The sequence below is a fragment of the Oncorhynchus tshawytscha genome, linkage group LG03 (assembly GCF_018296145.1).
Source record: "Oncorhynchus tshawytscha isolate Ot180627B linkage group LG03, Otsh_v2.0, whole genome shotgun sequence".
Lineage (NCBI taxonomy): Eukaryota > Metazoa > Chordata > Actinopteri > Salmoniformes > Salmonidae > Oncorhynchus > Oncorhynchus tshawytscha.
The window spans coordinates 25,751,161-25,895,339 of record NC_056431.1 but is presented as its reverse complement, the minus strand read 5'-3'; the positions used below and the strand labels follow the sequence as shown (position 1 = coordinate 25,895,339).

At 43.2% G+C, this 144,179-nt stretch overlaps 7 protein-coding genes and 2 long non-coding RNA genes across 13 annotated transcripts in view; 3 read left to right on the top strand and 6 right to left on the bottom strand.

Moving 5' to 3' along the window:
* LOC112246562 (zinc finger protein 407-like) overlaps nt 1-44,127 on the bottom strand; it is a 179,201-nt gene extending 135,074 nt beyond the window's left edge. The window contains exons 1-3 of the mRNA XM_042313230.1: nt 44,043-44,127; nt 37,010-40,895; nt 31,480-31,594 (exon numbers count right to left, since the gene is read on the bottom strand). Of these exons, the coding sequence (XP_042169164.1) occupies nt 31,480-31,594; nt 37,010-40,814 (3,920 nt within the window). The 5' untranslated portion in view covers nt 40,815-40,895; nt 44,043-44,127. The remainder of the gene's footprint in view (nt 1-31,479; nt 31,595-37,009; nt 40,896-44,042) is intronic.
* Nucleotides 44,128-52,645: 8,518 nt separating this feature from the next.
* LOC112246577 (nuclear receptor subfamily 0 group B member 2-like) lies at nt 52,646-54,441 on the top strand. The gene is made up of 2 exons (XM_024414992.2): nt 52,646-53,410; nt 53,671-54,441. The coding sequence occupies exons 1-2, from the start codon at nt 52,879-52,881 to the stop codon at nt 53,910-53,912; spliced, it is 774 nt and encodes a 257-aa protein (XP_024270760.1). The 5' UTR covers nt 52,646-52,878; the 3' UTR covers nt 53,913-54,441.
* A 6,330-nt stretch (nt 54,442-60,771) lies between these two features.
* LOC112246581 (keratinocyte differentiation factor 1-like) lies at nt 60,772-66,775 on the bottom strand. The gene is made up of 4 exons (XM_024414997.2): nt 66,478-66,775; nt 64,832-65,946; nt 64,412-64,489; nt 60,772-61,621 (listed from the first exon to the last, which is right to left on the bottom strand). Exons 2-4 carry the CDS (start codon nt 65,925-65,927, stop codon nt 61,530-61,532), a joined length of 1,266 nt encoding a protein of 421 aa, XP_024270765.1. The 5' UTR covers nt 65,928-65,946; nt 66,478-66,775; the 3' UTR covers nt 60,772-61,529.
* A 13,272-nt stretch (nt 66,776-80,047) lies between these two features.
* Nucleotides 80,048-82,607, bottom strand: LOC112246602 (trophoblast glycoprotein-like). The gene is made up of 2 exons (XM_024415028.2): nt 81,919-82,607; nt 80,048-81,171 (listed from the first exon to the last, which is right to left on the bottom strand). Exons 1-2 carry the CDS (start codon nt 82,176-82,178, stop codon nt 80,157-80,159), a joined length of 1,275 nt encoding a protein of 424 aa, XP_024270796.1. The 5' UTR covers nt 82,179-82,607; the 3' UTR covers nt 80,048-80,156.
* Nucleotides 82,608-83,269: 662 nt separating this feature from the next.
* On the bottom strand, nt 83,270-86,728 carry LOC112246604 (transmembrane protein 222-like). Its single transcript, XM_024415029.2, has 6 exons — nt 86,525-86,728; nt 86,180-86,264; nt 86,028-86,059; nt 85,811-85,907; nt 85,445-85,575; nt 83,270-84,036 (listed from the first exon to the last, which is right to left on the bottom strand). The coding sequence occupies exons 1-6, from the start codon at nt 86,635-86,637 to the stop codon at nt 83,949-83,951; spliced, it is 546 nt and encodes a 181-aa protein (XP_024270797.2). The 5' UTR covers nt 86,638-86,728; the 3' UTR covers nt 83,270-83,948.
* Nucleotides 86,729-87,835: 1,107 nt separating this feature from the next.
* Nucleotides 87,836-102,904, bottom strand: LOC112246589 (WD and tetratricopeptide repeats protein 1-like). 4 transcript variants are annotated; one of them, XM_024415012.2, is made up of 16 exons: nt 102,765-102,904; nt 99,280-99,415; nt 98,982-99,065; nt 98,748-98,794; nt 98,535-98,646; nt 98,241-98,428; nt 97,264-97,446; nt 96,838-96,932; nt 96,480-96,595; nt 96,188-96,260; nt 95,699-95,792; nt 95,367-95,537; nt 94,884-95,119; nt 94,443-94,611; nt 90,412-90,604; nt 87,836-89,955 (listed from the first exon to the last, which is right to left on the bottom strand). In XM_024415012.2, the coding sequence occupies exons 2-16, from the start codon at nt 99,343-99,345 to the stop codon at nt 89,752-89,754; spliced, it is 2,031 nt and encodes a 676-aa protein (XP_024270780.1). In that variant the 5' UTR covers nt 99,346-99,415; nt 102,765-102,904; the 3' UTR covers nt 87,836-89,751. The 4 variants fall into 4 exon arrangements, with proteins under 4 accessions (XP_024270780.1, XP_024270783.1, XP_024270781.1 ...); XM_024415015.2 differs by lacking the exon at nt 102,765-102,904 and adding an exon at nt 100,222-100,300; XM_024415013.1 differs by lacking the exon at nt 102,765-102,904 and adding an exon at nt 100,158-100,239.
* Nucleotides 102,905-103,542: 638 nt separating this feature from the next.
* Nucleotides 103,543-120,857, top strand: LOC112233295 (centrosomal protein of 85 kDa). Of its 2 annotated transcripts, XM_024400824.2 has the most exons (13): nt 103,543-103,676; nt 105,543-105,674; nt 110,479-111,281; nt 114,196-114,329; nt 114,757-114,874; nt 115,017-115,202; nt 115,401-115,553; nt 115,844-115,998; nt 116,233-116,350; nt 116,482-116,532; nt 118,231-118,338; nt 118,653-118,896; nt 119,329-120,857. In XM_024400824.2, exons 2-13 carry the CDS (start codon nt 105,557-105,559, stop codon nt 119,490-119,492), a joined length of 2,352 nt encoding a protein of 783 aa, XP_024256592.1. In that variant the 5' UTR covers nt 103,543-103,676; nt 105,543-105,556; the 3' UTR covers nt 119,493-120,857. The 2 variants fall into 2 exon arrangements, with proteins under 2 accessions (XP_024256592.1, XP_024256600.1); XM_024400832.2 differs by lacking the exons at nt 103,543-103,676; nt 105,543-105,674 and adding an exon at nt 107,613-107,857.
* Nucleotides 120,858-125,417: 4,560 nt separating this feature from the next.
* Nucleotides 125,418-126,905, bottom strand: LOC121846259. Its single transcript, XR_006083154.1, has 3 exons — nt 126,623-126,905; nt 125,584-126,302; nt 125,418-125,489 (listed from the first exon to the last, which is right to left on the bottom strand). It is a non-coding gene; the product is annotated as an uncharacterized LOC121846259 (long non-coding RNA).
* Nucleotides 126,906-134,516: 7,611 nt separating this feature from the next.
* LOC121843519 lies at nt 134,517-137,852 on the top strand. The gene is made up of 3 exons (XR_006081605.1): nt 134,517-134,655; nt 134,851-134,877; nt 137,554-137,852. It is a non-coding gene; the product is annotated as an uncharacterized LOC121843519 (long non-coding RNA).
* Nucleotides 137,853-144,179: the final 6,327 nt, after the last annotated feature.

The window sequence follows — 144,179 nt, the reverse complement described above, 5'->3', positions numbered from 1 at the left end:
CCACTAATATTTGCCCGCCTCACTTCTAATACACATCAGCACCCCCAGAATGTTTTCCCTGCTCTGTTGCCAGCCAGAGAAAATATTAACTCCCCCCCCCTCCAGCCACCCTACCCTACCCCTCTCTACCCACACACAGTCTTCCCTTGATAGATACATGGCGATTGGATTTGTTTAGCAAATTGTTACGCCGCCTAAAACGACAAGACTTGTGTGGTAAAGATACATGTAAATAGTTGACAGGCAGTTAATGTTTTTTTCCGTGACAGTGGGCCATTAGGATGGGCTCTCCGACACAGAGGCGTGTTATTGGGGGAGTAATTCTACACGGCCCGTATCCCCAAAGAGAGGCTACACAACACACTGTGGTTGCTTGTCATTAAAATGAGTGGCTAGGTTTAGGCCTCACACGCGTGTGGTCTGGAAACACAGAGAGACAGAGAGACAGAGAGACAGACAGACAGACAGAGAGAGACAGACAGACAAACAGAGAGACAGACAGACAGACAGACACACACACACACACACACACACGGACACGGACACACACACACACACACACAGACACACACACACACACACACACGCTCAAACAAATGGTATGTGTTATGCCTTATTTTTCCAATGCAATGTGAAATCTCCTGACATACCGGTCCCCAGCCCCTTAGGTAGAACTTTTAAGAAAACAGTACAGTATCATCACACCACTTCAAATAGCTCCTCCTCTGAAAACATCAAAGCCCAAGAAGCTGTCAAGAGCCCAAATTATTCAATTTCAAATTGAACAGAAAATTGTTTCCTACTTTCCAAAAAGTACTGATTCGAAGCAATCTCTGAAACTTCTGGGAAAGAATTCTCCCCCCAGTTCGGGAATACTAAAAAGAGAGAAAGAGAGGGAGAAAAAGAACGGGGTGCAATTAGAAGTAATTACTCCTTTTCATTTCCAACATGATGAAATAATTTGATTCTTTTTAAGACGGGGGTCTGGTTTGGCTCAACACAGACAAAGCGCTCATGCGTTGAGTTAGAGGGTTGCTAGCGGGACAATGGCGATCGTTCTCAGACTAGGAGCCCAGACGAGCGCCGCGGCCCATAGATCATTGCCAAAGGTACGCCTCAGACAGAGTTATTTGTTGCCTTGGCTGATGGCCGCCATACAGGGTGACCCACATTAGCGAGATAAAATAAATACTGCCGATGGCACGTCGCCGGGCTAGGACATCTGAGGCGCGTGTGTGTGTGTGTGTGGTCGTCGTGACACACACTCCAACAACAAACTAGACCTATGGATCTAATATCTATAGGCCCAGGTTGTTGTATTGTTGTATGTGTGCAATCTAATAGGGTCTGTAGTTGGTGTAAAAACGAGATGTTTTTGGTTTAATTTCAAGTTGTAGGATAAGGACGAAATATAGTCCATTTAAGTTGACATACAAAATATACTTGCACGTGTTGTACGTATCATACTCTAAAATGACAACGTGGAACAGAGAAGCTTACGTGCAAACTGTTCCATCAGCAATGGATGAGAGAGAGGAAAAATGGAAAGAAGAAGAAGGAAGGGGGTCAGAGAGGGGGAAAGGGGGAAGCAAGAGAGAGAGAGAGAGAGAGACAGGCAGAGACAGTGACAGAGACATAGAGGATACTGGGGCACAATTACAAGCAAAAAGTGGAGACATTTACATAGAAAATGAGGGCTTCAGTGAGTCTCTCTCCCAGAGGTCACACCATTATGAGGAGCCAAGGTAGGTGCGTTTATTTAAACTCCTATTCATCTTCCAAAGGACCAAAACCTATTTTGGGTCCCTCCCAGCTTTAAACAGGGCTATTTAATCAACATAAACTCTTTTATGTTTCAGTCAGAAGAAAGACATCCCTTGCTGCTGGGACAAAAATAATTGAAACGGGTTTGGGCCCTAGCGTTCCAACATTTCACCCAACGTTGGGATGAAAAAGGGATTTTAAAGAATAATAATCTAACACAAACAAACATCTAACACACAACCAGCGTAAGTCAATAATTCCCTCGATCCATCTAGGCCTACGTCATTATCCTATGAATGAAAAGTTCCAATGGGAGGAGAGAGTAACCAGGACAGGGGCGGTGACAGCGGCAACCTCTGGCTGAATGAGCCCAGAGAGAAAGGGGCAAAGTGAGGGAGCTGGACAACCACAACCCTGCTCAGTATCAGCAGCCCAGCTTGGAGCAATCTCCAGCACCTCTACCTGTCACTCACCCCCCTGCCCTCTCGTCCAGGGCCAGTCAGAGGGTGTCCCTTGTATCCAACGAGGCCCGCCCCCAACGGCTAATGATACCGCTTGTCTGTCTGTCTGCCTGCCTGCCTGTCTGTGGTTCTGAGAAGGTGAGAGGGGTGAAGTTGACCAAGTAATCTCAGTCAGGTATGGGGGGGGGGATTCTCTTGTCTTCTCACCGTGTAAACATTGAAGGCATTCCTAGAAATCTAGAATTCGGCAGATGTGGACAGGACGTTTGTCTTTTATTTTGTCCGCCAATACGAGTTCAAATTGTGCGTGTGTGTGTACGCCTGCGTCCGGCGTGCATACCAACACATGTACGTGGACTACTGTATTTATCCGATTCCAAAAGGACCGTCAAATAAAAGCAACAGAGAGGATGGGGTTCAGAGCCCTCTTTCATGCTTACAATCACAGCAGAGGCCCCACTGGGCGTGTAAAACTGAGCAGAGCATCTGTCTGTCTCTTTCTCACACACACACAGACAGACACACACACACACACACAGAGACACACACGGTTGTGGTGGTGGAGAGATATAGACGTAACTACCCGAGTGGGGCCTCGCTGCTTCCTGCCTGCCTATCCACCTGGCCGTTTGATGATGCCTCACTCGCTCATGACAACACATCGATTTTACGTCTGCCCGCCGCGTAAGCCCTTCCGCCTGAAGGAATCCATTAAGGCAAACAGTTCTCATCCACAGTGAGTGACAGCTGTGGCAGGCCCGCATCGCTTCTCCCCCCCCCCCACCTCTTCCTCCTCCCGCCTTCCCGTCTCTGAGTGACAGCATCACGCTCAAACAGGCCTTTTTCACAGCATCTAATGGATTCAAATGCTTACCATTACCGGTGTCAGAGGCAGATGGTCAGGAGGGCTGGTTATGGAGGTGGGCTGGTGATGTAGGGCCTTCAGTCATCCATAAGGTAGCCATCTTCCTGGCTAGTACAGCCATATCTGTTGTCTCGATAGCACCTATCATTTCTATAGCAGCATCCATCCCCTATCATTTTTATAGCAGCACCCATCCCCTATCATTTCTATAGCAGCAGCCCTCCCCTATCATTTCTATAGCAGCAGCCCTCCCCTATCATTTCTATAGCAGCAGCCCTCCCCTATCATTTCTATAGCAGCAGCCCTCCCCTATCATTTCTATAGCAGCACCCATCCCCTATCATTTCTATAGCAGCAGCCCTCCCCTATCATTTCTATAGCAGCACCCATCCCCTATCATTTCTATAGCAGCACCCATCCCCTATCATTTCTATAGCAGCACCCATCCCCTATCATTTCTATAGCAGCACCCATCCCCTATCATTTCTACAGCAGCAGCCCTCCCCTATCATTTCTATAGCAGCACCCATCCCCTATCATTTCTATAGCAGCACCTATCCTCTATCATTTCTACAGCAGCAGCCCTCCCCTATCATTTCTATAGCAGCACCCATCCCCTATCATTTCTATAGCAGCACCCATCCCCTATCATTTCTATAGCAGCACCCATCCCCTATCATTTCTACAGCAGCAGCCCTCCCCTATCATTTCTATAGCAGCACCCATCCCCTATCATTTCTATAGCAGCACCCATCCCCTATCATTTCTATAGCAGCACCCATCCCCTATCATTTCTATAGCAGCACCCATCCCCTATCATTTCTATAGCAGCACCCATCCCCTATCATTTCTATAGCAGCATCCATCCCTCCCCTATCATTTCTATAGCAGCAGCCCCATCCCTATCATTTCTATAGCAGCACCCCTCCCCTATCATTTCTATAGCAGCACCCATCCCCTATCATTTCTACAGCAGCACCCCTCCCCTATCATTTCTACAGCAGCTACCCATCCCCTATCATTTCTATAGCAGCACCCATCCCCTATCATTTCTATAGCAGCACCCATCCCCACCCATCCCCTATCATTTCTACAGCAGCTATAGCAGCACCCATCCCTCTCCCTATCATTTCTATAGCAGCACCCTCCCCTATCATTTCTATAGCAGCACCCATCCCCTATCATTTCTATAGCAGCACCCATCCCCTTTCTATATCATTTTCTACAGTCCCTAGCAGCCACCCCCCCTATCATTTCTATAGCAGCACCCATCCCCTATCATTTCTATAGCAGCAGCCCTCCCCTATCATTTCTATAGCAGCACCCATCCCCACCCATATCATTTCTATAGCAGCACCCATCCCCTATCATTTCTATAGCAGCACCCCCCTCCCCACCCATCATTTTCTATAGCAGCTATAGCAGCACCCATCCCCTATCATTTCTATAGCAGCAGCCCTCCCCTATCATTTCTATAGCAGCACCCATCCCCTATCATTTCTATAGCAGCACCCATCCCCTATCATTTCTATAGCAGCACCCATCCCCTATCATTTCTATAGCAGCACCCATCCCTTATCATTTCTATAGCAGCACCCATCCCCTATCATTTCTATAGCAGCACCCATCCCTTATCATTTCTATAGCAGACCTCAAGGACCTGCTCTTACGACATATGGGGAAATCCTATAAGACACAGTTTGTCTTCACTCTATAGTGTATAGTCCATTGGCGCAGAAAAAAAAACACTTTAGTCTGGCGTGAGGTAAAGTAGCTGATGTCCAACACTGAAACATTTATTCACAGTTCCTGACCATGACCATAGTATCAGGTTCCACCTTGTCAAATTGCCTCTCCCATGGCTGCATGGGGTGATATGAATACTTCCCTTTACTATGTCAGCGCATACGGTAAGCCCACGTCATTTACCCCGGTCTAATGCCACGCTGGGGGGGTATAGGTTACATGTTTTGTTTCTCACCCTCTTGCCTCCATGTTGTGTGAGAGAGAGAGAGAGAGAGAGAGAGAGGGGCTGGTGGGTGTGGAGGCAGTGTGGGGATTTCTCTCAGTGTGTTTGGACAGTGTTTAGACACGATCCCAGTCGAAGAACTGGAGAGGCTGGCCCCAGTGCAGAAACCAAATCCACCCACACACTCACTATACAGTCCAACCACCCTGCCTGTTAAACAGTGTAATCACTTGACCTGACAGAGAGTGGGGATTTTATAGTACCTTTACTGCTGCGATAATTTACACCAGCAGCTAATATCTAAATATCCCTCAACGATATTTCCCACCAATTACAAACTCGAGACACCCAGTACATACTGCACTGAAACCTACTGCTCTGTCTGCAATTAAATCATTGTGCCAATTTTGATACATTCAGCTCCAAATAATGATGCCAAGTTATTTAAAAAAACACACATTTTCACCTGAAATGCTTGCGTCACAGTACTACTTTACCAGAGGCCCTATACGGGCTACCTTCATCTCTACAGCAGGGTTCAAATGCTATTGTAAATCTTTCAAACTATTTTGGCATTAGCCTACCTGGGGTGCCAGATGGGCAAAATGTGCACATTTGCAATTATATTCTGATTTCCTTTGCACCAGGCACGCTAAATCAAGGCCAGCAAGAGTATTTGAAATGATTTCCAATACCATTTGAACCCAGATCTGCTCCACGGCCACTCAGGAAGAAAAGCATGACCTCACAATGGAATAACCGCGGGAGGAAATCAGAGTGAGGGTGTCAGACAACCAGGAATGTGCCTCCAAAGAAAACACTGAAACAAAGTGCCCTGTGATTAATTAGCTATTAATTAAGTCGCACGCGGGGTAATATGCATTCTTCAATTAATTAAAGTTGGGCTCGCACCGTAAATCAAGCGAAACTGTCAATGTTTCCACAAATTAAATATATACTGTACATTTCGGGTATTCGGAGAATAGTAATAATAGTGTTGATTGCATAACTAGAGGGCTCATCAGGAGAGAGCGTGACATGGGCTGTGACAGGCTGTGACTCAGTCCAGTGCCCAAAATACTGAAGCAAAGACAATGCGTATATTGCACACTTTGAGTGAGCCACTGTCCGTCTTCTACGTGTAAACGTGTCACTGTCATGTGAGACAAATTCCATATGCAGGTATTGAAAGTGACTGCTGTAACGATCACTGTTTCGTTGGGGTTTGTTATGTGGGAATCAGTACCCCATGTTCATGAATAAAGGAACAATATGTGAAATTGTAGTCATTATCCAAAATGTAGCGTTTGTCACGGTTAGCAAATGACAGAGTGTGATTTCTCGGATGGTTCAGACATTAATTTGCGGAAATACATTTGTAAAATGACAAACAAACACACGGGCGCGCACACACACTTATTCAAGCTGCTCTCTGACAGCAGCCAGATATATAATGAACCAATGACTGCAATCATTATCCTACACAATGTATTTCTTATCTCGGCAACGATAATGAAGTGTCTATTTGATGGTTGGTACAGTCTTTTTACAGAAGTGCCTTTATGAAATGAAATACACAGAGACAGGACATGCATACACACACAAACAGTAATCTAGTTGCAATTTAAACAAATTATTAATGAGAGTGTGCGTGTTTGTGAGTGTGCCTACTGTACGTACATACACACATACAGTTGAAGTCGGAAGTTAACGTACACTTGGAGGTTGGAGTCATTAAAAAGTGGTTTTTCAACCACGCCACAAATTTCTTGTCAACAAACTATAGTTTTGACAAGTTGGTTAAGACATCTACTTTGTGCATGACACAAGTCATTTTTCCAACAATCGTTTACAGACAGATTATTTCACTTATAACTCACTGTATCACAATTCCAGTTGGTCAGAAGTTTACATACACTAAGTTGACTGTGCCTTTAAACAGCTTGGAAAATTCCAGAAAATTATGTCATGGCTTTAGAAGCTTCCGATCAAGGCCTACCTTCAAACTCAGTGCCTCTTTGCTTGACATCATGGGAAAATCAAAAGAAATCAGCCAAGACCTCAGAAAATAAATTGTAGACCAACACAAGGCTGGTTCATCCTTGGGAGCAATTTCCAAATGCCTAAAGGTACCACGTTCATCTGTACAAACAATAGTACGCAGTATAAACACCATGGGACGATGCAGCTGTCATACCGCTCAGGAAGGAGACACGTTCTGTCTCCTAGAGATGAACGTACTTTGGTGCGAAAAGTGCAAATCAATCCCAGAACAACAGCAAAGGACCTTGTGAAGATGTTGGAGGAAACAGGTGCATAACGACATAACCTGAAAGGCCGCTCAGCAAGGAAGAATCAACTGCTCCAAAACCGCCATAAAAAGCCAGACTACGGTTTGCAACTGCACATGGGGACAAAGATCATACTTTTTGGAGACATGTCCTCTGGTCTGATGAAACAAAAATACAACTGTTTGGCCATAATGACCATCGTTATGTTTGGAGGAAAAAGGGGGAGGCTTGCAAGCCGAAGAACACCATTCCAACCGTGAAGCATGGGGGTGGCAGCATCATGTTGTGGGGGTGCTTTGCTGCAGGAGGGACTGATGCACTTCACAAAATAGATGGCTTCATGAGGGAGGAAAATTATGTGGATATATTGAAGCAACATCTCAAGACATCAGTCAGGAAGTTAAGGCTTGTCGCAAATGGGTCTTCCAAATGGACAACTTCCAAAGTTGTGGCAAAATGGCTTAAGGACAACAAAGTCAAGGTATTTGAGTGGCCATCACAAAGCCCTGACCTCAATCCTATAGAAAATATGTGGGCAGAACTGAAAAAGCGTGTGCGAGCAAGAAGGCCTACAAACCTGACTCAGTTACACCAGCTCTGTTAGGAGGAATGGGCCAAAATTCCCCCAACTTATTGTGGGAAGCTTGTGCAAGGCTACCCAAAACATTTGACCCAAGTTAAACCATTTAAAGCCAATGCTACCAAATACCAATTGAGTGTATGTAAACTTCTGACCCACTGGCAATGTGATAAAAGAAATAAAAGCTGAAATAAATAATTTTCTCTACTATTATTCTGACATTTCACATTCTTAAAATAAAGTGGTGATCCTAACTGACCTAAGACAGGGAATTTTTACTAGGATTAAATGTCAGGAATTGTGAAAAACTGAGTTTAAATGTATTTGGCTAAGGTGTATGTAAACTTCTGACTTCAACTGTACGTACTGTATGTGTCGGGGCTCTCGTGGGCATGAGGATCGGACCAAAGCGCAGCGTGGTAAGTGTTCATGATATTTTATTACTCAAAAAACACTTGAACAAAATTAAGTGAAAAAAACGAAACAGTTCTGTCAGGTGCTGAGACTAAAGAAAAACAAACTACCCACAAAACACAGGTGGGAAAAGGCTGCCTAAGTATGATTCCCAATCAGAGACAACGATAGACAGCTGCCTCTGATTGGGAACCACACTCCGCCAAAAACAAAGAAATAGAAAACAAGGAAATAAAGAACCTAGAATGCCCACCCTAGTCTAACCAAATTAGAGTGTGTGTGTGCATGTGTGTGTGCGCAAGCATACGTGCAAGCGTATGCTTGTATGCTTATGTGTGTGTGTGTGTGTGTGCGCATCTGTGCAAAACAAAATAACGCTAAATACTTCTCACCAAATACTAACCGAGTTATTTCTCGTTCTTTCTTTTGAGATGTGTTTAAGTTTTGAGGGAACTTGGTCTTGTCACAATCACTTTGCCCAAGGCGAGCATACTAATATGGCCCTGGGTGGGACTAAATTATAGCTCAGATTAGCAGGAAGGATGAAGTGGTTTTATTTTTAGAAATTAGAATATTGGTTCCATTATTAACGGGGGGAGGCATCCTTTGATTCTTCTTATGTCTTGTTTTCCTTACAGAGCCTAGTCCCCAAACTGCCTACCTGTGTAAAAAAAAAGAATACTCTTTAGTGGGACGTGAACATGCCTTCGGACATAAAAGTCTCTCTTTCTCTCTCTCTCTCTTTCTCTCTCTCCCTCCCTCAGAATCCTCTGGCGCAGCACATTTCTCCCTCACATCCTCCCAAAGCCTTTTCTCATATTGTATCAAACCTTTTGTTGTATAGGATTATTGTATTTGTTAATAAGGCAGCCACACATACTGTAGAATACAGGACACACAAGTAATACACACATGCACATCCTCCCTTGACCAATTGTCACTTTGTGAAATTACATTAACGACTAGGCCTAGTACTTCTGAATTTAAAAAAATATACTCAAACAGCTTCATTCAGTCTTTCAATGAATTTGTTTCCCTTCAGTTCACAATTGGTTATGAAGTGAGATCTAAAGATCCAAAATGTCTCTTTAGCCTCATAATGATCGTTTTGAAGGCTATTAGCCCAATAATCAGAATAGGGCACTCCAATGGATCACAATGGCAGTATGTTGCGACTGACTACACCACAACACACTAAGTGAGCCTATATGGTCAAACTGCAGCCCCCCCCAACATTTGCTAATGTTGCTTTCTTAAATTATTTTATGACAAGGGAGCAACAAGGCCTAAACAGGATTAGTCCACTGTGTCCAAACCCATTTGGGAAAAATGACCCCGTACTGATTTTTTTTCAATTGCAAAAGACAGTTTTAATTAATGGAATAATTAGTCAAATATACGTGCCTTTACATCTATTGATCTTTATTGTCTGTCCAGTTAGTAAGAAGGGGTCTGAGTATTGACCCCCCACCACCTCCCTTCACCCCCCCACCCCCCACCCCCTCTGCCCCTCAGGGCTTGGGTCAGACGAGAGGCTGCACTACTGGCTGATGGGGCCTGGAGAAGACAGATGACCAACCGAGCAGAAGGAACTGCAGAGCAAAATAGCTCACACGTCTCGGGTGGCGTCAGGGAGAATTGGGCGCTGCGCAAGACTCTGGGCCTAAGTGTCCTGACGCCTACTTACCAGCCCATCACCAAACATGACCCGGTGACGAAAGCACAGCTCTCTCTCTTGTCCTCCTGCTCTCTCTCTTGTCCTCCTGCTCTCTCTCTCTCCCTGTCTCTCTCTCTCCCTGTCTCTCTCTCTCCCTGTCTCTCTCTCTCTTTCTCTCTCCCTGTCTCTCTCTCTCCCTGTCTCTCTCTCTTTCTCTCTCCCACTCTCTCTTTCTCCCTGTGTCAATCTCTCAACTCAATTCAATTGAAAGGGCTTTATTGGCATGGGAAACGTGTTTACATTGCCAAAGAAAATGGAATAGACAATAAACAAAATTAAATAAACAAGGGAAACATTAGTAAACATTACACTCACAAAAGTTTTAAAAGAATATAGACATTTCAAATGTTATATTATTGGCTATGTACAGTGTTGTAACAATGTGCAAGTAGCTGAAGAATGAAAGGGAAAATAAATCAACAGAAAGATAAATATAGGTTGTATTTAAAAAGTTGTTTGTTCTCCACTGGTTGCCCTTTTCTCATGGCAACGGGCCACACATCTTGCCGCTGTGATGGCACATTGATGTATTTCGCCTAACAGATATGGGATTTTTATCAATGTTTGATTTGTTTTCAAATTCTTTGTGGGTCTGTGTGATCTGAGGGAAATATGTGTCTCCAATGTGGTCATACATTTGGCAGGAGGTTAGGAAGTGTCTTTTGCTCTCTCTTTCACTCAGTCTCTTATTCCTTTCACGCACTGACCGAAATCCCACAAATGTACCATGCTTGGATTATTTTTGCCTGATTTGTTGTATATCTGAAAGGGGTAAAGGGGTAGGGGGTAAAAACAACAACATGGAGACATAAAACCCACCCATCAGACATTTCCTGGGCTTCAATACCTCTTGCCAATTGGCCAGGACCCTTTGCTGCCGACACGGAGCCCCATCGATCCATCACGACTGGTCTGCCGACGTAGCCGTTCGAGGGGGTTTCAACAGGCTCCCGTTGCGACGTCCCCCTGAGGCCCATCTGCTAGCCTGCTAGCTGTCTGAATAGCCGTGTCTCCAGCTCGCCTAGCTACTCACTGGACCCTATGATCACTCGGCTACACATGCCTCTCCCTAGTGTCAATATGCCTTGTCTATTGCTGTTTTGGTTAGTGATTATTGTCTTATTTCACTGTAGAGCCTCCAGCCCTGCTCAACATGCCTTAGCTAGCCCTTTTGTTCCACCCCCCACACATGCGGTGACCTCACCTGGTTTAAATGGTGCCTCCAGAGACAAAACCTCTCTCATCGTCACTCAATTCCTAGGCTACCCTCCACTGTACTCACATCCTACCATACCCTTGTCTGTACATTATGCCTTGAATCTACTCTTCCGCTCCCAGAAACCTGCTCATTTCACTCTCTGTTCCGAACGCACTAGACAACCAGTTCTTATAGCCTTTAGCCGTACCCTTATCCTACTCCTCCTCTGTTCCTCTAGCGATGTAGAGGTTAACCCAGAACCTGCAGCTCCCAGCATCACTCCCATTCCCCTGGCGCTCTCATTTGTTGACTTCTGTAACCGTAAAAGCCTTGATTTCATGCATGTTAACATTAGAAGCCTTCTCCCTAAGTTTGTTTTATTCACTGATTTAGTATACTCCACCAACCCAGATGTCCTAGCCGTGTCTGAATCCTGGCTTAGGAAGGCCACCAAAAATCCTGAAATTTCCATCCCTAACTATAACATTTTTCGACAAGATAGAACTGCCAAAGGTGGTGGAGTTGCAATCTATGACAGAGATAGCCTGGGTGACAAGAATGCGAGGTCTGTTTTAATGTTACTTCATTTTTACTCCCAAATTGCTTTTCCTGACTCGTCAAAATTACTACACATTTTTATCCGAAAGAAAATATTTCCGTTAATGTGACATCGTCAAAGTTTCCCTAGACAAAGCACATCTATAATCCCAGCCCCCGTCCCCGCAGGAGGTCTTTTGCCTTTTGGTAGGCCGTCATTGTAAATAAGAATTTGTTCTTAACTGACTTGCCCAGTTAAATAAATGTTAAATAAAAAAAGAAAATAAAGATATCCTACACTGATACGTGTGTTTGGTGATTGAAAGTACAGTGCTTCACGGTCCTGTGTGTGGCCACTCCGGCCAATGTGTGTGTCTCGGTCTACACATGGGGTGCTGGACATCACATACAGTACGTATATGTGCTGTGTAAGCGTATAGACTAACTGGTCAGTCTGAATTAAACCCGAATGAAGCCTTCTCGCTCTAAGGAGTGTTCTCTCCCAGTGCAGCCTTATGCCATTAGCTGTACAGTAAATGGGATTACACGGCAGCCATTGAGTCCTTCACCATGGATTTGCTCTGAAGCATCCAAGCAGGCTTTAACATAGAGAACAGAGAGGCCCATCAACAACCGGCACGTCTAATTGAGCGCTGGTATGTTTAACACAATCACACACACATGCCCACAACCAGGCTCTGTCCATTGTGGAGGGGTAGGGCCAAAACTGCCATTCCACTACGAGCTAATCGGCCTGGCAGTAATAAAATAGAGGAGTCGGACTCCGTCAAAACATGTAAAGGGAAAACCTATGCAGAGAGCTAAAGCCGTGTCTTTTCAACTGAGCCTAGATCAGATCAGTGAACAGTCACGTTATCTTATAAAACGAGGGATTTCTCGACGTAAGTGTCCTCTTGAGCAGCGTGTGAAGTTCAACTGGGAATAAATGATAAATCGGGGTTTGCATATTCGAGGCAGGGCGAGTGTCTGTACGACAAGAAGCACTGTCCGTTTCAATCAGGGATATACGGTGCAGTACGCAACGCAACGGCAAGCTGCCAGTGTATCTCCGTTACAGAAATGCTAAAAATACAAAAGCAGAGTAAGCCACTTCATCCTGTCTGCTGGTCAATATCTGGCGGCGCCACGAGAAGAGCACTGACCCCAAACACACAGTGTCAGACACCCCCCCCACACACACACACACAGAGCACGGGTAAACTCCACAGATAAAACAAAAACCAAAAACATTTGATTTTTCCCAAGGAGGTGCTCCTCGGCAGGTTTTTAACCCAACACTCTAACCCGCGTGTTAATGCTCAAAGAGACATCATGTCCATCGATCCACTGGTGCCTGTGTGTCTTTAAAAAAGGCCTAGGGACAACAACACTGGGGTTTTTATGTTTCTGGACCGGTCTGTGCCTCTGTGGATAGAAATACATGGATATGACACGGAAACTTCTATTAGCCCGCTTGCATATTAAATACGGTTCAATTAGATTGATATCTGATCAATTGATCTACAATTACTACTATTATCATCCTCATCTTACAATAACTTTATGAAAAATGATTTACCGTGTTGATCTGCCTTGAGACTCTCATACACGTTTAACAACAAAACGTATTTGAGATTCAGCACAAAGTTTGCAAATGCACCTGCATGCAACAGAGGGATAGGATAAAGAAACCACTTCATCCTCTGGTGTTGCATATCCTGTGTGCTAATTATTGTAAAAATAACAATAATGAATAATACATTAAAGACAAGGGGGGGAAAAAATCCCAGCCATAAAACATATGTATTTTTAATATGAATCTCCCTGAATCAATACCCTCAATTAGCAACTGCAACCAAATTTCTAGGCAAAGCGTAATTACTGTAAGGTCACTAGGTATTATTCACAGTCACTTTAGTTTACCACATTAGGACAAGACAGGACGCCAGGCTAAAAATTATAAATTCTGTCCCCCATAATCTGTTCTTTTCTGATTTAGATGGATGAAGAATAATTAACTGCTAATTATTCAGATCACTTAAGGCACTTTCTGGATCCACAAAAGCGGATGCAGCTGTGTCTGTCAACCCACTTCGTCTCGCGATCATTTATAACAATCCTACTTGACCAGGGATGAGTCTTTAAAATAAAAATAACTGCCTGATTTCCCACCAACCCCGTTCTACCTCAGAGTGTCTTGGGAAGCACACTTCCTTTAAATTCACCCATATGCAAATTTTGAGACGTGATTTGCATTTTAAAGTATTTAACTCCCCATATTTATTGGGCTCTGAGGCCTTGCTGATCATTGATTTATGTGCTTCTGGCAATCATATTTCCATATTTTGTGTGGTTTTAATGACAGTAATAATTCAAATATGCAAAAAGTTGTTCTTTGAACGATATCTTTAATTATATCCTCAAAGCATCATTCCTTTTTATTTTTTTCAAACAAGGATTGTCCTGAAAAAGGCAAAAAAAAATAATAATAATTGTAGTGAAGTCTCAGACATTGATGGGCCAAACATATAGGCCTAGTCGGTTACGTGTGTGTATGAAGACAAGTTCTCATGTTTGCCAGTCTAGAAACCCAGAAACATACCAGGTAGAGGACAAGGGATGGTCTGTTGCAGAAGGACCCGTGCGACCTTGTCCCCAAACCCCTTGATTAATGCTGACATTCTTTCACAAATCCAATCTCAGATTCCTGAAATTAATCTCCCTGCTCAAAAAACAATAACTCCTTCCCCCTCTGTTATGCCGGTAACATACAACTTACTCTGTCACATCTGCTTATTAGAGTTCTCATGGTCGCTGTGTGCTCTTAAAAAAAGCCATCTTGGTCCAGATGATTAAAAGTTTTGGCCCATCAGCGTCATGAAGCAGCCGTCAAACGTGTCCAACGTCCTCGCGCAGCCGGAGCGGGTCCTCACGCATATTCCCTTTGTCACCCCTACACGCGGTGGAAACTTTTTAGAATCATTTCTCACTCGTGTACAAACGCGGGTGACTAATATATTAGATGAGTCGCGTTCGGTTGCAGAGGGGGGGTATATTTTATGATCTTTTCAGTTGTGAGGCTGCATACTGTGTCAGTCGACATAAAAATAAATGAAGAGATAATTTATCTAAAGACTGCAATCGCCTACTGTACATTGCAGATTTATGATGTGTCCGATAGTTCAGCAAACAGGCTATCAATAGAATTAACAACATATCATATTGCTCCTCTCCTCTGCATGAATTAAAATATATTGAATAAATATACATCTCCAAATGATACAGTATATAGATGATACAATTTGAACATATCAGTATTGGTTGGACTTTTCAAAATGCATATATAGCGATTGATTTCAAATAAAATCAAAAATATATGGTATCTGTCTGGATGTCCATATCACATCGTTCTCGTTGTCAAGATGTCTTGTGTATAGACACACATTTACATTCATTATGTACATCTAGTTCTGGATTTATACCCCTAAGACAAAACAACCTTATTTGTTATCAAGTTAACATGTTAAACCAATTACAATAAGTTGACATTTAATACTGCCAGCATAAATATTACTATGTTATTAAAATGCATGGGTAAACAAATTAACATAAACAGCACCAACACTATTTTGTATTATTATTATTGTTATTATTAATGATTATTATCATCATTATTAGTAGTATTATTCTAATCTATCCACAATATGTGTGCCATTCAGCACCATTTGACCCTGTGTTATACATAGGGCATTCGTGTTTTAACTGGTGAGGACCGCAGTGGCTGAGTTTAAAACAAGCCCAACACATTAACACACAGCCCCTTAGAGGGTACACTTCACCCTAATGTTTAACTATCACTGCTGAGCCTTGCAACTGAGTGCACGCAACATATGTTTCAACCCCCTCTGCCCCTGAGAATGCTGGCATACCACTCTCTCCCTCTCTCCATGCTCACACTTACCAATGTTTTCCGAAATCATGCATATCTTCAACACGGTGAAAGAAAAATGCAATAACAAAACTAAATGGCAAAACAATTATGGATAAAATACCCTAGCTACTGTATTAAGGTGTAATTTCAGTTGTGATACAGATGCAAGCCAACATGCATGCCCACATACACACACACGCACACACAACAAGAGAGAAAGGAGTGGCCAGCCAAACCTGGTTAACAAGGATGGTAAGGAATAAACTATTTACAAAGCAAATTTTAAAAAATCACCAGCATGTCTCAGACAGTGATGCCATACAGGAAAACAAACAATATCAACCATCTAATACATGACATCCCCCCCCTCCTCCCCGTGGTCAACGTGGTAATTCTCAGCAAAAGTTTTTTTTTAAATCTAAAGAGAAGAAATATATTAGGGGCCGTGAAAACTGTTCATGTATTGCACAATGCACTGTGAATCCCACTGAATCAGATTGTAAACTATTCTCTTCTCCTCTCCCAGAAAGGTTATCGCATCGTATCTTATTGCCTTTACCTGGTCCTATTCACTCTGAACATGCACTGATTTGAATAAGCACTGCACCAGCAGCTCGCTTATCTGATCACAGACCTGTGTGCAAACACAGCAGTATCAAGTGCATCTCTCCCTACTGCATCTGGGATCTGTTGCCCTGATAACAGAATCCGAGCATCAATCAGAAACAGGCTGGAAATGCAAAGTGACCCAAGTAACGGAGAAAGGGATGCAAATGCCTCTCTCTGAAAATGATTCACTTTACTTTTTTACAATGATTTGTTCATCACATTCAACAACAACAAAAATGTATGAGGCAGTATGTGCAATATGTTACATTTATAATTTAGATCAGAAACATTTAGACATGACCTGTTAGATTTTAAGGGAGAGATGAATATAAAATCCTTGTTAATTAAATGTGTTCACACATAAAATGCATGTATTTTAAGGTGCGACAATGAGCCACATATATTGGCATATGTAATCCATGGTACCTGTTTTTTTTTAAATCTTGGATTGAGATTTTTTTTCCCCGGCTACGGTCATGGTCAAATGAGTCCCTAACGATGAGCAGGTTTTGAGTTGAACACCGGGCAGTGTTTGGCTTCCCTGTATTATAGGGCACAGATCAGGTTAAGGAGGCAACAGTCAGTGAGGTAGGCCTGAATAGTAACAATATGACCTCAGAAAAATTATCCCTGGGAGGGTTACACACACATACACACACGCACGCACACACAACTGACCAATGCTCATTTCCCCACTCCTTGTAGTTGGCCAACCTGCTCTCTTCATTAGGGTGCCCCTGTGGGGACTTATCACTGTGTAGTCTTTGTCCTTGCTGTAATTGCCCTCTCGGTATGTCGCCTCCCACCATCCCTCCACCACCATGCAACCCCACCACCCACCCACCGTCAGCCCCCTCGTGACAGCCCGGCGCGGCGCTCTAGTGGGGGGGGCTCTCCTGAGACCGGCTGATCGGCCCCCGAGGTCCGCCAGCGTAGAGGAGCGTGTCCTAGTTAAAGCAGTACCAGGAGGGACACCCAGACTGAGACAGATACCACTGCCTGCCTGTGCCCAGCCTCTCTCCCGCTCTCTCCACCTACACTCACTTCTGTTTCTGTGTATCAGAAAAGTCCAGGGATTGAGTCCATGAAAAATGTACCATATTGAAACTAGGCCCCCTGTTAAGTATTAATGTGTGTTTTTTTTAATGCATTTATTTATATGTTTTTGCATTTCATTATCTTGGTTGATGTTTTTTTGCTGAATTCAATTGTGTATGAAAGCATACTGATATTTTCATGTGGGCGTGATATAAAATGGTATCGTAATTTTGGTGAAAAATAAAATATATATAAATAAAATTGCACGTAAACCATTCAACTGTACCCTTATACAAATTATACTGCTAAATTGTACAGCTATTTTACTTCACTTGAATGCAAAAATGTTAAAAAAAATATATATAGATCACGATTTTAGTATTCATAAAATGAAGCAAAGCCGGTACACTACTTCTTGAACTTTTAGAGGATACATCACATGTGTACCATAAGACCTACACGTACGACACATTATGCATTTAGCACAACTCAGACATAACATTAGAGGCTCTCTTGACATTCTAAAAAGTAAAATGGCGCCATCTACTGTCCATTACCGACTACACACAACTCATCGACAGTTTTCTCTCTCCTACTGACTCCCAAGAAAAGGATATTTGAGAACATAAAACTCTCAAAGAAAAAATGTGTACATGCTGTCTTTCATCATCGGTGAAAATAAATATTGGGGGCTGGTGAAATGAGGGAGTTTGGCCACGTGGAACTTAATTTGGAGAGACAAATAGTGGTGCACTGTAACACTGACCTATGTTAGTTGACTGAATAAACTGAATTAATAAATAAATGGTTCCTCACAGAGAGCGTGATCCCCCCCCTCGTCGCCAACCCCGTGCTGCTGCGTTCCAGTTCTGGTAATCGATGTGGCAGCGTTTTCACGGACGGCTGCAGGGTTCAGGCCGTAGCCCGCTTGGTAAGGGTTAATGCGGCAGGGAATGAGGAAGACAGTATGGCAGACTCTCGCTGTGGCGGAACTCTGGCAGAACGTGCCACATCCCTCTGACCCGTGTCTGCCTCTCCCCTACGAGAAGCCAACCGGGTCCGACACTAGTGGATGTCCGAGGGGGAACGTGCGTCTCGGCCACTGTCGCTGACCAGCACCCTCACAGTCTTGACACTTCCCCATGTCCCAAATTTAGCCCCCTCGCCCCTTGTAAGGAGCCGGAGGGCAATCTGGTGGCAGTTGTGATGACGGGGAGATTTTAGAGGGAGCCGTAGACAGAGCCTGTTGTAACCTCTCAGTGACCAGGGTCCTCCAACCCGCTAAACTCCCACATCAGCCTTTAGGCTAGAGGGGATACAGCCGGACAACAGGCAGGCAAGCGCATGTATACGACTAGATTATGCCTTTACCACAAAACATACAAAAACACACACAGGCACATAGGAAAACAATGTGTGTGAGATAGTAGTGACACGTATACGGGCGTGCACAGAGTACACACATCGCGCACACAGAGTACACACATTGCGTACACAAGCACAGACACATAGGCTATACAAATACACACACAGTACAAAAACAGACATTGTACTGCTGCATCCACATCTACAAGCCTTTGTGGAGTTTTCCTGGGGGCATTTGAGGTCTTGTGAGGGACCTGGAGCGAGGGGGCTGTAGCTATAGCTCACAGAGGATCCCAGTCAAGGACACAAACAACATCCCTCACCCGCCAATACTTCCTCGTATTTAAAAGACGGAAGGCTGTGGGGCTACCTGGGGGGCCATATATACCCGTCCAGGGAGCCGCGGCTGGCAGGGAGGCCCGGTGATTTCAGGCTCCGAGGGTGTGTTGAGAGAGCTAAAGGAGAGCTGGGCGGTGGGAGTGACGGAGGGCTTTCTATGTCAGGCACGGCGTTGCCAGGTTTTATGGCGGAATATTTTTGCTGTCAGAGATGGATAAGGAATCGCCTTAAGGAGAAGGGCAGGGATACGAGCCTCGAGGGCCACGGTGTCTACTGATGGTGTTTACGGTTGACTTTCAATCATTTACTGTAGGTACAGTAGAAATAGAATAAATCTAAGACTTTAATGAATCAATTAAGCGGGCAATGGAAAGCACGGGGCTAAGATGGTTGTGTAGTCTACGAGCTCTCACAGTCACAGGTCAGAATTAGACGTTAATCCCTTTGTCTCAAACGTCAAAATGTCAAAGTTGTTCCAAACGTCAAATTTCTAAGTGTTTAAAGGTTAAGTTCAAGCATTAACTCTGAATGGTTAAGGTTAGGGATTAACTCTGAATGGTTAAGGTGTGGGATAGGCTTAAAACAAAAATATATTTAAAAAATAATAATAATAATTTAATACTGCATTTGAACTTGCAACCTACTTGAAGATAACAGCACTCACTGCTGCCCCTAGTGGCCAGTTCCTAAATTATATACCAACATCTTCAGACATTGAGGTCCAATCCTGCCTTGTATCACGGGTGACCTGGCTGGTGGAGTAAATGTCTCTCTGATTGGTTGTTTGAGCTGGCGTGTAATCTCATTTCTACTATCGATCCCATTTATCATTATTGAATATTAATGGCTTTTTCAAAGAAAATGGTGCATGTTGCCAAACAAACCTGAGGGATCGGCTGGATTTCTTGAATGTAAAATATGACCTAAAGCACATGTCAAACTCATTCCACGGAGGGCCAAGCGTCTGCGGGTTTTCGTTCCTCCCTTGTACTTGATTGATGATTTACGGGCACGGTACAAAACTCCCCTCACCTGGTTGTCTAGGTCTTAATTTAAAGGGGGGAAAAATGTACGCAGACACTCCGCCCTCCATGGAATGAGTTTGACACCCCTGACCTAAAGAATTCCTGAAAACATGAATGTTTAAAGAGAACTAGGGCCTAATGTGGTCTACTGGACTGTCTGACCAACTAACTTGGTTAAGTCCTGATTCACACACCCTCCTAAGCAATACCAGCCGAATCCTAACTTGAGAATAGCACACATAACTCTTGACTTTATGCAAGGTCCTCAAGTTAGGACACAAAACCTGGGCAAAGACATCAGTTCAACATCTAGTTCTGATTTACATTTGATGAAGTTGTCAATAACGTGAATTCAATGTGAAATCAACATACATTTGAACCACGACATTAGATTTAAGTTGAAAAATTCCACAAATTCATTTTTGTTGTTGAAATGGCGTGAAAACAATGAAATCAACCAGTTTGTACCCAGTGGGAACTACTGGATGGTTAGTCAACAAAGCACCAGACCGGCTCACGTAAATGACAAGCTCACTGAACGTTGGTCTCTCCTCACAGACAACAAAACTGACATTATGATTCCTGACGAGACAGTTCACCTTCCCCCAGTCAAATAAAAACACTGCAAGTGTACTTTCTGTGAGGGAGGATATGAGTCCATTTAGTAAAACGGATGTCCGTTCCCGAGTGTGACAGACGCGGGGCCAGAGTGTGTCTGACAGAGTGAGAGGGGATCAGACATCCTAACCAGGACTACTCTCAGACACAAAGAGCTCCACACACACACACACGTCCCATCCACTCCTCTCCCCTGTCAGAGTAGGGCCACCACAGAGCAGGTACATCAGCTCAATTATGATGATGGCAATGAGTGATTGCATTTAGTCTCTCACCCATTTTAATAAGTCTGGGCCATCACAGATGGAGGGAGGGAAGGAGAGAGAGAAAAGGACAGAGAATGATGAAAGTCCATGGAGAATAAGAGCACCTCCTCCCAGCTGCCCACTGCACTGAGGATAGGAAACACTGTTACCACCGATAAATCTACGATAATCGTGAATTTCAATGAGTATTTCTCTACGGCTGGCCATGCTTTCCTCCTGGCTACCCCAACCCCGGCCAACAGCTCCGCACCCCCCGCAGCAACTTTCCCAAGCCTCCCTAGCTTCTCCTTCACCCAAATCCAGACAGCTGGTGTTCTGAAAGAGCTGCAAAACCTGGACCCCGTACAAATCAGCTGGGCTAGACAATCTCGATCCTCCGCCATTGTTGCAACCCATAATATTGCTCTGTTCAACCTCTCTTTCGTATCGTCCAAGATTCCTAAAGATTGGAAAGCTGCCGCGGTCACCCCTCTTCAAAGGGCGTGACACTCTAGACCCAAACTGTTACAGACCTATATCCATCCTGCCCTGCCTTTTCTAAAGTCTTCGAAAGCCAAGTTAACAAACAGATCACTGACCATTTCGAATCTCACCCTATCTTCTCCACTGTGCAATCTGGTTTCCGAGCTGGTCACAGGTGCACCTCAGCCACGCTCAAGGTTCTAAACGATATCATAACCGCCATCGATAAAAGACAGTACTATGCAGCCGTCTTCATCGACCTGGCCAAGGCTCTCGACTCTGTCAATCATCGTATTCTCATCGGCAGACTCAACAGCCTTGGTTTCTCAAATGACTGCCTCGCCTGGTTCACCAACTACTTCTCAGATAGAGTTCAGTGTGTCAAATCGGAGGGCCTGTTGTCTGGACCCCTGGCAGTCTCTATGGGGGTGCAACAGGATTCAATTCTCGGGCCGACTCTCTTCTCTGTATATATCAATGATGTCGTTCTTGCTGTGGGTGATTCCTTGATCCACCTCTATGCAGACGACACCATACTGTATACATCTAGTCCTTCTTTGGACACTGTGTTAACAAACCTTCAAACAAGCTTCAATGCCATACAACACTCCTTCCATGGCCTCCAAATGTTCTTAAACGTTAGTAACACTCAATGCAAGCTCTTCAACCGATCGCTGCCCATACCCTCCTGCCCGACTAGCATCACTACTCTGGATGGTTCTGACCTAGAATATGTGGACAACTACAAATACCTAGGTGTCTGGTTAGACTGTAAACCCTTCCAGACTCACATTAAGCATCCCCAATCCAAAATTAAATCTAGAATCGGCCTCCTATTTCGCAACAAAGCCTCCTTCACTCACACTGCCAAACATAACCTTGTAAAACGGACTATCCTACTGACCCTCGACTTTGGTGATGTCCTTTACAAAATAGCCTCCAACACTCTACTCAGAAAACTGGATGCAGTCTATCACAGTGCCATCTGTGTTGTCACCAAAGCCTCATATACTACCCACCACTGCTGCGACTTCTATGCTCTCGTTGGCTGGCCCTTGCTACATATTCATCACCAGACCCACTGGCTCCAGCTCATCTATAAGTCTTAGCTAGGTAAAGCTCCACCTTATCTCAACTCACTGGTCACCATAACAACACCCACCCGTAGCACTCACTCCTCTAGGTATATCTCACTGGTCATTCCCAAAGCCAACACCTCATTTGGCCGCCTTTCCTTCCAGTTCTCTGCTGCCAATGACTGGAACGAATTGCAAAAATTGCTGAAGATGAAGACTTATATCTCCCTCACTAACTTTAAGCTTCAGCTATCTGAGCAGCTTACCGATCGCTGCAGCTGTACATAGCCCATCTGTAAATAGCCCATCCAACTACCTACCTCATCCCCACATTGTTTTTATTTACTTTTTTGCAAACCAGTATTTCTACTTGCACATCATCATCTGCACAGTGTTCAATTGCTAAATTGTAGTTACTTCGCTAGTATGGCCTATTTATTGCCTTACCTCCTCACTCCATTTGCCCACACTGTACAGTATATAGATTTTTCTATTGTGTTGTTGACTGTATGTTTGTTTATGTGTAACTCTGTGTTGTTTTTTGTTGCACTGCTTTGCTTTATCTTGGCCAGATTGCAGTTGTGAATGAGAACTTGTTCTCAACTGGCCTACCTGGTCAAATAAAGGTGAAATACATGTTTTTATCATTTAAAAAGAGAGAGAGAGAGAGAGAGAGAGAGAGAGAGAGAGAGAGAGAGAGAGAGAGAGAGAGAGAGAGAGAGAGAGAGAGAGAGAGGGAAGGTGAAAGATAAAGACATAGGGAGAAAGTGAGAAGAAGAGAGAGATAGGAAAGGGAGGAAGAGACAGTCGATGGATGGGTGGCTCATCTCTAGCCAGCTAACAGCATCCCAGATGCCTCCTGGATGGTATCAAACATCTCCACAATGAACTCGCCATGAAATAATCTATACCTACAGGAAGTCAATTAAAAAGTGTCAGGGGAGATTAAAAGCAGCATGACAAGCTTTTCACTGGGACACGGGTTCACCTGGTGGCACCATGGTGTGTGTGTGTGTATATACACTTGTGTGTGTGCGCATGGTGGGGGGACCAACCGCTCTCCAGCATCACTGAACCCCCTTTTAAAAGCCCCCTCATGCATATTTAAAAGGCCCTCAGTAGCCGGGCAGCTCCGACACAAGTTTGCAAACCAGCGTAATGTGCCTGTTTGTACTGAGAGGGGGGCTCACTCCGGATATCAATTAACTCAAACGCTGTCACTCTGAATGGAGGGACAGCCCATTCCCCTCTACACTTCAACTCAGCTTTGCGTCAACCCACACAGTGCCACCCATCTCTCACACTTCCACTCATCCTCCCCTCCTCTCCCCCTGGCCTCCCTCCTACCGACTCTCACTCCCTCTATCTTTGTCAACCCATCTCCTTCTTGCCCTCTTTCCCCTCACTCCCACCGCTCTCTCTCTCTCGCCCCCCCACTCCCTCTCCGTCTCTCAAGCAGCGGTAACTGAATGCACAAATGACTCTCCCCTCCACCTTTAACTCCCACTAAATCTTTCCCCTTTTCCACTTTGCTGAGCCGGGATATTTTATTCCTCCATCAAATATGCATCCCATTAATTAAGTTAAATTACTCCTGACTGCCAAATATCCGCTGCCCCAATGGGTGTCAACACAGAAAGGCATGAATGTGAACCTGCAATGACACGGCCGCACACTTAAACATGAGTTACAACCTTCCTCAGCTTCCATCCGCGGGCATATTACCAGACACTTCAGGAGTGCTGGAATTAAGCACTGTTCTCTCCTTCCCCTGCTAGCTTTTAATAAGTGCACAATGGATGACACACGCACTTTTGACAAAGAGAGGGACTGATATTTTAATTACACACTTTTTTCTCTCCATTCTCTCTCCCTCTCTCTCTCTCGCTCACTCGCTCTCTCATCTTTTAATTGCTGTTGTTAATCACTCATTAACTTCTCCTCCCCGGTTGGTGTGCAACTCCTACATCTACCTACGACAGGATTAGCTCAATGGAATCAACCGCTTGGCTTTTATCTCTCGAACAAGGGATTTCTTCCTTTTTAAACTAGGAGATGTGTTTCTGAGCCACAGCAGAGATGTTTATTCTTGCTTTGCATTAACTGCATTTGAAATCATTGATGGAGTTGCAATTAAAACACACCTTCGTTCAACTTATAGACATCCCCATAATGCCTAAGGGCATGTGTTATTGTGTGCCATTTGCGGTCCCCTGATACCAACACACAAAGAGAGCAATGCACGGGTGATATCTATCTTACGTACTTTCTCTCCCTCTCCTCATATTCCTCCCTCTATCTCTCTCTCCATCTCTCTCGCTCTCGACCCTCTTCATCTTCCCTCCTTCCTTGCTTCCTCTCTCTCTCTCTCTCTATTTTGTCACCATTCTCACCCCAGACATCGCCATGGGAGCTGTTTTGTTGTGTATAAAACTACGTCGAGACATCAGGTCCACTCGTCTCTTCTGGTGAGATGGAGGTCTCTGTGTGTCGTGATTGGGAGTGACGTGTGCCAGACGGACACCAAGCGGGGGGCGTACTCACAAGGGCATTGAGCCTTTGGGAACTAGCCAAGTCTCCCTTTCACTCAGAGCGAAGGCCAGAAGAGAATGACAATCATGGATTGTCTGGATATTTAAAGGATATCTTGAACTGACTTATCCAAAATGTCTAAGCGAACCAATAAAGCCATTTCAAAGGGGAGCATTTTGCGCTTACCGTAAAACAAGGCTGCGATCAGAGAAACCCTTCCATAAATCTCCATCATAATCATAACCCATTGCAGCTTTCTACGTAAGTTTTCATTGTACCACACGGTACAGTGTAGCAAGGCCAATTGACTCCAACAGGCCCACCCAAACTCAGCCAATAACAATGCAGCCTTTTTTGCTGATGTGATGACCAAGCCAGCCCTCCAGAGTGTATGTGCTGAGTTAGCTGCTTTAGCTAAAACACTGATCTTGCCATTTATGGAGCCTGGCTTTTGTTTGTTTTTGTTTGATTAAAGGGGAATGTTTTGTTTTTAAAGCCCCTCAGCCCCCATTTCGAGGCCACTAAAGAGCAAGCAGGACCTCAACCTTGACCGTTAAGTGTCTGAAGATCTTACTAAAAAGGTAGGCCTAATAGGATGGATAAGCTCAGAAAGAGAGAGTACATACGCTAGATGCAAAAGAGACGCTCAGTTGGGCCCATTCAGCCAATACAAAAACATACTCACAAATATTTCCACCTAAAGTGTAATTTGAAGCATGCATCTGATATTGTAAAAGAGGTTTGGGGTCACATTACTAAGAGTAACATTACTAAGTTTTGATTAACAGGTCTAGACTGATCCCAGCTCACAGAACAAAGATGCTCATTAAATTATTGAATATTTCCTCAATTACTGCATGCCTAATACCAGCATATAGGTCAGTGGAATATACTGTAGAATCTAACGCAAACTGACTGTGAAATATTTACGAACTGTGTTGCACATTGTATATGACTGTTAAAGATACTGCCCTGTCGTGTGTGTGTGTGTGTGTGTGTGTGTGTGTGTGTGTGTGTGTGTGTGTGTGTGTGTGTGTGTGTGTGTGTGTGTGTGTGTGTGTGTGTGTGTGTGTGTGTGTGTGTGTGTGTGTGTTCCTTTCTGCGAAAACATTAATTTTACAAACATCAGCCCAAGGCTACTAAACACATCCAATCTATTAGGATGTGCTTCATCATGTTATAGCGGGCTAACGGGCTGTAAAGCTGTCCCGGTCATAAAGAGCGATCGCGGCGCACAAAGTGAAGTCAGAAACAGAAGCCCGAGCTCTCCGAGCAGACGGACCACTCCTCGTTATCATCCAAACAGCTCTGTCACATATCTAACCTTTCTAGACCAGCCTTTCTGCATTCTTTTCCGTATGACCTTTAGGGCTACTTATTTAATTTCCGGATAATGCCGCACTAAATAAAGTTAAGCGAATCAAAGCAAAATGTGTTTGTTTTGGTCGATAAGGATCGTGCGCGCTGACGTGATAGTGAGGATGGGTAGCAAAACGGTAAACATTGATACTTCTTTTAATGTGGATAAACACCATGTGTGTTTCTGATTGGGGGGAATTATTTTTCATTTAAAAAGGACAACATGACCTAAAAAAAAAACATACAAAAAAACCCTGAGTTTGGTATAGGCGAGGAGAAATGTCTATTCAATCAAGATACAAGCTCATTTAGAACTTTTTCAGAACGGTTGCAAATTAATTATGCAAACATAACGCGGCTCGTGGTTTCTGGCTTGTTGAGAGTAAATATTAAATGTTTTCATCTGTTGTGTGATAATGCATTCAGTGTTTTTGCATACCATTTCGTTCCGCATGCACATGGGTGGGTGATCCTTTTCGTTCACACGAACCTATATAATTTACTGAGGCAATGAGCTTTCAAATGTCGTCTCCTCACATAAGTACAGAGCTATAGCCTGGGTGTTGTACTTTCAGACACAATCCAAAGCCTAAACAGTGAGAGAGAGAGAGAGACTGCTTCACAGCAGAGTAGAAATGCGATGAAGTCGCTAATGCACATGATGATTAAGTGTAACTCAAATACCGACTGTGTTGTTCACCGACCTGACAGGCCGTAATTTCCTGTATTATATTCGCCGGTTTTAATTGCACGCCACCAACACCCCTCTGACACGTTATGAAGCGATGATGTACAATTATTTTGGGGGGCGGCGGAGAGATCAGTGGGGAGTGACGTTGTAACCCTCCTCATCGGGATCCCAACCATTAACACCGAAAAAATAGTCTGAGTTAAAACCAGATTCTGTTTGAGGATTAAAGAGTATCACGTCAGGGAGGAAGAGGGGTGGGAGTGGTGGTGGCGGGGGACACACAATGGAGGGGCTGAGATAAGTGACGGCTTTCTCTGGATAAGCAGAGCGCTAAGATGCTCCTCTCCTGTCAAGGCCCGGACTCTCTCTCTCTCTCACACACACACACACACACACACACACACACACACACACATACACACACACACACACACACACACACACACACACACACACACACACACACACACACACAGAGGCCTGGGCATTAAGACATATTACAGAGGATGAGCTGGGGAAGGGAGGGGAGGGCGGAACTGAACTGATGGGGCTATTCTGGGACCAGCAGAAGACACACTCACAGACGGGGAGACACAAAAGCCTGACAAGAGCCAGCCCTATCCTGTTCCATTCAAATCACATGACACCAACATGAAACGATGACTAAATATACTCACTCCGGACTTGGCTACTAAGTCAACGGAGGGAGAGGGGGGAAAAAGACCTCTCAGATACCGAAAAGACGGACAACTTTTTTGGGGAGATGAAGAGAGAAATCGTTAAAGTTTAAACTGGAGCTAGTTGACGGGTAGTTCCAACTATAGTGGCCGTCCGGCCGATATGATATCATAGAACCAGGTCCAATGGGAGGACCATCCAGGATGCTGATCATACTTCCTACGACTTGGCCCCCAGATATTAAACCAATGCTTCACAGCATTTAGACTCCTGATGCATAATTTAACACCTACAAACAGCACTGGCTGGCCATGGCATCTTTGGGGAGGGTGAGGCGAGAGCGGTGGGGCTATGGGGGGGGCGAGTGGTACGGGTAAGGGATGCTGAAATGTTGAATCCAGGGCCTTTTGGGAGGAGAGCACATGATGGAGGAAAGGAAAGGGAGTGCTCATTAAATGGCCCACTGTGGACCGACACACACCACACACAGAGAAAAGACAAGAAACAGCCTTGTGTTTAAAATGATTTTTTTTACCAATTAAATACAGTATGAGGAATCTTGCCGTACTGTATGTGCTAGGGAGGCAATTTGTGTTTTTCTGCTGGTTTTGCAGGTTATGTTTTTATGGCCAACTTCGGACTACATGAATCAGTTAGGAGATGTCATTGCTGCAAGATTCAGTATTTTAATTCTTAAAAGTCTAAGCCGGTGGGGGGCCTTTAGGTATCAAAAAATATATACGTAAAAAATGATTTGAAAATATTGAATTTGGTCTTTACTACTATAGCCCATAGAAATGCATTGAATAACACTTTCATAAATGGCAAAAAAGACAGTCGCAGCAGTCTAAAGCACTGCATCAGAGTGTTTGAGGCGTCACTACAGACCCGAGTTTGATCCCGGGTTGTGTCTCAGCCGGCCGTGACCGGGAGACCCATGAGGCGGCGCACAATTGGCCCAACATCGTCCGAGTTAGTGGAGGGTTTGGCCGGCCGGGATGTCCTTGTCCCACCGTGCTCTAGCGACTCCTTATGGCGGGCCAGGCGCAGTGCACGCTGACTCTGGTCGCTAGTTGTACAGTGTTTCCTCCAACACATTGATGCGGCTGGCTTCCGGGTTAAGCGAGCAGTGTGTCAAGAAGCAGTGTGGCTTGGCAGGGTCGTGTTTTCAAAGGACGCATGGCTCTCGACCTTCGCCTCTCCCGAGTCCGTACTTGTCCCAGTGATGGGACAAGACTACTACCAATTGGATATCACGAAATTGGGGAGAAAAGGGGGTACAAAATAAATACAATTTTTTTAAAAACTTGCTGTAAAAAGCAGAGGATATCAGCTAAGAGACGTGTCAATCTGAAGGACAAGAAAGACACAACGAAAGAGAGAGGAACCGAAACAGAAAAGAAGAGAGAGTAACTGTTAGCTAAAAGAAAGGAGAGAGAGAGAGAGAGAGAGAGAGAGAGAGAGAGTGTAAAGGCATGGTGTACACACGACACAGCCTACCTATACTGGACAGCGCTCTCACAGCCTTCTCACGTTTGATTGGCAGCTGGGTCAGAGGTGCCTATCTGTCCTGGCCTTGATTTGCATTTGTTAATTAAATGCCACAACAATATGATCTTTAACTATCAACAACTTCCCAGAGTCCTCTGCGGAGACGAGCAGCCCTCCGTGGCTCTCGGCTCAGCTAAAGTGAGGTGGACAGCAGAGGTGCACCACATCCATTTGGGGGCGTCTCAATCGTTAGCGCACAGTGTCAAAAGCGGGTAATATTCGCAGCCACAGAGTTCACCGGGGGGAGCGCCAATCGATGGCGCAGGGAGAAGGACCACACGCGTATTTAGATTGAGTTAAACAAACGCTGCTCCTCCTCAACATTCTAACGAGAGCAGGATGAGCTCGCTCTGTGACAGCAATGGGAAATGAATGAACAGACTACTGGTTAACGTTACATTGGCTTGTCTCGCAAAGCAGGGAAGCCATGTAGAACCATAGAAATAGAATTACTGATGAATGTTCCAGTCAAATTGCCATGGTCTGAGGGGCTTTGTGCGTTCCAGTAATTGTATATCTGCGTGTAAAACCACCCCATTTTGCTTAAACGTATGAATTTCAATTTTGTAGTGCCAGAAACGTCGGTCGAGTGAACTTAAAACGAACGCTCCAGCTATAGTAATCAAGATGATAAATCGTAATAACGAGAAACGATTTCATTAGATAAAGAGGGTTTTGTTTCGCAAAATATCACCTCACCCAGTGGGTGTAACAGAATGCCTAATGGCCAGCCTACATTGTAATCTCACTTTCTAGGTCAGCCCAAACCCGAAAAAGGGAAATTGCATTAACTGAGACATGAACAACCATTAGCAACATCTCTGCATTCAGATTAACCACCAATACGTAGGCCTATATTATCTAATCTGAATACTTTAGGAAGAGAGAGTATGTCTACTTTGGCCTTAATGAGGGTGTTTCTGGTCTGTTCTTTGTTTGCTGCTCTTTAGTCAAGAGGAAAGTTGCCCCAGTGATCAGTCAGTAGTGAGCGCGCGTGCGCACGCACACACACACACACACACACTCACAGGGCCGATTTGTCACCAGTGTCTGGCTCAGGTGGGAGATAGCTCCTCCATCCGCAGTGATTTGTGAAACCAGAAGCTGTATTTAGTACACTCATTTAAAGGCAGTCAGGCACATTGGAGAACTGCGTTCTCTCTCTCTCTGTCTGTCTGTCTGTCTGTCTGTCTGTCTGTCTGTCTGTCTGTCTGTCTGTCTGTCTGTCTGTCTGTCTGTCTGTCTGTCTGTCTGTCTGTCTCTCTGTCTCTCTGTCTCTCTGTCTCTCTGTCTCTCTGTCTCTCTGTCTGTCTATATTCTCTTGGTCAAAGCCCAAACACATTTATAGCACAAGGGGATAAGGCTGTAGCTGGAGGGCTTGTGAAACATGAGCCTTTCTCCTCATTAGAGGTAGCTGTGTTTAACAAAATCTGTTTGCCTTTCTGTAAAACGTTTGCGAACGGCGGCGACAAATAAACACGCTCATTCCACTCGAACGTGGCAGAAAGAAGAGGGAGAAAAACATAGTGACCGAACTGAAACGGAACACATTGAAACAAGCAGTTTTACACAGAAGCATCGAGGGGGACTAAATAACCACACGTCCTGGTCTATGTACCACATTGCAGCAGAGAACGTGGTACAAGCTGAAGATCCTGCTATTTGGTCCATTTCCAAATGACACAGAAACACTCCTACGTGTCCATTTGAACACAGTAAGATGGTAGGAAGATCAAGCATGGGAACAGAACCGACTGAACTGAACTTGGCCTAAACACAGTGCTTCTGTGGCCGTAGGAAAGAGACGCAGAAGCTTTTTACGTTGAGTTTATGGGCTTTAATGTTGACTACGGTGAGATATGACAGATTGTATTGAAACATATCACAATAAGAGGAAATAATGGTTTGCCGAGCAAGAGTGTCTTTTTCTTGTGATCCAACCTAAATGGCAAAAAATGACTTAAAAACTCAATAAGACCGTAGCAACGTAAAAAGGAAAACAAGCGTTTCTTCTTAAGTTCAGATAGTACCTTGCCGTTTCCTTCCGTTTAGGACCTTTTTTCTTCCGTTTGGAACTTAACGAACACAACTCGGGCATCCCCAGTTGAAAAGGTAGTGACCAGTCACTGACTGTGGTACTCACCCACAGATGTGGCACTTGTACTCTCTCATGCCCAGATGTCTCTTCACGTGGTTCCTGGCGTCACCCAGCTGGGCGGTGGCAAAGTTGCAGATTTTGCACTTAAACGGCTTCGATCCTGCAAAACAATAAGTGGCGTCAATTTATCCTACTTTATGTATTGGGGAAAAAATACACAAATGATTATGAACAGTATAATAAAAAAGTATAATATAATATAATAAAAAAGTATAATATAATATAATAAAAAAGTATAATATAATATAATAAAAAAGTATAATATAATATAATATAATAAAAAAGTATAATATAATATAATATAATAAAAAAGTATAATATAATATAATAAAAAAGTATAATATAATATAATAAAAAAGTATAATATAATATAATAAAAAAGTATAATATAATATAATAAAAAAGTATAATATAATATAATAAAAAAGTACAATATAATATAATAAAAAAGTATAATATAATATAATAAAAAAGTATAATATAGTATAATAAAAAAGAAAGGAGTGGTTGTAGACGTAGGGGTGAAGGTAGAGGAGAGCTATGACGCTGAGGAGGGAGGGACATTCTTTACTAGCATTCTAACAGAAAGATCTTTGCACAATTGCAGAGATGGTGACACTGTGAACGATGACGTGCTGTATTCTGGTTGTTAGTCAGGTTGTTGAAATCTGGAGTATTGTTAACAGCTACTGTACTACTTTACTACCCAAGATTGACTGTAAAACAACCAGACGGCCTGAGTCCAGGACATACATCAAAACTATGAAATAAGATGGTTGAGAGAATGCCAAAAGTGTGCAAAGCTGTCATCAAGGCAAAGGGTGGCTACTTTGAAGAATCTAAAATCTAAAATATTTCTTTGTTTAAGACATGATTCCATATGTGTTATTTCATAGTTGTGATGGCTTCGTTATTATTCTACAATGTAGAAAATAGTACAAATAAAGAAAAACCTTTGAATGAGTAGGTGTGTCCAAACTTTTGACTGGTACTGTAAAAAAAAAAACAGTGAGTACATGGCTTTTCTCTCCTTCAATCTCCTCTCTATCTTTCCTCGTCACTCTCTCCATCTCTCTCTTCCCTACTCTTCCTTCCTTTGCTTCTGGATGCATAAATTGGATACCAAAGGTCAGGCAGAATACGTAAATCAATTTTGTGTGCACTCACTACCACGTTCCATCATTAAAAGCGCTAATCACTCTGCCTGGCTTTGCAGGGAGGTTTCCTTCTAATCATTGTCATTAATAAATGGGGAGGGGGTGGGGGGCGCTGGCGTTTGAGAGAGGGGGCACAGTCTCTGCCCGCCATTTGTCATTTAAGAGCAGCAGAGAGAGAGGGGGGCTGCTATGGATCATCAGCGCCCATGATGGCTAGAAGGGACACCACACCCTAGGCTAATAGAACACACCTACTGGGGAAGGCCTATTCAATCAAACAAGCGCTGCAGCATGCTGCAGAATAGTACTGTAGCATTGTAAATATGCCACAAAATAACAGTCCAATGCGGTTGCAGTTTGACTAGTGATAACATTTATGCATAAGTCAATTCATGATTGCAACAACAGTGCTATTTTTCCTAAATTAATTGAACCCCAGCCATTGTTATTTCTTTGTGTAGATAGAATATACACAAGATGTGTATGCAACTACAAGTAAGGGCCATTCATGTGGATGGGCCAGGTCCCATGCAGACAGACTAGGGCCAGGTCCCATGCAGACAAACTAGGGCCAGGTCCCATGCAGACAGACTAGGGACATGTCCCATGCAGACAGACTAGGGCAAGGTCCCATGCAGACAGACTAGGTCCATGTCCCATGCAGACAGAATAGGGCAGCAGTTCTCCAGTATGACAAACCATTCTGTCTGGGAACCTCCTATAAAATACTCGCTATGCATTTTTTACAATCCTTTCTCCCAGTGAATATCCCAAGACGCATTGCAATATTTATTTCAGGGGCAGCCGCTGATTTGATTAAGCACTTTGTGTAGATTACTAATTCGTTCATACACGGTTCACTTGCCGCGAGCTGGAAGTACGACGCGTTGAATGTTAAACTTGTAACGAAGATTGAAAGGCAAGCGCGTGCTAACAAGGCCTGCAAACAGACGAGGGAAGGGCGTTAGCACATGAGCGCCGGTGAATCGGGCTTCTTCATTTAGCCTCGACACACACACCCCTATGATGCGCACCCAAAACAAACATACAAATACACACGCACAGACACACGGACACGCGCCCAAGCCGAGGTGAAGCGAGAGACAGGCGCAGAGGGAGAGGATCTGGCCAGATGGCTGTGTGAGTGAGTATGAGACATGGCAGGAGGAGAGAGATGTAGTATTCCTCCCTTCCCACGTCTCATCATGTTAATACACCACCACTCCACTTAAACAGCCTACATGAAACTGAAATTGACCATCAATGCAGTGTCATGTTAAATTAATATTGCCAACCACAATGTGGCTCCCTCACATCCCAGATGAGATGGGTAATGACTAATTCATTTCCTAGAGAACCCTCCCGCAATGTTTAACCCTCTCTCTCTCGCTTGCTCTATCCACCCTCATCTCTCCCATATCTAAAGCCTAAGGGATACTTCAGGATTTTGGCAATGCTAGCAGATACCCATAGACTTCTAGTCATTGCGTTAACGCTAGTTAGCATTAGTTTGCACAACTACTTCGAACTTCCTTCATAGTGGACACTGAGACATAAAAATGGTATCCACGAGTTCATCTGACTCTGGGGAAGTAGATAAAGGGCATCGTTGCCAAAAAATCCAGAAATACCACTTTGAAAACGGAAAACCCAGTTTTAAAACATATTCAAAATGGACATATTTTTTTTCCCAGGGTTGAATCTTCAATCAAATATCGTGGGGACATAATATCCATGTCTGTCTACCACCCCAAGATAAACGTTTTTTTTATCAAGAGAGGCCCGATCAGACATCATACAGCCAGACCAAGACATACAAACCGAGCTTCTGTAACTAGCTTTTATACACCTTCAGAAACTCACTGTGTCTGTGTGTGTATGTGTTAGAGAGAAGAAGTGTGTGTGTGCACGCATGTTTGGCAAGTGTGTGTGGTGATTATGTGTGTGTGCCCATTACTTCAACCCACCCCAGGCCTCAGGAGGTCAGACAGCTCTCCCAAGTGAAAAAGTGACCAATTTAGCTCAAAATGCAAATCCAGTTGCATCCTCATTGGCAAACATGGAAGTCTTTTTTTTTCTCCCAGGGGACAAATTGACAAATATGCGTGCAGCCTCCCACCATCTCCTGATTTCACTGATTAATCAGGTAAATAAAATCTTGGTTTAATTAAAACCATCTGGACGTGCTCCCAGTCCAAACACTGGCGGAGCCCACAGTCCTGTTCCACAGCACTGGAAGAAGTGTACACGATAAATGACCACATACAAATAGAGAATAACTCAATGTTATGAGGGAACTTAGCAATAATAATAACTAGCATAAGCTGTCAAAATGCTAAGAAATAGGTGCATTCTACAAATAGGCAAACAAAAAAAAAGAAAAGAGCAAACTCATAAATAAAAGAGATAATTCAATCGAAAAAGCCACCTAAAGAAAAAAATAACGACAATACTCAGTCGAGACCTCCAAATGTGCCCTTGACTTTGATAAACACATCTTCTTAAAGTGTCACTGTTTTCATTTGCTTAAGTAACACTTTTCCTCAGCTGGACCCAGAGTAATGGCGTTGTTTACATGGCAACATGAAATGCTGTAGTAGGCTCATAAACGGATATTACAGATTCAACAAAACATCACACAAAGGATACATCAAAATGTTGATCATTGGGCCTCACAAGCTTTCTCTTATTCATGTTGTCCGTCCTTTCTGACTACTCGACTGTACAACAAACAGAATTGCAATTCAGTCTTATTGTACAGTAATATGTGTCTCCCCATAACCACGTAACCACAAAGAGTGGTTTTGTTGAGCCATTAGAGACACGAGGGGAATGCCAAAGTAAAGACAGTTAGTTGCTCTGCTCGTATGCTTTTAATCTGCGGAATTAATCAATAGTAGGACGTACCCCAGCAAAACAGACCATTTGCCAACCTGAACCGGTTCGCAAAGGTGAAACCACAGTGACTCTTCCCCCATATTAGAAGTTGAGAGGTCATCACAAACAGAAGTAGGCCTCATCATGTCATCTCAGTGATGGGTGAGGGCACACACTTAGAGAAAGAAGCAGCAGCCTGAGTAGGTGAGGATTCTGACCCACATGACCAGCCTACCATAGTGCGGCGTGGCAGCACTCTCATTGACTTTGCTACTGGCAACCTCTCCGTCAACTCTCCGAGACGGTCCACACATCTTAACACTCCGCGGCCATTAGTCAGTCACTCCACACACACAGAGAGAGACACAGACACACACACACACACACACACACACACACACAGACACATAATCCACCCAGACCCGGCCATAGAGCTCTGCCTGTACTCCAATTAAAGTCCCATTAAAGTTTGGGCTGTAAGGGGGACGGACCGGAGGAAGCAGAGAAGGGCATTTATTGATGGCGCCCTCACTTCTCATTCCTACATTAAGTTGATTTTCAAAGCAATTAATACACATGGTCAAGGAAGAGTAATGGAGCGCCCTCTATTCTTAACCCGCCAGACATTCCCCAGTCATAGACCTGACCAGCCGAACCCTGATTTGCATTATAAATGACAAGATAAATCTTAATGGATTGAGGATAATCAGCTCACCATGTAGGCTGACACACACACACAAATTACACATACAAATACATACACACAAATTGCACATATATATCACACACACATACACACACACACACACACACACACACACACACACACACACACGCACGCACGCACGCACGCACGCACACACACACACACACACACACACACACACACACACACACACACACACACACACACACACACAAGGGAAATTAAGGGCTTTGAATACGCCTGCATTGATTATTTTAAATTATTAGCTCACCTCTCTTTGGGTCTCCAATGCTTTTAGCCTTAGCTTTAACACATTTACAGAGACTTATTGACTATAATTACAACTGAGTCTTGGTAATGGACACATCAATTATGAGTCGCACATGTCTTTGACCAGGTGGTGCACAGGGAATTCTAATCCGTGGTCCATTAGCATCTCTCCTCCTGCAGCTCAGTCTTTACCTTCTCCTTTTCTCCAACACGTGGCCTAAGCTCACACCACTACACGAACCACGTCTCTCCTCTGATACCTGGCCAGCCCCTAACATAGGCTCGACCCCAGTATCTCAAAACCTGATGTCCAAACGCATGCAATGATTGACACGGCTGGTAAATTCTAAGTGGGAAATACACTGTATAATAACACCGATGAATATGAGTGACGCAGTTACCATTGACTTTATAATAACTTGTAAAAAAAATGAAGTATGTATCATAAAAATAAAAAACTATATCAGTGAAGGTTTTCAAATAAGCGTGTTGGGAGATGACGTACCTGTGTGTGTGCGGATGTGAGCCAGGAAGGCCATGGAGTTGCTGCTCTTGCACACCTTGCCGCAGTGCTTGCACACGCTGCCCTGGTTCTCCTCGCGCTCGCGGTTGATCTGCTCCGTGTCCTCCAGGACGTACTTGTTGACCTCGCGCAACAGCTCCTCATGCTTCTCCTTGATGTGCACGAAGAGCTCCTGCTCCGTCTCGAACGGGTCCGTGCACTTCACGCACTTGAAGGTGGCGCCGCCCTCCGGAAGCTCCTCAATGCTGGCCTGCTCGTTGCGCAGGTGGGCGGCGCTGGTCAGGTGCTGGTGCAGGTTGCTCTCCGTGTAGAATGACTTGCCGCACAGCATGCAGTGGAAGTGCTTCTCCTTGGACGGGTGCTTCATGGAGATGTGCACATTGAGGCCGCTCATGCCGTCCGCCACGAAGCCACAGTCCTCGCAGCGGATGCGGGGGTTGGGAGTTAACCGCTTGGACAGACCTGAAGCCCCTACAGGTTTGGTTCTTTTGATCTTCTGAAAACTGCCCGCCCCGGTCAGGCCACTTACAGCCGGGCCAGAATGGTCTTCAACAGAGTGAGCCATTCGTTCTTCATGCAGAGCCAGCTCGGCTTCAGTCAAGGACTTGAGAGGTACGATGCAAGCGTCGAATGGCAGTGCCCTGGTGAGCTGTTTCTCTGGGGAAGAGATGTCAGGTTTCTCATCTGCCATCTCAACGTCGTCGTCGGAACAGACTGGCTCTGCCTCTGCCTCGGCCCCTTCCTTCTGGCCTTCCTCAGGCGGTGTTATGGTGATTTCTGCTAGTGCTACCTGAGGATCAATTGTACCTGGGGCTTCGTTGCTGGTTTGTTCTGCGCCACCACCGGAAGCCTCACCAGCCACCTGCATCTCCGTGTTTTCTTCAACAACAATGCCACTAACTTCCACTATTGGGGCTGCATGCTCGTTGCTCAAAACGTCAGAAGTCTGTGTGGGGTGTTCGGTGTCTGTGGGCTGGTCTGTAGCTGTGTCTGTGGGTTGCTCTGTATTGGTGATAGGGGGCTGGTCTGTGTCTGTGATGTTGGGCTGGTCTATGTCAGTGATGTTGGGCTGGTCTATGTCTTTGGATTGGTCTGTATCTGTGTTAGTGGGTTGGTCTGTATCAGTGCAAGGGGGCTGGTCCAATTCTGTATCGTTGGGCTGGTCTGTGTCTGTAGGTTGGTCTGCATCTGTGTCTGTGGGTTTCTCTGCATCTATGATAGGGAGCTGGTCCATGTCTGTGTTGTTGGGCTGGTCTGTGTCTGTGGGTTTCTCTGCATCGATGATAGGGAGCTGGTCCTTGTCTGCATCGTTGGGCTGGTCTGTGTCTGTAGGTTGGTCTGCATCTTTGTCTGTGGGTTTCTCTGCATCGATGATAGGGAGCTGGTCCGTGTCTGTATTGTTGGGCTGGTCTGTGTCTGTGGGTTTCTCTGCATCGATGATAGGGAGCTGGTCCTTGTCTGTGTTGTTGGGCTGGTCTGTGTCTGTAGGTTGGTCTGCATCTGTGTCTGTGGGTTTCTCTGTATCGATGATAGGGAGCTGGTCTGTGTCTGTGTTGTTGAGCTGGTCTGTGTCTGTGAGTTGGTCTGTGTCTATAATGTTAGGCTGGTCTGTAGTTGTGTCTGTGTTAGTGGGCTGCTCCATGTCTGTGTCAGGGGGCACTGAAGGGGAAGGATCCTCAGTGCAAGCATTGTTGTCAGCATCAGGGTCAGCTCTGTTCCCCAGCTCCTTGGCCTCCTCCTCCGGCTGCGCCAGGTCTTTCGCCACGAAGCTCTCCAGGTTCTCTAGGTAGACCTCGCTCTTCTGCTTATGCTTGTCCGTGGAGGCGTGGCGAGACATCTCTCGACGCGTGACCGCATAGTAGCTGCACGCCAGGCACACAAACTCAAAGTCCCGGGTGTGTCTCCTCTTCACGTGGAGGTCGAGGGAGGGAATCGAATGAGCTACGAACTTGCAATGGCTGCAGGAGTTGACCAAGTCGTACTTGCTCTTTTTCGGGCTGCTCACTTGTGCTTTGTCGTCGTCTTGCGACAGCTCCCCTTCTTTGTCCGTGGCCCCCCCCTCTCCTTTGGACCCTCCTCTGACTGGACTATTCTGATGTATAGCCTCACCCTCGCTGGCCAGAGAGCCTGACTCTGTACTCATGACCTGCACTGATGTATCCAGGTCCACTTGGCCATCGCTGCTAGCATCCTCCACGCGTTTAAGGTGCTTCTTTGTGACACAGTGGCGGTCCATGTCGCCTTTCGTCACACAGTTGTAAGAACAAAGCCTGCAGGTGTAGCTGTACTGCCGGCTGTGCTTACGACGAATATGCACGTTTAGATTGGTACTATTGGAGGCGAGAAGGCCACAGTATTCACATGTAGTTGCAGCGGGCCCCTTTGGCCTGCCTCTCCTCCTCTTGGGAGGGATTCTCTCGTCCATGTGCTCTTCCATGTTCTCCAACACGGCCTTTGCAGCCTCAACAGCTTCCTCATTAACATCAGGGTGCAGCTCTCCATCATGTCCGATGACCCCTACTGCCACGTCATCTGTCAGCATGTCGTCACCGACCGCATCTATGCTCACCTTCTCAACGCAGTCCTCGAAGGAGGACCCTGCGTTTTTCTCCTCAGCCACACGCTGGTGGCTCTCCGAGGACACGTGTGTGTCCATCCACTCGGATGTAGCGGTGTAGTAGTGGCAGACGTTACAGAGGAAGCGATGCTCGCCATGGTGCTTTAGCCGAGCGTGGCTCTCCAGCAAAGCAGAGTTGCTGACCCTGAATTCGCAACTCCCGCACTGCAGCTGGAACCTGGCACCGAGCGCACGCTTGGACGCCCGGGTCTGAGTCGTCGTGGAGGCAAAGATTTGAGCCTGTTCGGCTGTCTTCTTGTCCGTGGGTGACGCGAGGCCAGAGGATTCCCTGCTTTCCGCGACTCGTTTGTTGTGCTTGTTACTAAGACAGTGCTTTTCGTAGTCGCACTTTGCCACACAGGCGTACAAGCAGAATTCACAGAAGTAATTCATCTCCTTGGTGTGGCGTCTCTTGATGTGTGTATCTAGGCTCGGCTTGTCCTTAAACTCGTGACCACAGTAGCTGCAAGCATGTATAGTCTTTGGCTTGGTGCCCCGTTTACCTACAATCTTCTTACCAGGGGTCTTTTCTTGCTCCTCCTCTGCAATCTCCTCTGTAGCTATTGGAGTCACCTTCCTGTCAAAAGCATCTCTCCCTGTCCCTTGTTTCTCAGCTATTTCCTCTTTGGCTATTATTGTAGTCACCTCCCCCTCAGAACCTCCTGCCTCTGAGCCCTGACTCTCTGTGGCATCCTGCTGTCTCTCTCTGCTGCTCACTTTCCACTCAGTGTCTCCACCTGTCTTGTAATTTGAACTCCGTGCTGTTGCTCCGGTTGTGGAGCCATCTATTTCAACAAGTACCTCAGCTGAGCTCACACCCCTGGTCTTTCCTCTACCGGTGTGCTTCCTCTTGGAGTGAATCTTCAAGGAAGTTGGCGTTTTGGCCACGAAGCCACAGATGGGACAGGCACAGCCATAACATGTCTCCGGGGTAATGTTCATCTCAGCCTGAGGGGGCTGGTCTGACTCCTTCCCATCAGCCACCTCACCGCCGGTGTCCTCCTCAATCTCTCCTGTGCTGTCAGCTGTGACATCATCAGGCCTGGGCCTCTTTGCTAGGGAAGGACTTCCTCCACTCTCCATTTCCTCTGTGGAGACATTTCCTGTGTCACCATGATGAGGCACCTTGTCCTCGTTAATTTCCTTCCCTGACCTTAATTCTCCGTCCATGTTAGACACCTCCTGATGCCTTTACATGAGAAGAGGAAATTGGACTCTGTTCCAACAATCAATTAAGTTATGATCCTGTTCCTGTAAAGTAACATTTAAGATGGGCAATCCTCATATAATTGACTCATATAATTGACTGTGAACAAAATAATAATCACATAACAATACTGTTTCATATAACAAAACTGTGTTTCAAATTGTATAGATGGAGTAGGCTACTCAGAGATCATTCTGCATGTACAAAATTAAGTAGGCCAAATGTAGCTATTGGTCGCCATCTAGTGCTTTTAGAACGAAACTGTTCAATGATAAGGTGGTTGATGTTGGATATTTGCATGTGATCAAATAACTAAATCTAGATAAAAAGAAGCTAAACCCCAGGGAAAGACAGTGAGTGGTCAGTAGCATAGATTGAAGTAGGTTACAATTAATTAGGCCTAGATTCGATTTACCTCCCTCTTTTAAATATATTTAACTTCTAAATATTTTACAATAGACTTTGTACAGCTGATGGTTGACACAGACAAGTCTCCTAAAAATATTTCACTCTCCCTTCTAGTGACCTATCTACTTGTTATGGGATTTTTATGAATAATGACTAAATTATGTATACATTTAACTTAGTAGTATTCTGTTTAGTTATGGTTCTAAGTTACTGTATGAATGTATGAATCTTATTATAATCATAATACTGAATATAATGTGTGTAGTTTTAGTCAAGAATTAGAACAAGGACTTTCTGTTCCTTGTTCGAAACTAATGGAGCTATCGTCAGACCGGCTGGAATACTGTGTTCCTTACAGGACATTCTGTCCCTACCCAGGGAGGGGAGAGACCTTGGGCTTGTAGTAGATTGTTTAACAGGTGGCAGACAATGTGAGAAGGCTTGTGAACTATATTGCCATGGTATCTGAGAGGAGGAGGGACATTTATGACGAAATGTGAGGTATATAAACCAATGTACATGGTATTATGACCAGAGCTCTTGAGAATAAACGCTATTGGCTAATTTTGGTGGCTGGTCTCTGTCCATTTTATGTAAATAAGAACCTTACAAATTCTCAGAAATGGACAGAGTGTTTTAATTGAATTGGTTAATGAACACATAAGAACTAAATTCATCCAACAACACTGCAGTCTACATTTAGGCACCATCTCTCTGGATGTGGTGCCAATCACTTGTGAGAATTTTGCTATGCAATATCTTTTTCAACCTGATGCCAAAAATATAATTCCCAATTACATGGGACTTCGCCCCACCTTGACATGACATTAACTCATTTTTGTTCCCCATCAAATTTTATGACTACTCTCCTCAAACTTTTAGATACTACGTCAAATGAATTATATGCGTGGTCAAGTTTGGTTTAAAAGTAGGCAATGATTTATACAAAAAAAAATCTAAATTAACTAAACCTGACCTGAACCTCTTCCCACCTGTTCCAGTAGCCAGTCTAGCCACCCTCTCACATTCCTTGCCAGGACACGTAGTCAAAGTATTGATTTATCTCAAGATAGTTTCCAAATTGATGAGATGACATGGTATGTATACTAAACAAAAATATAAACACAACATGAAACAATTTCTAAGATTTTGCTGAGTTACAATTCATATAAGGAAATAAGTGAATAGAAATAAATAAATTAGTCCCTAATCTATGGATTTCACATGACTGGGCAGGGGCACAGCTATGGTTGGGCATAGGCCCACCCACTGGGCACCAGACCTAGTCACAGGTGAAGAAACCTGATGTGGAGTACCTGGTCTGGCGTGGTTACACATGGTCTGCGGTTGAGGTCGGTTGGACATACGACCAAATTCTCTAAAACTATGTTGGAGGTAGCTTATGGTAGAGAAATTAACATGTAATTATTTGGCAAAAGCTCTGGTGGACATTCCTAAAGTCAGCATGCCAATTGCACTCCCTCAAAACTTGAGACATCTGTGGCATTGTGTTGTGACAAAACGGCTCAATTTAGAGTGGCCGGTTATTGTACCCAGCACAAGGTGCACTTATGTAATGATCATGCTGTTTAATCAGCTTGTGATATGCCACACTTGTCAGATGGATGGATTCTTGACTAAGGATAAAATGCTCACTAACAGGGACGTAAACATATTTTTCCACAAAATTTGAGAGAAATAAGCTTTTTGTGCATATGGAACATTTCTGGGATCTTTTATTTCAGCTCATGAAACATGGGACCAGCCATTAACATTGTGTTTATATTTTTGTTCCGTGTAATTTAAAGATTTGAAGTCAGGTGGTTACTGGAGTGAGAAAATACCGTAAACACCGTACTAAAGTAGAATCATTAAGGGCATGTTTAATCAGTCAGGGAGTACAATTATCTGACGAGCTGTGTTTATCACTTGACAGCCAACCAGGTACATTTCACATATTACTACACGAATTCAAACTTTATTTTCCTCGTTTTTTCAGTCCCTTTCTCCAGGCTACCCTGGACAGCGGAATGTTAAGCAGAGCTAGGCTCTTGCAACTGGGAGTCCAGCTTTCCTACCTAGTAGCTCCTTAGCTAACTAGCTTAGCCAGTTACAGCCACGCGGGTCTAACTAGCTAGCTATCATGGTTGGTCCGGTGGTTATGCATGTACGAGATAGTTAATGTCGACGGTATGCATATAAATTGGCAGCAAAATGACTAACGTCAGCTAATTTGAAGACACTGCTGGTCGGCTTATCACACTGGCTAGTTGCTACCAAAAGTAGCTCAAGTAACCTTAGGTGCGGCAAAACTTCTCAATTTATGGGTCATCCTTCCAAACGAATTTCAAATAATTTGAGAACAAGGGTATCAAGTAATATTCGACTTTTGGGAAATTAGCGTCAAACTCGGTTCAGATGTAGCTATTTGATTTCGACTGGTTCCTATTTGTGTCAACCATCAATCCGATTCCGATATGTTCAAAATATTCATGAAAATACAGAAGAGACAGTGATTTAAGTTACGTGAAGCCAGCCCTATCAAATAACAATATTTTCACTGTCGTCCAATGAGTGCGGCATAGAGGTGGGACTTGTTTGCGCTTTTGCTCGAAAAACGACGGCAGCACAGAGGCCCAAAAAGGAAGCTAATGTTGACCTTTGAAATACAGGTGTTTGTAAGCTAAACAGTTGCTGTACATAAATTGGAAATATCCATAATGCTTTAGGAATTACAGACCCGTATTTAAGTAATCCATATGATGGTAGTTTTAATAGCTTACCTACAATTTCCCCAGTATTCTCAATGTCCGCGCTTTTCTCCCTTGGTTACAAGTGGCGTACCGTAGCACGTACCATACGTCACTCTAGCAAGCTGATGCCGTGTTCAGGACAATTCGGAAAGTTCCGATTTAGATGGATGATGGACACTTCATTTTGGAATTTCATCCGTCATTTTATCTTCTCCGGTTTTGGTGGCTTCAATTTTATGTTACTTTGTAACAATAACATTGATAAGATTCCTACAAAAGGATCTGCTGTTCATAGACAATTCTTAGTGTGGTCGTTTTTACCCACGTAGGTATTTAATTTGGAACCATAAGGATATTTTGTATAGAAACCAGTCTTTCTTTTTTTAAGAACTGGTTTAATAATCATATCCTGCGTGTGAGTCAACTTTTTAATGCAGAAGGATTGTTACTCAATTATGCCTATTTGTATTTATTTATCTCCTTACAATATCCCGGCTACACCTACAGAGTTTGCCATAGTCTTTGATGCTATTCCATCTGGAACTCTCATGTTATTTACAGGTGTAGCCAGACCTCACCTTCTTGACCTACCCTCGCTTAATCCAGTTGACTCTCCAATAGGGAAAATATGTTTCTCTTTGCTCCCTCAGAAGAACAGATCTTTACGTGCTTTATTTCAAAGGGATATTGTATCCATTCCTTATGTCACAAGTTACTGGAATACATTGGTCGCTAATATATGTTGGGGAAAAAGTTGGGTTATTACCACACAAATATTTCCTTGTTAACAAGGTCAGAGGTCTCAGAATGATCCATAAGTATTACCCTGCGAATCATTACCTGAAGAAACTCAAAAAAGACAAAAACATTGATTGTACTTTTTGTGTTGCGCATCCAGAAATAGTTTCGCATTTATTTTGCCATTGTCTACATGTAAAGATATTATGGCAAGATATTCATAGTTTTATAATTGTTAATATTCATTCTTTATAGGAGAATGTGCTGCTCTGTTTCCTTAACTATAATAAGGATAAAGAAAAACAATTTTACCTCAATCTAATTGTGCTAATGGAAAAATGTCACTTTCATAAATGTAAATTCACGAATAAAAAAACACTTGTTTTCTATAAGGAATTCAAGCAGTACATTAAGACCATTCTACATTATTCTAATAAGAAAGCTGTTAAAACAATCAATACGTTTGTATATTTTCATCTTTGTGTAATTTGTTGTACCCCCTAGCCTAGCATGTGTTATCATTGTCCGTTTGTATTTATCCTGTTTTTTGCGATTAAAAAAGAAGAAGAATGATTATGGATTGGGGTTTAATGCCGCGTTCATATGCTAGTCGGGACTAGGAAATTCAGAAATGTCTGACTTGCTGAGTCGTTGAACGCAGCACCTGTATAACTTCAAGTTGTATAACTATTTCAGAGTTTCCTAGTTCCGACTAGTACGTGAACGCGGCATTATGGTGGGGACATCCCAAGGATCACAGATGGCACTGACCAAGATTCAAAACAACTGGGAGCTCGAAAATCTGCCCTCAAAGACATGATAGCCTGGGTGAAATATGGAGGCTGATAACCAGGCTTTCACTTGTAGGCCTATGTTCTTACACATAATTGCAGATGAAAGAAATTAGATGGCAGAAAGGAGACTAGCCTACTTTTTAGACAATAGAGATGCTCAACAACAGGTATCAAATGTGATCAGGGGCTCAGTTCCAGCAAGGCAAGGAAGGCAGAATCAATCTCATAGTGAGTAGATTTGGAACGCAAGGTGATTTGTAGATCAGTGATTCTGCACGGTCTGACTGCAACGTTGTTGATCTCAAACATGCACTATTTCTCACTGTAATTCACCTTCGACCCTAGACTTCTTTTGCACTGTCCCTGTATTCCACTGCTCTGTTTCATTGGCAATTGTATACAGCCCACAAGTGGGAGCATCACTCCAGACAGACACACAATGTATCAATTAACATTGGTCAGTGATTAATCACCGTAGCCGTGTGACATCCCTGTTCGTTGGTGAAGTTTTGAAAATTGACTAATGCATGTGCCTTAATTGATATGGTAGTCTATCAGGTCAGGAGATGATAAATGATGCCCGTGCAATGAGTACACTGTTTACTTTCCCAGTAATTTTGCTTAATTCATCACAGTCAAAATTATATGACATGGATGGTTAGAAACGCAGCCCCCGTCTCCAATTTTTCAAAACGTTCATTAGTCATTTGTACCTAGCGGTCTTTACTAAGAGAGGATGGGTTGGCTATGTTGGACACTGATTGAAACTCTGCCCGTCTTCCTTGCAGGATGCCTCGTCATCAATAAATAGATTTCACGCAACAAACCAGCATTTGCTCTTTGGTCCTTTTGATTAGTTATCTCAAAGAAGCATGACATAATTGCAAGTAGAAATGCAAATGGTTATTGATTTTTAACGACGGCTTGATCTACAATTTAATGTAAACCCACTGCAAATATTTAAAAAAAAAATCAAAAACACTGCTTGAAAGGCTGACCATGTTTCTCCTAGAAAAACACTAGAGGGCGCTAAAATGTTCACAGGGTTAGTAATACATGTAATAACACAGAACCCATAATATCTGCTTTTAGGTATTTGCCTGGATTAGATACAGAATGGATGGTGCGCAGTATTGCTACCAGGGTTGTGTTGTCTCGTCATTTCTCATTCCTTTATACTGAAGGGGCTGATTTGCGATCAAATCGCTCATTTGCGTTCAAATGTCCAGGTGTTTTAGATCAGTGCAGAAATTGAGATGAGAAGAGGACCCCACTTAGGCTTTTAGGCTGCATCCCAAATTCCCTACCCAGAACCCTGAGCAGTTTTGATGAGATGGTCATATTTGACAGGTTTTGTCCCTCCAACGTAGACTTTGGAACAACAGGTTACTTACTTATTTGAATCCATGAATCACAACTTTATTTTCCACAAGGACGCTCTGTGTAAAACTTAACAACATATGTCATGCAATGCTGTGAAAATCAATCTCTTTCTGAGTTCCTTTGTTACTACTGTCTTGCCCTCGACACAACTATTGTAGAATACCTGTAGGTTATCACAGTTCAGCAACCTGGAGATGAGGAATGCCTCTCCTTGGCCTTGAACTCTGCTTTTATGGCAGTATTTTTGAATTGGAGACAATAAAATGAGAAATATAGGTGGCTTCTGGGTGCTGACACACCAAGTGACACAAATCCACTTCATCCTGAAAAGTCTAGATAATGGGGCTGATGAAATGCGCTTTCACAAGGGTCTCTCAACTTTGAATTCAGAACCCTTCAGTAAGAGTTTAGGATACAGGTCAAATTAAAATAGAGTTGGAGAAATAAAATGGTGGCAACGTATAAGTCACCAAAACTACAGCAAACTCTTGAGGAATTGAAACAAATATTTGTATTTTCCCATAAAACTGAATTAATAGTGAAAATAAGAAAAAGCACAAAAAAAGACTAGTCATCCAATCAGTGAACCAATGAAAATCACATCCTTTTGTAAGCGTCATGATATACACATACTAGACGGTGTCAGAGGAAGGCCAAAAACTACCAAAAGACTCCAGTCACCCAAGTCATAGACAGTACTCTCTGCTACCGCACGACAAGCGGTACCAGAGCGACAAGTCTAGGTCCAATAGGTTCCTTAACAGCTTCTACCCCCCCCGTATATATCCTAATTATTGTTATTATTATTATTATTTTGTAAATATTTTCTTTAACTCTATTGTCTTAGAACTGTATTGTTGGTAAGGTCTACCTGTTGTATTCAACGCATGTGACAAATACAATGTGATTTGATTTGATATTGGCCTACTCTACACGTTTGAGGGAGCTCCACGTCCAGTTGGGAGTTCGACATGCTGTCACGAGGAGGCAACGTCACCGACCGGGTCTGGTGCCCACAAGAACGTTGACTCGTGAACCTTTGTGACATGTATAGTAGATCAAGGCCAATAAGAGTTGTGCCCGTACACACACCGACACCGAGTTAGACAGGATGGTATTCCCCGCTCTAGAACTCAATGACCGTGGTAGCAGAGAGGAGAGATGCTGCAGTTTACTATCTATTCCTGTGCTTAGGAAGTGATATTGTTCAGGGGAATTGAATATGACAAAGAAATATACCACGATAATTACAGTTGTATAGTAAGTTCATGGCAATAATTAAATTCTTGGTGGAACTGCGCAATAAACTTCCTCACGGGAAAACGTTCCAGTAATGATTGCTGTTACTATCAAATGTTTCTGTTTTTCCAACACAGTAAAAACAGTGTAACAAGCTGAAAGTAGAGGCATTAGACATTGGCTGGGTGTATTAAAAGCAGTGTGAAAGCAATAAAGCATGTCAACAACTTGTTGCAAGGACATCACCGCAGGTGATAGCGATGGCCATTGCGTCATACGCCTCAGAGCAAATGTAGCACTTTAGGGGTCTTGTTCTCCAAAGATCGAAGAATGCAGCCCTTACACATTCTTCCAGAATGAAGGACAGTGTTTGCTTTTTTTTTTTTTTTTTTTTTTTTTACTATCTCTACGGTGATAAGCGTCTGTCCTCCGTGCCCGTCTCAGACTGCTCCTCACCTCAATAAAAAAACAGCCTTATCAAAGACATTTACAACTGCCAGCATGCCTCACGACTTACAATACCTGGATGCTTGCCCTGGGAAGTGGAGACCTGCATGTCTGACTATATCCCTGTAGAGAATGTATCTGGCAAAATATCCCCATGTTTCCGTTAAACTAGCTAGTTACGCCCTTGAGAATACAGATACATTACAAAAGAGCCCTAGGAGACGACGCAATACGGATCTCACCTCCCTGTGCAGACCGTAACAGGTTATTGCCAGAGAAATGTTGTCTGTCTTAAATTCAGTTGCCTTTTTAGCCAGTTTGCCTCTTTGTCCTTACTCAATAAGGGCTTCATATCTGAAATTATGGATTTCAAGTCAGACACACACCAATTATGCACACCACTCCACCAATGTATTTCGGCAAACCACATCTTGCATCAACCACATGTTGCGTGAGCGCTGGCCTCCTGTGAGCTACTCAATTTGTTATGGGGGAGAGGTTGAGGTGTTTGGCCTAGTGCGAGTGGCTGAACCAGGGCGGATCCTATTTCCACACCTTCCTCTAAAATCCTCCCAGCCAAGTCCATGGGCTTGTCACACCCTGACCATAGTTTGCTTTGTATGTTTCTATGTTTTGTTTGGTAAGGGTGTGATCTGAGTGGGCATTCTATGTTATATGTCTAGTTTGTCTATTTCTATGTTTGGCCTGATCTGGTTCTCAATCAGAGGCAGGTGTTAGCCATTGTCTCTGATTGGGAACCATATTTAGGTAGCCTGGTTTGTGTTGGGTTTTGTGGGTGGTTGTCTCCTGTGTCAGTGTTTGTACCACACGGGACTGTTTCGGGTTTTCACGTTTCTTGTTTTTGTAGTTTATTCATGTATGGTTTCATTATTAAAGAACCATGAATTATAACCACGCTGCATTTTGGTCCGCCTCTCCTTCACCAGAAGAAAAACGTTACGGGGCCAAATCCCCTCCCCTTCTGAAATTCAGGTCTAGGTGTACCCCGACAAAATCGGGATTCATCCAAATAATCAGTGATGCAAAAAAAAAACAGCACACCGGTAGAATAGTTCTTCATAACCCTCATATCCCACAGATGTAGCATGTTGATGTTTTTCCATCTGTTAGGAGAAACTACTCAAAATACACCAATGGGCACCATCTCATGTCAGAATTGTGTGACTAAAAGTGGAAGTCGTGCAAGCATTCAGGGGACTGGTGATGCCATCGGCGACCTGCACCTGCAATCTCTTTATTGCAGTCGTTCAGCTCATGACCTTGACCGTGACAACTTTTAGCAGGAAATCTCTGATTTAGACATTTTGATAGCTATGAAACTGTATTTGACAGCTGAAAAAGTGTATCAGAGACTCTAGCTTGATAAAATATTATAAAAAGCATAAAAGATATTGAAGCAATAGTGTTGTGGTAACCAGGGTCCCCCTACTACGACCTCCTTACCCAAACACATGCAGTGCATTCGGAAAGTACTCAGACCCCTTGAATTTTTCCAAAAAAGGTTTACATTACAGCCTTATTCTAAACTGGATTACATTTTTTACCTACACACAATACCCCATAATGACAAAGCGAAAAAAGTTTCTTCGAAATGGATGCTTATTTATTAAAAAACAGAAATACCTTATTGACATAAGTGTTCAGACCCTTTGCTAAAATTTGAGCTCAAGTGCATCCTGTTTTCGTTTATCATACCTGAGATGTTTCTACAACTTGACTGGAGTCTACCTGTGGTAAATTCAATTGATTGGATGTAATTTGATATATAAGGTCCCACAGTTGACAGTGCGTGTCTGAGCAAAAACCAAGCCACGAGGTCGAAGGAATTTTCCGTAGAGCTCCGAGACAGGATTGTGTCGAGGCCCAGATCTGGGGAAGGGTACCAAAAAAATGTCTGCAGCATCGAAGGTCCTCAAGAACACAGTGTCCTCCATCATTCTTAAATGGAAGAAGTTTGGAACTTAAGCACTGCATCACGTATGGAGGAAATCTGGCACCATCCCTACGGTGAATCACGGCGGTGGCAGCATCATGCTGTGGGGATGTTTTTCAGCTGCAGGGACTGGGAGACTCGTCAGGATCGAGGGAAAGATGAACAGAGAAATGTACAGAGAGATCCTTTATGAAACCTGCTCCAGAGCTCTCAAAACCTGAGACTGGGGCGATGGCTCACCTTCCAACAGGACAACAACCCTAAGCACACAGCCAAGACAATGCAGGAGTGGCTTCGGGACAAGTATCTGAATGTCCTTGAGTGGTCAGCCAGAGCCCGGACTTCAACCCGATCGAACATCTCTGGAGAGACCTGAAAAGAGATGTGCAGCGACGCTCCCCATCCAACCTGACAGAGCTTGAGAGGATCTGTAGAGAAGAATGGGAGAAACTCCGCAAATACAGGTGTGCCAAGCTTGTAGCGTCATACCCAATAAAACTTGTGGCTGTAATCGCTACCAAAGATTCTTCAACAAAGCACTGAGTAAAGGGTTTAGAATTTTTTATGCATATGTAAACATGTCTAAAAACCTGTTTTTGCTTTGTCATTATGGGGTATTGTGTGTAGATTGACGAGGAAGAAACAAATTAATCCATTTTAGAACAAGTGTGTAACGTAACAAAATGTGGAACAATTCAAGGGGTGTGAATGTATGACACATGCTCACATCCTGTCAATTTATCAGACTAATAAAGTCATCAGCTTATCTGGTTCAAACCTCTGTACTAGGCACTGCAAAGATAACAAACCATATCCACCAATTTTTCACATTTGTGTTTTTTCACTAATTAAATCATGGCATGGAGTTGTTCAATGACAGACGTATAAAATCGATCACTTGATTGTTTAAGTTCAGAGAGATACATTTCCTGCTAATCCTGTTTCTTTTGCAAAGCTCTTTAAATATATTTCCATACTTTAAATGGTTGGGTTAGTTGGAACCAGAGATGGGATCTAGTTGTCTTGGTCTTGAGATCACACAATGCCACGTATGATAAATGTGGTCATGGTCTTTTCACTGGGTCTGGATCCCAGCATCAATGTTCAGGTCTAGGTCGGGATCTCAGTTCATGGTCCCAGACCGTAGTTTGTCTCTCGACTCATGTGGTCAAGATATCTCCTGTCAAAGTTACAGTATGTGACTAAAAGTAGTGACACAACACAAACGTGTCAGGGCACCTTGCTTTTTGTGGGAGCTGGGTCTCGTTTTGTGGTCTTGCTCTGGGTCTCGTTCTGGATCTTGTTTTTTTTCCCCACATTTGAACTGGTCTTGGGCTTGTCAGGCTCTCGATACACTTGGTCTGGGTTTCAGTCTCAAGAGTTTGGTTCTTGGTGTGTGTGTGTCTCAAAAGGTTGTGTATTGGTTTGGTCGGGGTCTGGTATTAATTTGGGTCTGGGTATCGAGAAGTCTGCCGGCCAGATTTGCCCAGAAAACTCACATTGATGAGACAAGCTTCTGAGTCAGTGTGGAATATATGGTGGGGACACATGGCTGGGATCCGAGTTTAGGGCAGAAGGGCTGTAGCTTCCAAATCCTCACTGAATTACAATATGTTTCACTATTATTTTTCTTCACTAATTCCGTCTGTCATTCCTGGCATTGTACAAAACACATTTTTAAGCTTTTGTTCAATGTAAGACGTAATGTAACATTTTTATCCTAGAAATCCATTCGGTTATGCAGGCCTATTGGTTTAGGAATATTTAGCCCTTGTAAGTTTGAACTAAACTTAGTAAAAAAATAAAAGTTCTGGTTGGGTACATCGATCAAGGACTTAACTGACAGGTCAGTCCTCCCTTACCTGTTTACATTGGCCCGTGTTCAACTTAGGTGTGAGCTGGCAATGAACGGAGCTATGTACAGAGTGCTTGAGTACTCCCACAGTCCTTGGTAGCTTGGTACAGCCTGGGGTAATGACCGAGTCACACAGATTAGGCTCACCCCGCCCAATATGCATATGCTCTTTCCTTTGGTTTCCATTGAGAAAACCTTATCTGCTCTTTAGGGGACGCCGTCAGTCGAGTTGTCTGCTCTTTAGGGGCACTTTGTTTTCCACCGAGGGAGTATTGACAGGTCAAGGTGCACAAGTTTAGCTCAGTGGGATGGCCTTATAAATAGAAGCATGGTGCAAGGCATCTGCACAACCACACACCACCTCAACAAGAGCCTCTCTTGGTAGGACAAGACCATTTGAATGTATTTCAGCTTTTCATTTTGTTTTTGAGAGTTTGTTCTGTATCTCATCAAAAAATGGATAACGTATGTCAATGTACAGATTCCAATGATAGGCAGTCAAATGCTATCCTTTACAACATCCTCAATCGAGAAAATTACAAGTCAAGCCACAACAACCCAAACTACAACTTTATGCCTCGTAGATGCAACTGTGAGATGCGACGGACAGTGTGCTTGAAAAGTCCAGCAGACATTTGTCAAGAGGCGTCGGGAGTGCTGGTGAAAACAATTCACTTTATGAGGAACTTACCTGCTTTCAACCAACTCCCACTGAACGATCAACTGTCGCTCCTCCAAAGTTGCTGGGGGCCACTCTTTATTTTGGGTCTGGCCCAGGAAGGCATGAACTTTGACGTTGTCGACACCCCTGCCGATAGCATGCTGAAAAGAATCCTCTTGAATTCTCAAGAGAGCTCAGAGATGGAAAGAGAGCAGCCCACCTTGGCCGGTGTGAACAAACTCAAGGCATGCCTCAAAAAGTTCTGGAGTCTGGATTTAAGTCCAAAGGAGTACGCATACCTCAAGGGCACCATGATATTTAACCCAGGTGAGGTTTGCCTTAAAGCTTCAATATTTCAACCAGTCAATGGAAATGCATGTTCGGTAGGGATTTTACCTCCCCACAGCTGCTTGATAATCCAATAAACCTCCCTACATACAGTATTTAAACATCAAATCACTTCAGCGAATCCAGCTGATCAGTAGGTTTACAAAAAGTCTATTGCAATGTCATATACAACTGAAAAGTACAACGGTGCATAAAACGTAGCTTGTCCACTCATGATACATTTCTGTCCTCCTCAACAGATGTGAAAGACCTGACAGCAGCTCTATTCGTGGAGGACTTACAGCAGGAGGCCCAGCATGCTCTGAGGGAGGTGGTCCAACTGCTCCACCCCGCGGACCGAGGCCGCTTTGCTGGCATCCTGCTCGCGGCCTCCATGCTCAAGACCATCACACCCAACCTCATCACCGAGCTCTTCTTCCGTCCTGTCATTGGCCAAGCAGATCTACTGGACTTCCTGGTCGATATGCTCTTCAGTAGGTAGCTTACTGTAGAGCTGATGTACAGAGACCTGATATAGTTTCCCACTGTGAGGGATATTGAGCCCCCCAGGACTGTGTTGGAGTGCCTGGTCATGTGGTGAAGAGTTTGGCAAATAAGTGCTCGTCATAAGGGGAAACAAAATACACGTGTATTCTTTATTCACAGTAACACTATCGCTGATAGGTTTTCATGTCTGACCAAATAGGAAAATATTTTTTTTTTCTCAAAAATATGACAACAGTTTGCTATTGTTTACATCCAACTATGAATGAGCAACATTTACTGTATATTAGCAACATTTTTGGTAGAAAATTGAGGTCACAATGGCAGGTAGTTATAACAGACATTTTACTGGTTAGATCAGACAGGATACACTCCAGTCTACAATACACATTCCTTAAAACCATGGATATTGTGCAGAATACTGTTCAGATACATTGTTTGTTTTGTGTAATGTTTGCATGAGTAATGTAAATCATTTCTGGGACTGCCCCCAGAATATTCTTTCTAAATATATTTTTATACAATTACTGTGTTATGTCTTTACAATTTGGAATATGGTTTGCGAGATAGGAATACGAACAGAATTAGCCAAGCCAAAGTAGATTAAACGTCCCTGTTCAAGAGGTCTATATTACAGCAGGCATTGCCATTCAAGGAGCTCTTCAAGCTCAATTTAAACATATCTCTTCTTAAGCACTGGAAAAATATGTGTAGAATTTAAAAGCCCACATTCTCCCCCCCTAAACATTGGGTTAGAGTGAATCTGTGTTGGGAATTGGGAATGAGTGGCTCATCAGTGATGTTTTCATACATAGACAAGGCTATCACAGTAGTGTGAGAGTGCTCCTCGAGTTTACAACTTCCTGCTCCGGTTCCTGTTGATTCGTAATGTGTTTGAACAGTAAGCTTTATCTGTATTACCTCACCCGTACAGAGGGCACTTTGGAAGATGGTTTACCAGCTGGGTTACCCTGTACCGTCACCTTGCTGCCTCTCTCCTCTCACGAGTGGCTCACCGCAGCAACATGAGACAGCCTCAACGGAACTGCATAGTGGCTGTCTCAACAGTCACTAAGCTCCCCTTATCATACCAATAAGATATGAGGAATAATATTTTCAGTCTAATGGAGCCAAGGTCGGGCTTGAACGAAATGTCACAGTCTCTATGTCACAATCTCTACATACAGTGGGGCAAAAAAGTATTAAGTCAGCCACCAATTGTGCAAGTTCTCCCACTTAAAAAGATGAGAGACCTGTAATTTTCATCATAGGTACACTTCAACTATGACAGACAAAACGAGAAGAAAAAAAAATCCAGAAAATCACATTGTAGGATTTTTAATGAATTTATTTGCAAATTATGGTGGAAAATAAGTATTTGGTCACCTACAAACAAACAAGATTTCTGGCTCTCACAGAGAGAACTGAGATTTCTGGCTCTCTTTAAGAGAGAACTGAGAGTGAGGAGGAGGAGCAGGACATCAGCTCAAGACTTGGTGCTCTGTAGTCTCCGTGCCTGAAGAAACCTCTGCTTTTAGGAGGTCCCTCATTTTGGTGTAACACCGACTATGACAACCATTAAGGGCAGTGCCACACAGAGCCCTATGCAACTGATTGACATCACAGAGGCGACTTTGGTCTGAGAATGTTGGGGTGAAGTCAAGGAAGGTCGGGAGAGCCCGGAGATTGGCGCTGGTGTTGATGAAGCGATCGAAATGACATATAAACCAGATCCTCCCCATATTTTGGGCCATATTCCATAGGGTAATGTTGACCGGTGTAGCATCCAGCATCCTCAGCTTTGATATTATGAACAACCAGAGCACAGCGAGGCCCTAATCAGTCTCTCTGCTCTCTCTCTGTATTTGCAACATTCAGCTTCCCGTAGGAGTCCACTTCAATAACACCCTGAGATCCAGCTATGTGGAACAGCCACTTAGTTGAGGAACAATCAGTTTTAGGATGTGTGTGGCACATAAAAAAAAAGTGGCACATAGCAGACTGAGCTTACCTCCCACACTGGAGCGTTATTGGGTGTTCCACAATACCCAAAGTCCCATTTAGGATCAGTCCAAAGAGGAGCAGTGCTGACCGGTAGCTCCATCAGAAGCACAGTATGTGAAATGTATCCCCGGGCCATGATCTTTCTGTGCTCTGTGAGTGTAGTTGTACCACAAGTCTCTAAATACAGCCCCCTGATGTCGTGTAATTAAAGGTTGGCACGTGAGCTTACTCTTTTGCTTCGACCCAATGCGAACTCGACTGGCTAAACACAAATCACAAACGCATTGTGCTTCATGGACTTACCACAGCTGTAATTTCGACAGCTCTTGGTGTTACGTGGTGGCGGAGCAGGTGAACCCAAGTGCAATCTCGGACAAGGAGACAGGGATAAGATAACTAGGGTGTTTATGGAAAAGCAGGTGGGGGGGGATCCAGGGGAATGAAGCAGGACTGACGAGATGAGGGACTGGGGACAGGGACCAGAGTCAGAGCAGACAGAACTGTAGCGGAGAGAAAAGCAGAGTCCCTAGAGAGAGACAGGCACAACAGGATAACAAGCTCTATGCAGGAACAAACACAGACTGACTGAACAGAGCCTACAAACTGGCAGTGTGGAAGTGGCAGGGTTGAGTATTCGTAGAGTCCTTGATTATGGAACTGTTTGCAGCTGGTGGGGATCTGCTCTGCCTCCAGCACACCTGTCTCCACTCACACAATCACATACACACACAGAGAGAGAGAGAGAGAGGAAGAGGGAGAGAGCACTGGGGGAGTGGCGGCAGGTCAGGGAGACAGGACGAGAAGTAGAGGGCGTGGCAGGAGCAGATGTAACACTTGGCTGGTGGGCAGTGACATATTTCAAACCTTACTTATTTAAGTCTGATGTTCATGCCATCCATTGTGTGGATCCTGCTTGAATGCGTTCGGAGGCCACATTTCCAAATGAATGGGAAAGATTGGCACCATCACTCATTCGTTTTGGATTTAGGCCTGCAGATTTCTCCTGATGCAATAGAGGGATCTATTAAACAAATAGTATGGGCTCAAGGTAACTTTTGACTATTAAAATCTGAGCAATATTGAGGTTATGAGGTACTACAAGGTTCTCCACAATATAAACTGAACAAAAATATACATGCAACAATTTCAAAGATTTGAGTCACAGTTCATATAAGGAAATCAGTCAATTGAAATAAATTCATTAGGCCCTAATGTATGGATTTCACATCACTGGGAATATAGATATACATCTGTTGGTCACAGATACCTTAAAAAAAGGTAGGGGTGTTGATTTGAAAACCAGTCCGTATCTGGTGTGACCGGATGCCTCATGCAGCTCGACATCTCCTTCATGTGGAGTTGATCAGGCTGTTGATTGTGGCCTGTGGAATGTTGTCCCTCTCCTCTTCAATGGCTGTGCGAGGTTGCTTAATATTGTATGCTGAAACATGAGGTGATGGTGGCAGATGAATGGCACAACAATGGACCTCAGGATCTCGTCACAGTATCTCTGTACATTCAAATTGCCATCGATAAAATGCAATTGTGTTTGATGTCCGTAGCTTATGCCTGCCCGTACCATAACCCCACCGCCACCATGGGGCACTCTGTTCACAACGTTGACATCAGCAAACTGCTCGCCCACACAATGCCATACACACTGTCTGCCATCTGCCCGGTAAAGTTCAAACCGGGATTCATCCGTGAAGAGCACATTTCTCTCGTGTGCCAGCTGCCATCGAAGGTGAGCATTTGCCCACTGAAGTCGGTTACGACGCCAAACTGCAGTCATGTCAAGACCCTGGTGAGGACGAATAGCATGCAGATGAGCTTCCCTGAGACGGTTTCTGAGTGTTTGTGCAGAAATTCTTCAGTTGTCCAAACCCACAATTGTATCAGGTGTCCGGGTGGCTGGTCTCAGATCATCCCACAAGTGAAGAAGCGGGATGTGGAGGTCCTGGGCTGGCGTGGTTACATGTGGTCTGCGGTTGTGAATCCAGTTGGACTTACTGCTAAATTCTATAAAATGGTAGATAACATAGCATTTGTTTCGGTGGCAACAGCTATGGTGGACATTCCTGCAGTCAGCATGCCAATTGCACACTCCCTCAAAACTTGAGACATCTGTGACATCGTGTTGTCTGACAAAACTGCACATTTTAGGGTGGCTTTTTATTATCCCCAGCACAAGGTTCACCTGTGTAATGCTGTTTAATCAGCTTCTTGACATGCCACACCTGTCAGGTGGATGGATTATCTCGGCAAAGGACAAATGCTCCCTAACAGGGATGTAACCAAATTTCTGCACAAATTTTGAGATAAATAAGCTTTTTGTCAGTATGGAACATATGAGATCATCTATTTCAGCTCATGAAACATGGGACTAACACTTTAAATGTTGCCTTTTTATTTTTGTTCAGTGTAATTTTACACACGTAATTTTGCCCAAATCCTATGAGACAAAAACAACTCTTTCATTGACATCAATGTATGATTTTTTATACAAAGTTAAGTTCATGTAGCTTCCTGAGCCCCAGGCGTAAAATCACCTTAGACTCAGAAAAGACCTTAGCTTCACTGGGTCAGTGGTATCTCCATGCAATCCCACTTGTGGAGCTCAAGTTCAGATATCACCCTGAAAAACAGAGAGCTTGAAATAGCCCATTCCCCCATACAGAATCTTTCCAGATCCTTGATATCCTCGCCCGCGCTTATGGACTGCCCTCTTCAATTCTAAACACAGGTTTTCAATGGGGTTCAAGTCCGGACACTGAGATGGCCAATGCCAAATGTTGAATTTGTGGTCAATTAACCATTTCTTTGTGGATTTTGATGTGTGCTTGGCGTTATTTTCTTGCTTGAAGATCCACTTGCTGCCAAGTTCCAGCCTCCTGGCAGAGGCAACCAGCTTGAAGCAGGTTGAAGCAGAAATTTCCTGGTACTAAGTCAAGTTTGTGATGCCGTTGGCCTTAAAAAGAGACCCAGGACCAGTGGAAGCAAAATAGCCAAAAACAAAACAGTGAAGATCCACCACCATATTTTACAGTAGATATGGGGTTATCTTCTGCATATGCATCTTTCTTTCAATGCCAAATCCACCACTGGTGTGCGTGGCTACGGAGCTCTATTGTCATGTAATCTGAGCATAGCACAGGTTCCAATTGTCGTTTAGCAAACTCCAGGCATTACCGTTTGTTGTTTTACCTGAAAGTAGAGCTCATTGGCCACGCACACCAGTGGTGGGTTTAGCGTCAAAAGAAAGGAAAAGGTAAAGCGTTGTTATTCTACATGGGCCTGTTTTAATACAGTTGAAAGTTATCAAAACACTTAGTTTAGAATATCCACCTAAATTCAGCAATTGCATTCTTCTCATATTACCCTGTAAGCTACTGACCTATCCAAAGCTTCCTCCGGCACCTCACCATATATATGGCTGTATTTATTAAACTCAACCTGCAGGAGGTTTGTTTGAGATTACGTGGTGATGAACGGCTACGGGCAAGGTTCTGACAGGTAGGTGTGTCTCGGTGTAGCAAGGACAGACCCGAGAAACACCCGTACCAACTCGCGTTTGGCTTGAGTCACGGCCGCCACCACCTCTTCAGGAGCAAAGCCAAAAACAAGGCCGGATCAGCAGGTGCATTTCATCTTTCAGCTGGAGCAGGGCAACAATTTTCAGTTATTTGTGGTGCACTGCTCCCTCCTGTGGTGGTCATTTAAACTGACACCAGGGTAAGAAGGGTTCGGCTGTCACCTGCATTAGGTTCATGTTTCTAAACACAATTCAATTCTTCCAAACAATCATGCGCACATGAATCGAGATAAAACTCCATGACAAATCTAATCTGTTATCCACTGCAAACATAGGCTCTGTGTACGCTTAGTGAAACATGTTACCACGTAAGTCTATTGAAATATGTCAACATCCAAGAGAAGAGACATTCTCTGTGCCATTCGGTTTAGAGAAGGTACGTAATAATGTCATGTAACCGGGTGTGAGGTGTTAATTGTGAAACCATTATTTCACGATGCCTCACACAGGTAGAACTGGAATGCAGAGAGGGGGGCAGAGAGCCAGGGAAAACCAGAAATTAATCTCAACAGAGCCTTCGGGACACAGAGAAATTCTCAAAAGCAGGTTTTCGTAGTGCTCCCCTCTGCAATGAACTACTCAGGACAGACGGCAGGATTTGATATCCTTTCTTTTGTCAAGACCAGTCAAACGAGTTCCTCCTTTTTTCGCTGAGGGCGGAAATAGACTGACGACACACTGACCCGGGGTGGGGGCTGACAACAGTAATGAGACGGGGAGAAAGAGAGAGAGGGGCTGATAAAGTAGCCCAACAACATTGCACAAACATGTTGCTGTGACAGGGAGAGCAGGCAAAACTAGAGTTTAGGAGTAGTTGGTGTTGAAGGAACAAACAGCGGTGCCCGTTACATGGGAAGGAAAGATTGAAAGCTTGACAATAAATTACCAGCACAGGCTTTTTTTTTTAAATGTAGTAGACTACATTAGATCTTTTTAACCTTCTTGCTGCATAGCTGACCATTAACATATGATCAAATGACAAATTAGAGATGAACCCAACATCAAACACACCATCCCTAGTGTTTCTCAATAACACACGTGTAAACATAAGCAGCACAAAGTAATTGAAGACCCAACGGACTGAATCCATCCTTGAGATCTGTGTTTAACTCAAGCGTTGGTGTCAATGGAGATTGAATTGCATCTTTAACTTGACCTGTGCATGCAATGTGCATACCGAATCCCATACTCTATTAGATTGAACTATATTATCATATATTTTAGATCAACAGAGTTTAATTAAAACAGTAACAAGTTGGCATAAAGGCAAGGGTATTCATTGCTTTTTTTATTTGTATAAAAATGTACCTATACATTGACAACAAAAAAAAAAAGTTTAAAAAATGCCCCTATTCCAATTTCAAAAGAGATGTTTAGACAAACCAAAAAAACAACGTACACTTGGAAAAAAGTTTAGTACAAAGTATCTCCTTTGACACTGAAAGTAAAGTATGAAGCTAAACCTGCTACTGGGTCCAAATGGTAGGTGGTCAATTTGCCCTAACACACTGTCACACACACACTAAAACAGGGACGGTTATACGGAGTTAAAAATGCATGGAGTGATTTGTGTCTGCTAGGAGTGGCAGGGCAACAACATAACTGGTATAAAAACAACTTACAATATAGCATGCAAATACACAACAAGAGTCCATAGTTATCTTCCCGTAAAAAAAAAATTAAAATCCCCTTGTTTTTTTTCCAATGTTCAGATATGTGCCAATTGGGCACCTGTAGACTGGTGCCACCATCTCGTCCTTCCAAGCAGGCCTCCATCACAGACGGTTCCATGGTTTGGAAGGACATGCTGATTCCACACCAGAGAGAAGAGATGGCTTCAATAGCCCCACACTTAAGAGCCTCGCTGTCATTCTAGGATGTCCTATTAGTTCCAGGGAGGCAAAATGGCGGTGTTGGAGGAGCAACATGTCCCACTATCACACAACAGCCGGCCCCAGTTCGATTGAGGCCCTTGAGAACGTCGTGCCCTGGACGTTGGCGTTGACCTTGTCATGCCGTTCAGAGGACGTGCAGCAGTGGGACCCCTGACGAGTCCGTCTCTGTGTCATGCTGGTAGGGAGAGTAGGCTGTAGCTGAGCTGGAGGAGTCAGCTAGGAGGGCCAGAAGAGAGAGAGAGACATTCACCAGTCAGTATTTGAAAATGGACAGAGACTATTAAAAAAGGGGAAGAAATATTTTAAGTTACCACTTTAAAATGGTTACCGAACCACACAATACCTTATGGAACAGGTTTCCTGAACACTGGTTAAGCTTCATCCTGGATGTAAAAGCTACAGATTCTCCATTGATTATTTTTATTTACAGGACTAGGCTTAAAATTTTTGCCCAGTAAACTGTCCCTTCATCAAATAAAGACAGAGAAATGACATTCTGACAGCTGATATCCTGGCACACTCCCACAGATGCATATGGTGTGAAAACATCAATGTTCCTCCATTCAAACGGCACTGTAACAAGACCCCCCCCTCAGTTCTCACCATCGTACAACAAAAAGCTGTAATCAGGGTTACTCCCCAAATTCCATAAACCTTCGACCATTATGTGGCAGGTATTTACGGTCACCTGATACGCTACCCGAGGGGGGGCGATATGCACCGCCACTACCAACTACCCAGAGCATATAGGGAAACTGAGATGGGATGCAAGGGGTGTATAGGGTGGCAGAGAGGGAGAGGTGGTATAATAGCCAGGAGAAAACAGCACACGGAAAAAGGAGGAATGCGAAGGCTTTCCTTCTCCAGGAGTCGCATCAAAGCACAGTGTGCCACTGGTGATCAGAGAGAAGGTTAGAAAACGCCTACAGCTGCACTGGGCACTACAGCTGCGTTGAACAGAGCCCCTCAGCTACCATGACTTACTGGAACAGTCAGTTAGGCCAGAGGTTAGGCCTACTACCTCTGCTGCCGCATGGAACCCAGGATTGTGTTCATTAGGCCACGCAGATAGAAGCGTTTTGCGACGGAAAATGAGCATTTCTAATTGGACAAGTCTAACTAGTCCTTCCCTGTTCCAGTCACTTTTCTGCTGTTTGGTGCCTAAATGAAGACTGCCCAGGACATGTAAAGAGCCATTCCATGAGCCGCAACAAGGAAACAATGTGTTATTGTTCTGAAAACATGTATCGGATCAGATATGGGAGAGTATTTCCAGTGTAGAAAAAAAATGGCACAGATGCTACAGAACCCACCAAACTGTAAATAGATGCTTGCTCAGATTCAAGATATACAGTGCATTCAGAAAATATTCAGACCCCTTAACTTTCCACATTTGTTACGTTGCAGCCGTATTCTAAAATCGATCCGATTGTCCCCCCCCTTCAATCTACACACAACAGTTCAAAATTACAAAGAAAACTGTTTTTTTTTTTTTTTTACAGCCTCGAGTCTTCTAGGGTATGATGCTGAAAGATTGGCACACCTGTATTTGGAGAATAAATCCCATTCTTCTCCGCAGATCCTCTCAAGCTTTGTCAGGTTGGACGGGGAGCGTCGCTGCACAGCTATTTTCAGGTCTCTCCAGAGTTGTTCGATCGGGTTGAAGTCTGGGCTCTGGCTGGGCCACTCAAGGACTTGTCTCAAAGCCACTCCTGCAATGTCTTGGCTGTGTGCTTAGGGTTGTTGTCCTGTTGGAAGGTGAACCGTTGCCTAAGTCTGAGGTCCTAAGCGCTCTGGAGCAAGTTTTCGCTCCATTCATCTTTCCATCAAGCCTGAATAGTCTCCCAGTCCCCGCAGCTGAAAAACATTCCCACAGCATGATGCTGGGACCACCATGCTTCACCGTAGGGATGGTGCCAGGTTTCTTCCAGATGTGACTCTTGGCATTCAGGCCAGAGTTCAATCTTGGATTCATCAGACCAGAGAATCTCGTTTCTCATGTGCCTTTTACTGAGGAGTAGCTTCGGTCTGGCCACTCTACCATAAAGGCCTGATAGGTGGAGTGCTGCAGAGATGATTGTCCTTCTGGAAGGTTCTCCTATCTCCACAGAGGAACTGTGGCGCTCTCTCAGAGTGACCATCAGGTTCTTGGTCACCTTCCTGAGCAAGGCCCTTCTCCCTTGATTGCTCAGTTTGGCTGAGCGGCAAGATCTAGGAAGAGTCTTGGTGATTCCAAACTTCTTCCATTTAGGAATGATGGAGGCCACTGTGTTCTTGGGGACCTTCAATGCTGCAGAAATGTTTTTGGTACCCTTCCCCAGATCGGTGCATTGACACAATCCTTTCCTCGGAGCTCTACGGACAATTCCTTCCACCTCATGGCTTGGTTTATGCTCTGACATGCCCATTTCAACTGTGTGACCTTAGAGGTGTGAGCCTTTCCAAATCATGTCCACAGGTGGACTCCAATCAAGTTGAAGAAACATCTCAGGGATGATCAATGGAGACAGGATGCACCCGAGCTTAATTTTGAGTCAAATAGCAAACGGTCTGAATACTTGCGTAAATAAGGTATCTGTTTTTTTGTTTTAATACATTTGCAAAAATGTCTAAAAACATGTTTTTGCTTCGTCATTATGTCGTATTGTGTGTAGATTGATGAGGAAAACATTGTATTTAATCAATTTTAGGATAAGGCTGTAAGGTAACAAAATGTGGAGAAAATGCACTGCATCTTATACAGTACAACAGCTATGGTATGGGGAACTACAGGGTCTTGATACAGTAGTAGTCTAAACACTAAAATAAGTGGCAAACAATGTTACTGTAGGGGCAGGTTTGGCCTAGACTTGGGCACGTTTTCAAAAAGCATCTCAGACGAGTGCTGATCTAGGATCAGGTACGCCATGTCCATATAATCTAATTCAGTATGATATAAAATACTAAACTGATCTTATATCAGCACTCCTACTGTGAGACAGTGAATTCAAGTCCAGAAGTACTTACTTCTTCCACTGTAGTACCTCATCTTCCTGGCTAGTTCGTCCGACTGTGTCAGCTCTGACACTTTCACCTCAGGCTCCACTGTGGTAAAAACACAACAGAGTTACTCAAACATAGATGTATATGAATGAATAGAAAATGGAGACTCAATGATACAGAAGAGGTGAGACAACAAACACTAGCGCACCAAAAGCATTTCAGCAGAGTAATCTATGGTTTCGGTATGCAACATAAACATGAAGTAAGAATAGGGAAAAACTGGGAGGTTAAATGGGAAAGTAATGTGGAATAGAATTCATTGTTGGATTTTCTGACTTAAATTGAAAGACAAAACTTTGTCACCCTTATTCTCTCAAGACCCTGAATACCTGAAATGCACTAGTTATTTTGAATGGATACATAAATGTAGTAACCCTCTCTTACTCTCACTGCTGTTAAAGGTGTACGTCATTGTTTCATTGCCACTGTCAGGAAGGAGGGTCCCTCGGTCGTTCCCCCCGTTTGCTCGCGGCTGCTGGTGCACTGGCTCCGGGGCCTGGGAGTTGGAGTTTTTGTTCCTCTTGCCTTTGCGCGTGCTGATGCGGATGACGCCGTGCACCAGCCTGCACTCTGCCTCCCGCTGCTCCAGGTTGTAGTCCTGAGCAATGCTGCAGATCAGCTCGCTGATCTCATTGGTCTTCCTTGAGAACGACGAGTCAGACGTGCACTTGGCCAGTTGGTCGATCTGGTGCAGCGCGTAGAGCTCTAGAAGTTTCTTAGTGATGAGCGAGTCAATGTCCGTGCCGCTGTCTCTCAGGTCGTCCAGATCCAGGTCCTCCCGGGAGTAGATGGTGCTGGTGTTGCTGACGGGACGCTGGCTGTCGCCCTTTCCGCCCGTACGCGTCCGCTTGGGGCCCGACGATGATGTGGGATAGACCACCGTCTGGCCCCCGATGCGGACGTCCTTGTAGCGGAAGCTGTCACTGGGAGGCAGCTTGGAGGGCTGCTTGGAAGGCTTGATGCTGGACTCCAGAGGGATGCCGCAGGTGGGCTTGGACACGCCGTTGGGGGGGTGGGGCTGCTCAGGGTCGGCCTTGCTGGGGTGTTCCGTGGAGCTCTCGTTGTTGACAGGCAGACAGAGATCCCTGCTGCCACAGAAGCCACAGGTGAGGACACAGCAAAGGAGCGCCTTGCAGCCACTCCAGCCCATAGAGGCACACGAGCCACATGCATTTGTGCTCTGGGGGGAGTCTGCTGAGCCAGGGATGAAGCCCAGTGTCTCTGACCCCCGCCCGTTGACGTGTCGTGTCGAGGGGGCTCCTCTGCGGCCTTGCTGCCCTTCAGAGTGACGGGTGTGGTCGCCATTGTACTGTTCCCATGTGTTGTGGTCGGCATGGGCGTCCTTGTAGGACTCTTGGCTGGCGATGCGGTCTCTAGAGATGGTGTGGCCCTGCTTGTAGCCGTCAGCCCTGGTGCTGTGTCCCCTGTGCTGTTTGTCATGGCGGGACTTCTGAGGAGCCCCTGTGCTGTGGCCAGGCATGGCTCAAAGCTCCCGGGACCTTTCAATGTGATAGGAATGGAATATGGGCACTTTATAATAGTCATATCTAAACACAGTAATTATTATGCTTACTAATCAGCTCTTTGCCAGTCACAGTCACATTAATCATTTCCTGTTGCAACAAGTAGACTATTGACGCCAAACATTGAACTAATACTGCATTTTGAGATAGGCTACTTGTAGGCTACTTTGCAGATACATGTTTTAACAATCATGCAACTAGAGAGAATGCCATAGGAAAAAGTCCAATTCTGATATATTTAAAGTCAATCTAAATCGCTTATCAATTTGGCCTGTGGAACTGTCACAACGACTTTGTTATGGATACATTTTCCGTGCGTGCATTCGGTCTATTTTGATCAGGTAGGCTACCTTTGTAGGGTAAAGAAATTGGGAAGTTTTAAATATGACTTTTCAAAACACAATTAGCATGTCATCTATAAGATCACTCTGTCAAGCTTGAGTTTAGCTTGTTCGAAAGGATAGGATACGCTTCTTCATATGGTGAACATTTCAGAAGTCAACTTACCGCATAAATCGCTTGGGTTACTTTTGTTAACTCTTGACGCCGATAAAATTACGGAAGTCCGTACGGAAAACGTTCTTTCTTCGGATCGAGTTTGTGTGTATCGGTTTCTCAACTCTCCAACTGTGTTTTCTTTACAACAAAGTCAACCGATTTCAAGACAAATAGCTAGCTACCAACCCTAACCACTGAAGACTAAACTCATTTCGGTAAATTTCACAGTGTTCTTGCTCCTTCGTCTTCCCGTGTAGGTTATTACCTGCGGCTACAGGTAAATCCAAATTCTACAACACCCACCCACAGGGAAGACGTAACGATCAGAAATGTTCATAATAAAAGTCCCCCACGTAATAGTGGAAAAGTGTCAATAACCTGTATTTCTTCATAATATATGAAAATAATTGTCTAAACATGAAAAATATTCATATTGGTTCATATTTAAATTACATTTGCAATACATGTGTGTTTTAAAACATGTTCCAATGTCAAATAAATACCCCCAATGCAGAGCACTGTACATGAAATATTATTGGCGTATAAAACAAACTATTAAATGTGCCAGAGGGAAAAAATATTGTAGGGAATACTCTGTAGGATCTGTAGAAGGTAGGCTATATACGGTGTCTTTTCATGGGGCGCTAGATAATATAGAATGTTGCTGGTCTTTGCTCCAGCTATTCCATTGCCCACAATAAGAATCACTCTGCCCTCAAACTCAACTCTGGACCTCGAAGCCAGTTCCACTGCTTGTTTTCATTGTCCCCCCTCTAATCAGGGAACGATTTAGACCCGGTAACAACAGGTGAGTGCAATTAATTATCAGGAAGAACAGAAAACCAGAGCAAAAACTATTTCTAGATGTCGCAATAAAAGTCATGTAGAGAATACTCAGTAGGGTCTGTAGCATCTATATGTGGTATCATTTCATGGGGAACTGAATAATATGCAGTGTTGCTGGACATTTACTGTGGTCAAACATTTTAAAATGGGTTGCCTGAACGCTATACGGTACAAATATAGCGCTGTACAGGAAAAACAATTATTTGTGCCGATGTTTCATTTTTAATTTTTAATTTCAGTAATTGTAGTGGCCGGATTTCCCCAGAAACCCAAAAGTTATTTGTGCGTTGTTGAGATATGTATCTACCTGAGTGGCCAAACTACTGCTGCACCTTAAATGCAGCAGTATTATGAAATTACAATGCAAATGACTCCCTCTATGGAGATAATATATAGAGATAAAGGTATATATTTATGTTTATATATATGTCTGAAAATGTACTACACAGTAAGGATTCTACTCTTTAATCTTTCTTGCAAATAGACCCATGAGAATGTTTTGAAATGCCTACCATTTCCCTCCAAATGGACCCTCTCCCATTCATTTATTTAACTAGGCAAGTCAGTTAAGAACAAATTCTTATTTTCAATTACAGCTTAGGAACAGTGGGTTAACTGCCTGTTCAGGGGCAGAACAACAGATTTGTACCTTGTCAGCTCAGGGGTTTGACCTTGCAACCTCCCTGGTTACTAGTCCAACACTCTAGCCACTAGGCTACCCTGCCACCCGAGTCAATGTAAACACACCATTATCTGGAGTGGTATGCCTGAACCCTCCATCTGACAAAACATTTCAGTGTATCCTCGCTTATTTCGACATCAACCTCTCCCGTGACATGCTGCTCATCTAATTACGTTTTTGTCATAGAGCTTAATATTTCCTCATCTGATAAACCTCTACCACAACTTTCTGGGTGGGTTGCACCAACATGGATTAACTCTTAAACTGGGTTAAATCAAGGTTTATCTATTCATCTTGTTGCACCAAATGTTAAACCTAGTTTTAAATTAATCCTAGTTAAAGAAAATCCTTCCTCTAATCTAAGTTTTAGTTTTCACTTTAAACCTAGATTAATTTTAAGCCTGTTGCTCAATTAATCAAAAAATATACAGTATATAAACTTAGATTGGAGATTAATTCTTAACTGCCACTTGAGGTGGTTTAACTGATAAAATGGCAGCATATCTACTGTGGAGAGTTCCTATTTATGTCCATTTTGTATAACTATTGAATTGGAGTTCATGATATGCCCAACCTTGGTACGAATTATGATTTTATGCAACATGCTGTAACGGGCCTGATAACGGTAAGATTGTAGTGAAGTAGCATTAATGTTAGTTATAACGTGCATTATACACAGTACATTTGAAAGTGTTAGATCAACATGTTAAGTGTTAAATTTAACACTGTCAGTGAGTACATATGGTCCCACTCTACACAGAGTAAAAAGTACACTGAAAAAAGTGTTACATTTCTAGTGTTCATTCAACAAAAAGTTAACACTGCACTACACTGGCCGGTGTTGATAAACATTTACAGTGCCTTGCAAAAATATTCATCCCCCTTAGCGTTTTTCCTATTTTGTTGCATTGCAACCTGTAATTTAAATAGATTTGGATTTGGATTTCATGTAATGGGCATACACAAAATTGTCCAAATTGGTGATTTTTTATATTTTTTTATAACTTGTTTCAAAATAAAAAATAAAAAAACGGAAAAGCATATGCATATGTATTCATCCCTTTGCTATGAAGCCACTAAATAAAATCTGGTACAACCAATTACCTTCAGAAGTCGCATAATTAGTTAAATAAAGTCCAACTGTGTGCAATCTAAGTGTCACATGATCTGTCACATGATCTCAGTATATATACACCTGTTCTAAAAGGCCCCAGAGTCTGCAACACCACTAAGCAAGCGGCACCACCAAGCAAGCGGCACCATGAAGACCAAGGAGCTCTCCAAACAGGTCAGGGACAAAGTTGTGGAGAAGTACAGATCAGGGTTGGGTTTTAAAAAATATTTAAAACTTTGAACGTCCCACGGAGCACCATTAAATCCATTATTTCAAAAATGGAAAGAATATGGCACCACAACAAACCTGCCAAGAGAGGGCCCCCCACCAGGCAAGGAGTGCATTAATCAGAGAGGCAACAAAGAGACCAAAGATATCCCTGAAGGAGCTGCAAAGCTCCACAGCGGAGATTGGAGTATCTGTCCATAGGACCACTTTAAGCCGTACACTACACGGAGCTGGGTTTACAGAAGAGTGGCCAGAAAAAAAGCCATTGCTTCCCAACCCACTGGTGGCACCTTTTTTTCTTTCATTTGTATTTTTCCATAAATAGGAAGTGCATCCTGCATGACTTCGCTAACATCGGGACCTCGTTCCCTCTTATGTTTCATTGTTCACCGAACTATTCACAATATTTACACGGGCCAACGTTATACACACTCTTCCCTTTATCTACTATCGAGCACCTCAACAGTTGAGGACTGTAGCCTAGTTGAAGGGCTCTTCTAACCCCTACCATGAGATTCACCCGTTAGCAGGTAACCCCAAAGTAAAGGAGACGGAAGGTCAGAAGGCCAATATGCGGATAAGGTCCAGGTCACAGGGCCTTGCCATCAAGAGATGGTGATTATAGCGGGCAAGAAATGCTGTCAACAAGATTAAGTGGCCAGGGCACCACAGAATAATACAAGTGGTTTACCCAAGGTCAGTAAGGCTGAGCAGTAAGGGAGTTTGGATAAGAGGCACATGCAACAGGCCACAATAGTGAAAAGGTTCAGAACACAGGACCCCACCATTTAAGAATGGTGATGAGAATACAAGAAAAGTGTAATGCATTGATTGATAACCAAGGTGCAAACAACACTGAAATGGGCTATATATACCTGATTAAGGGCATAAAAGATAAAAGAAAGATAAAGATCAGGTGGAGGCCATGTAATAATGGAGGGCCGTCAAACTACACAGGTCTAACATGCTGACCAGACTGCTAGAAGCAGATACCCTTATTGATTATACCCACGTGGGTGATTGAAAGATGAACTGTTTTGCCGGTCGTCGTGGTAATACTATGAAAGTGAGGATACGATCACCATATAAGTTCAAAGATGAAAAGGCCTGGAAGGAGGAGAGATGACTAGAAACGATTCGGTTGGCATTTTTATGTGTGGATTAATTGTCGGAGTAGAGGACCGCGTGCATTTCAGGTAAAATAACAACTCAATGTTTATATCCCAGGACAAATTAGCTAGCAACAGCAAGCTAGCTAAATAGGACAATTTAGCTAGCAAGTGCAAGTTAACTATCTAAATTGCCATACATGTTTAATACCTTTCGACCTGTCCCCAAATTAATGTAATTGGATATTTTAACCTGCGTGTCGTGATCGCATTTGGTTTAGGGGGACAAAATAAATTTACTCACTATAGTGCACGATGGCACACGCGCGCAGCCGGTTTGGGTTCCGTGTAAGCTACAGGACCTTACCCTCTAGTGCATTGCAAAGTGAGAGGTTAAAGGAGAGATCAGGATGCACTTCCTGATTATAGAAAAAAATAAGCAAACACGTTTGGTGTTTGCCAAAAGGCATGTGGGAGACTCCCCAAATATATGGAAGAAGGTACTCTGGTCAGATGAGACTAAAATTGAGCTTTTGGGGAATCAAGGAAAATACTATGTCTGGCATAAACACAAAACCTCTCATCACCCCGAGAACATCATGTTTTTCATCAGCAGGGACTGGGAAACTGGTCAGATTTGAAGGAATGATGGATGGCGCTAAATACAGGGAAAGTCTTGAGGGAAACCTGTTTCAGTCTTCCAGAGATCTTCAAAGTGGTAGGCATGTTGTGTAAATAAAATGATACAAACCCCCCAAAAATCTATTTTAATTCCAGGTTGTAAAGGCAACAAAATAGGTACAATGCCAAGGGGGTGAACACTTTCGCAAGACACTGTAAACCATGTTGGTGCAACCCATCCTCTGTCTCTGAGTGGTACTATTCATTCCCAATATCTTGGGTGTCTGAGATTTGATTGAGCTGCACCACTAACACGTCCTTATATGAACTCTCGGCTCTTGGATGAAAATCAGAAGCAAGTTCATTACCCTCAAAAGTCTGGACACTTTGCATATTTAGTTGGCAGTCTGAGGGTCTTCTCTGAGCAGTTGACATTCGCCTCATTTAAACTCCACAGGCAATAGGTTTTGAACCTGAGCCTCATTTGCATTCTCTGTTTGTACTATTTTGTTCAATCTCACCTTGTTGTCACTAGCAATAGAATGTATACATGTGTCACAGTCATACAGATATGACAGCCCGTCATTGTTGCAGTCTTTGAAGCAGTTGGCTTCTTAACAAATCGCCTACTAATAATCAGTATTTGGCACCACCATTTGCGCAAGAGTGCATTAAAGTCGTTTATGGAATGGCGTTTTATTTCACGGGTTTTGTTTTTCCAACTGATATTCAACACAAAAAAAGTAAATTAATTTATTGTTTTTGGATTAATTTAACATGCAGGCATTACAACAATAACCAGCAGGCTGTTCGACACAGCCCCCTGAAAACGGAACATATTTGGTTAGTAGAACCCCAACTGGGTATCTACCACCCAAGTTTATCTGAGACCGGTAATAACATTTTCTCCTTACCAGTGTGTGGTCTAGCAATGACTAAATATGAAATCACATTAATATGCTTTAGGGCCACATACATGGCTGACAGTGACAACATAACATGCTAAAAAGGTAGCTGTCCATGGTGCTGATATATGTCGCACTGTTCAAATGTCAACATAAAGCTTCCTAAAGCTTCCTTTAAGGACTGTAGTGAGTAGACTGGACCCTGGTTTGATCAATCATTGTAGAGTGCTATATTTGTACAGTACAGTGTCCAGGCAAACCACTTTAAGCTGTTTGACCACAGTAAAAGTAAAAGTAAGCCAATATGTACTCCATATACAGTGATTTGCATTGTGGTCAATGGAATGGGTGGAGGAAAAGTCCAGAAATACTCTGTATTATTCAGTGCCCCATGAAATGACTCCATACAGTTGAAGTCTGAAGTTTACATACACTTAGGTTGGAGTCATTAGAACTCGTTTTTCAACCACTCCACAAATATCTTGTTAACAAACTATAGTTTTGGCAAGTCTATTATGACATCTACTTTGTGCATGACACAAGTCATTTTTCCAACAATTGTTTACAGACAGATTATTTCACTCATAATTCACTGTATCACAATTCCAGTGGGTCAGAAGTTTACATACACTCAGTTGGCTGTGTCTTTAAACAGCTTGGAAAATTCCAGAAAATGATGTCATGGCTTTAGAAGCTTCTGATAGGCTAATTGATATAAATTGATATAATTTGAGTCGATTGGAAGTGTACCTGTGGATGTATTTCAAGGCCTACCTTCAAACTCAGTGGCTCTTTGCTTGACATCATGGGAAAGTCAAAATAAAACAGCCAAGACCTCAGAAAAATATTGTAGACCTCCACAACTCTGGCTCATTCTTGGGAGCAATTTCCAAACGCCTGAAGGTATCACGTTCATCTGTACAAACAATAGTGCCCAAGTATTAACACAATGGGACCACGCAGCCATCATACCGCTCAGGAAGGAGACACGTTCTGTCTCCTAGAGATGAACGTACTTTGGTGCGAAAAGTGCAATCCCAATCCCATCAATCCCAGAACAACAGGAAAAGACCTTGTGAAGATGCTGAAGGAAACAGTTACAAAAGTATCTATATCCACAGTAAAACAAGTCCTATATCAACATAACCTGAAAGGCCGCTAAGCATGGAAGAAGCCACTGCTCCAAAACCGCCATAAAAAAGCCAGACTACGGTTTACAACTGCACATGGGGACAAAGATGGTACTTCTTGGAGAAATGTCCTCTGGTCTGATGAAACAAAAATAGAACTGTTTGGCCATAATGACCATCGTTGTGTTTGGAGGAAAAGGGGGGATGCTTGCAAGTCAAAGAACAACATCCCAACAGTGAAGCACGGGAGTGGCAACATTATGTTGTGGGGGTGCTTTGCTGCAGGAGGGACTGGTGTACTTCACAAAATAGATGGCATCATGAGGATGGAAAATTATGTGGATATATTGAAGCAACATCTCAAGACATCAGTCAGGAAGTTAAAGATTGGTCGCAAATTGGTCTTGCAAATGGACAATGACCCCAAATATTCTTCCAAAGTTGTGGCAAAATGGCTTAAGGAGAACAAAGTCAAGGTATTGGAGTGGCCATCATAAAGCCCTGACTTCAACCCTATAGAAAATTTGTGGGCAGAACTGAAAATGTGTGTGCAAGCAAGGAGACCTACAAACCTGACTCAGTTACACCAGCTCTGTCAGGAGGAATGGGCCAAAATTCCCCCAACTTATTGTGAGAAGTTTGTGGAAGGCTACCTGAAACATTTGACTAAAGTAAAACAATTTAAAGGCAATGCTACCAAACACTAATTGAGTGTATGTAAACTTCTGACTCACTGGGTATGTGATGAAAGAAATTAAAGCTGAAGTAAATCATTCTCTCTACTATTATTCAGACATTTCACATTCTTAAAATAAAGTAGTGATGCTATCTGACCTAAGAAAGGGAATATTTACTAGGATTAAATGTCAGGAATTGTGAAAAACTAAGGTGTATATAAACTAAGGTGGCTAAGGTGTATGTAAACCTCCGACTTCAACTGTATATACTTTCAACAGACCCTACTGATTATTTCCTACAGTACCTTTCCTGTGGCACCAAGAATATTTTTTGCTCTATAGGCCAATATGTATTCCATATACAGTTATTCACATTGTGGCCAATGGAATGGGTGGAGTAAAAGGTCATTAACACTCCGTATTATTCAGAGGCCCATGAAATAACACCATATATAGATTCTACAGTCCCTACCGAGTACTCCCGTCCTCACTTTTACATCGGCACAAATAATCGTTTTTCCTTTACAGTGCTTTATATGTACCATATAGTGTCCAGGCACACCATTTTAAGCTGACCATAGTAAAAGTCCAGCAACACTTCCTATAACCTACCTGTTTGTTCAAACTCATCTGATTTGTAATCTAGGGACTTTACTTGGTAAGTAGACTGGACCAATCTATAGTTTGTTCTGTACATTGCAATTTGTTTGTACAATGCAAAAAAAAATACTGTTACTTTTCTTAAACATCACATTTTAAAATTGCATTCTTCAACGATATTACCAGTAAATAACCTAGAATAATACTATAAAAATCATGATATTTTTTAAATTGTAATTGTAGATTTATTTACTAGTAGGCTATTATTATGTTCTTGATATTAATTTACTTAAACTCCAACCATTTCTCAATGTGCTCCACCTTATAGTTTTCTTTATCTTATATAAAGTAGTAATTCTCTTTAGTTTATATTTTCCTCCATGTAGTTATAATTTTACATTATGCACTATGCAAAGCTGCAAAAAATATTGATTTCTTATCATACACATAGCTTTTTACCATGGACTGCTATTTTGAAGGCAAAACCAGAAAACCGGAAGTCTAAATATGGATCGTCTCCGGCTAGTTTTGTTGCCATGATGTTCATCACGGAGTTTCTAAACCCAGCGGTGCAACATTGTGAAGTCAATGAGAGAAGTGAAACATTCTTCCTTAGTTGTTAATTTTATTGAAATCTAATGGCACAAACTAGATTTGAGCCAACGTCTGTAGTAGTTGGACATGTTATTACTCCAACCTCGTGAAAGTAGAAAACTGACACGTTGCCATTTTTGTCAAAAACTACTTTATATCGAAGGAGTGTCTTTGATTTTTGACGACCTGCACATGCGCAGTTTGGTGCCAGACAACAGTATAGACCTGATGACGTGATTCTATGCATGAGTTTAGCTAGCCAACATCGCCTACAAGTGTGACCAGGGATTTCTATTAGAGAAGCAGTTTTAGCTTTAATGTAGTAAAGAATAAATTGGCAACATTTCTTAAAAATTGTACAATTCTGTGAACTGTCTTGTGCAAGTTATTGATTGACACAATACCTGTTAGCAAAGGTGTCAGTTAGAAATGACGTGCAGGAGCTTGCAAGGATGTGTACTTTTGCATGATGTGTACTTTGACGCAAATTGGCATTTGAGTCTGAGAGTACAGAAAGCTGAAAATATTGATAAGTCACCTTGTCCAAGGGAGATTTGTACGGTAATCAAAACGTCACGCCAGGGTAAGCCTTCACGAAACACAGCACTCCTTTTGAGCATTTCTAAAATCCCCTATTAGAAAAAAATTATGTGGAAAAATGATTGGAACCCTTTCCCTGTTTTCTGGCTTTCTTTGGCCCTCCTCATGTATTCTGAGCAAAATAACATTTCAAAAATGTGTGTGGAATTTTCATTGTTGAACATAACAGACTGTAAAACCACCAGGAAATCAGCTCCAAGTGATTTTAACATTTGAAGACACGGGATTGTCTACAAATGTAAGCTAGATTTGAAATCATGATGTTCTTGCTGTCAATTTGCAGTCTCAAATCATATCTTATTAGTCACATGTGTCGAATACAACAATGAAATGCTTACTTACAAGCCCTTAACCAACAATGCAGTTTTAAGAAAAATAAGTTAAAAAAAAAAATATATATATATATATATATATATATATATATAATAACAAAAGAGCAGCAGTAAAATAACAATAGCGAGGCTATATACTGGGGGGAACCGGTACAGAGTCAATGTGCGGGGGCACGGGTAATTAAGATCACATTATGTCCACTCATCCTTTATTTCACCGCCCTCGTATTCAAGCTCCACGTCCGTTTCCTCCGTGTGTTGGCCACCAGGCGGATATCTATTCATATGACATATTTATCATCCAGTAGTCGGCGCAATTTGCAAAGTATCTGACCAGAGATCTGCTGATATGAGTAGCATCAGAGATATGGAACACCCAGTGTCACTTGAAATAAATACATATCAGTCGAGACATAATTAAACGTGGAAATGAGATAGATAAATAGAAGATGCAACACAAAAATAAATAAATATCCTAGACTGATCAATTGGAAAAGAAATGCTGAAATAGAAAATAAAATACACAAATAAATAGATAGATATAATGAGGATTATACATGGAAATAGACTTCAATCATTTTATTCATTTCCTTTTTTATTTTATTGAAGGTTTTCCTTATACTATTCTAATCCTTAATGCCTCAAACTGTTTTTTTAGAAGTAATTTAAAACCTAAAATTTAGCACACAATTTAGTGCAAACAAAAAGTATATTTTATTATCAAAAGTCGTATTAAAAAATGTCAAATCAGAATGAATGATGCTCCATATTGGTAATCTGGATAAAATACTATCTAGTATAAAAGGTCTTGAAATTCTGACCCTCAATATCTAAGGGTTTTCAATCATCAGTATGTTGGTGAGTGACTCCCCTTATTTGTGGGGCCCCTCTTCTTTATGGAGCAATGGGAGGTTGATGCTGGTTTGACTTCCCACTCAACTCTATTCTGCTTCTCCTGTCCATCAAACTCTGACACGTCCGATATCTGAGGAAGTGAAGAAAAACGCATGGCTTAAGTCTTGGTTGGAAACAAAACTATATACAAAGTGCAGTTTTTCATTCATCTTGTTGCCTTTCCACTGGGCTCAGACGTCAATTCAATGTTGGTTCAACATAATTGAATTGAAATGAAGTAGAAACAATGTTGATTCAACCAGTGTGTCCCCAGTGGGTTGCTACCTAAGTATTGTGCTATCTTATAGCCTTTCAAAGACTTCCTCATACCCCCAGTGCCTGTCACATCACTGTACCTGTAGAAGCCTTCTGAAGCTGGTCAGGCCTATGCCACCCAACACGCAGAAGATCTGTCCAAATGTATGAGCAGAGAGGCCCAAAATACACATCTTTCAGCCTCCTTCCTTCTTTCAGCACTCCCATTGGCCTCTCCAACCTTCCTCCAGACAGGTCTGCTCGATCCTGCGCTCTCCCCACTCCCAAGCTCAGTTAGTCGGGTAAGAGGTTCTCCAAACATGGCTCCAAACCTGGGTGTATAAGCATCTCTGATGGTATGGTGAGATCTTTATCCAATGGTGGCCTGTGTCATTGTCCAGTGTTTGTAGATATTTCTCAGAGCTGGCTGTGTGTCGATGTTGATAGGAGGGGTGCTGGCCCATTGCTTCAGGATCAAGGGGGGCACCAGGGTATCACAAACTGCCTAGAAATCTGTAAATAAAAAAAACACCCATCCCCCCCTCCCCCCCTCAGGTGATTTGTGATGTTCCTCTTGTTTGATTGGACTCTTGGAGTTGGGTTGTTGTGGTGCTGCCATTAAGTGGCCTATGGTGTGACAGAAGGCAACATGTCATCCCTTTGTTAGATATGTCCATAGAATTAGTGATCTAATTCTATGGTCATGTCCAACAGAGACACAGTAGACTCATACCAGTAGAGGGCACCCTCATACATTTGACCCAAATGGGTTGGTTTCCTGAAGAGTACTTTTTGTAAAAACCCTGGCCTAAACCCACTATAGGAGCGAGTCACACAATAATAGCATTAACTTTTGTATACTTTTCACTTTACTGCGTTAAATAACTGATGAGAGTGGAGCTTGCTGGTGTCAAACAGCTGCCTGGCAAATGTTGTTGGTGTGGTGAGGCGATCTTATTCCTTGGTAAAAGGGTGAAAAGGAACTGTTTCTATCACATTTAGTGTCTATGTCATAGATTTCTGTTTTCAATTCAAAAAGCATAGAGCAAAACATGGGCTCATCAGTCACTTAAAACCATTGAAACGCTTCCAGGTCACGTTTGTTTCGAGCATACGAACCTTATATCTCCTCTCCTTTGTTTTGTGCTGACTTTCTGTAGGTTATGCCCCTCTTACAACAAATAATGAGTGAGCCGAGAGGAATGCGCTGCCTCTTCTGCTCCATGAGCATGTAATCAGAGGACTGGCTTTAACCTTACTCAGTGCATGGTGAATCCCAGCCCATTTACTGTCTTCAGTAGAGTGCATGTAGACCTTGCTGGGGTTATTGATGATAGCCAGCGTTTCCAGGTGTTTTATAAATTCTGCCTGTGCGCACCACGTCCTCCGTACACCTCCATCATTTTGACAGCGGCTGAGGCCTGTGTCACTAGTGTATCAGTGCAATACGTCACCTGCCTTGGGATGACTGCGCATGTGTACTTTTAGCTGAAGATACCACTTAATAAATGACTAATTAAAAGATGGACTTGACATCCTTGAAAAAAAAATTATCGATCTGTAAAACGATTTGCACTTTACGTTACTACAACAACATATCAGACATCATTTAGTGCTATATCATAAGATCACTCAAATATGCTTACTGAATAAACTCACACAGACCAGAGCCAGTTGCATTGTGGTGGGGATGAATATCTACTGTCAGTGCTGCTTTTGATCAATAGCGATCATTAGGTAGAAAGTCCTGCAAATAAACTCGCACACAGGATAGAGAGATGCACCGCTGCCTGCAGAGCCAGCAGGTGCAACTCTGTCTAGCATCCTTCATCTTGTTCCACTTTCCCCCTACAGACACACTTAATCACCTCCCTTTCCCCCCATCTGCGATAAGCAGGAGAATCACACTAGCACTACACTTAGTAACAGAAGGGGGACAACGGGAGAAGTGTCATTCCCAAGAGTTTCCTGTAGATTTGTAAAGTTAATTTAAGAGTAAATGGAAACTTACTGCAAATGTGATTTGGATAACATTTTGGAAAAAATGGTTTATTGAGCAGCACAAAGGGGTTTTATAATTGTTTCATTTAAATTATCTTGCATAACACGGGTAAATTATGCACATGAGTTTATACACCACACGAGATCCTGCTTCATCACTTCAATACCATGTCACTTCTGCACTCTGGAAATATGTGCCCTTTCTTTCTTGCCCTGTCACGTCTGGTTACAAAGTCAGTTAAGGACGAAAAGATGACTTAGTGCAGTGTGGAATCATTCAATCTTCCCAAAAGAGTAGACATTCAAGGTTAGTTTTGCAGTCAAGACCCTTCAGATAGGCAATATTGCTTTGGTTCCATCTAGATATGTCAATAAGACCCACAAAGTATAATAAAATAATACATACAACACCAAAGACAGATGGCAACTTGGTTAAATCTATGCAACTCAGTAAAAATGTGGCCACAGTAAAAGAGGTATCAAGACTATGCAGGTACAACGAGCCCGGCTGTTCACACTTAAAATAGGCTCTCCATTAAATAGCATAACTGTTCTGCAGTTTTATGCTTACATTAGTGATGTAATTATATTCAACACATTGTACAGAAATGCATGATACAGATAAGTCCCTCACAAATGTGAGCAGGGTTGGGCAGAAACTGATTATATGTCATCTGATTTTTCAAAAATGTACTTGTAATCAGTGATGTTACCAGCAAACAAATATTGTAATCAGATTACAGAAAAAAAACTAGATGATTACGTCTTGGATTACTTTCAAATTCAGAAAGGATGTTTTCTGTTTTCTCAATTACATTTAATTCAGCATTGATAAAAGCACAGGTTTAAGTTTGTTCCACCTGAGCGAGTGTGACCACAAGTCAGAGACCACATGTGTGTGTTGATCCTTTTTTTTGTCTACTTCTAATAAGGGGAAAGTAATCCGATTACATTACTGATTTTGGGTAATCCAAAAGTTACATGACTGATTACAATTTTGGACAGGTAACTAAACTGTAACAGATTACCTTTAGAAAGTAACCTACCCAACCCTGAATGCAAGTTCACTCCAGTCCAGTTCCATTCCAGGGAATGTGGAATCACAAATCCACCGAGATGGAGCCTGGCTTGACCTGTGTGTCTGAGGAGATCTGAACTAAACAGGTGTCAGTGGGTAGCTGTGATAAGCGGTTATCTGAGTGAGCCTGTCCAAAACTACCGTTTGTCGGTGGCTTCTCTTCGACTCCGACGTCTTTTGAGAGGTATTCCCGGCGTGGGTCAGTGTCGATCTCATAGCGGTGTTGATACCCCTCCAACACGTCATGGCAGGCATCTCGAGTCTCCACCACCCACTTTTTAATACCTTGCCGGTTGAGGTAGAGCACAAAGAGGAAGACCATGCCCACAAAGCCCAGCACCAGACCCAGGAGGACGTAGGAGGTCTGCAGGGAGAGGTCGCCCATCTCGTCTCTGATTCTGACCAGAGGTGGTGAAGTGACATGGCATCCAATAACTTGTACCCCGAGCCCTTGCAGGGACCTGTCCTGAAACTCCCAGGGTGAGGAGCAGGTCAGGGCTTCTGCATCCCCCACCTGAGCCCGGGAGCTCTTGAGCCACACGGCAAAGTCTTGGATCTCACATGTGCAGACATAGGGGTTGTGGCTCAGCAGGATGCGGGGGGCTTGCACCAGCCTCTCCAGCTCCCCCAGAGCATCGCTTCCGAACACCCTGAAAGAGTTGCGGGTCAGGTCGAGCAGCTCCAGGCGGCGCAGGCCAAAGAAGGTGCCGTTGTAGACTGATGCTAGGGAGTTGTTACCCAGGAGGAGGTGCTGCAGGCTGGGGAGGTGGGAGAACATCCCTGGGGGTAGGAAGACCAGGCAGTTCCCGGAGAGGTCTAGGCTGAGCAGCCCTCCTAGGCCTCCCCAGCGCAGTGCGGTGGTGAGATCAGTCAGTGAGGTGTAGTTATACAGGGAGCGGCTGAGGTTGAGCTCCTTTAGAGGACTCCCTGGGATGTTGAGGGCTTCAGGGTGGATGAGAGCCAGATGGTTGCAGCTCATGTCCAGGTAGCGCAGGTAAGAAAGGGTAGAGAAGCTGTGGGACGCAACCTCTGTGATCCTGGGAAGACAGATGGTCCATGTTTACAGTCCCCAAACCGATTATTGGACTTAGAAGTAATGTTTGCGGAATTATTGTCATGCTCAAATAGAGGTATCTAAATATTTCATAAATTGGTGTGATGACATTCAGGAGAACATGGAATAATAATTTTGTTGTAGTTTAGAACCTTAACTCAAAGCTTCAGAAATGTATAGGCAAGTAAATACAAATGCATATGTCTCAATGGTTGAAAATGTTGAATCTCTGCAACGGCAAGAATACAATACTCTTTATTTTATGTATATATATTTTTTTCTACCGCTTTTTCTCCCCAATTTTGTTATATCCAATTGGTAGTTACAGTCTTGTCCCATCGCTGCAACTCCCGTACGGACTCAGGAGAGGCAAAGGTCGAGAGCCATGCGTCCTCCAAAACACGACCCTGCTAAGCCGCACTGCTTCTTGACACACTGCTCGCTTAACCCGGAAACCAGCCGCACCAATGTGTCGGCGGAAACACTGTACAACTGGCGACCAGAGTCAGCTTGCTGACGCCAGACCTGCCACAAGCAGTCACTAGAGCGCGATGGGACAAGGACATCCCAGCCGGGCCAAACCCTCCCCTACCCCGGATGACGCTGGGCCAATTGTGCGCCGCCACATGGTACTCCTGGTCACGGCCGGCTGTGACACAGCCCGGGATTGAACCCGGGTCTGTAGTGACGCCTCAGAAAACAATTATCTTTGATGAGAATATTTACTCACCCATTGTTGCTCAAAATGATGGTGGTGACATTTTTCAGTTCTTGAAACGTCTCTGATCCAATTCTGAATATATTATTTCCTGTGATGATCACATTCCTTGTGTATCCCGGAATATCTTGTGGTATGGCGCGAAGGTCCTTGGAGACGCATTTCACTGTGCGCGTGTCAGCAAAGCATCGGCAGCCTGATGGGCATTCCAAGCACTGGTGGAGCGCACAGAGTAGCGCACCAAAAAGTACAATAATAACCCAAGTATGCATAACTCAACAGAAAAGTTATAAACTGATAAATACCAGAATATGCAGAAGGTGATGGTGAGTCATATTACGCCGTATCATGCACATCAAGGCGTAAAAAAAACCTCCGATTCCGGTATGAGGTGTTAGCCTTTCTTTAGATAGTGCCGAATGATAGCCCAATGGTTTGTGTCTGCATTGAGTGAGAAGGATGTTTCATCTGCTGATCAACAGCACCGGCGAATTGTTAGCTTGAGTTTAAATACCAGCGCAGAATCAAGGAGAGGAATAACAGTGAACGTCTTTTAAAGGCACAGACGCTAATAATATTATACAACACAGAAGTCGACCTCTGTGGTGTCTTTTGGGTGATATGAATTAACAGTTTATAAACAATGAACAAGTAGTCTATGCATATTATGTACATTTATTTATATTTGTTCCAATAAATAACACAAAACAGAGGGCAGTACGCATTACCCGTTACATATAATAATTTGGGCGGTGCATATATTTGTCCTGCTACACAAGTGTGTAATATAAATTGTTGATGGTTTTTTTTTTTGGGGGGGCATATGTTAACTCCCCTGAGACACCCGCAGTAAGTGGGGGTCACGAACAGGGTCGCCATTGTCCAGCGCCCCTGGAGCAATTAGGGTTAAGTGACTTGCTCAAAGGCACAGCGACACCTTGTGGATCCGGTATTCGAAACCCAACGCTCTGACCTCGAGGCTACGTGCCGCCCTCAATAACAGGCAGTTAACGACTCCAGCCATCCAAGTCATAGACTGTTCTCTCTGCTACAAGGCAAGCGGTACCGATGCATCAAGTCTGGAACCAACAGGACCCTGAACAGCTTCTACCCCCAAGCCATAAGACTGTTTAATAGTTTAGCTAAATAGTCTGGGTAGTTATTTGTTTAACCATCTGCATTGACCATTTTTGCCTCATCACATATGCTGCTACAACTGTTTATTATCTAGCCTGTTGCCTAGTCACTTTATTCCTAGTTATATGTACATATCTACCTCAATTACCTCGTACCCCTGCACATCGACTCTGTACTGCTACCCCATGTATATATAGAAAGGTTAGCGTTACTCTGTGTATTTATTATTACCTTTATTTTATTACTCTGCATTGATGGGAAGCACTTCACTGTTAGTCTACACCTGTTGTTTTACGAAGCATGACAAATACAATTTGTTTTCACTTTACTAGCCTATATGGTATAGCCTATTGCCCATAATTACTGTAATTCTATCAAATGCTTGGTCATGATTATGTACTACTGTACAGTATATTAACATTCCTGAGCATGTTGCTTCAGAGAACTTACAGTATTGCATGAACAAATACTGTCTGATAGAATACAGTAAACCATTACAAAGTAAAATGATGTTTAGCTGTTATTATACTGGTTAAACGGGGTTCAGGAAAAGAGACCAGTATGAATTTATGACCATAGACAATATATTTACATTCAAATTCTTGTCATTTAGCAGATGCTATATCAGTTCTATATTTATGGTTATGGCTATCCCAAGCCAAACATTAATTTATACGACATTCCTTTCTGTTCTCGAGTAAAAGGTACTTCAAAACAAGCCAGAACAGCTGGACATAACTGCCCTCGTGAGACCCTTTCTGATGGATGTCGGAGAGTGTGGATATTAGTACTGCACAGAGAAGTGTCCCATCGGAACATTCCTCTTCTTCATTCACTTTCATGATTACAACTGAGCAGGAAAATCCCTTGTATTATCTCTCCCCTCCTCCAACTCCCTTGTGTGGTCAGTGCAGGTTGAGTGTTAGGATAAAGGTGACGAGGGCTCCAGTCAGCATGAGGAAGGGCAGCCAGGTCTTGAGGAACGACACACAGCTAGGGAAGGACAGAGAGAGAGAGAGAGAGAGAAAGCACAGTGAGAGTAGTAATGACAGTCATTAAATCTTCACATTTCAGCCATAGGTCAAAAACACATACTCAAGACATTTGTAATCTATACTGCCCTACAAAGGCAAAACGCAGGAACTACGCTTTTTTTTTGAGACTGAAATCTGGCTTTGTAGTATCTGTTTTATCTTGTGACGAAGTGACCTGGACCAATTATGTTCTGTTTCATAGAAAGTTTGAGTTAGAAGTTTGCAGTAACTACAAAATCCAAGTAAAATAAGCAGTAACTGAAGTTGCTGCACTTGGGCTTTGTTCCACCATGTTTTGACTGTAGTTACCCACTCTGCCATACAAAGAGCAGTGAAACTGAGAAAAATGTCTTTAAACTTTGTTGTCCAGACAAATATGTTGTAGGTAGATAAGTGATAATGCACTGATGTAGTATCTTATTCTGATGTAATTTTTTATGCATTCAACCATGACCCCTGATTTGACCTACCCCATAAGTCAAATAAATTACCATTCAAAGTCAAACAAAGAGTGTTGGATAAACACATTTAGATTGTAGAATCTACACAGTCATATTATTTTATTTAGATAAACATTCAATGTGATGAAACAGTCTTTACTTTATGGCGGGAAAAATGCTTGAGGGTCGCCTTTGCCTTTTGTAGGGCAGTATACAGGGACAGGTAAGGATGTGCAGTCAGATCAATTTCCCCGAAGCCAGGGTAATTTACACAGGGCACTGAGGGCAGACCAACTCTCTTATCTCCCAGAGGTTTACCCCACTCCCTTCCCCTCACTCCCTCCCTCCCTGTCCTCCCCCCCTGTCCCCCTGATCCAGCAGTGGGAGCCCCAGCAGAGAGTTGATGTGGTGATGCAGGGGCCACATCTGGCAATGATGAATTACACGCTGCCCCACTGTTGAAGGACGTGGCGCCCTCGGACAATAATGTGCAGGCTGCACAAAGCAGTGACGCCAGCTCCCCATGTGGGTCGGGGGAGAATAATGAGGGGGTTTCTCAACCGCATATGTTTCCCCGTGTCTAGAGCTCCTCTGTCCCTCCTGCAGAGCGTTGCCTGCTGCCAGGTGCATGCTTGCTTGTTCAGACTCGGTGATGCTGTTTTGCAATACAGACCAGTTGCATAGTTTGATTCTACCCATTTCATCAGCATGTCTGATTCTAGTCCTTCCCACACCAGTTAGTCAAATGATCCAGAGGAAACTCACACACACACACAGAGTGATTGGTCAGTCAGAATGATGCTTTGTGAGTGGCAAGTATTGTTGTATAGAAGGTTCCATGTTCACGCCTTGGTTAGGACAGGAATGAGCTTACTCTACTTTATGTAACAGAGTACCTCTTCATTGCATGATTGCATGGTATCTCACCTGACATGCCTGCCATGGATAAGGGTCTGCAGGCATAGGTTGACCATGTTCCAGGTCGTTCTGTTGTCGTAGCGCATGAGGTTGAGGGCCCGGGCCACGTGGGAGTGGCAGTTATCACAGCAGAGGTTGTGCTACAAGAGACAGAGGAAGAAGGCTAGTCAAGTCTAACTCTAGGCATTTGTGTCACTATTGCTCCAATGGGCCTTTACAATCACTGTACAAAACATGTACATATTTACCCTTTGCAATATGCCTTATGAATATGAACCTGAAGATGTTCATTAGAACCTAGGAAATAAATATAATTCCACTACTAGACCTTCCTGTCTGTCGTCTGTCTTATTATGACACTGTCGATGTTCATACCGGCCTGCATTTGTACTCCTCCGATGCATCGTGCACTGCTTTGTCCCAGGCAGCTGAGCCAGTGCCACACACCTTATCAATATCAAGCTTCCAGTACCTGTTAAGAGACAAGCAATGCTGCAGATACCTTACCACATAACCGCAATGCCTGCATGTCAATTTTGAGCACAAGACGCCAGGCCTAGCTCCAAGCATTGAACGAACAAAGCCAACTTACTTTGTTGGTCTTCCAAAGGCCATATTATCTTCCTGAAAGGAAAGATGGGAAATGTTGAGGAACTATCACGAAACAGATGGTCCAATAATATTAGGCTTATGCACATAAAGCTGTAGGCCTACTGTCATAATGCATGATCTGCATATACTCACAGACACTAAGTACGATCCAGCGAAGTCTCTTATCACGCCTGCAGAAGTACAGATCCCCATGTGACCAATGAAGGGGAGCAACCACCTGAACAAAACAGAGGTACAGCACTGTATTGGGGGGTCCTGGGAATAAAGAGTGCGCGTATATTATAAGGCATCTAACAGTATGGGCGATTTAATTCCTGCCCACATAGTATTTGGAAATTTACTAGCTATAATGCAAGCTAAAACGATGTGATAAACATCAATGGTCATGTAGGCTATCAACATGATCTGTCACGTAAATAGTGTCTCCATTTCAGATGGCGAGAGCAAAAGAAAACAACCGGAAAAGTGGCTACTCACGACAGTATTGGAATAGGGGTCCAAACGATACAATAAGGATAACGGCTGTTTTTCCGGTCTAATTTTTCGAATCCGCCGTGATAATTAATCATTATGTCCGCCTCCTGCGCCATCAGTAATTTGGCACTCTGACGTAGCCTATGGCTACTAAACGCACAGCTCAAAAATGGCGGCCGCGTTCCAGGCCGTCTGCAAAGCAGTCACGCACCAAATATCACAAAGCCAGCCTGGATATGAATTAAATGCCAAATGCAGACGTTTTTAAATCAATATCAAATAATTTCTCGGCAAAAATTAAGTAAATTAGATTTCCATTAAAATGGGAAAATAGCTTTTTTTTTTGTGCAAAAAACTACTTCTCAAAGGTCCAATGTTAAGAAGCCGAATGTGGTGGTCCTGGGCTGGCATGGTTAAACGTGGTCTGCGGTTGAGGCCGGTTCGACATCCTGCCAAATTTTCTAAAACGACGTTGGAGGTAATTTATGGTAGCGAAATGAAGATTCAAATACATGGCAACAGCTCTGGTGGATATTCCTTTAGTCTGCATGCCAATTGCACACTCCCTTAAAATTTTAGATATTTGTGGCATTGTGTTGTAACAAAACTGCACATTTTAGAGTGGCCTTTTATTGTCCCCAGCACAAGGTGCATCTTGTCATACTTGAGTAAAAGGAAATATTCCTTAATATAAAATGACAAGTGAAAGTCACCCAGTACAATACTACTTCAGTAAAAGTCAAAGTATTTGGTTTTAAATATACTTAGGTATTGAAAGTCAATGGAATATCTAAAATGTACTTAAGTATCAAAAGTAAACCATTTTTATTTTTTTATTTTAAGCAAACCAGACGGAACCATGTTATTTTTTTATTGACAGATAGCCAGGGGCACACTTCAACACTCAGACATATTTTACAAATAAAGCATTTGTGTTTAGTGAGGCCGCCAGATCAGAGGCAGTAGGGATGACCAGAGATGCTCACTTTAAGTGAATTGGACCATTTTCCTGTCAAAATGAAAATACTAGTTTTGGGAATCAGGGAAAATGTTTGGAGTAAAAAGTACATTCTTTTTATGAATGTAGTGAAGTAAAAATTGGCAAAATAGTAAAGTACAGATAACCCAAACAACTACTTAATTAGTACTTTAAAGTATTTTTACACCACTGCGGAATGGGTAGTTGTGGACCTGTGTGTAGCCTATTTCTGCACCTGGAACAGTGTGCAGGTGGAAAACATTAGTAATACAATCCAAATCATCATTACCCTGGTTAAATACACGTCGGAAGTGAAACAAACTCAAGACAAGTGGTTCAACAACATTAGACCTCTTTTATTTTTCTCTTGCAGCAAACTTTGTCGTGGGATTTTTCCCAAAGAAAAATAAACATAAAACATTTCTTAAATTATTTTTTAACAAAAGAAATTACACATGGAAGCCTAGTGTTAGAGGACTCCATCCTTAGGTTTTCTTTGAACCCACGTCATCAGTGAGCTGGTGCTTTGCTGGTCGGCTAGAGGACCAAGAGGCTCATTGTCTAAATTTGCCATTTACAATGTTAACTTTAGACAAAATCTCATAAGTAAAACTCCAACTGCAGCAGAGGACTCATGCTGGGTCCAAAACTACAGGAAGGGAAAAATCCCTATTCCATTCTTTGCCCCAAAATGTTCTGGGGAAAGCTGAAAGTGCTTGTATAGGGATCCTGAACCCCAAAAGCCACCAAATGGATTGCGTCTACGAAATTGTCTCTATGCCATGCATGAGTGATATTAGGACTGGTGGTATTGCCCTAGGATAGTGAAATATCCTTCTCTCTTCATCACTTTCCCTCTCTCTGTTCAGAGCATTACTTTCCCATAATTCCCTGGTTTTCCAGAAATACTGGTTGGAAGATTCATGATTTCATGCTTATTCCATCCGGATCCTGGTTATCTGCCAACCAGGATATCTCGTAAAAACTGGGAATTTTGTGGAAATTACCAGAATTTTGCAATCTTAGTACAACAAAGTTCGACAGATTCTGACCAATCAACACCTGACTATCAATTAAATCAAACCCCTTAAACTAAACCCCACAACCCTTCCGGCTCTACATCGTTTTCAACAAATGACAGGAGCAAATGTCTAAGTGTTGGAGAAAATGTGCGGAGCTACTGCTTCAGTTTGACAGCTTTGTCTTAACCTACATAATAAAAGTAAAAGGGAAACATTTTGCATACCTGTCAATAAAATAGGCATATAGAGCGACAAGAAGAACTTCAACAGAGAAAGCAAATGCAACATGGATCCTTGGCCATTATTTACTCTTAAAACTTTGAACAAATGAAGAGAACCTTTTTTTTTGTTGCCAGACCGAGTTTAAAAGAAACAAGGTGCACAATCCTAACAACACATTTAAGTTGAGTTGGAGAAACACTTCTAGACTTGTAAACACTTAAAGTCAAGACTTCTTCTGCTCTGTTCCTGTTGACCAATATTCCAACAACTTTAAAAAAAGGACTGTAAATCAAAAACTTTAGGTAGAGACTTTCAGAGCTGGAGAGGGGCTGAGAGTGACCTCTTATACTCCAATTGAAAAGCCCACTAGAGATGAAACAAAGCAACTTCCTGTGGCCTCAAGTCTCATCCTCCAATGAGGACACTGACTATTGGGGCTTCGCTTTGACCTCTAACCTCTGAGCCGTCTGCAGGCTACACTACCAGAGGCCTGGGGCTTCTGCTTGTAGTGTTTCCCTCCAACGCACTTCCTCTTGGGGAAGGTTTAGAAGTGGTTGACTCTTAGCTCATAGTGAGAGATTAGGGAGTGATGGAGTACTCTCTTCTTTACCGTATAGGCCCAATACCTCCAGCCTTGGAGCAACGGAGGGAGCGGCCGAGGTGATGTTGTTGGTGTTCTTAAAAGGGGTGAAAGGTCGTTGTCGTCACCCGCGTGGAATCCCCTCGCCAAACTAGTTTCCTCCAATCCTGCCTCGGGATGTGGTGGAGGAGGGCAGTGCATAGTGCAGAGCTGTGACATGACATTCACTCGATGTTGCTTTCGTTTTAGAGGGGCGAATGAAACATTGACAAACGGAATATCTATGGTGCTTTTTCCCCCTCCTCACAGACACACACACAGACGTACACACACACACACAGACAGCCTCAGGGTTTGGGAGGGGGTAGGGGAGGAGTGCCTTGCATCCTGCTGCCTCCATACTGTATGTGGTGTTGGACCTGCTAGTCTAGCTGGGCCGGCACTGCACCTGGCCATCTGAGCTGTCCTCATCGTCTGAGCCCTCTGGCCCGCGGCCACTGAGGCCCGTGATGCGGTAGCCCATGTTGAGCAGCATGACTTCCAGGGGGTCGGCATTCATACGCCGCTGGTTGGCTGCAGCGGCGCCCTCCATGTCCTCCACCACGCGACCGTTCCCACTCTCACTCTCCGTCTGGATGACAGAGGGGAAAAGGATAGGGAGAAAGAAAGGTTAAAAAAAGGGTTAACTTCTGGTGTTTTGTAAAGTCAGACTTTTTATTATTATTATTTTTTTACATCTGACTATTACAAAGGAGGCCATAGGAAAGGATAGGTCATAGTGCAGCCTCAATTGTGACAATCCAATAATCAGATGTACAATTGTTTATTTATTGCGTAATCCTTGATAGTTTTTAATGCATGTATTGGCAGTAAAAAAAAAAAAAATCAGCAATCAAACATTCAAAGAATCAATCATGTCGGTGATTGAATGGATTGCTTTTTAAAATGCATCAACTCTATGTATAGTGTCCTTGGTGCTGAGGTGTGTTTTTACATCCTGTTTCTTGCTGTATCTAGCCTACTATTCCACACAAAAGAAGTTTGCTCGTGGGGAAAATGAAGACATTTGAATAATGTTGTTAATGACCTCTGGCCTGGGGTTCCAGAGCCGCACCACAGGGTCGATGCCGCTGGTAGCCAGGAAGCAGTAACTGGGGTGAGGCTGCAGGCAGTTTACTATGGACTCGTCCCCCTGGAGGATCCGCACCAGGTTAGCAGTCTCCTTCTCCCAGATGAAAAAGGAGCCGTCGTCGGAGCCGCTCACAATGTACTGGCCTTTACTGTGGGTGGGGGATTATATATACACTGAACAAAAATATAAAACGCAACAATTTCAAAGATTTTACTGAGTTACAGTTCACATAAGGAAAATCAGTCAATTAAAATAAATTCATTAGGCCCTAATCTATAGATTTCACATGACTGGGAATACATATCTGTTGGTCACAATTTTATTTATTTTTTAAGTAGGGGCGAGGATCAGAAAACCAGTCCGTATCTGGTTTGACCGGATGCCTCATGCAGCGCGACATCTCCTTCATGTGGAGTTGATCAGGTTGTTGATTGTGGCCTGTGGAATATTGTCCCACTCCTCTTCAATGGCTTTAAGAAGTTGCTGAATATTGGTAGGAACTGGAACAATGGGTGACATGTCTGGTGAGTATGCAGGCCATGGAAGAACTGGGACATTTTCAGTAATTGTGTACAGATCCTTGCGACGTGTGGCCGTGCGTTATCATGCTGAAACATGAGGTGATGGCGGCGGATGAATGGCACGACAATGAGCCTCAAGATCTCATCAAGATCTGTGCATTCAAATTGCCATAGATAAAATGCAACTGTATTCATTATCCGTTGCTTAAGCCTGCCCATACCATGACCCTGCCGCCCCTATGGGGAACTTTGTTCACAACGTTGACATCAGCAAACCGCTTGCCCACGACACCATACACATGGTCTGCAGTTGAGGCCAGTTGGACGTACTGCCAAATTATAAAAAATGGAGGTGGCTTATGGTAGAGAAATTAACATTGACATTCTTTGGCAACAGCTCTGGTGGACATTCCTGCAGTCAGCATGCCAATTGCACGCTCCCTCAACTTTTGACATCTGTGGCATTGTGTTGAGTGACAAAACTTCACATTTTAGAGTGGTCTTTTGTTGTCCCCAGCACAAGGTGCACTTGTGTAATGATCATGCGGTTTAATCAACTTCTTGATATGCCAAACCTGTCAGATGGATGGACTTTCTTGGCAAAGGAGAAATGCTCACTCAGGGATGTAAATACATTTGTGCAATTTTTGGTTGTTGAGCAATACGCTTTTTGTGCGTATGGAACATTTCTGGGATCTTTCATTTCAGCTCATGAAACACTCTACATGTTGCGTTTATATGTTTGTGAGATAGAGAGAATGAGAGTGAGAGAAGCAACTAATTAAACCTTGTTTGATACTGCACACAGGTGGCAGAGACATTTCCGTAACATTTCATTTGAAGGGTACTTAAATAAGGACGTCATAACGCATTCATAATCAAAACATAAGCAGTACATGAGCATTCTTTCATTCTTATGTCAACTACCCCAATTTGACACCTTATGAACTGCTCATGCCTTATGAAGTTCTTCAGGAGGCACCGACATTTCTATAGAACATCATCATGTTTTTTCTTCAAACATCTAAAAAAAAATTACTGCACGCTTATAAAAAAAAGTTTGGGGTCACTTCGAAATGTCCTTATTTTCCACAAAAACACATGAAATGAGTTCCAAAATGAATAGGAAATATAGTCAAGACGGTGACAAGGTTATAAATAATGATTTTTAAATGAAATAATAATTGTGTCCTTCATATTGAGCTTTCGTCAAAGAATCCATTTGCAGTAGTTACAGCCTTGCAGACCTTTTGCATTCTAGTTTTCAATTTGTTGAGGTAATCTGAAGAGATTTCACCCCATGCTTCCTGAAGCACCTCCCACAAGTTGGATTGGCTTGATGGGCACTTCTTACATACCATACGGTCAAGCTGCTCCCACAACAGCCAAATAGGGTTGAGATCCGGTGACTGTGCAGGCCACTCCATTATAGACAGAATACCAGCTGACTGCTTCTTACCTAAATCGTTCTTGCATAGTTTGGAGCTGCGGTTTGGGTCATAGTCCTGTTGTCATAGTCCAGCATCTTTTCATTTTTCTGCATCTCATGAATATTCTTCTTTGTAATCCGAACACCTCAAACTTAGATTCTTCTGTCCAATCTTCCTCTGTCCAGTGTCTGTTCTTTTGCCCATCTGGCCAATAAATATTTTTATGGGCCAGTCTGAGATATGGATTTTTCTTTGCGACTCTGCCTAGAAGGCCAGCATCCCGGAGTCACCTCTTCACTGTTGACGTTGAGACTGGTGTTTTGCGGGTACTATTTAATGAAGCTGCCAGTTGAGGACTTGTGAGGCGTCTATTTCTCAAACTAGGCATTCATGTACTTGTCCTCTTGCCCAGTTATGCACCGGGGCCTCCCACTCCTCTTTCTATTCTAGTTAGAGCCAGTTTCAGAAGAAAGTTATTGTTTCTGGCCATTTTGAGCATGTAATCAAACCCACAAATGCTGATTCTCCAGATACTCAACAAGTCTAAAGGCCAGTTTTATTCCTTCTTTAATCAGCACAACTCTTTTCAGCTGTGCTAACAATTGCAAAACGGGTTTCTAATGATCAATTAGCCTTTTAAAATGATAAACTTGGATTAGCTAACACAAAGTGCCATTGGAAAACAGGAGTGATGGTTGCTGATAATGGGCCTCTGTACGCCTATGTAGATATTCCATTAAAAATCAGCCGTTTCCAGCTACAATAGTCATTTTCAACATTAACAATGTCTACACTGTATTTCTGATCAATTTTATGTTATTTTAAATGGACAAAAAAGTGCTTTTCTTTCAAAAACAAGGACATTTCTAAGTGACCCCAAACTTTTGAACAGTGGTGTATATACAGTGCATTCGAAAGTATTCAGACCACTTTCCTTTTCCCACATTTTGTTATGTTACAGCCTTATTCTAAAATGGATTAAATAAATAATCCTCAATCTACACACAATACCCCATAAAGACAAAGCGAAATACCTTATTTACATAAGTATTCAGACCCTTTGCTATGAGACTCGAAATTGAGCTTAGGTGCATCCTGTTTCCATTGATCATCATTTAGATGCTTCTACAACTTGGAGTACACCTGTGGTACATTCAATTGATTGAACATGATTTAGAAAGGCACACACGTCTATATAAGGTCCCACAGTTGACAGTGCATGTCAGAGCAAAAACCAAGCCATGAAGTCAAAGGAATTGTCCGTAGAGATCCGAGAAAGGATTGTGTCGAGGCACAGATCTGGGGAAGGGTACCAAAACATTTCTGCAGCATTGAAGGTCCATGAACACAGTGCCCTCTATCATTCTTAAATGGAAGAAGTTTGGAACCACCAAGACTCTTCCTAGAGCTGGCCGCCCGGCCAAACTGAGCAATCAGGGGAGAAGGGCCTTGGTCAGGGAGGTGACCAAGAACCCGATGGTCACTGTGACAGAGCTCCAGAGTTCATCTGTGGAGGTGGGAGAACCTTCCAGAAGGACAACCATCTCTGCAGCACTCCACCAATCAGGCCTTTATGGTAGAGTGGCCAGATGGAAGCCACTCTTCAGTAAAAGGCACATGACAGCCCGCTTGCCAAAAGGCATCTAAAGCCCTTAGACCATGAGAAACAAGAACATTTCCAAAAACCTGTTTTTGCTTTTTCATTATGGGGTATTGTGTGTAGATTGCTGAAAAAACAAACAATTTAATTCATTTTAGAATAAGGCTGTAACGTAACAAAATGTGAAAAAGTAAAGGCATCTGAATACTTTCCTGAACGCACTGTACTCTCCCAAAAATGGAACGGGGAAACATAACCAACGTTTCAGAATGCAGTGTCTTCTTCAGGGTTGACTATACGTTTAGTCAGCACCTCGACAAAAAAGAAATGTGTACGTCAGCTCATGCTTTTTACTTTCCCCTTACAGGTCAACAACTAATATTAACAGTGTTTTTAGAATGTATTAGTTATCTGTGTCTACAATGCTCCACTGACCTGCCAAAGAAGTTGGCCTCCTTGATGTCTGTGGTAGTGTTGCAATGACCACAGTAGCGGTGTTTGTAGTCATAGCTGCGCTCTCTCAAGACAACCTCGTCTTCCGGGATGGACTCCTTCCTGTTGAACGTGTGGAAGCGGATTGAGCTGTTGCCCTTTTTGTCCTCAGCTACAAACAGACATGACATGGAAATAAACGCAAAAAAATAAATAATTAAACAATGAATGATATCAAATTCATACACTAATTAACACGGTATTCATTTGCATAATCGCCCTTGTGGAAAATATAAGGTATTTTGAATTTAATCAACATGTAAAAAAAAAAAAACATTTGTAAGTCAACGTGGAAAGGTGACGGAAAAGTCAGCCAAAAACCACACTTTATTTTTTGGGGGGGAAACAGACGATTACCCAACATCACCATTAAACCCTTCTCACCAGAGTCCATCTTGGAAAAGAGGGCGGCCTTGATATCCTTATCCAGGGCATCGCAGGCGCTGCTGTGGGCTTGCTCGGGGAACTTGCCCTTGAAGTCATCCAGGCACTCCAGAGCCTCGGCCACGTACTTCAGCTCAAAGAGGCAACGCGCCAGCCGGAAGTGGGCCTTCAGGTGCCCAGGGTTGAGGGACAGGGCCTTCAGACAATCCCTCAGCGCATCATAGTGGTCACCGTCCCTGGGGGAGAGAGAGAACACATCACACACACAACCGTATATACCACACAGTCACACACACGTGTACCAGCATAGTGGTAAACTGTTTTAAACACGATGAAACAAGGATGTTATACCTGAACTCCAATGTTTTCTTTTTAGCTGCAAAACATTTTGCTACAGTATGCCCTACTGAACATGACCATTTTCTGTCATAGGAGAAACACAGAAGGAGAGTAAATGAGGCTAGGGGTTAACTAGATGCCTACCACTTGCGCTTCATGTAGGCGGCGGCGCGGTTCCCGTACAACATGGCGTTGTGGCTGGCCTCGTGGATGCCCAGACTGTAGAACTGGATGGCCTGAGTCCACTGCTGCCGCGCAAACGCATCGTTGGCCTGCTGCTTTATCCGCTCCAAGTGAGGCGGCAGCTCACCAGAACTAGGGAAGAAAGATGAGAGGACGACATGATGAGAGAGAAACTAGGGATGTCACTCCCCATAGCGTAGTGTTTCTAGAAATACACTAAGGCTAGGCTGTTGCCAAATGTAATATGTTGGTGAAAATGAACGCTTAAAATCAAACATGAGAAAAAAAGTTACCCAGAGAAGACTTTGCTTTCTGCGAATCGAAGTCGGCTGGCTGGCAAGTGAATTCCATTTGACACACCGTTGGTTGTCTTTCCATTCTGAACATCTGTTGGGATATCACCCCATACAGTTCTGGGCATTACAAAGTTGTACTGCAGCACAGTAAAGAACGTTTGCCGAAAAGTGGATGTAACTGCACTGTCAGGAACATTTTTCAAAAATGCATTTCATCACATGGGTTATTGTCAAGTGATTGATAATGACCTTGGTGGTTGATGTCACCCTCTGACAGAGTAATTTGTCACATAGACAATGTACCTTGATGTACATTGCTGCTGCAATATTTAATGCCCAAATCTGTATATAAACTATGGGCAGACTTTTAGCAAGCAACTACCCTCCTCCATATAACTCATTGGTCATAAATAATACATACTGTAAATGTCATTTTAATGACAAAATACTGTAGTAAGCTTTGGGCGATTTCCATAATCATAATACCTGTTGATTGACACTTTTTGGGAAGCAGATAGGTGTACGGCTTCTGTTTGAACGTCAAGTCAAATAGATACACCTGCAGACAAGAGAAAACACATTCCTGGCAAAGTTACCCTTTTGAACCAACCACAGGTAATCATCAACTTTAATGATTTGGTTTGAGAGTAAAAAAGTAGTATGCTTGTTGGAATTCAAACCTGACAATCTGAGAAAGAGATGGATTTTTTTTTTGCCTAGTGGGCTGACCTGGAGGTTTGACCTAAAATAAGAGTTTAACTTCTAAAGCCACCTTTACCTGTTCCCCTCCCATGTTAACTAGCAGCTCGGTGCCGTCGGGGCTGAAGGTGACATAGGTGGCCACTAGGACCCTCAGGCGGTTATTGTAGTCAGGGAGCTTCACTGGCAGGTGCCCTGAGGCAACGGAAACAAGGAGAAGAAGTTGGGTGAGAGGCATACAGAATCACCTTACCTGTCCCACTAGTTTAGTTCCATATATTGTAAATGACTGCGTTATAACACATATATTGTCCATGTGTGTTTTTACTGTTGATAATACATTGTAGATACTGTATGGGCTTCATAGAAAATGTTCACAGCTGTTTCTTATTAATACATTTTGTGCAATAAGCCAAACCATACAATCACACACACACCTGCGACATAATACTGCCCCGCTCCGTCTGGGATGGGCTTCTGCCTGTCGCAGAATGTGTGCACTCCTGCCGATGTGCTCTGACTCGCAGACTTCCTGTGAATGGGAGTGGAGGAGAGAAACATAAATGATTACCAAAAACACTCAAAGCTGAGAAAATAACATTGGTATGACTTATGATAGCCCAGAGTAGTAGGGAGACATATTGGAGGTTCTATCCAGCAGTCGTGCATATTCCTTATGTGATACAAAATTAAAAACTATTCAATTAAAAACTGAAATTTGACAGTCAAGCAAGTGAGAGCGAAATCCTAACTTCAGATTTGAGATGTCTTGGACTTTCAGGTAAATTATGTATTAATGCCAATGGAAACATGAGCCACAAGCGTCGATCTCAAGTTAGGATTCGAGCCCGACTACTACACACCTGTGGTTGTGGATCATGCGCATGTCGTAGAGGCGTACAAAGGGCCCGTTGGCCCCCACTGCTAGGTAGTTATTATTTTGCGGGTTGACAGCCAAACACTTGGCCTCCACCAGCTGACCACAGTATTCCGTCAGGTCGATAAGCACTTCTGAACGCTTACTGCTCTCCCTCAGATCATATTGCCTAAAATAGTAGAAGAAAGCACATCATGAGGACATCAATCATCTCCAGAGAGTCAGAACGTAGCTCTTTAAAATATTGTTTTGAATTCTAATCAAATACTAGACTTTTTGGCAAGGTTTAATGGCAAGGTTGAATTAAAACTGCAATTTGTGTCCATAGCCAGCTTGCTCAAAAATAAACAACTAACTACTATACTCTGTACGTGGGAGCCATATTTTGAGGTCGTAGACGACTGGTTGGGTTAGTCAAAAAACAAAAACACAAGCCACTATTGAAACATTGGCCCTTTGAGTCATAAGCAGCGGCGGCAGTCAGGCAGTGACGTACTATAGCGAGAGTAGGATACTAACTTCCTGGGTCTGAGCTGAGCTATGGGAACCATTGCCTGAAGCCAACCATGCATCTGCAGTAGTCCACAATGCCCACTGCACACCTGAGCTTCGAAGGGTAGTTAAAGGGTATTCTCTGGAGATACAATAACCTCCAAGACAGGGTGTGTGATGGAAGTGCTGCTGGAGGCATGTGGCCACAGAGACCCAGGGAAGAAGTCCCTGGGAGAGCCAAGGAACTGATAGGGAATACAGCTTGAGGTAAGAAAGGGGCTCATGGCATAACACTTCCATTCCAACCTTACTGTTTCACATCATCTTTTCACCTTCGATATTCTACTACAAGCCAGTAGAAATAACATGATGCATCTGACAATGTATCTGACGCAGTGTCACCTTAACCAATGAACATCTTTGGATGCGACAAGGATGCTCCAATGGTTAGCTAGCTACTGGGGCTCTGACCTGATGATGCCGTCCTCCGCAGCACTCCAGAAGATGTTAGGCCACATGGGGGCTGTAGCGATGCGCTTGACGCGGTTGGTGTGGTCGGAGAACATGTGGATGGTCTCCTTGACAGACACGTCATGCACGTGAACCTTGGTGTCCGCTGCACCCGTCACAAGGATACGGTCACCTGAGTGAGGGAGAAACTGCAAGGGGGGACGGGAAAAACAAGAGGATAAAATAAGAAACTATAAGAAAGAAGCTTAATTTCTCCACACATAGGCTTTCCCATCAAGCAGTTTCTGTTTTTACCTTCACAGAGAAGATGTTTGCTGCATGCCCTGTGTGCATAGTAGTGAGCTTCTTGTGTTTGAAGGGGTCCCAGATGATGCAATGTTGGTCATCTGAGCCCGATGCCAGCAGACTGAATAGAACAAGAATAAATATTACAGATAGGCCAACATAAAATGTAGAAGTGGTAAATACGGTCATTAAATAGAACCCTGCTTTCAGCTCAGGACTTACTCTCCCTGTTCGTTCCATTCCAGGCAGTTCACACACCCAGTGTGGCCCTGTTGACACAACAGATACAGGCTGTCAGATTGGCAAAGACATTAATGTTGTATGTGCGCAGAAACACACACACACACACACACACACACACACACACACACACACACACACACACACACACACACACACACACACACACACACACACACACACACACACACACACACACACACACACACAAATCACCTGCAACTCTGCCTCCAGTCCAAGTCTATTGATGAAGGGGTCTGTGACATGATACTGCCTTTGGAAGCCCAATGCTCTCTTGTCCTACAGACATTAAGGCAAAACATCACCTGTCTCTCTCCAAAATCTCCTGTCTCACTCTGTCCAACATAAATAAAGCATTTTTGGTGAATACTAGTGTTCATTGTTGAATAGATTGCAATGCAGATTGCATTTCAGGGTTGTTAGCAAGGGCAGTTTGTTTGGGTAAAAGAGTACAGTATTTCATAAAAACAAGGTCTTAAAACATTGGACCCACCCTGATCTGCCTGTGCAAGATGTCTCTGGTGATGTTCACAGCAGACATGGCCTCACAGCAAGTCATAGAGCACGGACTAGAGGTGCAGGGTCCGAGGGTCAAAGGTCAGATAGCATCTGCAGTCTCTAGGAATGGGCTGCAATTTGAGAAATAGAATAGAACTGACATCACACAAAGAACAAGCTTACTTAGATAGGATTAATATGTAAACAGAGATGTTTGTTTCTCTACTAGGTACATCAGTCAATGGACACTGGAGTAATGTACACCTAAATTGAAGAGGGGTTCCCAAGTGTTTGAGGTTTAAATACTGAAACATAACTGTTAGCTAACTAGAACAACAACTGGTTATATCTCTGCTAGCCAAGTGGTGGTCTTCAGATAACCATGTACACACAATTCCTTCCTAATACTAGCCATTGCGACTGGTGATGTTTACATTAGCCAAATAACGTTAACCGTAGCTAGCTGCATTAGCTGCTGGGATGCTAGCTACCAATAATAACAAGCCGTATACGTAGTGACAGCAGGCTGGGTTGGCCTCCCAAAAAGACAGACATACAGCTCCGTCACCGCAGATATTTCTGACATTCCCTAAAAAAAGCGTTGTACCTGTGTCGTCTGGCATTCAACTCGAAATCGTTCCCAATCTTTGCCCAAGTTTCCAGATAACGACAGCGCCTGCTCAGCTACAGTAGCTAGCTAGCTGAGCTAACGTGAGATGATTTATTCAAGAAACAGGGAATTCTCAATGCTCTAGTTCTCTATCTAGCACTTTAGCTACTCCTTACCAATGAAAGTCAAACTGTAACAAGAGCGCTTCATATGAAATATTTTTGGTAAAAATGTACAAGTGTTGACTGTCACTGCTTACTTACATGGGTTTATCAACTGACTGAACCCTCCCACTACCCTTACATGAACTAGCTGACGTGAACTAACCTTTGGATATTAATTTTAGGAAGAGAATTATGAGTACACCGCTCTGTGAATTGCACCGCTGTTTTTCTTCCGTTGCGCGACTGTACTGTTGAGTGACAGGTCAATTAGACAAATGAAAAAGTTGCAAAGTTCCTTAGAATGTTTTTTATTTTTTTCCAGTGGTGTAAAGTATTTAAGTAAAACATACTTTAAAGTACTACTTAAGTATTTTGGGGGGATATCTGTACTTTACTATTTATATTTTTGACAACTTTTACTTCACTACATTTCTAAAGAAAATTATAGAATTTTTACTCCATACATTTACGTTACATTTTAAATGCTTAGCAGGACTGAAAAACATCCTTGATTATCCCGACTGCCTCGAATCTGGTGGACTTGCTAAACACAAATGCTTAATTTGTAAATGATGTCTAAGTGTTTGAGTGCCCCTGTCTATCCATAAATTAAAGAAATCATGAACATTGTACACCTGGTTTGGTTAATATAAGGAATTTGACATTATTTATACATTTGAAACTTAGGTATATTTTAGCAACTGCATTTACTTTTGATACTTAAGTATATTTAAAACCAAATACTCTGACTTTTACTCAAGTAGTATTTTACTGTGTGACTTTTACTTTTTACTTGAGTGATTTTCTATTAAGGTATACTTTTACTCAAGTGTGAAAATTGGATACTTTTTTCCACGTCTGTATTTTTCGATTTATTAACCTAATATGAGATCACCAGTGACATTCAGCACTGTTTTCCTGGTGAGATGTATGAAGGAGTGGGGCCTGTGGGACAAAATAATGAATTAATAATAAATTAATCCTGAAACAATTAATAAAATAATAGATACATATATCCTGATACATATGTACATGGTCTTTCATTACTCTCAATCATGATATTACTGCATGTCAGTGAGACTTGTCCAGTGGCATGGACTGGTCCAGTGGTTATTGACTGTACGTTTGTTTATCCCATGTGTAACTCTGTGTTGTTTGTGTCGCGCTGCTTTGCTTTATCTTGGCCAGGTCGCAGTTGTAAATGAGAACTTGTTCTCAACTGGCCTACCTGGTTAAATAAAGGTGATATAGAAATATAAAAAATAAATAAATGGACAATTGTCTCGAAAGTGGAAAGAACCTGTAGACATTCACTAGTGCTCACTGTTGTATCTACATTATGATATCAGATCAGTGCAGATGAGGAGAGGAAGCTGCTTTCGAGTATTGACTTTTTGAAATAGAGAAGCAAAGAACTCGGCTTTGTGGAAGTCACAGGCGAACCTTGCTGCTTGTGCAATTAACATAACAACCAAAGAGGTAGTGATGGATTTCCCCAAACTTCTTTGCAGCTTCTATTTATTACAGCTGGTGGTCTGTCTTGGTCAGGCAAAGTGTTCAGTTCACAAGCTGGAGACAGGCATCTAAGGGTAAGCGCCCATTCTATGAATGTTCAACTTCTTTCTTAGAGAAATTCTGAATGTGTTATTTAACCCTTGGCAAAGCATGGTACAGAGGCTTCTTCTACACACTCTGAAGAAGGCATAGTAGACAAAACACGTACGTATGTGGTTTTAATTATGCTTGTGGACATGACAAGATCATAAAGGCATTAACTTGCACCAAAAAATGAAGAGTGACATGGTATTTCTTCAAATATGAACATTTGATCATGAATAATCCAAAGACCACCTTCCAAATGTTTGTACACCTGTTTTCACCCAGGCAGCACCCTCTGCCTCTAAATCTATGATCGATTTGTCGTGCCATAAAATTAAACTTCTTTTTTTCTTCTTCTCCTGTGCATGTCAAGAAGTCAATGCCATGGTTCTGGAGATTGTGTGGAGACTATTGTCACCAGTGCAGTGGAGTCTGTGTCTTTTATCCCTTCTCCTGCTTCTCATAGTATCAATGTTATTATGTGTGATCCGTTCAAAAAGGTAATACTTCTTCCTGTATTATGGCCCTTTATGAGCATTTATTTTAGGTATTGCTGACATCCTGTCTGCATTTTCCATTAGTAGAAAGACATCCAGGTTGTCATTGGCTGAAATGGGACCGATCTCTGGTGAAAGGGTCAGTGTACAAAATAACTGGGAATGTCCCATTCACCTTACCAATTCATTTACATGACTGTTGTACATTTGCTGTTGTTTGTGGATGTCCTGCTCCAGAAAATAGTAAATAAATAAAAACTTAATGTAAAGCTGGAATTCAAATGTATGGAATAATCTAACTGAACTGAAACCAATGGCTCCCTCTGCTGGTACTTATATGATTGCTCATTGCAGCCTCCAGATTCAATTGAGGTCACGACCTCAGAACTAAGGAAGAACATCATTGGACCAGCATCCTCAAAAAGAAAGTCAACACAGTCCCAAAGAGAACACAGAGGTCAGAGTCAGTTGTTCATCACACTTGCAGTTGGACATGTTTCCCCACATCACACTCAGCTCACTGTTTATGTTTCACTCTGTGCAGGGTCTTTCCCAGGGCAGGAAACCCCAAGGCCGGTGAAGAAGGCTTTGAGGCAGTTGCCTCCCTTACCTGAGCTGGAGAAGAGCAGTGTCCGACGACACAGCAGCTACACTGGGTCCGTAGTGTACGACGTTGTGGCCACAGAGGTCTGTAATCTATGGCCCACTACAGACAACCAGGCTTCTCAACAACATACAGCAGACTGCAGCAACCACCTGGAGGAGGAAGATGAAAAGGGGGAAATTCCGTTCCCTGTCTATGCCAAAGTCAACAAAACCAAAGTTTGCTCGAACTCATCAAGACGTTCACCACTGTATGCCAAAGTGAACAAGACTAGATCCCGGACTGTGAAATCGGAACTACTGTTCTGCAGTGACTGATAATAAGTCAACACTGTGACTTGACATGTCCTCCAAATGCTAAATACTCTACTATGTTTTACGCCAAAAGCTTATTTGAGATAAATGCTTCAAATGCCAATCTGATTCATGTAAACGGATGACAAGTGTAATCTAATAGACAAGAGGAGTGAAACGTATCACTCACTCACAGAGCCTAATTCATCATGTTGTTTTGTACTTTCTGAAATGTTCATATGCGTTTCTTATGTTGTTTCCCAGGCCCACAATGCTGCAAAGACACATGAATGACTTCTGTTGTAATTTACTTGAGTCTCAAGACAACAAATTAAGTTGGTTTGCTCTATGTTCAATAATTCTACTGCATAATCTACAAATTCTATTATAATCAGATCTAGACAAATGGAACGTTCCCATGTCTTCATTCTATTTTAAAATGGGCGGGACTCTGAAGTTGCTAGCAGCTTGTGGTGTTGTTTGAGTCAAATCAGAGACGGTTAGCTAGCTAAACTCTAGAACAGCAGCTCTGGCAAAGGAGAACGATTTCTTGAGAGCGACCGAAATTACACATGTGCTAATCTCGGCACACTCAAGCCGTTCATTTTCAAGTATTGCAGAAAAGGTAGGTTTAGGTGACGGAAGTTCTGTTACGCTGTCGCCATGGGTTGCTAGCGTTACTGATAGCTAATGTTATGTCATTAACGCAACTTTGTTAGCTAGCTTGCGTTGTTATTTGTATTGAGCTAACGTTAGCTAGCTAATTTGCTAGGCTATGCAGCCGACTAACTTTTAGCTTTTTATTAAACAAACAAGCTAGATAACTAACAATCACAATTGACATGTAAGTTAGCCATCGACTTTATATTACAGTTGCGTTAGTTAGGTAGGTAGCTAGCAGTAGCTATCTCGTTAGTTCAAGTTGGGGTCCGTGGCTATTCTTCCCCCCCGCATTGAAGTTAACATTTTAAATGGTTAGGGTAGGGTTTAGTGAAAACACGTCCCAGGAATCCCGGATAGCACTGACCGTGTTCGCTTGGTAACGTTATTTAGCTGACCAATAGCTAACTGGCATAAGCTATATCTAGGTAGATGGTTAGCTACACAGATCTCGCTTTCTAACGCAATCAGAGCGAGGATCGTCTGTTTTCCAGTCATGTGGGCTAATTTCAACTGAACTATGGGATCTTCAGCAGATGCTATTGAGTGTTTCTGATACAACCGTGTAACATTCCCCTCGCCCCCTTGGCTCTTAAATTCAGTTTAGACTCTCTCACACCCCTCCATTAAACCACTCAAGCTCCGGTTATGTAATTTCGAGGTGTTTGTTCTTGCCAGCACAGATGGTCTGTGTTTGCCCAGAAATACTGTTCCTGTGGCTCTACTTTGTGGTCTCTTGAGCAATTGCTGGGTTATTATATAACAAGGGGGAGGGAAGGCTTGTGTTTTATATCTTCCTATACTGTTCTGCAGTTCACATTGCTTTAGAACAATCTGTGCTATTTGTTCACTCAAGGAGCACGTTCAGCAGGACACAACATTTTGAAACGCTCAGATGTAAATATAGTATGTAGAACATATTATGGCATTTCTATCTGCAACTGAAAGTGGCCCAGAATTTCACAATGTTCCTAATATCACTCTCCTTTCTTGACAGGTGACATTAATTTTTTTATTTAACTAGCCAAGCCAGTTAAGAACAAATTCTTATTTACAATGACTGCCTAGGAACAGTGGGTTAACTGCCTTGTTCAAGGACAGAAGGACAGATTTTTACCTTGGCAGCTCTGAGATTTGATTTAGCAACCTTTCGGTTACTGCCCCAACGCTCTAACCACTAGACTACATGCCTGACGCGAGTGGAATGACCACCTCACAGAGATACCTGTAGTCTAAGCTGACAGGTAAAGCTTCCCAGTCTAAACAGTTTGCGCCTATATTATGACATTTTGGTCTTTGGTAGGTTTTTTCCCCGGCTGTTTGTGCACACTATATATATATATTTAATTTATTATTATTATTTCTGTAGCAATTTCAAGTTTTGTAGCCAAAGTCTACACCCATTCGTTGGTGATCAGTCAACAGTACTACTCCTAGTAGGAGTGGGAACATGAAGTGTTTGTCAAACCACAAAAAAAAATATCTAAGATGTCCTCTGAAAAATCATCAAAATGAATGACAGTTTTCTTGATTTACCTTAGATGAATAGACTATTTTGAGTGTTTCTGGCAATGTTGTTGCTACGGTGGCTCAAGTGGGACAAACAACAATATTGCCTTTTTTTTTCTTAAGCAGGGGTCTTTAGGGAATATGAGAACACACTCGCTTCGCCTAACCAAGTTCTGCTAGGAGCAAACGGAACCTATTTAGCTATGAGGATGCCTTTAGACTCCATCAAAATGAAGAGGGGGGGATACCTGCTTGTCGTGAAATGCTATTAGTGTCACCTTGTGGATGATGGTTGTATTTTTCCCACATGTATGACTTTCAGCTGGGTTTCCTGACATGGAGTGGCAGACGCCAGCTGTGTCTGAGAAGTTCCAGAGCCGCTTTGGCCGCCGGCCTGGGACAGCGGACAGTGGGGACACGGGGCTAGGCGTCACCCCATCTGACAGCACAGAAGGTGAGAACGTTCACTCTTGCTCTGACTTCCTGGCGTGTACTACCATAACACCCATGCTTATTATGCAGCACGTGGTATAGCTCAGTTCTGTTACAGCCGTACACGGTACACACTGTTCTCTATGTTCGCCGTGGTGCGTAATGTTAGTTACACTGCTGAGTGCTGACTAGCTCACAATTTTAATGTCTAATAAAAGTTAGCTTTTTGTTCAGATCGACCTCTGTGAATGTCAATTTGAAATGCCTTAGTTCCAGAGATGCCAGACATTCATAGAGTTGGAAAACGATTATCAGGTGTATGAGGTGATTGTCAGGTTTATTGGCTTATCACAAAGCTGTTGTCAGATCAGCACAGATCAAGGTACGTGGTACTCGCTGGACTTACATTTAAGTCATTTTGCAGATGCTCTTATCCAGAGCGACTTACAGGAACAATTTGGCTGGGGGGGATTCGAACCAGTGGCCTTTCAGTGACTGGTCCAACACTCTTAACTGCTAGTCTACCTGCCGCCCTACCTACCGCCCTACCTACCATATCAACTTGAGAGCAGTCGATGGGAATGAAAAGGAGAAACCCACAGGAGGTTGCTGTTTCTCTCTGCGACTGTTATGTTTGGAACAAGGGGTCGGGGGTCAGCATCCTCTGTTGTTGAGAACAGCCTATTTATAAGCAGGGTGATGTGCTCAGGAGATTTACAAGGGGTAGATTATATTCCTTACCAGGTGGCTCTGCCAACCTAATTGAGGGATAGGGGGGATGGAATGCCAGGACTGGACAGCTAAATGGAAACACTGAACCCTTGCCCCCCTTCTTTGCTGAGTGATACATGTAATGCTCACAGATTAGCTGCACCCGACGGGGTTTAAATGAGAACATAATTTGGGAAGTACTAAGACTGGAAGTGAATGTACTGTCTGTATGCCCTATTGAAGGTGAGACTGGTGTGCTTTAGTAGTAGTGTGTGTGCCTGTGGTAAGCCTACTTGTGATTCTATAGTACATTTCCTAATAATTGGGCGTGAGTCCATTAAACTATTGTAATCACGCCATGCCATCTGCATTCACAATTGAACACCTAAAAGGAGAATTGCTTTTAACGAGACATTGCAACTGTCAAGCAAGCTAGTGCAGCTGATTTTCCCCCGTGCTGTAACTGATAACAGTGCTTAGCAACATGAGTCTTGACTCCCTTACTCCAGTCTAAACTGTCAAAGGAAGGGGTCAGTGTGGACATAGTGTCGTGTCAGAGAGTTCAAAGGTCAGTCTGACAGGTCATCCTTCATCGGCACTTATGTGTTGTTTTGGGGGCTCTGGATGAAGTTGTTTGGTCTTTGAATGCCCCTGATTGTATCCTACTATCCAATTGTCTATTTCTATTTGTGATAGATGTATGTTTCGGTCACAGTTATTCCGGTACTGCTGGAGTAGCATTTTATATTATATCTTTGCCGAATTAGGTTTTGAGTGAGTTTACCAACCATTACCTGCTGGAGAATTAACTCTCAACTTCAATTCCACATAGGCCTAGTTTGTTCTCCCTCAAAGCGTCGGAGCAGTTTGGACTTGTCCTAGCCAGACAGACTCATGAATCAGCCGAGCCTTGAGGGCACCTGAACGTTTAATTTGAAGAATGTTTTCACTGGAAGAGCCTCTGTCTTTGCCAGTTCCTTCCCGTTGTGTGCTCACTAATTGTTATTTTCCCCCTGCCATTGCTAAGCACGTCTCTGTTCAAAATGAGCCGTGTTTTTTGGGGAAGTTTTTTTTAGCCTCCCTCACTGTTTAGTCTCGCTTTTGGGGTGTACGAATGTGACGTACACGGGAAGGTGGGAGAGGGCTAGGTGCTTAAATAAGCAGCCAGCACGGATCACTCTGTAACCTGAGAGTGGGGCTATAAATACCCCTAACCTTTCCTGCCTGTGTCTGTTTGTGTGTGGTTGCTCCGAGCGCTGTACAGGGCAGCCTGGCTTGGTTATTCTCTAGGACAATACTCCCTGCTGTACAAGGCCTTCCTGCCTGCGACACTACACTGCTGTCAGCCTAGAACCTTCGAGCCTCCAGAAAAATGCATTGGAAGGAATTAGGCAACCGCATTAAACATCTTGCTGCTGCAGCTCACCCCTTCCACTGGGCTGTTAAATGTCACAGTTAATAAGACGTTTCTCCCAGTGTCGGAGTGAGTGCCAGGTGAGCAGTGCTGTCTGTTTCTCTTGAAATAGCTGTAAAGAAATGGGGCTTGTGTGTGGGGTCTGCTGTCACACAGGCCCAGTTGTTTTTTACTAGTTTACCAGTGCTTTAAACGCTGATGTTTCTTCATTTGAGAACCAATGTGTCTAACGGTTTCTATTTCAAAATATTGCTCTGTAGCCGTTATCGCACAATCAAAATGAGGTGCTTCTTTGGTGTGTAGTCTCACGATCTGAGGTTAGGCTATTTGCCTGTCTGTTCTTGTATGTGGTAAGGAGGCTGCAATGGGTTTCTCGGTTTGTGAATGAATGGTCTTTCTGTTGGCAATGAAATAAAATCAAACACGACTGTCTCTAAGGTTTATTTGAATTAGTCGCTGCCCTTTTTAAATGCATTGGGATGGACCAGGGATGACCCCTAAGACGCATGTTCTAGACCTGTTACTTTTAAGTTTGTTTTAAAATTGTTGCAACCCCTATTACTAGCCTGTTCAACCTCTTTTGTATCGTCTGAGATTCCCAAAGATTGGAAAGCTGCTGAGGTCATCCCCCTCTTCAAAGGGGGTAACACTCTAGACCCAAACTGCTACAGACCTATATCTGTCTTTCTAAGGTCTTCGAAAGCGAAGTTAACAAACAGATTACCGACCATTTCGATTCCCACCGTACCTTCTCCGCTATGCAATCTGGTTTCAGAGCTGGTCATGGGTGCACCTCAGCCACGATCAAGGTTCTAAACGACATCATAACCGCCGTCGATAAGAGACATTACTGTGCAGCCGTATTCATCGACCTGGCCAAGGCTTTTGACTCTGTCAATCACCACATTCTTATTGGCAGACTCTACAGCCTTGGTTTATCAACTACTTCTCAGACAGTTCAGTGTGTCAAATCGGAGGGCCTGTTGTCCAGACCTCTGACAGTCTCTATGGGGTTGCCACAGGGTTCAATCCTCGGGCCGACTCTCTTCTCTGTGTACATCAATGATGTTGCTCTTGCTGCTGGTGATTTTCTGATACCTTTACGCAGACGACACCATTCTGTATACTTCTGTATACCCCTCTCTGGACACTGTTAACTAACCTCCAGACAAGCTTCAATGCCATACAACTCTCATTCTGTGGCCTCCAACTGCTCTTAAATGCAAGTAAAACTAAATGCATGCTATTCAACCAATCACTGCCCGCACCTGCTCGCCTGTCCAGCATCACTACTCTGGACGGCTCTGACTTAGAATACGTGGACAACTACAAATACCTAAGTGTCTGGCTAGACTTTAAACTCCTTCCAGACTCACATTAAGCATCTCCAATCCAAAATTATATCTAGAATCGGCTTCCTATATCGCAACAAAGCATCCTTCACTCATGCTGCCAAACATACGCTCGTAAAACTGACCATCCTACCGATCCTCGGCTTCGGTGATGCCATCTATAAAACAGCCTCCAACACTCTACTCAGCAAACTGGATGCAGTTTATCACAGTGCCATCCGTTTTGTCACCAAAGCCCCATACGCTACCCATCATTGCGACCTGTACGCTCTCGTTGGTTGGCCCTAGCTTCATACTCGTCGCCAAACCCACTGGCTACAGGTTATCTACAAGTCTCTGCTCGGTAAAGCCCTGCCTTATCTCAGCTCACTGGTCACCATAGCAGCACCCACTCGTAGCATGCGCTCCAGCAGGTATATCTCACTGGTCACCCCCAAAGCCAATTCCTCCTTAGGTTGTCTTTCCTTCCAGTTCTCTGCCTCCAATGACTGGAACGTACTGCAAAAATCTCTGAAGCTGGAGACTCACATCTCCCTCACTAGCTTTAAGCGCCAGCTGTCAGACCAGCTCACAGACCACTGCACCTGTACATAGATGGGCTGTTTACAGATGGGCTATCTACCTACCTCATCCCCATACTGTATTTATTTATTTATCTTGCTCCTTTGCACCCCAGTATCTCTACTTGCACATTCATCTTCTGCACATCTACCATTCCAGTGTGTAATTTCTATATTGTAATTACTTCGCCACCATGGCCTATTTATTGCCTTAACTCCCTTATCTTACCTCATTTGCACTCAATGTATATAGACTTTTCTTTTGTTCTACTGTGTTATTGACTGTTTTGTTTATTCCATATGTAACTCTGGTGTTGTATGTGTCGAATTGCTATGCTTTATCTTGGCCAGGTCGCAGTTGTAAATGAGAACTTGTTCTCAACTAGCCTACCTGGTTAAATAAAGGTGAAATAAATCAAATAAAGTTGAGTTGGCTAAGGTCTACTTACTAGGTCTGTCAGCACTAGTGGTGTCACCTGACAGGCAAAGTCGGCCACCCACTGACCCCAGTCACGGTGTGTAGTATGCTTTACATCACCATCTGAAAATAGTGTGGCTGGTATTGGGTAGGTACATCATACCAGCTCTCTGTAAAGGAGTCTTAAGCCAGAGATTGTTTGGAGAAAGGAAGAGTTGTAGTCTAAGGCCATTCACGGAATTCAATGCCACCCGAGTGGCAGTTTTGTTCACCACTTCCCAGTGAAAGCAATGTAACTTTTATTGTTACTGAATGAATGCTGCTTCAAATTCGTAACCAAATCCAACGGTTCCTTTCTTTTACCCCTACAGATTTCTGCAGTTCCAGCAGCAGCCCCTCGTTCCAGCCCATCCGCAGCCAGATTCCCATCCCCACTGCCCATGTCATGCCTTCCACGGCCGGACCACCGGCCTCCAAGCCCCAGCCCTGTTCCCAAGAAGATTCCCAGGCTTCTGCCGAGGCACACAGGCCCTCCTCGGGCTCCCGAACCTCCAGTGGAACCTCCAGCTCGAAGTCGTCCTCCCTCTCCAAATCAGCCTCTTCCCCCAACCTGGACATGACACAAGACGGCATGGGGGGAGCTGACCCCGCCGGACCCAAGCCAGACTGCTTGAGCCGCTATCGCAGCCTCGTGAACGGACTAGACCACTCTTTGTTCCCCTCGGGGGACCACTCTTGCATGGAAGAGGGCCAGAGGTTCGACATGCCTGCCATGGAGCCCACAATGAACCAATCTGCCCTGCTGGCAGGCTACTGCCCCGACGTCCGACTCAGGCTCCAGATGACCAGCCTGGGGGTGACTCCCGAGTGCAGCGGAGAAGCCTACAGGGGTTCCATGGAGCACTCGTACAAGGCTCTCCCCGAGACAAGGCCAGGGGTCCCCGGAGCTCCAGACCCCTACAGCCAGAGAAGCAGCCAGCCCGGTGGAACTGTGGCTGGGTCAGCAGGTGTGTACCCCAGCTCTCTGTATCTGCAGACCCAGGCTCTGTTGAGGGAGGCCAAGGCCTATGAACCCATGCTGCAGGAGAGATGCAGCGAGCTGCTCAGCTGGCAGCAGCAACAGCAGCACAAGCAGCAGCTGGAGAGTCTCCGTGTTCAAGTGGAGCAGATGCAGGTGAGCTGAGCATTTAGACGTAAGAACAGCTAGCGTAAGACTGACCCATTTCACTCTGGAGTACACATGTAGTTCACATTAGACCTGATCACAATTCTCATGTTAGGACAACCGAAAACATTTTAAGTGAGTAAAGTGGTTGAATGTTGCCAGATTTAGAGAAGATGGCTTCCTTTTTTAAATTGTTGTATTTATTTTAGCTTAGCTTTAATATTGTAGCTTCTATCAGTGTAATTGTCTGCATCACTTCCAATCCCCCATATATTTTTTTGCATATACATACTGTCGTGTCATTGGCATCCGTAAAACTGAAGACTTATTTATCAAATAACTCTCTGTAATTATTATTACACGATTAAACTGATTAATCATGTAACTGTAATTAACTAGGAAGTCGGGGCACCAAGGAAAATATTCAGATTATAAAGTTATATTTTTCCTAATATAACTTTCAAATATTTTGATATCTGATCACTTAGTCTTCTGATTAATGAATTATTATTTACCTCATGTTAGTCTCATTCCAAATGTCGTAAATTGTTGGTTATCTGCACGAACCCAGTCTTCACCGAGTCATCCATACATCAATTGTCTTAAAATCATTTATTTACTAAGTAATTCACAGAAATGCATCCCACAAACAAACAAAATAGATATTTTTACAAAGAAATGATAGGGGGATGTGCCCTAGTGGGCTAAACCGGTATGGCGGCTTGTTAGACAGTGATAATTATAACAATTGAAATGATAATCCTTTGCACATGAAAACTCACTCATTCGGGAACAATTGCAATCAATATATTTATGCTCAGTGAGTCGTCGGGGTCTCTGTTGAAAAGTTTGTTTCTGTTGGAGAGTCTGTCCTCTCTCGCTCTCTGTGTGTGAATGACATTTCACAAAATTGTACCAAACGGACCAGTTCGTAGCTGGATTCTTCACCGATCTTTTATACATTCTCCAGAACATAAATACTGTTCGGACCTCCAGTTCTGTGTGGTGGAAGAAATTCCTTTTTTCTCTCTGAAAACTCACGTTCTCTCTATACTGTGGCCATGAGGAGATCATCTCCTCCAGGAATTTACAACCTGAGGTCGCAGCAGCCTGAGTGTAGGAGACAGAGGGTGATGGTGCTCACTGTACCCAAAGAGGGCAACGTCATGACAATACACACACACTACCAGTTAGAAGTTTGGACACTTACTCAAGGGTTTTTATTTATTTTCTACATTGTAGAATAATAGTGATGACATCAAAATGGAATAACACATGCAATCATGTAGTAACCAAAAGTGTTAAACAAATCAAAATATATTTTATATTTGAGTTTCTTCAATGTAGCCACCTTTTGCCTTCATGACAGCTTTGTACACCCTTGGCATTCTCTCAAACAGCTTCACCTGGTATGCTTTTCCAACAGTCTTGAAGAAGTTCCCACATGCTGAGCACTTGTTGGCTACTTCTCCTTCACTCTGCGGTCCAACTCATCCCAAACCATCTCAATTGGGTTGAGGTCAGGTGATTGTGGAGGCCAGGTCATGTGATGCAGCACTCAATCACTCTCCTTCTTGGTCAAATAGCCCTTACACAGCCTGGAGGTGTGTTGGGCCATTGTCTTGTTGAAAAATGAAATTATAGTCCCACTAAGCACAAACCAGATAGGATGGCATATAGCTGCAGAATGCTGTGGCAGCCATGCTGGTTAAGTGTTCCTTGAATTCTGAATAAATCACTGACAGTGTCACCAGCAAAGCACCATCACACCTCCTCCTCAATGCTTCACGGTGGGAACTACCCATGCGGAGATCATCCATTCACATACTCTGCATCTCACAAAGACACGGGGGTTGGAACCAAAAATCGCACATTTTGACCAAAGGACAGATTTCCACTGGTCTAATGTCTAATTCTCGTGCTTCTTGGCCCAAGCACGTCTCTTCTTTATTATTGGTGTCCTTCAGTAAAAAATAAAGAGAAACCCTTGAATGATTAGGTGTCAACTTTTGACTGGTAATATATATATATCACACACACACACAGTGGTGTAAAAATCCTTTAAAGTACTACTTAAGTAGCTTTTTGGGGTATCTGTAGTTCTGTACTTTACTTTACTTTTTTATATCTTTCACAACTTCTACTTTTACTTCACTACATTCTTAAAGAAAATTGTGCTTTTTACTCCAAACATTTTCCCTGACACCTAAAAGTACTTGTTACATTTTGACAGGAAATGGTCAAATTCACGCACTTATCAAGAGAACATCCCTGTTCATCCCTACTACCTCTGATCTGGCGGACTCACTAAACACATGTTTTCTTTGTAAATGAATGTGTTGTGCCCCTGGCTATCCATAAACAAAGAATTGTGCTGTTTGGTTTACATAAAATAAGGAATATTGAAATTAATACTTTTACTTTTGATACTTAAAATATTTGGTTCTAAATATACTTTACTCAAGTAGTACTGGGTGACTTTTACTTGAGTCATTTTCTATAAAGGAATCTTTACTTTTACTACAGTGACTTGTGTACTTTTTCCACGTTTGTGTGTATTTATTACCCTACCACCCCTCCCCCAACTGGAGCAAATTAGTGAACAACAACGCTTAGACCCTGTATTTCCAGCTTATACATACTATATATATTTTATGGACACAATTCTAGTTTGTTTCTAGTTCTGATGTCCATCTGTTTTGATTTCTATTTGCCATATCTTTCAAACTGCTCTTTCCAAAAAGTTCTTAACCTATATATGTTTTACAGGCACAGTATGTTTTACATTTTAGTTATCTTGCTATTAGTTGTTATTAGTCACAACCTTCAGCTACATTCAAACCCTCCTTGGTTATAAGGCTGTTGGGTATTCTTTATAGTTGAGTCGGACATCGGACATGTCCAATACATTGTGTGTGTGCAGATGATGACTGCTGGAGTGGGCCAGTACCCTGCTCTCTACTCCACCTCCTCCATGCCACCAGAGACCAGGAAGTGGGAGGCGGCGATCAAAGCCAACGAGAGCATTCTGAAGGAGAAGGAGCTCGTCATCGAGAGGTACACGCCTATTACTTCAGATTGAAAATGTTAACCAAACTCACTTCGGCCTTGCTTGAACAAAATAATCAGGTGCGCGACTGCTGGATAATCCCAAGTATTCCTTACCCCAGGACACTGCAACTGGTGACTATCCAGGAAAAAAAAGGAAAAAGTGCCTGCGTTGATCTGTCTTTTGGGGGGGAGGGGGGGTGACAAACAGGCTTATGTTCTGGCGTAGCGCGCCTTTATCAGAGCCTTGGGTAGGCTGAAAGTAATCTCTGATCCATGAAGACGCTCCTTTAAAGTGTCCTGGGGTGAGGGATATCTAATAACCTACCTGGAAAAAAACTAATATTTTCTATACACTTCCAGCGGGCTGTGTCAGGGGAAGTGTGTGTGGTATCTGACCATGTCACTGGTGGTTTACTCTGTGCTGTGTTTGTAGACAGAAGCAGCAGATGTCTCAGCTGGAGCAGCGGCTGCGGGAGAGCGAGCTGCAGGTCCACGGGGCCCTGCTCGGCCGCGGCGCTCCGTACGGCGATATGTGTCTGCTCCGACTGCAGGTGAGCGAGCGGCGCACACTCGCACATCCTTTTACATTTTGTCATTTAGCAGACTCTCTTATCCAGAGGCCCACACACACTTCATGGAGCTGAAACTGCATGACCACGGATGACCTCGAAGTCTTTCCTGTGTGCCTTCCAGGAGGCTCAGAGGGAGAATGCCTTCCTGCGGGCCCAGTTTGCAGAGCGCGGTGACTGCGCCGCCCAGGAGAAAGCGGAGGCAGAGCGCCGCCTCGGTGCCGTGGAGGCGGAGACGCGGCGCCTGAACGATGCGCTGAGGGAGACCAGCGAGAGGCACGCCGAGGAGCTGAAGAAGCAGGAGGAGAGGGTGAGAAGTCTGGCCACAACATCACACTGCTACATTGATAGTCCAGTTGCTAATTACATAAACTGATTCCCTTTTCGAATTGCATAACGTCACAGTTATTTCATGCGACTTAGTAACTAGGTGTCGTGTTGCAGTCAGGGAATTTTTCTATTTATAAAAAGTGACCGTTATTCCATACTTAACGTTGCGCGTGTGTAGATTCGCAGCCGGGACAAGCACATCAACAGCCTGAAGAAGAAGTGCCAGAAGGAGGCAGAGCAGAACCGAGAGAAGCAGCAGCGCATCGAGACTCTGGAGCGCTACCTCGCTGACCTGCCCACTATGGAGGACTACCAGGGCCAGAGCAAACAGGTCAAAACCAGCACAGACTGCATTAAACACACACATACCTTCATCTCACTCAACACAACTACGTTCTACCTCATCAAAATGACTGGGTGTTTATGGTCACGTTCCAGGTCGTCTTTTTATTGCCGTCTGGCGATTTTAAAAAATAAAAAAACGTTTGATTTTATTTTTATTATTTTTATTTTTTGTGTGTGTTCACTGTCTGTCTCATTAATAAGATGTATAAATCGTCTGATTTGCCACACGCGAGCGGGCCGTGAGTTTAGTGCTGACGTGTGTGTTGTGTGTTTTAGCTGTTGGAGGCGGAGCAGCGGGCGTCCCAGCTGCAGGGCCGGGTCAGAGAGCTGGAGGTGTGTCTGGAGGAGGGTCGCACACACACCCGGGAGAAGGACACCCAGCTGGAGGAGCAGAGACGCAGGGAGAGGGAGCTGCTCACCACTGTCACCAGGTACACACACACACACCAATCTAAACTCGACGCTATGGTTAGAAAAGAGCAAACTCTCTGAGCTATCCAACCAGGGCCAAGTATTTTACTACCCCACACACAGCTTTACACTCATTCTGAAATGATTGCATTCCAGGTGTGCATGCACACTGATTTTAACATGCACGCCTACTCGTATAACCTACGCTGTATGTATAATGACCCATTTTGGTCATTTGTTTTTGTGTGTGTCAGTTTACAAGAGCGGGTGCAGGAGGGCTTGGAGGACGGGGCAAGGTTACCCTCCCTGGATGTGGAAATACTCAGAGGGGAGAACAGCAGCCTGAGAGAAGAACAGCAGAGACTTAAAAAGGTCAGTCTTTTCATCTGGTTCCTTCCTTACATTGACATTTTCACCCGGTACATTACATTGTGAAATGTTTCTCTGCTTTTTGTGGTTGTCGTCTCATGCTGGTTCTAAAACGTTCTTCTCTTCTTGTCCAGGTCCTAGAGAAGCAGCTGAGGGTGATGGAGAAACTGGGCGCCCAGATCGTAGTACGTGATACGAATTCAATCAGTTCACACCTCGGATGATACAGTGGGGCAAAAAAGTATTTAGTCAGCCACCAATTGTGCAAGTTCTCCCACTTAAAAATAGAGAGACCTGTAATTTTCATCATAGGTACACTTCAACTATGACAGACAAAATGAGAAAAACAAATCCAGAAAATCACATTTGAAGGATTTTTAATGAATTTATTTGCAAATTAAGGTGGAAAATAAGTATTTGGTCACCTACAAACAAGCAAGATTTCTGGCTCTCACAGACCTGTAACTTCTTCTTCTTTAAGAGGCTCCTCTGTCCTCCACTCGTTACCTGTTTTAATGGCACCTGTTTGAACTTGTTATCAGTATAAAAGACACCTGTCCACAACCTCAAACAGTCACACTCCAATCTCCACTATGGCCAAGACCAAAGAGCTGTCAAAGGACACCAGAAACACAATTGTATACCTGCACCAGGCTGGGAAGACTGAATCTGCAATAGGTAAGCAGCTTGGTTTGAAGAAATCGACTGTGGGAGCAATTATTAGGAAATGGAAGACATACAAGACCACTGATAATCTCCCTCGATCTGGGGCTCCACGCAAGATCTCACCCCGTGGGGTCAAAATGATCACAAGAACGGTGAGCAAAAATCCCAGAACCACACGGGGGGACCTAGTGAATGACCTGCAGAGAGCTGGGACCAAAGTGTAACAGCCTACCATCAGTAACACACTATGCCGCCAGGGACTCAAATCTTGCAGTGCCAGACGTGTCCCCCTGCTTAAGCCAATACAAGTCCAGGCCCGTCTGATGTTTGCTAGAGAGCATTTGGATGATCCAGAAGAAGATTGGGAGAATGTCATATGGTAAGATGAAACCAAAATATAACTTTTTGGTAAAAACTCAACTCGTCGTGTTTGGAGGAGAAAGAATGCTGAGTTGCATCCAAAGAACACCATACCTACTGTGAAGCATGGGGGTGGAAACATCCTGCTTTGGGGCTGTTTTTCTGCAAAGGGACCAGGACGACTGATCCGTGTAAAGGAAAGAATGAATGGGGCCATGTATCATGAGATTTTGAGTGAAAACCTCCCATCAGCAAGGGCATTGAAGATGAAACGTGGCTGGGTCTTTCAGCATGACAATGATCCCAAACACACCGCCCGGGCAACAAAGGAGAGGCTTCGTAAGAAGCATTTCAAGGTCCTGGAGTGGCCTAGCCAGTCTCCAGATCTCAACCCCATAGAAAATCTTTGGAGGGAGTTGAAAGTCCGTGTTGCCCAGCAACAGCCCCAAAACATCACTGCTCTAGAGGAGATCTGCATGGAGGAATGGGCCAAAATACCAGCAACAGTGTGAAAACCTTGTGAAGACTTACAGAAAACGTTTGACCTCTGTCATTGCCAACAAAGGGTATATAACAAAGTATTGAGAAACTTTATTTATTGACCAAATACTTATTTTCCACCATAATTTGCAAATTCATTAAAAATCCTACAATGTGATTTTCTGAAATGTTTTCTCATTTTGTCTGTCATAGTTGAAGTGTACCTATGATGAAAATTACTGGCATCTCATTTTAAGTGGGAGAACTTGCACAATTGGTGGCTGACTAAATACTTTTTTGCCCTACTGTATCTCTGAGTAACCAAATGGACTTAGTAGCCATGCCTAACCAATGTCCAACCTCTGACCTGTCTGTAGACCCTGGAGGAGCAGGTGTCTCAGGAGGAGAGCAGCTCCCATGCTATGAGAGAGGAGGTTTGTTCTAAAGAGCAGGGGCTGCTCCAGCTCCGCACAGCCATGAAGGAGGTGAGATGGTAGGACAGGACTACACGGCTACTGGAAATAATGCTCTGCTCCATGTTCTGATGGGGAATCCTCTTGAGAGCCCCAGAGTTCATGTTCTGTCCTAATGCATAAAATGATGAACTGGACAGTAGGTTCAATTTCAATAGTTATTCATTAACCATGACATTTTGGGGTGCTGGAACTGTCCATTGTATTTTACATGGAGTATCTATGACGATTCTCCAGCACCCAACAATTTTAGGTGTAGAAACACTGAGTTGAATATGTTGCCTATTTCTGTCATTCTTAACGGTGTTTTCTCTGCGTATTCCCAGCTGTCGGCCCAGAACCAGGAACTAATGGAGCAGAACCTGACCCTCCATGAGCGTCTGGAGGACTCGGAGAGGGTGAACCTGGACAGGACGTCGTCCTCGCTGCGGCCGGCCGGGGCCCGCCTCACCCAGCGTCTCCACGGGGAGATGGCCTCGTGCCTCTGCGACCTGCGCTCCCTCTGCAACGTCCTGACCCAGCGGTCACAGGGCCGAGACCCCAACCTCTCGCTGCTGCTTGGCATTACATGTGAGTGATGGCCACTGCAGGGTTTAGTAGCATTAAAAGAAGGCTGCCGCTATTTTTCACTTAATCCTGAAACGCTGATCAGTTGTAGCTTGAATGTTGTCGCCACAGAATACTTCCAGCGTTGTAATACGTTGTCGCCCTACGTCATACTTCCAGGTCTGTCACTTATCTTTTGAATGGGCTTGATTGTATCATCAATTTCCTGAAAGTGTTTGGTGTGTGTGTGTGTTTTTTTTTTGGGGGGGAGATTGATGAATTTACTTCAGCCAGATGACTTATGTTCTTGTGCTGGAAACCATATGCTCTACATTTTTGCCCGTTGAAGACCATTCAAAAAGCCTAAAGTTAAAAAACGACACGGCTCCATTCTGAAGAGAAGAAAAAAAATAATAACTTTCATAGTGTGTAGTAACTGTTTCTTCTTCACCCCAGCTCCCCCGCCCATGGCAGAGCAGGTGGAGGATTGGCTGAGTCCTGAGGTCCTCCAGAGGAAGTTGACAGAAGCCCAGCAGCTGCGTCGTGACGTGGAAGAGCTCCGCACCACCGTCTCAGACCGCTACGCCCAGGACATGGGAGAGAACTGCATTACCCAGTAGCCCCAGCTGCTAGCCGGTCTCTAAAACAGACTGAACCATCAGGCTAATTGGTTAAGGCTTCCATGTTGGCCTTGCTTCTTCCATACTCCATTGAGTATGAAATGGAATCTCATGTTGGCCCATTGGGGACGGAATCCTTGATCAGGTCATGCATTTCAGTCAAAGGGCTTATGGTGAAAGAGCTGTTCTCAAACCAGTGTGTTTTTTTTGTTTTTATCAATGTTTTACTGATACATTTGTTTCTTTGTGTTGTCAGAGGCCCTCCCTTTTTTTTATGACACACATGGATGGGGTTGTTGTCTTTTTCAATAAATAACACTATTTTATTATTTTAATCTTCCCTCTGGGGAAATAATGTTGGATGTGGTTGACAATCAACTGAAAATATTTAAATCTGTTTTTGAGTGATTCAACAGGAAATGTTACTAACCCACATTTTTATTTTTTATTTAATGGCGTATTTGTAGCATCTGACTCTGGCATGTGGGTGGCTTTTAACAGTGGTAGGGCTAATACTGAAAAGACATTGTCAGCCTTATAACAGAGATACTGTTCAGAGACCTCTGTCCGTCTGTAAATTATGATTTTATTTTAATGTTAGCAGATGTTTCTCTCAGGTAGTGGGCTTGCTTTGATGTTCAATCGTGCCTGTCTGTGCTTTTGCTGCCATCACCATGCAAGCCAATTTACTCCCAGGCAAATTTGCTAGTGGCTTTCTTTCTCTCAACTTTACTCATTTTTGGTGTTTCAGCCGACAGAGCAACTCAATACATTCCTTAAACATTGCTTCATGGGTTGTCCTCGAAGAAGATATGTCAAAGCTAGTTATGGGGGATAATGGTCTGTGACGATGTGGACTGAAGCCATTTTTACACACTCAACAGTATTTGTGGGACTGGTTGTTATGGGTCTGTTTACTCTTGCAGAGCAACATACTGTAATCTAACAGGTGAGTCCCTGTGCCTACTTTGTCCTGATACACTGTTCACTTTGGTGCCCTCATCTGTACTAGCAAAATGCTATCTAATAGCAAGACATGTTTGGTTTGAAATGAATAACATAACTAATGGTTGTCAGAATTTTGTCATCAAAAAAATGTGACATGACTGACCACAAACTTTATTCTAGTTTGTTTCAGTGGTCGAAGAGCAAAAAGAGTTCATTTATTGCTGGAATGTCACGTCAAATGCTTTCCTTCAGTTGACGAACATCATGACACTAACTTGGGACAGACTTGTCTAGATGAGACTGAGTTCTCATTTGAGCTTGAACAAAGTTAGACAACTTGCCTTATGTCATATTTTTATATTGAATTTATCCTTAATTGTATTTACACTGAAATAAAGTTTGTTTTCAATAAGTTGGCTTGGCGATCTCCACATGGTGAATTGTAATTTACTTGTTTTAAAATCTTTCCATTTTAAATGGTTCGAGGTGAATTATCAGCATCAATAATTATTGCAAGTATTCCTATGGAAATTAGGATTTTTCCCATGTCATGATGATCCTGAAAAGGATAGTTCTGTATGCACGTGTTGGCACCCCCTAGTGTGGCATCCCTATGAGATCTGAATATACATGATTATGAAAGTCAATACAGTATTTTATAACCACGAGGAGAGCAACAGGGCGATTGTTGTTCTGTCATTGAGGTGGGCCTGGCCTAGTCCTGAGCAGCAGAGCAGCATTGGGAGTGAGCCCACAGGAGAGGAGTGTCAGTCCTCACTGTACCAGCGCTGTGGGAACGCACTGATGATGTCATATGCTGGGGCATCTGTCCATCTGAAGTTATGAGGGGGAGAGTTGATAGTGATGGCACAGGACTGGGCTTTCATAACATGTCAAACAGACGGATGTGACTTAGTTCTGGTATACAGATTGTCACTGATCATTTGGACAAATTGCGATTTCCCCAGTTAGAAGAGTGGATACTTCACTAGCCTCGTTGGTACATTTTCTAGCACGTCTCCCCTGAGAGTATTTTTTTTTTCAATGTAGTAGGTGGATCAGCTTTAATATTGCAAATAGAAGCCACAATCAATGTAATTGTCTACATTTACTTTGGGAAAAAAAATATATATATATATATATATAATACATATTACCAGCCAAAAGTTTGGACACTTACTCATTCAAGAGTTTCTTTATTTTGATTTTTTTTACATTGCAGAATAATAGTGAAGACCAACTATGGAATCACATAATCAAAAAGTGTTAAACAAATACAAATATATTTTATATTCTTCAAAGTACCCTTTGTGTTGATGACAGCATTGCACACACTTGGCATTCTCTCAACTTCATAGACTTGTGCATCCAATCATGAGAAAGGGTATTTAAGGTGGCCAATTGCAAGTTGTTCTCTTTGACTCTCCTCTGAAGAGTGGCAATATGGGGGCCTCAAAACAACTCTCAAATGACCTGAAAACAAAGATTGTTTAACATTATGGTTTAGAGGAAGGCTACAAAAAGCTATCACAGAGATTTAAGCTGTCAGTGTCCACTGTGAGGAACATAGTGAGGAAATGGAAGACCACAGGCACAGTTCTTGTTAAGGCCAGAAGTGGCAGGCCAAGTAAAATCTCAGAGAGGCGAAGGATGGTGAGAACGGTCAAAAACAGACCACCTCCAAAGACCTACAACATCATCTTGCTGCCGATGGTGTCACTGCATCGTTCAACAATTCAGTGCACTTTGCACAAGGAGAAGCTGTATGGGAGAGTGATGCGGAAGAAGCCTTTTCTGCACACACGCCACAGAGTCGCTTGAGGTATGCAAACTCACATTTGGACAAGCCAGCTTCATTTTGGAATAAGGTGCTGTGGACTGATGAAACAAAGATTGAGTTATTTGGTCATAACAAGGGACGTTATGCATGGTGGCAAAAGAACACAGCGTTCCAAGAAAAAAACACTTGCTACCCACAGTAAAATTTGGTGGGGGTTCCATCATGCTGTGGGGCTGTGTGGCCAGTGCCGGTACTGGGAATCTTGTTAAAGTTGAGGGTTGCATGGATTCCACTCAATATCAGCAGATTCTTGGGAATAATGTTGAAGAATCAGTCACAAAGTTGAAGTTATGCCAGGGCTGGATATTTCAACAAGACAACGACCCAAAACACTGCTCAAAATCTACCCGGGTATTTATACAGAGGAAAAAGTATAATGTTCTGGAATGGCCATCCCAGTCCCCAGACCTGAATATCATTGAGAATCTGTGGGATGATTTGAAGCGGGCTGTCCATGCTCGGCAACCATCAAACCTAACTGAACTGGAGATGTTTTGTAAGGAGGAATGGTCCAAAATACCTTCATCCAGAATCCAGACACTCATTAGAGGCTATGGGAAGCGTCTAGAGGCTGTTATTTTAGCAAAAGGAGGCTCTATTAAATATTGATGTGATTTTTCTATTGGGGTGCCCACATTTGTGCACCTGTCTGATTTTGTTTTGATGCATATTGCACATTTTCTGTTAATCCAATAAACCCAATTTCACTACTGACATATTACTGTGTCCTTCAGTTATTTGATAGATCAAAATGAAATTGCCTATCCAAACACCCAATTATTTATAAATGGAAATTGTCAGGGGTGCCCAAACTTTTTCATACGACTGTAAATTCCTGAACCTGTGACCAAAAACAAGCTACATATGGACAGTACCAAAACAAATGATGTAATGATTATGTCTCTTCGCAGCAAAATCTGACGAGCTGGGATGGTTGATACAACCATCATATACAGTGGCTTCGGACCACTAGACCTTTATCCACATTTTATTAGGTTACAGCCATATTCTAAAATTGATTTAATTATTTTTTTTCCCCTCATCAAACACAATACCCCATAATGACAAAGCAAAAACTGGTTTCGAAATGTTTGCTAATTTATGAAAAAGAAACTTTGTTGAAGCACCTTTGGCAGCAATTACATTCTTGAGTCTTCTTGGGTATGACGGCACACCTGTATTTGGGGAGTTTCTCAAGCTCTCTCAAGCTCTGTCAGGCTGGATGGGGAGAGTTGCTGCACAGCTATTTTCAGGTCTCTCCAGAGATGTTCGATCGGGTTTAAATCCGGGCTCTGGCTGGGCACTCAAGGACATTCAGAGATTTGTCCCGAAGCCACTCCTGCATTGTCTTGGCTGTGTGCTTAGTGTCGTTTTCCTGTTGGAAGGTGAACTTTTGCCCCAGTCTGAGGTCCTGAGCTCTCTGGAGCAGGTTTTCATCAAGGATCTCTCTGTAGTTTGCTTTGTTCATCTTTCCCTCGATCCTGACTAGTCTCCCAGTCCCCGCCACTGAAAAACACCCCCACAGAATGATGCTGCCATCAGCATGCTTGGATGGTGCCAGGTTTCATCCAGACGTGATGCTTGGCATTCATGCCAAAGAGTTGAATCTTGGTTTCATCAGACCAAAGAATCTTGTTTCTCATGTAGTCTTTAGGTGCCTTTTGGCAAACTCCAAGCGGGCTGTCATGTGCCTGCTACTGAGGAGTGGCTTCCGCCTGGCCACTCTACCATAAAGGCCTGATAGGTGGAGTGCTGCAGAGATGGTTGTCCTTATGGAAGATTCTCCCAACTCCACAGAGGATATCTGGAGCTCCTTCAGTGACCATCGGGTTCTTGTTCACCTCCCTGACCAAGGCCCTTCTCCCACAATTGCTCAGTTTGGCCAAGCGGCCAGCTCTAGGAAGAGTCTTGGTGGTTCCAAACTTCTTCCATTTAAGAATGATGGAGGCCACTGTGTTCTTGGGGACCTTCAATGCTGCAGAAATGTTTTTGGTACCCTTCCCCAGATCTGTGCATCGACACAATCCTTTCTTGGAGCTCTACGGACAATTCCTTCCACCTCATGGCTTGGTTTATGCTCTGACATGCACTGTGGGACCTTATATAGACAGGTGTGTGCCTTTCCAAATCATGTCCAATCAAGTTGTAGTAACATCTCAACGGTGATCAATTGAAACAGGATGAACCTCAGCTCAACTTTGAGTCTTATTGCAAAGGGTCTGAATACTTATATTTTTAATACATTTGCAAAACTTTAGAAAAACCAATTTCTACTTTGTCATTATGGGGTTATTGTGTGTACATTTCTTTTTTTATTATTCCATTTTAGAATAAGGCTGTAATGTAACAAAATGTGGAAAAAGTCAAGGGGTCTGAATACTTTCAGAAGGCACTGTATATAACATTCTATTGGTTGCAAGAATTTTGTATAATTTAAATTGAAAAACTATTACGTTTTGAATCTTGTATCGTTTTGTGTATCAGTTCATAAACCATGTGCCTGGTACATTGAACATCTCTTCACAACTATTTTGCAATCTGTATGGCACAGCTGTCAATTTTTTGGTCCTTAAATTAAACTGGTATATTTTTTTATATATCACAATTTTCTTGAAACTATTTTGGTTGTTAATGCAGGGTCGACAGACAAGTTCCTTACCTTCTCCCCCTTCCATTTGCCTCTTCCATTTTTGCGGTATGCAAGATTTTAGTTCGGGGTGTCCGAGATTAACATGACCCAAAAGTCACTGTGACTAAGATGAAGTACTGTGAACCTGATGGACTTCCTGGGCAAAATACTCTGCACAGCATTTTGTGGTAATGGCTCCCAACCCACCTGTGCTTGTCCAGATACTGGTGCAGGTGACCTCTGGTCTCTGAGAAGTGCATCTTCATGATGTAAGTGTGCTCGCCATCCTCTGACTTTACCCTCAGTGTGGTGACTTCACGGGCCGAGTTGGGGGGGGGGTCAGTCTCATGCAACTCCAACCTAAGTTAGAGTAGGAGACAACAGGTTCATAACCCACATTAGCAAATGTGTGTCCCTCTTCCAGGGTCTCCTCTGTCACAAGGTCCCACAAGGCCCCCTAGTGGTGGAAGTGAAAGTATTGTGCATAATTCTAGACACCTGCATACCTCTCTTTCAAGGCCTGTAGCACTGGTGTGTCTATGAGGGTCACCGCATGGCTGTTTGGAGCATCAGAAGAGCCCTATACACAAGACACAGGCATGTACTAACGTATAGTATACTCGCATTCATCATCTACAGGTATCAGCAGAACATGCAACAGATCTCAGTCTCACCTGTAGACTGGCTTTCACTGAGTCCCTGATGTCAATCACTCTACCAGCCTTCACCAACACTTTGGGCAGCCTGTTCAGCAATTGGTCCAATGTCAGTGTTCTGCCTGTGGCTAACTCAATGTTCAAGTCAGAGCAAAATAGTCTTGGGGTGAATCTCAAGTGACATGCATATAGTTGAACCAACTTCAAGTATGACATTCAATTATTTCACTGATTCCTTGCGTCCCCTCCCCTCGCCTCCTCAAAGAAGATCCAAGGTTTCTTCCCATCTCATGCATCTTCAGGAGGAGACAAGGAGAGAGGAGTCGAGGAATCCAAAAAACACAATTGAGATTCCACCCCTGCAGTTGGTTCAACTAGAGTGTAAAGTGTAGCACATGTTTTCAGGAACAAATTGAAGCGATACAGAGGGGACCAACCGGGTATCTGGGAGACGGCACAGTACACGTGTTCTAGTCTGTCTGTTGATTTCTCCCCCTCTGTGCATCCAACAACAGCCTGCCCCATCCCAGGGAACTCCGCCCACGGTCGCCTCGCTTGGAACTCCTCCTCTCACCTGTCGAAATACATTGTCCATGTAGTCCGTTTTCCTACCGTAAGCACATTTGAAATCCACGCATGCACACAAAGCACACCCACACCCGAAACGGCACTCCATCTGCAAACCTGTCCTGTAGGTCAGAAGGGAAGTATCCGTGCATCAGGTCTTGCATGCACTGCTGTAAAGTCATGAGCGGCAGGGTGTCAGACACATTGGACTGAGATACAAACGGAGCTTCCTGAACTTAGTTATTCTGTCCGCTACAATCTGAGAGAGAGTCAATATATGGAAACATTTAAATCAAAGAATCTTCAATGAAAATTTATCTAAAGCCATGCCTGGTTCAAATATCCTGTCTGCTTCAGTGCCTGGTCTAGGTATGTTGTACTCTCTCGTAATAGCCTTAACAGTAGCTGATTTGGTTCTGGGTGCTGAGACTATGTACTGACTAGCCAGTTAGAGTGTAAAGAGCATTCCCTATACAGTCTCTGTCTGTACCTGTGTGCTGGCTTCCTGGTAAGAGCGGAAGGGCCCATTGAACACGAGGATGCCATTGCTGTAGAGCCTTAGTGGAAGGAGGTGCTGCTGGGCCAGCTGTGCCCCTCTGGACGTGACCCTGACGAATGACTCTCCCTCCCCAGCCAGTATGTTCTACTGCTGGATGTTTTGGAGCACCAGGTCAAAGTTCATCTGGACGTTTCTCCTGGCCACAGAGGTCTCTGCAAACACAGGCCACCATAATAAGTGAATGTATACTTGAAGACGTTCTGTTTGAAAACCATCCGGGCAAAACACGAGCACAGCTCTGTGAAACTTTACTGCTGCATTGAAAGAACATCAAAGTCGTGACAGAAACCACTCTTCGGGGGTTGTTTGGCAACTGCTTCGTATGGTTGGAAATGACAGTTTGAAGATGTGATTTGATTAGGTTTCACTTCACGTGTATATTGAAAGTCAGGCCTAAGGTGGGGATTAGTGGGTTACTGAGTACTGGGGCTGCCTGTTAAGGAGGGTGTACTGTTGCAGCGTGTTCAGATAGAAATGTATCATGTAGAAGGAATATGATTGTCAGAATAGGAAAATCTTAGCAGCTCTATTAACTGCTTTTCAGTCACTGCAGGCTTCCCTTTATGGTCTCAAACTGGTCTTGAATGTACAAAAAAACTCAATTCATGACCTTTACCAGAGCTAGAACTCTGCCAGAGAATGTTAGCGTTGTCACATCTGGTGGCTTATCCATTGAAAAAGTGTCATCCTACAAATACCTAGGTATTCGGTTCGATGACAAGTTGTCCTTTAAAGTTCATGTGGATAATCTTGTGACAAAGCTTATATTGAAATTGGGTTTTTATTTTTGTAATAAGGCGTGCTTCGCGCTTATGGCTAGAAAGAAGCTTGTTCAGGCCACTTTTCTCTCTGTAATTGATTATGGTGACTTGTTGTATATGCATGCAACCTCCTCTGTCTTACAGAGACTGGACTCTGTTTATCATGCATCCTTGCGCTTTATTACAAATGCCAAGTCACTCACTCATTGCACATTGTACCAAATGGTAGGTTGGACCTCACTTTATATGCGCAGAAAGATACATTTGTACTGTATGTGTTCACCTACAAAGCCCTTTTGGGTGAACTCCCTCTTTACCTCTGTAGTCTGGTCTCCTTCACCACCAGCAGTTACCATACCCGGTCTGCTAGGTGGTTGCTACTTAAAGTCCCCAGGACACTCACAGTATTAGGCAAGACTACCTTCTCTTCTTGTGCACCAGACGGATGGATAAATCTACAATCCATGCTTCATCTGGATATGTTAGTTTCCCCTGAATTAATTTCAAATATTGACGGGAGACTCTGTTACGGAGGAGTGTAAATGTTTTTTTTGTTGTTGCCTGGATCATGTTGTACTGTATTGTTGTATGTTTTAATTACGTAATGTATTGATTGTTGCTGCCTTCTTGGCCAGGTCTCCCTTGAAAAAGAGACTCTGGGTCTCAATGGGCTTTTCCTGGTTCAATTTCTATCTGCACCATAAGGTTCAGCACTTAATACCGCCCTGGTTTCTTTACCTGGCTGCCACACCCCTCCCTCAGAGCTCTGGGTCTGCTCAGCTTCCATTACTTCCTGTTGTGTTGAGCTCCTCTCCGCACCCCACCCAGATCATGCCGTAGTCATTCAGAAACCACTGGGTGGTTAAAAAACCCACTGTGAGTTTAAAAAAAAAACTTTCAGAGACATCGGTTAAAGAGTTGAACTAAACTATTTAGAACAAACTTAAAGATGAGTCAACCACCACAACTCAACGTATAACTATGTTATACTGTATGTAGAAAAGTTCAAGTCTAAATTGGACAAGCACTGACTAAGATATATTGTGAATCACACAGACACAGGTTCGTGCTTCCACGGCTTTCAATACAGTGCGGCCCATCCATGTCTGTGCAATGTACCAAACTGTTAGCTGAGGACGAAAAAAAACATTGCAACAAAAACATTGCTCCGTTGTATCACCATGGCGATGAGAACACTGTATCGGCCTACATTCTATAAATATACGAATACTAGACCTACGTGTGCTGTGACTGGAGCTCTGTGGTTCTAGAACTGTATGAGATATGCGATAGGCCGTTTTGTTACGTTACAGCCTTAATCTAAAATAGATTTTTAGATTTTATACTTTTTTCTCCACTCATCAATCTACACACAAAACCGCTTAATTACAAAGCAAAAACAGGTTTTTAGAAATTGTAGAAAATGTATAAAAAAATATATCACATTTACATAAGTATTCAGACCCTTTACTCAGTACTTTGTTGAAGCACCATTGGCAGCGATTACAGCCTTGAGTCTTCTTGGGTATGACCCTACAAGCTTGGCACACCTGTATTTGGGGAGTTCCTCCCATTCTTCTCCGCAGGTCCTCTGAAGCTCTGTCAGGTTGGATGGGGAGCGTCACTGCACAGATGTTTTCAGGTCTCTCCAGAGACGTTCGATCGGGTTTAAGTCCGGGCTCTGGCTGGGCCACTCAAGGACATTCAGAGACTTGTCCCGAAGCCACTCCTGCATTGTCTTGGCTGTGTGCTTAGGGTTGTTGTCCTGTTGGAAGGTGAACACTCACCCCAGTCTGAGGTCCTGAGCGCTCTGGTGCAGGTTTTCATCAAGGATCTCTCTGCTCCGTTCATCTTTCCCTCGATTCTGACTAGTCTCCCAGTCCCTGCCACTGAAAACATCCCAACGTATCCCAACGTAACAAAATGTGGAAAAAGTCAAGGGGTCTGAATACTTTCTGAATGCGCTGTATACCGTATATTCTTTTGGCGAAACATTTAATGGGTAGTTGCAGTAGCTACTTACACTGCTACAAGACAAAAAAAGTAATTAACTACTGAAAAGACTACGAAGATTTGAATTTCGGTAAACTGCCATCAAGCTACTGCAAAATGTAGGTACATGACTATTTCAATGGCATAGTGGAACTACTCCCAAACACGGTCTGTTTTCAACTCGACAGCACAACTTTGGAAAATATGTTGCTGTTTGAGGAGGTCTCTTATTACCTCATCATACAAACTATAATAAATATCTTGTCATTCAAAATATGAGAAGTCTCTTATACAAACTATAGTATAAGGAGTCTCTTGTCAAGCAAACTATAAGGAACAAAGGTCAACTATGGAATACCGATGCAACATCCACACATTCACACATTTGGTAGATTTTGTGTAGAAAACATTTACCGGCACCATTTAGCTACTGCTCACACATACTGTAGCAGGAATATGTGTAGACTTAACACTTGTATGACAGGCATCCTGTATGTACAACTTCATCAGCACTCTGTGGTTGAGCTTTCCTTTAAAATGCATGCTTTTGATTGGGTGTTGCGGAGGATCACAGAGGTCGATGTGGTTGAGGTCGATTTCAGATCTAACCAAAACCCTCGTCTTGCTGGAGGTGTTCACAGAAGCTGGATGCAGAGTTGTGACAGGTTTTCCCATCGTTTTCCCATTAAAGCGTGTGCTAAATGACTCAAATGTAATGTACAATGTCATTTCTATGTCTGAAGGTGTGTCGTACTTGGCTCCCCTTGTGGTCAACGTCCAGGGCTTGGGTCTTCACCTTGGTCTCCAGCAGGGTCAGCCTCTGTATCACGGAGGGCATTAGCTCAAAATCACTAAGGGGTGCACCTGGAGGGTTCAGTCAGAATTCACCAGATCAGGCAGCGTAATACCTGTATAACAAAGGCTACTGTACGACACTCAGCAGATGTTTGTTTTTTCTCCAAAGCGTCTTAGGTACAGTGATGCATACATTGTTACTGATTCTGAGAACACTCTGATTCAATGTTACTGTACATTATCAGAAACTCAAGCTGGCTTTTTTTGAAACCCACATTTGTGACCACAGTGCTGTAGTAGGAAAACGAGACACTTTTTTTGTGCTGTCCATGCACACAACATACTAATCTAACAACCACGCATGAGATTTCCAGTGTTATCTCAATTGTATGTGCTCACTGCACTTATTTTGAACATGACGGATGTGACGTTGGTTGTGGTTGTGAATATTTCGGCACAGGGCAAGTTGCAAGGACATCAAAGAAACATACAAAAGGAGTTGCTTTTCCTTTGATTGACGGTAAGATTTCAGTTGTCGTGGTTATTTCGTTCTCACTTTTACTTTGTCACTATTATAAATTGCATGAGTTATGTTACGGGTCTCATTACCATCCCCCCTAGACTGTCGGGCCAAAAGGGATTTGTAACACCAGGTTTTTAAAGAACTATATTCAGAGGCAGCATAGGTTTCAAATCATTGGATATCTCATAGTTATTGGGTCCTGAGGTCCAGTTTTGTGAAAAACCATGCTCCGTGAAATGATTCCACCACTGTAGCGGGTAACTAAACCCCACTGTGATGGCATTTAGACCTCTATAATCAATGCACAGACGCAGACCTCCCTCCTTTTTCTTCACAAAAAATAAACTTGAGGAGACAGGTGAAATGGAGGGCCGAATGTACCCCTGTCCCAGAGATTTCATGACGTATGTCTCCATAGCCAACGTCTCCTCCTGTGACAATGGGTACACGTGACTCCTGGGAAACACAGAGTATACCTGGAGATTTATCGCACAATCCCCCTGTCGATGAGGTGGTAATTTAGTCGCCCTCTTCTTACAGAAAGCGATAGCCAAATCGGCATATTCAGGGGGAATGCGCGCACAGTGGAAACCTGGTCTGGACTCTCCACCGACGTGGCACCGATGGAAACTCTATGAACACTCCTCTGACCACCCCTGGAGAACCCCCTGTCTCCACGAAATCCTAGGATTGTGACTAGCCAGCCAGGGAACCCCCAGCACCACTTGAAACGCAGGTGAATCGATAATGAAGAGACTAATCCGCTCCTTATGATTCCCCTGCGTTACCATGTCCAGTGGAACCGTGGCCTCCATGACCTCCCTGACCAACAGGGGGTTCTGGGTGAGTTTGGTGCAGACTCACCTGGGGTGACCGAGAAGTGTTCCGCCTGCCCTCTCGACTCCCAGACGGGCTCCCCCAGCACCGGTCGGCCGTGTGTTCTCTCCGACCACAGCTGGTGCAGGAGGAGCCTCCTCCTCCGGTACCCCTTGGCACGGCCCCCCCTAACTCAATAGGAAGGGGAGCGGGAGTGCTAGGTGGTGGAACAGACAGGACCCTCTCCGAATGCCCGCGGGAAGCCAGCAGATTGTCCAGCCGGATAGACATGTCTATTAGTCCGTTGAGGGAGAGAGTGGCATGTGGACACGCTAGCTCCCTGTGGACGTCCTCCCGAAGACGACACCGGTAGTGGTCTATCAGGGCCCTGTCGTTCCACCCAGCCCCAGCGGCCAAGGTCCGGAACTCCAGCGCGAAATCCTGCGCGCTCCTCTTCTCCTCCCTAAGATGGAATAGTCGCTCACCCGCCTCTCCGCCCTCTGGAGGGTGGTCAAATACGGCACGAAAGCTGCGGGTGAATTCTGGGTAGTGCTCCATCGCCGAGTCTGGACCATTCCAGACCGCGTTGGCCCACTCCAGAGCACGACCTGTCAGGTAGGAGACGAGGACACTCACACTCTCCTCCCCCGAGGGAGTTGGTCTCACGGTACCCAGGTACAGTTCGAGTTGGAGCAAAACCCATCATACTCCCTCGGGAGCGCAAGACGAAGTGCGCCGGAGCCAGATGCGGAGGGAGGAGAAGGTGAACTCGTCGGAGGAACCGGAGGTGCAGAGAGGAGACCACTCCTCTCCCATCGGTCCATTCTCTCCATCATCTGATCCATCGCTGATCCTATCCGATGGAGGACGGTGGTATGATGGAGGACACGTTCCTCCATCGATTGAAGGGGGTTGGCAGCTGCTCCTGCTGACTCCATTAAAAGGTGCGGGATTCTGTAACGATCTGGGTGTAGTGGGTGCGAAGTCAGGTGCAGGAAGCAGAGAGTTCAGGGGAGTACTATTTAATGCACTAACGGCGAACATAAGCCACCCCATGAAACACAGGACGCACACAAACCAAATGCCCCAAACACGGGGACTTAAACAGTCCAGCAAAACCCCACGAAATGGGAAACACGTAAACCTCATTCGTGCACACAAGTCACACAAAACAATCCCGCACAAAGAGCAGGCGGGCCTTCTGGTAATTATAGCCCGACTAATCAGCCTAAACACAAAACAGGTGTAACCAATCAACAGAAAGGGGGAAAGGATCAGTGGCAGCTAGTAGGCCGGTGACGACGACCGCCGAGCGCCACCCGAACAGGAAGGGGAGCCACCTTCGGTAGGAGTCGTGACATCAATTTGCAGTCTACAAATGACTTGTAATATGTTCTGTCCCCCTGGCGATCTGCTCTAGAAAATAATCTGCTTTTAAATACCTTAATTCCATAGCTGCAAATGGATTCTCCTTGAAAGGCACTCATCTCTTATTTGAGCAAAATTAGCAATCATCAGTAACGCAAATAAACACGGACATCCATCTAATTGCAATACTTTTTGTCTTGGAAAAGATCCACTTTGTTTTCTCTCGAACATACCCTTGATGATTCATGGGCCCAGGAAGAGGAAGCTGTCGGTTTTTCCCCAACATAGAAAGTGGTGAGCTCATCTCCTCACATTCATTAAACACTAGGGTTCGATAGGATGCACAAATTGGCTAGCAGACTAGTTTACAAAGGTAATTTTGTGATTCAACAATGAATGTAAAAAAACACAATAGTTATGAGCACCTGGCTGACATTGACATGGTTGACATGCAAGCACATAGCAGCTAAAAAATAAATAAAAATGTCCTGAAAGTCTAGACTTGGTTCAGTTATTAGACTCAATAAACGAAAGTAACTCTTATTTTCCATGCAATGAATTTAGAAATGACTTACAAGTGACTGGCACTAGATTCAGTAGGTTGGAATACTATTACTAAATGATTGTTTGGAGTTCATTGCGATTGGTAACGTGGATCGTGATATTTCAGTGGCTCGTTGCTCGTTCCAGAATTCAATATACCCTCTTTCCCACCGTGAAGAACCCGCCAAAGGGATACGTTGTAATTCAAAGTGATACATTGTAATTCAAAGTATGTGTCACGATTGTCGTAAGGAGTAGAACTAAGCGCAGCGTGGTTAGAATACATTCTTCTTTATTAATGAAGAACACTTAAACAAAAACAACAATTGACCGCTATATAAACAATGTGCTAACGTGCAACATAACATAGACAATAACCCACGAAATACCCAAAGAAGATGGCTGCCTAAATATGGTTCCCAATCAGAGACAACGATAAACACCTGCCTCTAATTGAGAACCAATCTAGGCAACCATAGACCTACATAAACACCTAGATGGAAACAACCCCATAAATCTACAAAACCCCTAGACAGTACAAACACCCTAGATGAAACAAAAACACACATACCACCCTCGTCACACCCTGACCTAACCAAAATATATAAAGAAAACAAAGAATACTCAGGTCAGGGCGTGACAGTATGACATTGTAATCAGCCATTGACAAACCTTGACATAAAATGAACGATGTATCCAAACACCAGTCTACTTTTATTTCAAAAGTTGTCACACACCTAGCCCTAGATCAGAACACATACTAGGCATGCTATACAAAACATAACAATACAATACAATAACCTACAATGCAATGCAAAACAATACAATAAATAGGCTATCGACCTATATGGAAAAATAGAAGAATAGAAAAATACCCATCTGTTTCATTCGTGCCAAATAATTTGTTTGTCCCTTATTAAAGTTAATTTACACAGCTCATGACTGTAAAACAAACGTCTGTTCTTGTGCACATGCAGTCATGGTGCACACACCCCTTTCAGACCCAACCTCTTCTAGCTGAAATAGACACAGATACACTTTTGCTGTTCAGAGACTCAACCCTCTTCAACATGAACAAAGCTCTGGTCTGTGCTGTCTTCATCTTGCTGGTGCTTTCTGTGTTCACAGAGGCCATGGAGGGGAATCCTATAAACACAAATGGCAATGTAAGAACCAAAATATCAGTATCAGTAAACTATTAAGTAGAGATTAAACATATTAATTGTAGAGTTCAGCAATTGTATACATATCATCAATAGCACTAACTTGTGGTGATTAGTTTCCAGGTATTGTGTTAACATATAGGTAACAGCCTAAAGTGTTGTGAGATGTCTAAAATGGTCCTGTCTTTCGTCTTTCAGGTGAATGCAACCAGCGCCACAGGCAAGGTATTCCCATTTTTTACAAATTGACTGAGCTAATCGGTGAATTGGAGATAGAGAGGGGAATTGTAAACTAAGAAAGTGTCTATAGGCCTACTCACCATAAGGGTTGTTCTTGAATTGCGGTGGTATTTGGGTGTGGCATTTTGGAGAAAAAAAGGAACTTAATTTTTCTCTATTTTTTTTAATTAAATGTATTGGGTACATCTTCCCATTTGTAAATGAACTAATATGGTAGCTTAATAATGATTTTTAATCATGTTTTGCTGTTATGATAACATCGTGTCACCAGCAGGACTAGTTACACCAGTGACGGTAACTCCAATGGCAACATTTTGGTAATTGAGGATTTTTGAAAATGGAGGGCACAGATGCTCGAATCTAAGGTCCTTAAACCTTTAAAAATAATGTGCCAAAGTGTTTTTGATTCATAATTTTGCTCACAGTGTAATTTCCCTTCATTTAACATTTGTAACACCAATTACCCTATTTAGACACAAAATGATCAATGGAATCCTCAAATGTATGAGACACTAAAAGGGCGTGATTAGCTAATAATTGTATTTAATATAGACCCTTCCAGTGCAACACTTTTCCACTAGAGGTCAATGCAAGGTCCTTGTAAATCTTTGTAATGAGTGATTTTCAAGGGGGTTACACCGATGGGGATAAAACTTAGGGACACATATTATATTTGTAAAAATAAGAGTAATTGTAATAGCCTGTTTTGTTTTTATTGATAAGTACAATATACAGTTGATGTCAGAAGTTCAGCCAAATACATTTAAAATCCGTTTTTCACAATTCCTGACATTTAATCCAAGTAACAATTCCCCCTGTCTTAGGCCAGTTAGGATCACCACTTTATTTTAAGAATGTGAAATGTCAGGATAATAGTAGAGAGAATGATTTATTTCAGCTTTTATTTCTTTCATCACATTCCCATGGTTCAGAAGTTTACATACACTCAATTAGTGTTTGGTAGCAATTGCCTTTAAATTGTTTAACTTTGGTCAAACATTTCAGGTAGCCTTCCACAAGCTTCCCACAATAAGTTGGGTAAATTCTGGCCCATTCCTCCTGACAGAGCTGGTGTAATTGAGTCAGGTTTGTAGGCCTCCTTGCTCGCACATGCTTTTTCAGTTCTGCTCATAAATCTTCTATGGGATTGAGGTCAGGGCTTTGTGATTGCCACTCCAATACCTTGACTTTGTTGTCTTTAAGCCATTTTGCCACAACTTTGGAAGTATGATTGGGATCATTGTTCATTTGGAAGAACTATTTGCGACCAAGCTTTAACTTCCTGACTGATGTCTTGAGCTTCAATATATCCACATAATTTCCATCCTCATGATGCCATCTACTTTGTGAAGTGCACCAGTCCCTCCTGCAGCAAAGCACCCCAACAACATGATGCTGCCACCCCCGTGCTTCACGGTTGGGATGGTGTTCTTCGGCTTGCAAGTCTCCACCTCTGAACATAACAATGGTCATTATGGCCAAAGAGTTGGAGCAGTGACTTCTTCCTTGCTGAGCGGCCTTTCAGGTTGTTTTACTGTGGAGAAAGATACTTTTGTACCTGTTTCCTCCAGCACGTTTGCTGTTGTTCTGGGATTGATTTGCACTTTTCGCACCAAAGTACGTTAATTTCGAGGAGACAGAACGCGTCTCCTTCCTGAGCGGTATGACGGCAGCGTGGTCCCATAGTGTTTATACTTGCGTACTATTGTTTGTAGAGATTAACGTGGTACCTTCAGGCGTTTGGAAATTGCTCCCAAGGATGAACCAGACTTGTGGTCTACAATTTTGTTCTGAGGTCTTGGCTGATTTCTTTTGATTTTCCCATGATGTCAAGCAAAGAGGCACTGAGTTTGAAGGTAGGCCTTGAAATACATCCACAGGTACACCTCCAATTGACTCAAATGATGCCAAATAGTCTATCAGAAGCTTCTAAGGCCATGATATCATTTTCTGGAATTTTCCAAGCTGTTTAACTTAGTGTATGTAAACTTCTGACCCATTGGAATTGTGATACAGTGAATTATAAGTGAAATAATATGTCTGTAAACAATTGTTGGAAAAATGACTTGTGTCATGCACAAAGTAGATGTCCTAACCGACTTGCGAAAACTATAGTTTGTTAACAAGAAATGTGTGGTGTGGTTGAAAAACGAGTTAATGACTTCAACCTAAGTGTATGTAAACTTCCGACTTCAACTGTATGTAATGCTTTTGTTAACTTTATAGAATTCAAAAAATTAGACATAGATTAATAACTTTAAATCCCCCAAAATATGTCACTATAACTGTACTTTAAACAATGCATAAACATAATGTTTTGCATTATAAAGCACCTGCAGTATGTTTTATGACTGATAAACAGTCCAATTTAAACAGATAACATGTATAATGTGTAACTATTTGTCATTTTGAAGTGTTTTTTGTGTGGATGTGAATGCCACCGCAATTCAAGAACGACCCATAAAGGGTTATTCGGCTGTCTCTCTCTCTCTCTCTCTCTCTCTCTCTCTCTCTCTCTCTCTCTCTCTCTCTCTCTCTCTCTCTCTCTCTCTCTCTCTCTCTCTCTCTCTCTCTCTCTCTCTCTCTCTCTCTCTCTCTCTCTCTCTCTCTCTCTCTCTCTCTCTCTCGTCTCTCTCTCTCTCTCTCTCTGTGTGTGTGTAGGCATCCGGCGCAAGCACCTTGACACTTCCGTTTTTGCTGCAGTTGGGGCTGATGGTTGCACCTGCCTTACTTCAAACTCTGCTGTAGCACTTGCTATGCTCTCCTTCCACAAGACTCTGCAGAACTTCTGCAAGAACGGGGGCAACAACATAGCAATAGCTTCAATGACTAGGCCTACTATATTTACCGGTACTGTAGACCCTAGCTGACCCGTTTCCATGATTGAACACCGTGAAATTCTTAACCCAAATGATCTTGTAATAACCATACAGATACAGAAATAAATTTGTGTATCTACACTCTTCTTGATATTTTCTTTCTCTGTCTGATAGATGGAGCCATGTGCAGACTATGCCTATGACCTATTGTTGGCTAGGGATAGGCTAGGCCTTTAAAAAAATGACAAAACGTTGATAGTGCTGGAAAACTCACAGCAGGACATAGAAGAGACAAGATGTCAAATGAAAAGCAATGCTTTCACACATACACTATAGAAAGTCTATACACCCTTGAACATTTTTTTATTTATTTGGCATTACATAGTGGGATTGAATTATATTTAATCATATTTTTTTGCCATTGATCTACACAAAATACTCCATAATGTCAAAGTGAAAAGAAAATTCTACACATTTGTACAAATTAATAGAAAATGTATAACTAAACAATAGTTGTCACATAAGTATTTACCCTCTTTGTTTAGGCAATCCTAAATTAGTTTCGAAGTCAAATTTGGGGCTACTCCCGAGTGGCGCATCTGTCTAAAGCTGTATCGCAGTGCTTGAGGCGTCACTACAGAACCGGGTTCGATCCCAGCCTGTGTCACAACCGGCCGTGACCGGGAATCCCGTAGGGTGGCGCACAATTGGCCCAGCGCTGTCCGGGTTAGGGGAGGGTTTGGTAAGGGGGCTTTACTTGGCTCATCGCACTCTAGCGACTCCTTGTACCGGGCCGTGCGCCTGCAGGCTGACTTCGGTTTTCAGTTGAACAGTGTTTCCTCCGACACATTCTTCTGGGTTTAGCAGGCGGGTGTTAAGGAGCGCGGTTTGGCTGGTCATGTTTCGGGAGGACGCGTGACTTGACCTTCGCCTCTCCCGAGCCCGTTGGGGAGTTGCAGCAATGAGACAAGATCGTAATTGGATATGACGAAATTGGGGAGAAAAATAAGTCAAATGTAACAAATCACATACTAATAAGTTATATGGACTCACTCTGTGTGAAATAATATGATTTTTGAATAACTAGCCCTTCCTCTGTCCCCCATACATACAACATCTATTAGGTCCCTCAGTCAAGTGTTGAATTTCAAGCACATATTCAACTAAAAAGACCAGAGGGCTTTTCGAAAGCCTCATAAAGAAGAGCAGTAGATGTGTAACAATAACAAATCAGACATTAAATATATCTTTAAGCACGGTCCAGTTAATAATTATGCTGTGGATGATGCATTAAACTACTTAGACACATCAAAGATGCAGTCGACCTTCTGAACTGAGCTGCAGGACAGGAAATAAACTGCTTAGAGATGTCGCTATGGGGCCGTTGGTGATTTTAAAACAGCTGCAGAGTTCAATGGCTGTGAAGGTTAAAAAAACGAGGATGGATCAACAGCATTGTATTAACCTAATTGACAGAGTGAAAAGAATAATACAAATATACAGACAAAAACATTCCAAAACATGCATACAGTATGTACGCAACAAGACACTGAAGTAATACTGCAAAAAAAATACACTGCAAAGGAATAAACATTTTGGCCTAAATGCAAAGCCTTATGTTTAAGGCAAATCCAACACAACACATCACTCAGTAACTGCCTCCTTATTTTCAAGCATGGTGGTGGCTGCATCATGGTATGTGTATGCCTGACATTGACAAAGACTGGAGAGTTTTTCAGGATGAAAATAAATGTGATAGAGCTAAACACAGGCAAACTCCTGGAGAAAAACCTGCTTCAGTCTGCTTTACACCAGACTGGGAAAGGAATTCACCTTTCAACAGGACAATAACCTACTACACAAAGCCAAATCTACACTGGAGTTGCTTACCAAGAAGACAGTGGATGTTTCCGAGTGGCCAAGTTACAGTTTTGACTTAAATCTGCTTGGCAAGACTTGAAAATTGCTGTCTAGCTATGATACCCAAAACCTTGACAAAGCTGGAAGAATTGTGAAAAGAACAATGGGCATACATGGCACAATACAGGTGTGCAAAGCTCTTATGAGACTTACCCAAGAAGACTCACAGCTGTAATCGCTGCCAAAGGTGAGTCCAACATGTATTGACTCAGAGGGTGAATAATTATCTAATCAAGGTATAGTAGTGTTTTATTTTTCATTAATCTTAAAAAATATATCAAATTTTTCTTCCACTTGGATATTATAGAGTATTTCATGTAGATAGTTGCCAAAAGGGACAATTAGTCTAAATCTTTTTTAATCCTACTTTGTAAAACAATAAAATGTGAAGAAATCCAAGGGGATTGTAGACTTTTATAGGCCCTGTACACAGACTAGACATACAGTGGAGCAAAAAAGTATTTAGTCAGCCACCAATTGTGCAAGTTCTCCCACTTAAAAAGATGAGAGAGGCCTGTAATTTTCATCATAGGTACACTTCAACTATGAGAAAAATGACAAAATGAGAAAAAAAATCCAGAAAATCACTTTGTAGGATTTTTTATGAATTTATTTGCAAATTATGGTGGAAAGCAAGTGGGAGAACTTGCACAATTGGTGGCTGACTAAATACTTTTTTGCCTCACTGTATAAATGAAATCAAATTTTATTGGTCACATACACATGGTTAGCAGATGTTAATGCAAGTGTAGCGAAATGCTTGTGCTTCTAGTTCCAACCATACAGTAATATCTAACAAGTAATCTAACAATTTCACAACAACTACCTTTTACACACAAGTGTAAAGGAATGAATGAGAATATGTACATATAAATATATGGATAAGCGATGGCCGAACGGCATAGGCAAGATGCAGTAGATGGTATAGAGTACAGTGTATACATATGAGATGACGAATGTAGGGCATGTAAACATTATATAAAGTGCCATTGTTTAAAGTGACTAGTGATGCATTTATTACATCCAATTTTTAATTATTAAAGTGGCTAGAGATTTGAGTCAGTATGTTGGCAGCAGCCACTCAATGTGATGGCAGTGATGGCTGTTTACCAGTCTGATGGCCTTGATGATCTTTTTGACCTTCCTGTGACATCCTGGAAGGCAGGTAGTTTGCCCCTGGTTATGTGTTGTGCAGATCTCACTACCATCTGGAGAGCCTTACAGTTGTTTGGCGGAGCAGTTTCCGTACCAGGCGGTGATACAGCCCGACAGGATGCTCTCGATTGTGCATCTGTAAAAGTTTGTGAGTTTTTTTGGTGACAAGCCAAATTTCTTCAGCCTCCTGAGGTTGAAGAGGCGCTGTTGTGCCTTCTTCACCACGCTGTCTGTGTAGGTGGACCATTGAAGTTATAACAACTAATTATAACAAATGGTGCATATTGGCCTTATGATTGAGCACTTATTTGTTATTATTATTGAATGAAATGGCTATTTAAATGTTTTATCTCAGAAACTGAATTATTAAAGACCAAGTCCCATTCTCATACACTGAATATAAATAATGATTAAGTTATAACACCAAACACTGTTAGGCTAGAACAAAAGGCACACATTGGTACAGAAATTAAATCAGTCACTGGAGGGGAGAAGTGAACAAGGGTAGAAATGAGTGAGCCCATTTATTTGAATGAAACGCTGCCTTGGTATTTGGATTTAGTAAATTAAGTTCCTCTCCATTCCACCTGGTGTCACTGTAAATCAGAGCAATGTCTGTAACCATCCGGCAGACCAGAGAAGATACTAAAGCGCCTGTGCTTGTTTCAGATCTACTACATTGCAGTCGGACTGCGCATAATCACTGATCTACAGAAATCCCCTTGGTTAAAACAACTACTCATTATGTGATGAAGATTAGCGTATCTGCACAGATCCTTGCTCAAATGTATCCCCTCAAACAGGCGATCTACCAGAGGTGGGACCATGTCATTACAAGTCACAAGTAAGTCTCAAGTCTTAGCACTCAAGTCCCAAGTCAAGTCCCGAGTCAAAACAGGCAAGTCCAAGTCAAGTCTCAAGTCAAGACCGTCAAGTATCAAGTCAATTCTCAAGTCCTAAACTTTGAGTTTTGAGTCCTAAACAAGTCATAATGTGCTCTTCACCAAATGTAATTTCATATTTTTAACAAGAGTAATAGTAGATTACATTTACGCAAATCATGAATGCTTTTAAGAATATCTATATATTTATTACTTTCCAAATAAACGTTATATTTCCATGGAAATACATTGGTAGCCATGAGAAAGAATACAGGCTCCAGACATCACAAGCCAGCTAAAAGAAACTCATGAAACAAGATACACACACTCATAAACACACAACCGCGTGTGATGGATAGCTGTCGGCTATATTAGCCACGACTTACCGTTCTTTGTGCAGCTTCAAATGTCGAACGAAGTTGGAAGTTGTTGTTCCTCCGTCTGTAATTTTCTTCCCGCATGTTTTGCAAGTTGCAATCCGTTTTTTGTTGATACAGCGTCGTCTTTATATCCCAAAATAATAATTTGGGGTATCATCTTTCCAAGGGCTCCATCTGAATTCACCCGCCGACGTTCCTCTGCACTGCCATGCCCAATTTGATTGGCCGCTGTCCAATTCAAACTGTAATCTGTTAAATGAAGAGTTGATACGCTGCACACTTTAATGCGCTGCACACTTTAATGCGCTGCACACTTTAATGTGCTGCACACTTTAATGCGCTGCACACTTAATATTTGGTCAAGGGGAGGGTATCAAGTCCGGTCGAGTCAAAAGGCTCAAGTCCAAGTTAAGTCACAGGTCATTGGTGTTAAAGTCAAAGTCGAGTTGCAAGTCATCATATTTGTGACTCGAGTCTGACTGGAGTCCAAGTCATATGACTCAAGTCCACACCTCTGCTATCTACCATTGCTGCCATCAGCGATGAGACATGGAAACAATTGACTGTACAGAGAAAGGACAGCAAACTAGTGAAACACGGTAGAAACATTTAAAAAAACAGATGTTGCATGACCCACAGGCCTAGTGAAACATTGTACACAGAATAATCTGGAACAGTTGTTGGTGCTTGTAGAATAGGGGTTTCAGATGGGGGAGGCGAGAAAGCTCCAGAAGAAACTGAGACGGATTGACATTTCACAATCTCTCACTCCAGAAGAAAGAGTTAAGGCACAGAACACGACTTCACTTCTCATCTTCATCCGTAGTTTTAATACAAGTCGTGCCGTGAGCGCACCGGTTCTTATTCCACAGTCCGGAATAGATTTCCCTTGGTACTAATACTCACGGATATGACTGTACTCGCTCCCACGAGAGATCTTGATGTAGCACCTTAATCCCCCAATACCATCTTGCAGGTTACATTTGACATTATTACACTCTCGATCGTGAGTGGGTTCAATTGAGGCCACTCTCAAAACACTGCAACCTAGCTGGAGCACATCAAGACTGAACAGCTGATCATTAAATCATTTCACCCAAGTGAGATAGAGAATTGGCTCGCTTGATCATAATCTTGAGAAATATAGTGGTAAACAACTTGCGTTCTCATTAGGTTTTGGCCAAGTTTTAGATGTGGTTTTAGATCAACCTCATCTACACGGGCACTAATTTAATATACCAAATGTAAGCATAACACGATACCCTTCTCTTGTGTCGAAATGTATCATGCCTTTCTAATTTTGATTGAGTGTCATTGTCATAGGGGCTTTGGCAATGAATCACCATTTAAAGGGGGGCGTTTATAAACCCTGTATTGCTGATGCTATGAGAGGCTTTGAAGCCACCGGTCGGCCATCTTGGCACTCCCTAGCAGGAGACCTTCATGGATATGAATGGAATTCTACAGTATTTCAATGAAATATTTCTAGGACAAAGTGACATGTATTTAAGTATTTTTGTTGTTGTAGTGGGGACAGTAACATTAGTACTCGCAAAAAAATATACTTTGTAGATCTGTTATTCGTATTTTTGATGTTTCGCTCACATAATATAATTTCAAAGTATACATTAAGGTGTCTGTAATATAATAATTGTGTCAAAAACGAATGTAAACATTCATAAATACATTTCTGTAGCTTACAAAATATACTTTTACAATTGAGGAGTGCCAAGATGGCTGCGCGGTGGCTGCAACACAGTGCCCCCTGTCAGTCATTCAGGGTTTATACGAATCGTTGGGGGGGCACATATCAATAGTCTACAGTGGTCATTTTGTCTCCTTTCCTTCATCAACTCTGATCTGGAAAGACATAGGATCGGTGACAGTACTATAACGGATGGATGTCTATGGATGTCTTTTATCAGTCCATCTCTTCTCAGATCCGTCCGGATGAAGGAGGGGCGACGTTAGACTATTGCGACGTACCCAGGGAGATTTCTACAGTCGTTGCATGTTATTATTAACCTAAATGATGTTCAAACAAATCTAAGCCCCCCCCCCCCACCCCGCCCCTCCCCCCATCTTCAGGTCTTCCGGAAGGCGGAGCTTCGCACCAGATTGGCTAAACTTCT

Bases quoted from the DNA above. Each gene is read 5' to 3' on its own strand.
- LOC112246581 (XM_024414997.2), bottom strand. From the start codon at position 65,927: ATGCCTGGCCACAGCACAGGGGCTCCTCAGAAGTCCCGCCATGACAAA. The intron at 64,490-64,831 runs GTAAGAGAGGGT...TTTTTACCACAG, and splicing joins CACCTTTAACAGCAGTGAGA to TGGAGCCTGAGGTGAAAGTG. The intron at 61,622-64,411 runs GTAAGTACTTCT...TGGCCCTCCTAG, and splicing joins GAGGTACTACAGTGGAAGAA to CTGACTCCTCCAGCTCAGCT.
- LOC112246604 (XM_024415029.2), bottom strand. From the start codon at position 86,637: ATGGCGCAGGAGGCGGACATAATGATTAATTATCACGGCGGATTCGAA. The intron at 86,265-86,524 runs GTGAGTAGCCAC...TGTTTTGTTCAG, and splicing joins ACCCCTATTCCAATACTGTC to GTGGTTGCTCCCCTTCATTG. The intron at 86,060-86,179 runs GTGAGTATATGC...CTTTCCTTTCAG, and splicing joins CTGGATCGTACTTAGTGTCT to GAAGATAATATGGCCTTTGG.
- LOC112246577 (XM_024414992.2), top strand. From the start codon at position 52,879: ATGGATAACGTATGTCAATGTACAGATTCCAATGATAGGCAGTCAAAT. The intron at 53,411-53,670 runs GTGAGGTTTGCC...CCTCCTCAACAG, and splicing joins CACCATGATATTTAACCCAG to ATGTGAAAGACCTGACAGCA.
- LOC112233295 (XM_024400824.2), top strand. From the start codon at position 105,557: ATGGAGTGGCAGACGCCAGCTGTGTCTGAGAAGTTCCAGAGCCGCTTT. The intron at 105,675-110,478 runs GTGAGAACGTTC...TTACCCCTACAG, and splicing joins CCCATCTGACAGCACAGAAG to ATTTCTGCAGTTCCAGCAGC. The intron at 114,875-115,016 runs GTGAGCGAGCGG...TGTGCCTTCCAG, and splicing joins TGTGTCTGCTCCGACTGCAG to GAGGCTCAGAGGGAGAATGC.
- LOC112246589 (XM_024415012.2), bottom strand. From the start codon at position 99,345: ATGACTTGCTGTGAGGCCATGTCTGCTGTGAACATCACCAGAGACATC. The intron at 98,647-98,747 runs GTAAGTCCTGAG...TGTTCTATTCAG, and splicing joins GAATGGAACGAACAGGGAGA to TCTGCTGGCATCGGGCTCAG. The intron at 90,605-94,442 runs GTCAGTGGAGCA...CCCCACCCACAG, and splicing joins GAGGCCAACTTCTTTGGCAG to TAAAGGCCAGTACATTGTGA.
- LOC112246602 (XM_024415028.2), bottom strand. From the start codon at position 82,178: ATGCATACTTGGGTTATTATTGTACTTTTTGGTGCGCTACTCTGTGCG. The intron at 81,172-81,918 runs GTGAGTAAATAT...CTGTCTTCCCAG, and splicing joins ATCATTTTGAGCAACAATGG to GATCACAGAGGTTGCGTCCC.